This window comes from Marmota flaviventris, chromosome 12 (genome assembly GCF_047511675.1).
Source record: "Marmota flaviventris isolate mMarFla1 chromosome 12, mMarFla1.hap1, whole genome shotgun sequence".
NCBI classification, from domain to species: Eukaryota; Metazoa; Chordata; class Mammalia; order Rodentia; family Sciuridae; genus Marmota; species Marmota flaviventris.
Genome location: NC_092509.1, coordinates 13,707,133 through 13,851,311, shown reverse-complemented (window position 1 = coordinate 13,851,311; position 144,179 = coordinate 13,707,133). Strand labels below are relative to the sequence as shown.

Here is a 144,179-nt window from a genome sequence, read left to right as displayed (position 1 = left end):
TAATTATCTATCCATTTTGTTAAGTACCCCTATAGGTGTTATTGGAAAATATTGGCATTCAGTGAATAATGCCACCATTTTTCTCTTCTGCAATATTAAAGAACTATTTCAGATTTATTGCAATGAATAGTTTTGCTTCAAAGTAACAGTAGTTTTTCAATGTAGAAATTACTAAGATAAATTTGGGTGTTCTCAAAGTCTATAACAACCATATTTGATGAAATTTGTGTCATAGTGTATAAGAAAAGTTGCTTCCCTACCCCAAACCAGACATCATTGAAATAACCTTGTGTAGTATCAGCACATCCAAGTTTAGATGAGGACTTTTGCATCTTTTCTCCTTTTACTTCCCAGCTACAACATGGCTTATTTTTTATAAGCAAATTTCTATACTTGTTAAACCTCTCACACATCTCAGAATTCACTAGGAGGGATCCATGAAAATCTAGAAACAAACATATGTGAGATAGTGTATAGATTAATATATGAAGATGTTCAAGAAAATATTTATCTGGTCAAGAGATGGTGCAGCAACTATATAGAAAGCTAAAAATTGAAATTGAAAGAAAGATAATACTCCCAAGAATTACTAAGAATCATGTAGTCTTTGGAAGCAGATATTTTAATAGGAAGTTCTTGAGACTGATGTCCACTGCATCTTTCTTATGAATATTTGCTCTGGTCTTGAGGGCCACCACATTTTAGTCAGTACACATTTGGCTTGATATAGCATATTCAGAAAGCCCACCATTTTCTTTATAAACCTAGGCATGGTTTACTATACATCCATTGAGTTTTTGCACAGACTTTTCCCTTCTTTTAATATACCTAGCCCATTAGTCTTGTCACATTCAAATTTATTCATTCTTCAAGAAGTAGTTTAATTGAATTCCCTATTGTCTTTAAAATAAATTCTCCACCTAAAATAATTTCTATATTCTAAAGCATTTTATTGTAGTATCTAGAATCTTTACAAGTACTAAGAAATGACATTCTATGTCTCATTTTTACCATTGTCTTTCTCATATTACTTTCATTATGAATTGAGTATGTCCCTCAAATACTCATGTGTTGGGAACTTAGTTTCCAAAGGGAGAGAGTTGGAAAATAGTAGAATGTGTAAGAAATGAGATCTAGTAGATTGTGGTTAGATCATTGGGGGAGATGCCCTTGGAAACAGTTAATGAAATTTTCATGGGACACAAGATAGTTCCTATTAAAGCAGATTGTTACAAAAAGAGCAAATCTTCTTACTGGATTTCTCTGACTTCCTGTCTCCTTATATTTTCTCTACCTCTCAAATGAGCCCTCACCACAATGCCATCTCATGTGTAATGCAGGTGAAGGGGCTGTCACAGGAGCTGAGAAGATTCTGGTACAGTGCACTTAAATCTTCAGAAGTATGTACTCAAAAAATATTTATTTATTTATTTATTTGTTGTAGTTGGACAGAATACCTTTATTTATTTATTTATTTATTTTTATGTGGTGCTGAGGATTGAACTCAGATCCTTGCCTGTGCTAGGTGAGCACTCTACCACTGAGCCAAAACACCAGCCCCTCAGAAAATATTTTTATGCATTTATATCTCTTTTTATACATTGGCCTGGTTCTGGTATTTTTCTATAGCATTATAAAACAGACTAAAACAACAACAAAAAAAAATGACTTTGAGTCTAAGTCCTCTTACTATGAGAGTGAGTAGAACATCTAAGATTACATTTTAAAAGCCCTGATATAGTTTAGATGTTAATGGCTTAGCATTTATGATTCTTATTTTTTTATATTCAAAGGTGATATCTTGTATTCCTTATATTCATCATGGTGCTTAGGTTAATGTATTGCCATTTACTTTGGGACTCAACAATCTGGAATTGATTCTGTTTTACTAAACAAAAGCAAGAGTGGCTCCTTAAAATATAGCAAAGACTCTATGAAAATGTTTTGATTTTTAATGGGAAGAATTGCTATTGATCATGGAGGGAATTTAAATACATGGCTCCATCTTGATGATACCCATTAATCAGAAATGGTCTGAACTGATTAGATCAAAATCATTAGAATACCATGAATAAAGAGGCAGATTGAAAAAATAGGTTTGTCTAGCACCATTTTGAGTCTCCTATTAGAGTACAAATTATAGTATTTTTTTTTTTACCAGTGAAAGGACTCAAACTCATGTAGCTGCATTTTAAGCCTCATGTATTCACCCAAGTCATATAGGTAAAAAAATGCACTATAAATTGGGCAGGATGGTCCATGCTTATAATCCAAGAAAATTGGGAAACTGAGTAGTTTCAGAAGTTTAAATTCAGCCTCAGCAACTTAGTGTGGTTTCAACCAACTTAGAAAGACAGTCTCAAAATTTGAAAAAGTGGGGAGAGGGCTTAGGAATGTGGCTCAGTGTTTAAAAATCCCTAAATATAAACTGAAATACAAAAAAGAAATACAGTTTAAAATGTTACGATTTAGTGTTAAACATCAAAAAATATATTTCATATAATTCTTTTCTCCAGTATTCAAAAATGAAAATAGTAAATTTTTATTTAGAAAACAAAAATTATATGCTTTCAAAGATGAGGTTTCTGTATTAGGCATGTATGATATTTATGACTGATATTTCTACCAAATAACTTGATAATGCTTAAAAAATTTAAGCAAAAGTTAAAGACAACTACTTAGTTTCTATATTTAAATGAGTAATGTCTTTTACTGATCCTCATATACATCAAGGTGTAATGTATAGATAATGACTTTACTATACTCTCACATTTGTCAAAGTGTTTATTATAAATGATTCATTTTTATATAAGCCATACATTTTGGACAAAATCTGTTCAATATTCACTACTGGTATGAGTTTTCAGATGTTCAATGAATTTAAAATTTGAATAAGTTTCCAAAATATTATTTAACTTTTTAGGGTTTCTGGGCACAATGAATCCTCCAAAAATTAGTAGTGTTTAAGAAACATGTGGTTATGAAATGATTTTTTCCATTTGTATTCTCTCTAACCAGTATGTATCCACAGGTGCTGAGTATTGGTGAATAAATTTTGGAGGCATTGTCACATTGTCAATTTTTACATTTCAAAACTTTGTCTCTTCTATGGTTATTGTGGTAAGGATTAAATGTTGACTCTTTCTTAGAGGAATGGTACGATGGTCTCATTTGTAAAGCTTCTCTCCAGTGTGTTTTCTCTGATGTCTAATAATATATGATATATAATTTAAAATGTTTCTACATTCTCTACACTTATGTCTTCTTTCCAGAATAAATAGCTTAGTGGTGAAAAAGAATTGATTTCTTATTAAAAGCTTTACTACTTTGTTTTCATTTGTAGGGGTTATTTTCTGTATAAATTATGTTGTTAATGAGGTTTAGTTTTTCTTTAAAAGTATTATCACTTTATTTACATTTCACATTCACCAGGGTGTCTTCTGCTGTGGTGAATAAAGTTTTATTTTTTATTAAAAGTTTTGCCACTTATTCACATTTGTAGGGCTATTCTCCAGTGTGAATTCTGTTGTGGTAAATAAGGGTTGATATTTGAGTAAAAACTTTGTTACATACTTTGCATTTGTTAGGCTTCACTCCAGTGTGAGTTCAGCTGAGGCAAATAAGGTGTGATTTTTGACTGTAAGCTTTGCCAAATTCTTTACATTTGTAGGGCTTCTCTCCAGTGTGAGTTCTTCTGTGGCCAATAAGGTGTGATTTTTTTACTGTAAGATTTTCCACATTCTTTACATTTGTAGGGCTTCTCTCCAGTGTGAGTTCTCCTGTGCCTAAAAAGGTCTCGTTTTTGACTAAAAGCTTTGCCACATTCTTTACATTTGTAGGGCTTCTCTCCAGTGTGAGTTCTTCTGTGGCCAATAGGTGTGATTTTTTACTGTAAGATTTTCCACATTCTTTACATTTGTAGGGCTTCTCTCCAGTGTGTGTTCTGCTGTGGCGAATAAGGTGTGATTTTTTACTGAAAGGTTTACCACATTCTTTACATTTGTAGGGCTTTTCTCCAGCGTGAGTTCTCCTGTGGCAAGCAAGGCCTGCTTTTTGACTGAAAGCTTTTCCACACTCTTTACATTTGTAGGGCATCTCTCTAATGTGGGTTCTTCTGTGGCAAATAAGACCTATTTTTTTACTAAAAGCTTTGCCACATTGTTTATATTTGTAGGACTTCTCTCCAGTATAAATTCTCCGGTAGTGAACAAGGTTTGAATTTTTATATGATTTCTGGTGTTCACTCTCACTTGTAGTTTTCCATATTTTCTCTTGTTGTAAACAGTCAAGATTACAACATCTATATTTTCCACTTATCACATTGTGAAATATATGTTTTATGCCCTTTTCTGTTGAATATTCTTGAGTATCTTGAGGAGTCATGGCAAGGAAGGCAAAGTTTCTATAGTTCTCTAACATGACATCTTTATATAAGTTTTTCTGAGCAGGCTGAAGGCATTCCCACTCCTCTTCAGTAAAATCAATGGCTATATCCCTGAATGTTAACAGTAACTCTAAAAGCTCTAAGAGAAGATTTTATTTTTTTGTATTTTCTCATATCTAATGGCTTCTGGCATTCCTTTGTTTGTGACCATAAATGCTTCTCTTCTGTGTTGATGGGGCATTTCCTGGCTTTCAGGGTTCTCAGGTTCTCCCTGTGGTTTGTTTTCAGATTCTGCATAGCACAGACACCTGGGCTCCGGATGCCTTTCACCAAGCGCGGCTTCTCCTGCTTCTGCCTGGACACATCCGGGGCTCTGGGCGCTCCGTCGCCCTCCGCGGCTGGCTCCCCCGGCAACACCGGCCGCTCGGGGTAGCCCTTCTCCCCTTTCACCATCTGCCTCTTGGAAAGTTTTTTTTTTTTTTTTTTGCAGCTGGGTCAGCGGCTGGGGGGAGCGGACCACATATCCGGGGCGCCTCCCTGGCAGGGGCAGCCTCACTGGCAAAGGCCAGTTGGGGGCGGGGGGAGGCCCAGGGAGCACGCTGGGGCTCTGCCTGTTGCAATGCGGCAGCCGGGGGCTCCCGGTCCCAGTGGCAGTTGCGGGGAGTCCAGAGGCCACTGGGCAAAGCCGCCCCTCCTCTTCCCCCCTCCCTGCCGGCCCCAGCCTGTGTGGCCCCTCCCTCCCCCACCCCACTGCCACCCTCCCCCTCCTCCTCCTTCTCCTCCTGCTCCGCCCCTTGCCGTATTTTGCAGCCCTTTGTGGAGCTCACAATAAACCCCCATTTAACCTTTATTACCTCCCTATAGACCCTAATTCCAAATACAGTCACGTTGAGGGATAGTGCTTCAACATGAGTTTTGGGAGATACAATATTGTCCCTAATAATCTGTGTGGGAGAAACCATGGCGTAAACTCTAGAGGGGCCATGTGGTGATGTGGGAGGGTAAGATGAGTGGGTATAAAAATATATACCGGAGTCCACGTAGGACGTCCGTGCTGGAGAGGGAAAGATTCCACTTCTTCTCAGCTTCAAGTTGAGAATGGGGCTACCCCAAAGGGAAGATGTTTGGGAGTCTTCTGCTATAGCTATATAGCTGTCGTTATCTCCACAACATTACTTCCAGTCAGTGGAGATTCTGAAATGAAGATCTATCAGGGCCTCAAGTACTACACAGAATCCAGAATTGGGGATTGGAAAGGGGCAGCTCCCAAACCTTGCACTGTCTGGCGCTGTGACGTGAATTAGAGAGTTGTCCTGGGAGTTGGGAGATCCGGGGTCTCTTCTTTTTGCTGCTGCTAACCAGATGTGAGACCTTGGCAGTTCCTGAGCCACCTAAGTTCTGCCATCTGGTGATGGTGGCATGTATTACAAGCCCCACAGTTTAACCATAACCGGATCCAGGTCCTTTGGCTTCCAGTCTGTTAGCTGGGCTGACCATCATAGAAACGTGAGGCGCAGGAGAACCAATGGTGAGGAGTGAATGCTTTTCATTTCCTCTTGAGGAGGGTGGAACACTTCCCAGTACGGGGACCCCTGCAAGTCCCTGCGTCTGAAGGCAGGGGTGTGGGGCTTGCTGATAGGAGACTGGGGCTGGGGAGCAGGTGCCTACTCTGGTTCTGCTCCCATCACAGCGGGTGACTGGATACAGTAGAGAGCAACCCTGTGGAGCAGAGGTTGTTTTGTCACAGTCTTTGATTTTGTGACTGAGACAGAAAGAGAACACACTTGATTTTTCAATAAAGAAAATAGACAGTATTTACCTTTTTTTCTAATGAGATTTTTCCTGTGATTCTATGAAATTCAATATGATTGTAAAGGGTCTGCGGGTGCTGGGTTGCAGGCCTGAGTTCGGAGAGCTTCAGTGGGAGATCCGAGGAGTTGGCCTCCCTGGAGAGGGAAGCACAGGTCCTGCTGGTGAGGTCCTGGCCCTGCTAAACACGGCTCCTGTCTTTTCCCCCAGAGTGAGTCTCACCAGTTCAGCCCAATGGCCTTGCTGCATGGGAATGGCAGCTGTGCCCTGGGCCTCTTGCAGGGTGTTGTGCTCCCTCCGGTCCTCTTGCTTCTCCCTGCAGCAACCTCCAACATACTTCCAGCCCCCACAGAAGCACCAGGAGCCACAGTTATTGGCCATGCACTTGTTCAACCCCATTCCAGGCCCTGCACCGCGACGCCGTGAGATACAGAGAGATAAAGTGTGGGCTCTGCTGTCTCAAAGCTGCAACCTGGAGACTCCTTTTACTGTCCATCCCCATTCTGCCTTCTCAAGGCACTGTGTACCCCCACCCCCACCCCATGCACCTATAGGATTGAAAATGTCTGAATGACCAGTGTCCTCAGTGGGCTCCTAAGGCTGGCCCTGCCTTGTGTGGAGAAGGGCATTGGGCCCTTTCCATTCACTAGCTATTTTGTAATCTGGTGGTGGTTTCTGATTGCTAAAGGTGGGTGTGATAATTACAATGGCCAAGGTGTTATTTGTAAGAAGATTGGAGAATTGTGGAAGAAGAATGAGCTGTAGTGATCCTTCTCACTCTTGGGGGACAAGCAAATCCAAGAGAATGTGGCTAGTTACTGAGGGACAGCGGGGTGCTGCATGGAGTGGTTTGGAAAGAGGAAGCAATGGGAACAGCTCTGTTCTATTAACTGACTTCCTGTGCAGTGCTTCTGTCGAACGTCGCCTTAGAACCAAAGGGCAGAGGGATACAACAAGCTTTACCAGCCATTGGACTTGAAGCGTTTTTCATCCTGAGCACAGCATACACTCTTCTCTAGCCTAGACAGTATGTTATAAAAGCAAATTTTCTTCAGACTGACAATTTTCATTTTGTATCTTCATTCATTCATTCATTTTGCAGCACTAGGAATTGAACACAGGGTCTTACACATGCTAGGCAAGCACTCTACCACTGAGCTATATTGCCCGCCCCTTTCTCAATTTTATTTTGAGATGGACTTGCAAAATTGCCAAAGCTGACCTCAAATTTAAATGTAAATTTAACTAATTTATTTTTACTGTCTGTTCAGTAAAGTCAACCTCAGTTTTATAGCTCCACAAATATTTAAGGAAAACCCTGAACTCATTGTACTTACTTTTTCTGTTGTGCACTTGCCAAGGAAAGGAGAAAGTATCAGAAATCTTATCACCAACCACAAATTGCAATCTGTCCCAAAGTCAGGATGTAATTCTCCACATAAATCACCAGCCTCCTTAGAAGTCTCACCTGACTTATAAAATCTCTTTTGCGCCATATAAATAAGAGCAGTTACCAGGCACCATCTGGTTTATTAACCATCACTCAGCTACTCCCAGAAGCGCAAATGAATTGCTTGTTACATTTTAATCTCATCATCTTGACCCTAATATAGAATTACCTGATTCCTAAATCAAGAACCCACAAAATTTTCATTAATAGCCCGTGGTTGTTACACGGAAATGTAAGCGTCCAAAGCAATTTTCCTAATTCATACAACTGTTTAACCATTATAGTAATTTTTAACAGGCAGTAAGTCAGCCTGTGAGGAGGGTTATTCACGAAAGGAACTTCCCCTGCGCTCTGGGCGATAGCCCCAGCCGAGGGGTCACATTAGCCGGCCACGTGTCTGGAGGCCTGTGGACCTTCCAACAGTGGGACAATATACCTGTGTAAAGGTGCTACAATCCTGCTTCTCAACGAGGTTCTGTCACCTTGCACACCATCGCTCCTGACTCAGAAGGCATTGTCAGAGATCAGATGGACAGCAGTTAGTTTAAAGATCTTAACTGGCTTTGTCTTTTTATTCTCGAGAAGGCAGCTCTTCATTCCATAAAGCAGGACGAGTGTCCCCGTGAGCTGAGCGGAAGAGATGGGTCTGTAGGTGGGAAAGGACTGAAGAAAGAAGAGACGAGAAGTGAGCTGGTCACTGAGAAGTCACTTTGCTCATCAGACAGGGACAAGGAAACAGAAGTAGGACACAGCTGACTGGGGACACGGGGGTTACCCCAGGTAGCTGTTTTGTGTAAGGATCAAGGCAGAGAGAATTCCATCCTCTTGCCAATCAAAACTGGCCTGTGTGGGATACCTGGCTGTTGTCTTTTTAATCCTGATTTCTCAGAAAGTCAGATAAACAGCTTGGTTTCAGCTTGGTGACTGGAACTTCAGCACAAGTGACTTATTTTGATCTTTAGCCTGATCTGTTGGGGCCTAGTGCAGGAGCTTCTTCTGATACTACGGCCTCCTGAAGTTTTTATGTAACAGTGTGAACAACTTCTCAGAGGGAATTTTCATGCTGTCAAAAATACTTTCAATGAGGCTGTGGATGTAGCTCAGTGTGAGAGCAGTTGCCTAGTGTGCATGAGGCCCTGGGTTCCTTCCCCAGCATCATACACACACCAAAAAAAGTAATCTTAAATTGTGTGTCTGAAAAAAATAGATACAGTTTCAGCCCTCCACCGGTCAGAGTAATCAGTGACTGGCACAGTGGCTCGCTTGTGCAAAAATTCAGCAGGAGCCAAAAGAGCACAAAACAAGGAGTGGATATTGTTTGGAGACAGTTTTCCACAAGTCTCAGATGTTATCGAGACACTGAAAGCCTTTGTTTCTGACTATCTTTCCAGTGGTGTCTGTGTAGTGAACACCCTTGAAACATACAGTTGTATTAGCCAGCTCCCCATCACTGTGACAAAATACCTGGTATAATCAATTTATAAAGAGAAAAGATTTTGGGGCATGGTGGCACACACCTGTAATCTCAGCTACTTGAGAGTCTGAGGCAAAAGGATGGCAAGTGCAAGACCAGCCTTGGCTACTTACCCAAGACCCTATCTCAAAATAAAAAAATAAAACAAAAAGATTGGGAATGTTGTTCAGTGGTAAAGCACCCCTGAGTTCAATTCCCAGTTTAAAAAAAAAAACAGGTTTATTTCATGTGCTGTTTTGGAGTTTCCTGTCCATGATCAACTGACCCATGGCTTTTGGGCCTGTGGCACAGCATTACACTATGATGGGAGCACGTGTCGGAGCCAGACCTCTCACTCCATGTCTCGGGAATTAAGAAGAGGAAGAGACTGGGTTCCACAGTTCCCTTTGAGGGCACCCCCATGTCTTCAAGACCTCCCACTAGGTCCCCCTCTCAAAGTCTCTAGCATTCCCAGGAGCCCCAAGCTGAAGACCGAGCTTCCAACCACAGGCTTTGGGAGCTGTGTTTTGAGATCCAACTGCAGGAGAGGGAGTGTCTCTTTCCAGAGCAAAAGGTGGGTTTGTTTACTGCCCACTGAATAAAGATCACATCTCCCTCTGGGGAAGGATTAGACAGGCTTATAAAAGGTGTGGGTTCCCTGTGCTCAGGGTTCCTCGGCTGCCATGCAAACCTACTACACGCAGAGCTGGCCCTTGGATTCCTCCATGTCCCTTGGGGAGGGAGGGGGACCAACATGGACATGAAGCTCAATCCACCTGCTGTGCTATGATAACAAGATCCTTTGATCCTGATCTCAACACCTGGTAATGTCTGCAGCATCCAGGAAGCTGTAGCATCCAGGAAGCTGTAGCAAGTCAGCTGCTTAGCTCAGGGAGGGTAAAGTTGTAGCTCCTTCACAGTCCTGGATAAAAGGTCAAGTAGGCAGTTAACTTGCAAAAATGGAGTTCACAGGATTGTGGTGGGAACACCCCTAATTTGCAGATGGAGAATGTGAACCCTGGACAGGACCAGCTTATCGAGGGTTATGCCAAGGTCACAGCAGAGTTGAAAATAGAACCAAGTCTATATGTTAATAGCTAAGCAGCTTATCTGAGGTCATGGCAAGTCTGTGGCAAAGCTGAACCAGAACCAAGTCTGTGCTTATGGCTAAGCCTGGGGTGAAGCAGACTGCCCTGGGTTTGATCTTGGTTCTTCTCTTTATCACTTCTTGTGTTGTGACCCTGGTGGATAATTTGAGAATAACCCTAGAGGGCTATTCTGAGTCTTAAATCTTGTCACAATTCTCAATTTTTAAGCTTTATCAGAATTCTTGGTGCACACAAATACATGCACACACATACACACACACACACACAAATGGGAGGCATTAACAGAGGTTGTGGCTCAGCGGTAGAGCTCTCGCCTAGATGTGGGAGGCTCTGGGTTCAATCCTCAGCACCACATAAAAATAAATAAAAAAAATAAAGGTATAAAAAAATAACTTACCAGAGCCAGACATGGTGGCACATGCCTGTAATCCCACTGACTCAGGAAGCTGAGGCAGGAGGATTACACATTCAAGGCCAGACCCAGCAACTTAGTGAGATCCTGTCTCAAAATAAAAAATAAAAAGAATTGAAGATATAACTCAGTGTCAAAGAGTCCCTGGGTTCAATCTCCAATACCTACCCCTCAAAAAAAAAAAAAAAAAAAAAAAAAGATAATTAGCTACTTGATTAGTGCATTCGTGCCTCCTATTGATTGGCTCTGGTGTCAGGAGTTCATTAAAATAGAGTTGTCCTATGAGAACCTGAGCCCAACAGTGAACACAGCAGAAACCCAGCCCCAGGGAGGTTTCTTCTCTGCTGAGCCTCTGCCTCTGCACCTGCGATCAATCTATAGCCCTGCAGAAGACAAAAACCAAACCAAAATTGATTTATTGACTCAGCACAGGGACAGGGACATTCCACAGGGACCACAGGCTGCTGCTTGATGTGAGGGTAAGATGTGTCTTGCCACTGCTGGGCTCCTGCTGGGTTGGCGGCCAGCCTAGGGAAACAGAGGTCAGATCTGAGTTGGCTGCTGTGTCTGATGCAGATTTGTACAAGTAGGGGCTACTCAGGAGGGAGGTATCGCAAGACAGGGTGCCTTAGTCACCGGGTACCCCCAGGAACAGATGGGGACAGCAAAGCAGGCCCACAGGCGTCACTGGTGAGAGCAGCAGCTGCTCAGAGAGGTCCTTGTGGAATTCCAAGCACAACTGTAGGCAGTCAGTGTTTTAGCTTTCTGGTTCCCAGTCATGTCCATGTTTTAATGTTGACAGATTTACTCTTTCAGGATGTTCTCTATCGGAATGTGACATGTTTGTATGTGCAACTGTGGAAACTGCCAAAGGTCCAGAGTCCATCATGGATCACAGGTTGGGGAACTCCAGCCTTGTTCCCATTCTGGGCGGCTGTCCAAGGATTCACATACATTGGCTTGTTGTTTATTCTTAAATTTTAACTGTTTAGGCCAGGCACGGTGGCGCACATCTGTAATCCCAGCTCCTCCAAAGGCTGAGGCAGGAGGGTTGTAAATTCAAGGCCAACCTCAGCAACTTAGCAAGATCCTGTTGCAAAATAAAAACAGAAATAAAAAAGGTCTGGAAATATAGCTCAGTGGTAAAGTGCCCCTGGGTTCAATCCCCAGTACTATTACAAAATTTTTTGATTGCTTATGAGTGTTGAAATTATGGTCAAATAAAAGCCCTTAATTGGCTTTTGGTGAAAACGCTGCAGAAGCTACACTTAGAAGTTGCTGATGAACTTCTAAGAACTGCCAATTGGTGTGTGGCTAGGCAGAAAGAGAGAAGTATTTCTGCCTCCTATTTTGGAAAGTCTGAGCCAAGTGCTAGGGTGAGCAAGTTCCCAGGACTCTAATTTGAGGTAGAGAACTTGGAAAATCCACACAGGGAGGCCCTCCAGAAGTCTTGTTTCCTTGGGCTTTTCTAGAAGCAAAACTTGGCTTGAGGCCCAGACTTTGGAGGGAGGACCTAGGACCATGTGGCACATAAGGGCATGCTCTCTGGCCAGGCTGAGCTCTGGAAGGTTGCAGCTCAAGCCAGCCTGGCACCTTCTCTGGTGTTGAGGATTGTATAATCTCCACTTACCAGGTACGTGGTAAATTTGGCTCTTATGGGAGGCTGTGCAGGCCCTCAAATTCAGGGAACAGAAAAAACTGGCGTTTGTGTTTCTTCCTCCTCCTCTTTTTATGATTTTCTTTCTTTCCATTTTATGATTTTCTTTCTTTTCTGCTTTTCTTTGTTGGGGATCAAACCAGGGCCTTGCTCATGCTAGGCAAGTGCTTTACCACTGAGTTATAAACTCAGTCCTGCATTTATCTTTAAAACCCTTTAGAAATTGAAAAACAGAAATTCTGGATTTTATATCTGACCATGTATTTACCTTTATCAGAGATCTTCAAGTTACTGTCTAGCATACTTTCATTTCAAACTGGAGGACTCCCTTCAACACTTACTATAGGGCAAGTCTAGTAATAAAATCTGATTTTAAAATGTGGAAATGTCTTAATTTCTCCCTCATTTTTTGAAAAGTTTTTTCTGGCAATATAATTCTCAGATGACAATTTGAATATGATGTGTCTCAGTGTGGATCTCCTTCCTTCTTAAAGTTTACTAGGCTTCTTGGATGTATAGATTTATGTCTCTCATCAGATTTGGAGAGTTTTCAGCTATTATTTGTTCATAGAAAATCTGTTCCTTTCTCTATTATCCTTCTTAGATTTCCAAAATGACCATATTGGTCTGCTGAATGGTGTTCCATAATTTTGTTATGGGGAGATGCCTCAGAAAGCACTCTAAGTCCAAATTTCAAATCAAAAGAGAGCTTTATTTGCCTGGCCAGGGATCATCACCCATTGCAGAGACTGAAGCTCTGTGGGAGGACAGCCGCTTCCTGGTCTATCCAAAGAGAATATAAGGACAAAAACCACAGCTCAGTCATTTGCTTATCGTCATGTAAGCTAGCCAATCATAGAAATTAAAACATTAATAAGTGGTGAAAGGCGAGTGACTCACCAGAGATGGAGATTCAACCAAGAGATTTTATTGGGGGGCTGCCCAAAGGGGAAGAAAAGGAGAGGCAGAGAGCAAAGAGAGGAGAGAAAGAGGGCAGAGAGAAAGAGAGCAGAGAGAGGAGAGAAAGAAAAGGAGGAGGACAGAAAGTGTGAGCTTGCAAACTTTGGCTTAAGAAGGGTTGCATAGGTGATGTGGCAGGTGCTGATTGACAGGGTGACTAAGGAATGGCAAGAGGACACTGTGTCCTGTGGCAATTGGTAGAGAAAACTTTTGAATTTGGCGCCCTTTGGAGAGGAGAGGGAGAGGTAAGGGATTACGTGATATTCTTGGGGAGAGGGAAACTCAACTTCAGTGAGGAGACTCCCACACACCCAACAAGTGGGACTTGTGGGCTCTAGGCAGGACTGGAATTTTCCAGTCAGCAAGCAAGCGGTAAACAGAAGCAAAAAAAAAAAAAAAAAAAAAAAAAGCATTAGCTTTGCAGTTCAGTTGACCACAGTCCTGGGTTCAAGCAGGTGCTATACTGTTGTATCCTGAATTTGGGCAGGGGGTCGCCGGGTGAGAATCTACTTCAAAGTCATGTAGACCCACAAAGGCATTCACACCCAGGATGCAGCTCACCATGACCACTGCTGCATCCTGAGTAGGGTACAATTTATGGGGTACAGAGTACAGAAAGACAATTTTTATAAGAAAACAGCTTTCATTTCAGTTTCTCAGAAATAGCTCTTGTAACAGTTTTCTATAGAAGGCAGAAAAATGGAGTCTTAGGCCTGTCTATGACAGTTTTTGCTTCATAATTATCTTATCTCACTTATCAAAATCTTATATCTATAATCTATATTTTTTTACTAATCTATAACCTATAATTTACACTCTTATTGATTGTATTTATCAATTCACACCACAACAATTTAGCCTCACTGAAGAAGCACAAACATTGGAATTCCTGGACAAAGGCTTTAAAACAATTGTTTTTCTTTAGTATTTTGTTTGTTTGTTTGTTTCTCTGACTTAAAAATAACCTGTCTCCATGTCTACATTTTCAACTCTGCTGTTGAACCCTCTCTACTTTACAAATTATTGTGTTTTTCGGCTCCAAAATTTATGTTTGGTTCTTTTAAAAAAAATAATTTTGATCTGTTGATATTCCTATTTCTTTTGTATGTCTTCCTAGTTTCCTTTAGTCGTTGTACATGTTCTTCTTTAACCTCTTTGAGCACATTTGAGACAATTGGTTTAAAGCCTTTGTCTAGTAATTCCAATGTCTGTACTTCTTCAGTGATGGGTTTTGGAGATTTATTTTACAGCTTTGAATGAGACATGGTTTTGTGTTTCTTTGTATGCTTTTTGTGTTTTTATTGTTGTTGTTGTTTGTTTATTGTTGTTGAAAACCTGGCATTTGGAAAAAAACAGTTTTTGCAGCCTGATCTGTGCTGGGAAGGACCTTCACTAATTATTAGCACAGCAAGTTCTGAGACTCGAGATCAGCCCAGGATTTCTTAGGTCTTTGGGAGCATGTTTCCTGTCTGGGCCTGTGTGTTCACTTCTTTTACCCCTCCCACCCCCAACACACATACAACACACAGCTGCTGGGACATGCCCTGATTTTCCTGTCTGAGCCCAGCTTCTTCTCAGGGTCTTGGATGTTCCTTTGTATTTCTCTACCCATAATGCCATGTGCCAGGTGTTGGAGGCCCACAGTTCCCTGCAGCTTTCACAGGCAATGGTGCCTGCCACCCTTTTCCCAGACTACAATCTGAGCCATGCTGCCTTTGAAGATTTAAGGACACTAATATAAAACTATCTTATTATTATTTAGTTTTGAAATTTTTAATTTAGGCAAGGATAGCTGGGAAGGCTGTGAATGGGACAGAGAAATTTTGAGAGTCCTGTGCTGTGAGAAGCCCAAGTCAGGATTGGCACCATGTGGTGATTCTCAAGCAAAGGGCTACCAGAAGGCTGGGTGCCAAAGAGACCTCAGGATGCTGGGATTAAGAGACTGTTGGCTCTGTTGCTCCCTGAGAAGTTCCCACTGGGATATGAGTTAGAGTCCTGTCTCTTGACTAGTTATGCAACGCTGGCCTGTCCATTCTTGATTCTGTAACTGCATGACTTGGGGTATTGGTTTATGGCAGTTGTGTCCACTACCCATGTCCCTATGACTTCCTCCATCTGTAAAAGACAGGAGCTCAACAGCCTTTCACCCCAGCAAAGTTGGCTGCTGAGGAAAAGCAGCCGGGGTGGGCAGTGGCCATCCTCATTCCAGGAATGATGGATACATCATCCCCCCCCTGGCAGGGGGAGAAGGTGGCATCATTGGCTCTATCCAACAACCAACTGGATTCTGTCATCAGCCTAGAGATGGATGGGGTAAGTGTGTGAGAGCAACAGTCCTGAAGAACAAAGTCCTCCTGATACACAATGGAACTTCCTTGGGAAATGTGGGTTAACGCACAAAAAGACACAAGCTATTTTAAACTAATATTTGCTTTTTAATTGAAGATGATGGTTATTTGTGACATTAATGCTTCTGGATCACAGTAAATAACAAACACTTTATGAAATTCATATATACCTGTTGGAAGATATTAGAAAGACTTATGATGAATGATCAAAAGAGATGTCAAATTATTACAAGGAAACACTAAAGAGGCTACTACAGGTCTAAAATTAATATATAACATTATTTGCATCATCTTAGCCTTTGAAAAACTTGCCTTCTTGTTTTTATTTTTCTAATTCTGATAAAAATAAGAAAAGCAGGGGCTGGGGTTGTGGCTCAGCAGTAGAGCGCTCGCCTAGCACGTGTGAGGTCCAGCGTTCGATCCTCAGCACCACATAAAGATAAATAAATAAATAAAAGTTATTGTGTCCAACTACAACTGAAAAATAACTATTTTTTTAAAATGTGAGAAAGGTGCTGAGATGGAGACATTAGCCCCAGAGGGGACTCTCATCTCTGGCATTTGTGTCTTTCCCCTTGTGTCACTAACTTCTACATCAACAACACGTAATACGATGAATATTGTGCCTTCTAAAATGTGAGAATAGCCTCTAACATATACCCTGCGTCAGGAAAGACCCTGGGAGCAGTGGATCCAGAAGGACAAGACCAACATCTGCCTAATAAAGCTCACTCCTGTCTCTCACTGTCCTTTTTTGCTTTTTTATGGGCAATAATGCCAGCGAGTGCCCTCAGGCTTGCAAATAACTGCTGATCCTGCTATAAAAATAACTGTTCTTTGTTCCATGAGCTCACAAAGCTAAACCTGACTTAATGGGTTCCGGAGGAGAAGGGATCCAAAACTTATTTCTCATTTGAGTTTCAGTGAAACATCACACGGCAGAATCTTTACTGGCTCTCTGTCTATCCTTCTCCACTGCCATCCCCAACCACTGCCCCCTGTTCACACTTAAAGGTTTGCTGAAGGCACAGCCACTTTGGTGCCATCCAGCCTTCCCCCATCCCAGGTATTTGTCCCAGAGTTAACACCTGCCCCAAGCCCAGCCAGTCAAAGTCGCCAACACATTCCCCTTACAGATGAGGTGACTTAGGTCCGAGATGGAAGAAGCCTGGGAGCTGAGGGTGTCCACGCCCTGCCACGTAGTCTGGAAGCAGAAAAGTCTGGTCTGCAATGAGAGATGGCAATGGAGAGATGGTGAGAGAGGCCTGGAGGGCAGAGAAAGAGCGAGTCTTGCAGCATCAGGTGGTTTGTTTTTGATTTATTTCTGAAATTAGACATCTTTGTTTTCCTGTTTGAATAAGCCAACTTAAACAACAATACAATAAAGACAAAGACAAGATAGATATATTTCAAAGAAAGCACTTTTCTGTTTGCTACAATCTGAAGAGAAAACAGAAAGCAGAAGCATTTGTTCCAAATCAATGTTAATATATCGATGAGTCATTAGTATTTTGGAACCAAGTACTTTCTGTGCCTTCTTCACTAATGTCTTTCTTAGAAGAAAGATAATAACCAGTACAAGGCATAATAATTGAGGTAGTTTTGCACAAAAGTAAAGGAACAGCACCTGGAGCCAGACTCTCTGGTATGAATCCCAAGTCTACCACTCTCTGGATGCGACCTGGGCAGGAGACCCAACTTCTCCAAGAACTTTGAGGGTTGCCAGAAGAACTAGTTGTTGGTGCACATAAAGCACTAACAACACTGCCTGGCATGCACAAAATACTGAATGAATGACAACTACAAGTGGGTCCCTATTGACGAGGTGCCTGGAGTTGGAGGGCCCGGGTGTACCAGGTGGGGGAGTCTCACTGACCAGAACTCCAGGAGGGCTCTCCTTGGACCAGAACTAGCAATTTGTGAATACCTTGAAATCAGCTTTCTGCCCCCTGGTCCTCCCTTATATTTCAGGAGGCTATTTTTATCACCAAGCATTGCAGAGCGTTCATACTTAATGGGAATAATCTGTATTACATTAAGATACTTCACCTTCTGCACAGTTTTCAAAAAAAGACTAAAAATTGTTTTTAAAATATTTTAAGTATTTTTTTTAAATTAAATAATTAGGTATGGTGGTATGTGCCTATAATCCCAGGTACTCAAGAGGCTGAGGTAGGAAGTTTGAGGCTAGCCTAGGCAACTTAGTAAGTCCCCTGCCTCAAAATAAAATAAAGACCCTACATTCCAGGCTCACCCATGTGTGGCAAATGGCAATGACGCATTCTTATTTAGGACTGGATGTATTCCTCCATGTATATGTACCATGGTTTCTCTATCCATTCATCTGTCAACAGACACAGAAATTCCTCTCCTGGACAGAGACCCAAAGGAGATGGAATCACCCCCTCATTCAGTTTCTTGCCCTGCAGAGTTCACCACAGCATTATTTTGGTGACCTTTTTGGAGGAAGCGGTAACATCCTTTGTTAATGAAAGCCCACTTTCCCTCTTGCTGCCTTTTCCAGAGTCATATTTAAACCATCTAAAAGAAATCTTCGGGATATTGCAGAAACAGGATTCTCATTTTACTTAGCAATAAGTCTTTTAAAATCATAGATGTGTTTTTCTGAAACAGGAAGGAGAAAGACTGTAAAGACAAGGTGCTTTCTGCTAATAAAGGGAGTTTTGGCCATGCAGACACTGGTGAAGTTAGAGAGCAAGGCTTTAAGGTCATCGATGGTGAGGTGATCATCACATTGATGGTGTAGATATTAGAGCTTAGGTAACTACGTCAAATTTCTACAACAAACAAATTTTAAATCATATCTCCCTATAATAAATACAGTATCTGTTATGGTTTATGTAGGAAGTATCCCCCGTAAGCTCATGTGTGAGAAAATGCAAGAAAGCTTAGAGATGAAATGAACTTGATCAGCATTGATCCCCTGATAAGGGTTAACTGGGTGGTAACCGTAGGCTGGTGGCATGTGGCTAAAGGAACTGGGAGTGTGCTGTCAGGGTTTATACTTTGTCATGGTGAGGACAGCTCTGTCTCTCTGCTTCCTGGTGCAATGTTCTGAGCCGCTTCCCTCCACCACGCTCACATGCCATGATGTTTTTCTTCACCTGCAGCCTCGAGGAATGGAGCGGGTGTTGTGATGGGCAAAAGTGCAACATCAGCATTCAAGGGGAGAGATAAAGAATGTCCATGCATTTCTGCCCTTTTCAATGTTTTATTCACTCAAATCACTTAATACAGGGATGGGTTGTGGCTCAGTGGTAAAGTGCTCACCTAGCACATGCAAGGCCCTGAGTTCAATCCTCAGCACCACATAAGAAAAAATAAATAAAATAAAGGTATTGTGTCCACTACAACTAAAAAATAAATATTTTAAAGAATCACTTTATACAATTTCACTCTACAGGTTCTTAATCAAGGAATGATAATTCTTAATGCTGGGCACTGCAATAGACACAATCAATTTAAAGCAAACAATTCTAAGTTAACTCTAAGCACTGCAAACACACTTAATCATGACAGGCCTATTAAGGACATTGCCTCTGTGTGCTAAGCTTAAGTGCTAGATTTCAAAGTCTTAAGTCTTAGATCTTAAGTCCACTCACTCAGACCACGGTGATCAAGTCAGGAACCCATAGAGGCTTCTCCTGGGGTGGAGCTGATAGTTGGCTAGGGAGATGGTCGTCAGGAGAAGTGCTTTTCTCACCAGAGTCAATAGACTGCTGTAGAGTTTGAGGGCTGTGAGGACAATGCAGAGGATCAGGCAGAGGAGAAGAGTTGGAATGTCAGTCAAGGTCCTCATCAGGCTCTCAGGCTTGTGTGCATCAGTGTGGGTTGGTTGAAAGTCTGTTCATTTGCTCCAACATTTATAGTAAATTTTGGGAGCTTTCTGCTCACCCTTGAGTCCCTATCAGCTGTTACCAGGTTTCTTAGTGACATTTTTCATTCTCACAGATAACATATGGTCTGGATTTCCGCCCTGATATCACACTTCTGACTCTTATCAGGGTTATAATAAATGACATGTGACTTCACCCTAAATCTTACCAAGATTGTGGAAAGCGACTTGCTTTTATCAGGCTATGCCTGATGACGTATCTGAGGGCTCGGTGGCTTGCCTGGTGAGACTTCAGGTTTATTTTAAGATGGAGTTTTAAGAGAGGAGGAGTCTGCCGGCTTCGTTATGGCGGCCATTCCCCCAGACTCCTGGCAGCCGCCCAACGTTTACTTGGAGACCAGCATGGGAATCATTGTCCTGGAGCTGTACTGGAAGCACGCTCCGAAGACCTGTAAGAACTTTGCTGAGTTGGCTCGCCGGGGTTACTACAATGGCACCAAATTCCACAGAATCATCAAAGATTTCATGATCCAGGGCAGTGACCCAACGGGGACAGGTCGAGGTGGTGCATCTATCTATGGCAAACAGTTTGAAGATGAACTTCATCCAGACTTGAAGTTCACTGGGGCTGGAATTCTTGCAATGGCCAATGCAGGGCCAGACACCAATGGCAGCCAGTTCTTTGTGACTCTTGCCCCCACCCAGTGGCTTGATGGCAAACACACCATTTTTGGCCGAGTGTGCCAGGGCATAGGAATGGTAAATCGAGTGGGAATGGTGGAAACAAACTCCCAGGACCGCCCTGTGGACGACGTGAAGATCATCAAGGCATACCCTTCTGGGTAGACTCGCTGCCTCGCAGGCAAAGCCAAGTCTTCTGCAGTGGCCCCATCAAACCAGCTTCCAAGTGACATGTAACTCAGCTTAATTTTGGCCTTGAATATATTGGCTCTAAGAAGCCAGGGGCCTTGGGTGAGTTAGGATCGAAGTGTACTTTGATAGAATGCTTCTCTTTTCTTCACCTAGTGCCTGGACTGACGGGGCATTCGCAGAAATGCCTCCATATGTTTATTTACAGGTTTCTGCCCCCTGTGGATGACCCATACTTCTCCTTGCTGTGCATGTCTGCTCTGATACACTTGGAACAAAATGAAGCAGGCTGTGTCATCTCACAGAGCCTAAACAAACTTGTTCTTGAAGAGATTTATATTCTGGCCTACACTACAGTCTCTGGTAGCTGACAGCCACAGAATTCAAACCGAGTAGTGTCTATCAGCCCTGTTAACCCTGCACACCCCATCTTCGTCTCCTACATTTGTTCTTCCAGGGAACAAATGCGTCTCTCTGTTTTCCCTCTCAAAACCAGAACATCAACACTGCTGTTTCTTATGCTTAAACATCCCACGCAAAGCCACATTGAATTTTTGCCAAATGAAAAATGCATCCAACAATCAAATTTCTAAGAAGGTGCCAAGTGAGGAATGATAATGTTTAATAATTGAGAAAGGAATTTATTAGAAGGAAGCTGAGGCATTGACCATTTTTTCCCCAGAAGAAGTCTGTAGTGAGCACAGGACGGACCGCATTTTCCTCAGAGCAGCACCCTCAAGGAAAAGCACCGCTTATGTTTTTTAACCTAAGACTTTAGAGAAATCCGATGAGAGATTTTTGTACTTTTTTTTTTTTTAAATCTTTATGAGGTTTGGGGTAGGAGTAGGGATGAGAGGAAGTAAATACCTATGTAATACATAGAAATTTCCAAATAAAATGCTATTGGTGGTTAAAAAAAAAAAAAGATGGAGTTTTAAAATGGAGTTGCTTAGACTAAGGCCTAAGGCCATCCTTATAGCAGGCTATCTATGGACTGAGACCTCTGAAACTGTGAGTCCCCAGATAAACTTTTCCTCCTCTAAAATTGTTCTTGTCAAGTCTTTTGATCACAGCAGCGAAAAAGCTGACTAAAACAGTCTCTTAAAACAAACTTGTAACCTTAGGCCCAGTTACGGGTTAAATTCTATAGGACAGGGCAAAACATTTTGGCACTCAAAAAACCAGATTCTTAAAAGACCATGTTTTACCTTTCATAAAAACAAAAACTTGGGCTGGGGTTGTGGCTCAACTGTAGAGCCCTTGACTAGCATGTGTGAGACCCTGGGTTTGATCCTCAGCACCACATGAAAATAAATAAATAAAATAAAGGTATTGTGTCCAACTACAACTAAAAAATAAATAATAAAAAAAAAACAACTTAGGGGCTGTGGTTGTAGCTCAGTGGTAGAATGCTTGCCTTGCATGTGTGAGGCACTGGGTTCGATCCTCAGCACCACATAAACATAAATAAGCAAAACAAAAGTATTGTGTCCATCTACAACTAAGAAAAATATTTTTTATAAAAACCTCAACTTTGTGGTGCTAAGACTCAGAATGCTTTCTGAAGTTTACCCATTTGGCAAATGTCCTTTTCTCTTGGTGTTGTCATGGTAACTCATAAGTAAATATTTTCCAGCATCTCTCTTTTCTCTGTCTGTGGGTGATGGCAGGTTCAGTGTTGCATTTTTAGTTTTTTTTAAATTTTCATTTGGTACAGGGGATTGAACCCAGGGGCTGCTGAGCACATCCCAGTTCTATCTATCTATCTATCTATCTATCTATCTATCTATTTATTTATTTATGCAACAGGATCTCACTAAGTTCTGAGGCTGGCTTTGACTTTGTGATCCTCTTGACCTTGTGATCCTCTTGCCTCAGCCTCCTGAGTCGCTGGATTAGAGGCATGCACCACTGTACTAGGCATTGGTGTTGCATTTTTAAAAAATGCTTACTTCATTGATTGCATCCCTCAAGGCAATACTATCCTAATGTGGTTTTTTTGCCCATGGCTTCAAATTTAATAAGAGCTAAGTCAAAGTATCTAGTGTTTGTACTTTTATTTTTCCATACAGGGCATCAATTCTAGAATGGTCATCTGAGATTCCTATTGGATCAAATGGAAAATTAAAGCAATATCAATGGTTATCATTATGGCAACTGTGAGTGGGAGCCATGATAAGTCACCAGGGAGCTGTCACATGGTATAGAACACATACAAAACAACCGTGCAGAGCAGCTCTCCACGAGTGGTAGGTGAATATGATCCACCAGGTTTGCATTGGACTACAAAGGTGAGATTGCCTGGCCTGTGGCCATGAGGCCGGCTGCACCTCAGGGTAAAGGTGCGCTTGAGCTGGGATTTGAAGGACCAGAGGAGTAGAAAGATTAGAGTGGGAGGGACCAGCCAACATGGAAGGAGAATGGGAATAATTCCAGGAGTAAACAGCTGAAGTGGGTTGATTAGACTCCAGTGCTTTCAGATGTATCAATCTGTGCATACCTTCACAACATCCCTGGCAAGAGTGAGACATAACTGCTGACTCCCTTGGCCCCATCCAGAGATGCTGGGCAGTCACTGCGGCCACAGTGCCATCTCCCTACACCAGGACTCTTCTGTCTTCAGTCATCTTATGCCACAGACTTTCCAACTGAATTCCTCTCTCAGATCGAGTACTTCCCTTCAGTGTAGGTTAGGACGCTTCAGCTCTCCAGTTAGTCCAAGAACTAACCGAAACTCCGCCTTCCTTGCTAGTGAAAGGAAATGGTCCCTGACTCATGCATTCAAAACCAACGGGCTGTGTGATTTGGGGCAACTCCTCCTCTCCTCCAGTAAGTAATGACTTGTAGTTGCTTGCAGTTTGTTGACTTTTTCTTAAATTAGGTTGTAAATTTTTATTACAAATTAAAAATGAAGTTCTTATAATCATAACTTGATCAGATATGAAACAGTTTAAAAATCTTTAAGGGTGCCACATCTGCCTACAAGCTACCACCAGTCAGTCTGTTCAAACTAGGAAAAATTGATTCGGCTTTTGCTTAACTTCTTGGTATCTCAGCATGATCTGGGGTTATGGGAGAATTCAATCATTGGCACTTGCACAATGAGAAGTTCAGTAACGGCAACAGCAGTAGGTGCTGCCGTCTAATCCAGCTTGAGTTGCAATAGAGCACTGGCTTAGGGACTGTGCAAAATTGCATAATAGGAATAGGAGGGAAGAGGCTGCAAGAATTCACTGCTTTATTTCTCAAATCTTGGGAGACTGTTTGTGGGATTTGCATCTTGAAGGTGTTTGACCAAGAGGATCATAATTTTGACTCTGGCTAAATGCATGTACTGCTATCAGTATAATCAGCACAATCTGCTAGCTCTGATAGTTGGTTACATTTCTAACAATTTTGTGGATTAACTATTGCAAACTTGGACCCAATGGTACTCATGTTGCACCATACAAATAGATAAGAAACCCCTGGCATGGTGTAGAGCAAAGGTTCTCAGACAACTGCGCAGTGTCTGTAGACATTTACTGTAAGAATTTGGAGGGTGCTACAGACTTCTACTGGATAGAGGTGCTGTTAAATATTCCACAAGGAGCAGAACACCCCCAACTCCCAACAAAAGAAATCCTCGACCCAGAATGACTATAGACTGTTTCAATCAGCTTTTACTTCACTGTGACCAAAATAGCCAAGAAAAACAACTTAGAGGAGGGCAAGTTTATTTGGGGCTCACCATTTCAGGGGTCTTAGTCCATGGAAGGCTGACTCCTTTGCTCTGGGCCCAACGTGAGGCAGCATATCATGGTCGAAAGGCCCAGTGGAGAAAAGCTGCTCAACTCACTATGGGGTCAGGAAGCCGAGAGAGACAAGGAGGAAGGAACCCCAGGGAAGATGCATCCTCATAGGAAGATGCGTGCCCTTGTGACCCACCTTCTCCAGTCGTGCCACACCTGCCTACAGCTACCACCAGTCATTCTGTTCAAACTAGGAGGGACTAATTAGGTAACAGCTCTCACTTTACCTTTGACTGTTCACTGCATTAACAGGAGCTTTTGGGGGCCACCTCATATGCAAACGCTGATGTAGAGCAAGGAATACCAAGACTTAGAATGAGGGAGATTCTGGCTTGATGCCATATCCCTCACTATGTCTCCAACAAGGTCAAGATTATTTATATCATATTGCAGAGGAGGTTTTTAATTAAGGAGGCAAGACAACCTGAGGGTTATATTAGTCTCCCTTTTCCCTTGCCAACCCCACATGCTTGTGGATGTATTAATTTTAGTGGCAGAGCTTCAAGATATATGAAAGCTCAGAAATATGGACTTTCCATCACCAAAGCTGCCACGGCTGAGTGCATAATTTTCCTGATTTGCTGACCACCATGATTCACACTTAATCCCCAATCTTGAGATGACCAGCCATCTGATAGTAAGCCAGGGACTTTGAACTCCTTTCTTCTGGGAAAGGAGAATGATCTTTCCTTCACCATGACAGGCCTATTCTGCATCTGAATTTGCCTTCTCCACCTGTCCTGTCTGCCAGCATCATTATCTGTGGATTCTCTTTTGCAATAGGAAATGATCAAGAAAGAAGCAAGGGGGTGTCATTTGGGACCATAAAACACAGTGGAACTTCCAAATTGGAAAGAATGATCAAAAGACTTTTAAAGATCCTAAATTGGATAAAAATTGTTTTATGATGGCTGAAACTTGACTGCTTACAGAAAGAGAAGTGTTATGAAATTGCAAGAGATCTGTTACATTGCAGGTGGGGTGTTTGATCAACAGTTGAAATGTTATGTAACAAAGAAATTTCTTTCTTTTTTTAGTAATTTGGAAAAGTAGAATTGTGCTTTGTGCAGTGTGCTTTTAAAATAATTTGGAAATGCATTGGTTAAACCTAGGAGGAAGGATCTGATAACCCTGATTAAATATTAAAGTAATGCTGCAAAGAAAACTGCAAAGAAGACTACCTTCCCTTGTGATCACAAATTGACTGCTAGTGGCTTGCTGGACACCATGTTTCTTCACTTACCTCTGTCCCAGTCACAGAATGACAGCCTGTCCCATTTGTCTCCCCGTACCAAAGGGGTCACTTTTCCCAGTCCAAACCACTAGTAGTTGTAGGGGGTGTCATGTGCCAATTGGCTTGGACTGAAGTTTCTGACATTACTACTGTAACGCTGATGGAATCACCATATTTGACTGAGACGAATCAGGACCCCATTCCTGTGGCTGGGAATGGAATTGTCATCTCTTGTGTCTCACGAGTTGTGAGGGGAACAAATGAATCATGGTGGAAGTTCGGGTTCTGATGCCAAGGGAGAAGGCAGGGATGGGTGCTGAGGGAAGAGCTTCTGTGAGGGGCAAGCTCCTCTTGCCCTTGCAGAGGTCATGCTCAAGTACAGTCCCAACACACCCTAACTCCCTTCTTGTCTGTTTTCCTGGTTGTACAAAAAGCCAGACACAAGCAGGTGGCAGTGCCAGCTTCTGTTTCGGTGAAGAACTTGTGCGTCTTGGAGTGGGGCTGAGAAGGGAGAAGAGTTCAGTGAGGACTTCCGACCTGCAGAGCCAGGAGTCCTGGGGAAAGGAAGCAAGTGGTCATGAGTTGTCATCAGGAGAGAATCCTCCTGTCTGTCCCATCTCCCAACTTTACTTTTGGACTCCCCTATTTGTGCATTCCACTAAGATAAAATCATAAAATGATGGATTCAAATGAATTCAAAGCAGGCACTGTATCTGAGAGGCAGCAGCCAGTCCTCCACTGTGTGGCTCCTGGTGGCACGGCTAAAGCTGACCCACAGAGGATCACACAGGGGCTCTGACCCAAAGAGCCTGGAATCCCGTCTTCCTTCTGATTTTCTGTTCATGGGTTTTTATTCAGTTTCAGGTGGGGTTTCTGTTACTTGTTTGTTTGTTTTTATTTGCCCAAAGCATCCAAATGGGGGCTGGGTGGCAGGCCTGAAGAGAACAGTGAGAATCTGGGAAGGCCCTGGGGCTCTTCTTTCCACACCATTCCTGCTAGCAGAAGTGCACAAAGACCACTCACCTTACACCTTACACCACAGAGAGCCCTTGGGTGGGGAGTTCGGCCCTTTAGCAAGCCCAGATCCCTGTAGAGTGCTGACCAAGTGGGACTGCAACAGCAGGAGAACAGGAGTCCCAGCTGTGTTCTTGTGACCAATCTTAATCTCAGTTTCTGTTTCCTTCATTTCTTCTTTTTTGTTAAAATTTCACTTCTATTTCTACTGACATTATTATTCCCCCATTATTAGCAGCTGTTTGGGCAATGATAAAGTTCACCATGGACTTCAAATCATCAAGATTGGACTGCAATGGAATAAGAGGTGAAATGGAACTTCTTGAGAGATCGTAAACTCAGAACTAAGTCTTTTTTTAAACCTGTGCTGTGCTGGGGATTGAACCCACGGCCTCGTAATTCACTGAGTTACGACCTCAGCTAAGTTTTGACTTTCAGATACAAAAGATGGCATGACTTTGGGTCACCTTTCATTGAAGAGAGGACAGGAGTGTTTACAATTACATGTGGAAACTCATAAGCCCTGGGACAGGAATGCTTCTGGAAAACCTCAGAAGGATTTGTGAGGGCACATGACTAGGCTGGTGTTGGAATACAGGTGGTCCCTTTCTGCCCAGCGCCTGTCGTTTGGAGAAGAGTCTTCACCTACTTCATGTGGCTCTTAGTCCAGGTCCTTCAAGAAGCAGATGGCAAGATGGGATTAATTTGTGTAAAGAAATGTATGTGGGGAAATGCCTGTCAGAGAAAATGGGGAGGAAGCCAGGAGAGGCTGGGAGAGCATCAGACTCAGTCTGGTGAAAGAAGAGGGGAAACAGGAAGGAAGATGGGGTAGAACAGTCTTAGAATAAAGAACAGTTCTGAAGTCTATTCCAGGGAGTCTTGGTCAAGCTTCCCAAGAAGGGGCTTGCCTCGTACCCCTACGGGGGCGGTTATTGACTGGGAGCTGCCTGAGAGGGAATCTAGGCTCAGTGCTGTCCTCAGGTGGATTTCAGAGCAGCCTCAGGCTCTCAATCATTTAGGTTCCCTGCCACTGGGGATTCGAGAGGTGTATCCCCATCAGCTGAGCAGTCAGTTACAGGAGGGAGCACCCTGGCTCCCCGCCCACACAGGGGAAGGAGACTAAGTTGGGCCAGCACACACCTCTCAGGAATTTGAACTTCCCTGGAGGAAACTCACAGAGGCCTTGAGGAGTCAGAGTCCCACAGTGGCACAGTCTCTGGGGGGATACCCCAGCTGCCTTGATTCCATTTCAAGACTTTATGGGTCAGACCTTTGATATGTGAAGTTTTCAGTATAGTTCCAGTACCTGCACACCTCTTTGTTTTAAAATATTTTAGAGTTTTTCTATTGCTTGTAAATTTCCAAGAACCCTAGTGGAGGTGGGGGAAAGGAGCTAGTTTTTAAAAATAAATAAATGTTTTTAGAGATAAACAACAACAACAACAAAATAACCCAATCAACAAATGGGCCAAAGATCTAAACAGACACTTCACAGATGAAGATATACAAGTAATCAACAAGTACACAGAAAAATGCTCACCACCGCTAGCTATCAGAGAAATGCAAATTAAAACCACTGTAAGATACCATCTCACTCCAGTAAGAATGGCAGCCATTATGAAGTCAAACAATAACAAGTGCTGGCGAGGATGTGGAGAAAAAGTTACACTCGTACATTGCTGGTGGGACTGCAAACTGGTGCAGCCAATTTGGAGAGCAGTATGGAGATTCCTTGGAAAGCTAGGAATGGAACCACCATTTGACCCAGCTATTCCCCTTCTCGGACTATACCCAAAAGACCTAAAAAGAACATACTACATGTGTACAGCACAATTCACAATAGCTAAACTGTGGAACCAACCCAGATGTCCTTCAACAGATGAATGGATTAAAAAAATGTGGCATTTATACACAATGGAATATTATTCAGCAGTAAAAAATAACAAAATCATGGCATTTGCAGGGAAATGGATGGCACTAGAGCAAATTATGCTAAGCGAAGTTAACCAATCCCTAAAAAACAAATGTCAAATGTTCTCTGATATAAGGGAGGTGACTCAAAACAAAGTAGGAAGGAAGAGCATGAGAAGAAGATTACCATGAAGTAAGGAAAAGAGGAGGGAGGGAAAAGGAGGGAGAAGGGAAATGCACAGAAAATGGAAGGAGACTCTCCTGGGTTCACAAAATACATATACAATGGTGTGAGGGGGAAGGGAAGGGAAAAAAAAGAGAGAGAGAGAGAGAGAGAGAGATAAGTGTCACAGTAGAATGGGTAGACAATAGGGATGTGAGGGGAGGGGAGGGGAGAGGAGGATAGGGAGGGCAGTAGAATACAACTGACATTAGGACTGCTGTATGTATACACATGAATGTATAACCAATGTGATCCTACAATCTGTACACCTGGAAAAATGAGAATTCATATCCTATTTGAATCAAATGTATGATATGTCAAGATCATTGTATTGTCTTGAACAACTAATAAAAAATAAAAATAAAATAAATAAATAAAAAAATAAAAGGAGGCTGTACTCCTTGAACAAGCTTACAACATGACGATGACAAATCAACTAAATCGAGCAAAGTGCTCTTCTGCACACTTGATGGTAACAAAATACTTGAACTTTATCTGGAAAAATACACCAAAATATTAACAGATGTAACTTAAGGCAGTTAGATGGTAGGAGACTATCACTTCTACATTAGCTGTTTTTTATTATATTCAAAACTTTTTATAAAAAGCATAAAAATGAAGAATTATTACAAAACATTTTATACACAAAATTCCAAAAAAATACACTGAAGACTTGTGATATGATAAGCAAATGAGAAGTGGCTCTGGATCCTCCCTCACGGCAGAGTTCTCTCCCCACCAAAACAAGCATTGACTTTAAACTTGGGGCTGCTTTGCCTGGGTGTGGTGTCGTTTTGTTCCTCTACTCCACATGTACATAATGACAAATGATATAAAGTATTGTTAGATTTTAAAATTTATTTATATAATGTTACATTGTTGATATTCTTCTGAAAAGCTAATTTTTCTGTTAAGCACTATGTTCAAGGTCTCATCCATGTCTGTGGTTGGTTAGGAAGTATTTCACTGAATGAACGTACCATGATTGATCCATTCTCTTCTCCATGAGCAGTAAGAAGGGTTCCACTTTTCTGCAATTATAAACTTGCTACTGAGCATTGTGCACCTGTGCAAGACTTTCCATGCCTAAGAGCATTTTTTCTGTGCCCTAAGGTATTAACACTTAAACTATACTAGGTGTTGCCAGTTCCACTCATAATAGCTGTTAGAATTTACTTTCCCTGTCAAACATACAGAAGATTTCTCATAGCTCCATGTCACTGAAATACTTGGTATCATTAGATTATTAAATGTGGTATATACTACAATGGAATATTATTGGGCAGTAAAAAGGAGTGAAGGGCTGATACATGCTACAACACGAATGAATCTTGAAAGTATTAGCTAAATGAAAGAAGTTGGCCTCAAAGGCTTCATATTATGTGATTCCATCTCCATTGAGATGAAATGTCAAGGAAAGAGACACAAGAAGATTAGTGACTGCCTGAGGCTGAGGGAGTCCTAGGAAATGGCGCATGAATGCCAATGAGTAGAGGGTTTCTTTGGGAAGTGATGGAAATGTTCTAAAATGGGTTGTGGTGATACTTTTACAACTCTGTGAATATGCCAGAAACCACTGAACTGCACATTTCAAATGGGTGAATTGTATGGTATATAAATTTTATCTCAAAAAACTATTCAAAAAATGTTTGGAGACTGCTGGTGTCAATAGGGTAGGAAATACTAGAAACAGTAATGGATTAGTTAGTGGAGAAATAGGAAATAAAAAGCTATAGCTTTTCTTTGCTTATTGGAATAGGGTTTGAAAGAATGTAAAATTAGAGGTGACTAAGAGTGCACCCCAGATGGACTTCTGGACAAGTGGTATTATGAATTGAAGTGATGCCAACGTAAGAGAGGGTGCAAATTTCGTTGTCACCAACAGCTACAATTTCAGAGGCTGCCAAAGCCTACTGATGTTGAGTGGCAGAGAGCTTTGGTATTTTCTAAAATGCACCCAAGTAGATGGCTTGCCTGCCTGCCCTCCTTCTCTCTTTCCTTCCTTTCTTCACTTCCTCTCTACCTCCCTTTCTTCCCTTCTGATGTACTGTGGTTATAGTATTTTGTGAAAAATAGAGGTAAACAAAGACCATGAGTTGTCTTATTGTAAGTATTTTAAAAGACAAAGTAATGTGTGTCATAAATATGATTCTACCAGGACTAGGACTGCAAAAACAAGACTTCAAACGACAATGTGCACTTCTTGTTCTCTTTGGATGGTGCACCTGTTTATCAGCAACATTTTCTCATTCCTAGTTGGGAAATGATAAGTCATGTTGCTTTTTATGTGGTACAATACAAGCTCCAAGAGATGCCAAATATAACATAAACCTATAATTACTGATTACTTATGGAAGAGGAAATAATCTTAATTACAGTGTTGATGATGCTGCTATTTTGGTTCATAACCACTTAAATATGAATGGGTTTTCACTATATATGGGACTATAACTATGGATTTTCCACATATCTTGATTGAGTGTGGTTTAACTGTTGTCAGAAATGAGTTGTGAAGTACAACTCAAAGTACTTCAGAGTAAGATATTCTCTTAGAAAATATTAAATTAAGGAAATATCTAAGACCACATATCCCAGTTTGGAATTTGAAAACTTTCTCATGAAGAACATTCTCTGTTCCCAAGCATTTGGGAGGCTGAGGCAGGAGGTCCCTTGAGCCCAGGAGTTCAAGGCATTCCTGAATGAGACCCCCATCTGGGGGGCGGGAAACTATGTTCATACGATTTTGTGAATTTTCAAGAAACATTCCCTTAATAAGAGCAAAAGTTGATCGATGTTATAGCTTTCTACAGGTGTGACATTTGGGGCATATTACCTATACAATTCTGGCATCTTAACTTATTCATTTCTCCAAAGGGTCATTTGTGAAATGAAAAACTTAAACCAAAACCTTAAAATGTATACATTTTCTGCTGTGAAGATGATTTATCATCAAGCAAGTCCTGCCAAAAGGCCACTTGACCAAACAGTTCTTCTGGGTACCTAAATCTCACTCATACCATTTCCTTAATGGCCTCCAGGGAGATGTTTGCACTTAAGCAAGGTGAAGTTGTTTCCCTTTACACCTGGATGAGGTCTCTAATTGAGTGAATGCCATGAACAGCCTTCATGCAGAAAGTTGCTAGGCATCTGGTGCCAAGGACTGATGTCAGGCAGAAGCAGGAGAGGCCGGAACAGAGATGGCCACTTCAGTAGCTATGAGGAGCGAGGGTGTAAAGACATTAGTGAAATGGTCTGCGGGGGTGGAGGGGGTAATGGGGAGGTGGCGCACATGCCCGTTCTCATGGCAGCAGCATCTGCAGGGCTAGTGCTTTGGATATAAATCTGAACTGTCCTTATTGCTAAACGTCAGTAACTAACTCAACTTTTAAAAAAATCTGTGCAAGCCAAACAAGATAGTTCTGTGAGCCATGTGAGGTCTTAGACCATCAGTTTCAAACCATAAGAACAGAACATTTCCCACAGGAAGTTGAAGAATCTTGAGGACAAAAGTTGCTCTCTTCTCAGGCAAACCCATAGCCAATGGTGCAAGGAATTCTTGCCTCTGGTCTTTGTGGATATCCACAATTAAGCTTTGCACAAAGCTTTCTGTGAACAAGGCCAGCTCCCTCCCTGAAAATGGAGTTCAAAGCCAATGTTCAATTCTTTTAACAGTTTTAGAATAAGCAGAATCTGTCTCCATGCCCCAAAGTCACAAGTTAATCTCCTAAGTTGAATAAAATCATGGGCTGTTGCCATTATTTCTGCCATAGCTGTAAGAGCAGAAGAATCATGAGATATTTGCTCTTCTTTCCTCTACATATTGATTAGTACTTGGCCTCTTCACTGACAAATCCCTGGGAGCCTGGAGTATGACTGCTGGGGCAGGGGTCAGGAGCACCACTAGAATCTAATCTTCCACTATTAAGTCCATCCTGGTTCTGTAGTGATTAGGAACATGAGCTCTGGTCAATTTTTTTTTGGGGGGGGGAATGCTGGGGATTGAACTCAGGGACACTTGACCACTGAGCCACATCCCTAGCCCTGTTTTGTATTTTATTTAGAGACAGGGTCTCACTGAGTTGCTGAGCACTTTGCTTTTGCTGAGACTGGCTTTGAACTCACGATCCTCTTGCCTCAACCTTCTGAGATGCTGGGATTACCAGCATACACCACTGTGCCCAGCTCTGGTCAAATTTTTACTCCCCCTTTGGCTTTAAGACAGTCTGAACTTAGGCAAATTGAACTGTAAAATGGGGATAAAAAATACCTACCTATGAAGTAGGTTGTGTATTATGATTAATACATTGGTTGTTAGCTCTTATGGGGAAATATTATTTTGGAAAGTTGAGGAAACTTTCATCATCAAGCTGCCTTTATGTGGAGATTGATGACTATTATTTGAGCACCTGCTACTTAGAAGGCCTTTGCTGATAGAGAAATATCTAACTGATATAAATGGGGTTTTTGTTTTTGGTACTGGGGATTGAGCCCAGGGGCACTTAACCACTGAGCCCCATCTCTAGCCTTCAAATTTTTACTCCCCAACTTGCTTCAATAGTGAGGTTCAGAGAAGCTACTTGGCTTGTCCAAAGTCCCACTACTAAGAAAAAAAAAAGGAAATAGTACTGGAATTTGAATTTCAGTTTGTCTAATACCAAAGATAGTATTAGTATTCTGATCTTTTTACCCTACTCCCCAAATTTCTATAATGATGTTAGGTTTATTTATTTAATACAAGTGATTTGTGTATGAGCAAGTTTTGCTGCAAATCCTGGTTGCATTTGAATAGAGTATATTAGGGTAATTTATGGAGATCATTCTAGGCAAAGAGCCTTCTAAGTTATTAAAACAGAGTGGAGCCAGGTGTGGTGGCACATACCTGTAATCCCAGTGGCTTCGGAGGCTGAGGCAGGAGGATCATGAGTTCAAAGAGAGCCTCAGCAAAAGCTAGGTGCTAAGCTACTCAGTGAGACCCTGTCTATAAATGAAATACAAAATAGGGCTGGGGACGTGGCTCAGTGGTCAAGTGCCCCCGAGTTTAATCCCCAGTACCCCCCCAAAAAAAAAACCTGAATGGAAAGCAGGTTCAAGGCAATGTTGGTATAGGTCCTATAACCCAGAGGATGGGGAGAGGGAGTCTCTCCAGAAACAGTGGACCCCAAAGAAAAAGCATTGTTCTTTTAATGGTGGAAACTGAAAGCTTTCCAATTGGTGTGGCAGAATCTGTTTAGATTTGAATAGGAGACCAGCGTCAGAATTTAGTGAGGTCCTAAGCAGCTTAGTGAGACCCTGTCTCAAAATAAAACATAAAAAGGCTAGAGATGTGGCTCGGTGGTTAAGTGCCCCTGGGTTCAATCCCCAGTACCAAAAACAAAAACCCCATTTATATCAGTTAGACATTTCTCTATCAGCAAAGGCTTTCTAAGTAGCAGGTGCTCAAATAATAATCATCAATCTCCACATAAAGGCAGCTTGATGATCATTTACAGATAAGGACACTAGGGCTGGGAGATGAAAGACTTGAACAGGTCATTGGGTGAGTTGGAAGCAGATAGCTAGACTCAAGTCCACATGTGTCAGTGGATAGACATGTGACCCCTGAACAGAAACTTCTGGTACCAAATTCCACCCTTCCTCTTGCTTCCTCTATTGCTTTGGGGAATTACAAACTCTTTTTGTGCTTCGATTTCCTCCTTTCTGAAATAGCAGAAGAGTGGCACTTGCCTCAACACCTGCTTGTTCTGACCCACGGAAAGCATTTGCCACAAAACCTGGCACACAGCAGGCACAGCAGTGCCAGCTCTCACTGAGACTGAATGCCAGCACAGTGCACATTCAGCTGTCAGTCATTCAATAAAGACATGAGCAAAAACTGATTAAAGTGGACTGTTTTATTCCTGTGTCCTTGCACAGGGATGAAGGAACTCTCTGGAGTACCTTTCACAAGGCACACATCCTGTTTTCGAGGGTTTTCCCCACATGATCTCATTGCCTCCTAATAGCCCCACCTCTAAATACCATCACATTAGGGTCAACAAATTCTAGGGGACACAGTGTGTCCAGTAGTCACGGCATCTCGATTTTCTTCCCTAACTCCACAGTGCTGAAGACAGTTTTCTTATCTCTGATTTAGCTCGGGGTACCTGGTTGCAGCCAGATTTAAAGTTCCCACACTCCTGGCTCATAATTTTAGTCAGAAGACTGAATTGCTGACCATTAATGTTTAGTAAGGTAACTGAATACAACTACTCTTGAAACTCTCTATTGAAAGCACACTGGGAAGATACAATGAAGAGAGATCACTGGAGGGTAGTGGATTGGATATTTGGTTCTGTTTAAATCTATGTGGTTAGAATTAATTCCAGCTGATAACAGACATAAACTTAAATATACAAAAGTTTACTTTAAAAATGATTTCCTTTAGGAAAAGAAGAATGAATAGATGGAGCACAGGGGATTTTTAGGGCAGTAAACTTATACTGAATGATTCCATAATGGTGGATACCAACACCCCATTGGACATCTGTCCAAACCCTAGAATGTACAACGTAGGAACGAATCCTAATGTAAAGTACCAACTTTGGTTGACAATGGTTTGTCAGTGCTGGCTAATTGACTGTAACAAATGACCTCTCTGGGAGTGGTGTTGACATGTGTGTAGGAGGGGTACATGGGAACTCTCTGTACTTTCCACTTAATTTCACTGTGAACCTAAAACTACTTTTAAAGAGTAAGTCTATTTTAAAAATTATTTCATTTCTAAAAAAAAAAAAGCGTTCTCATGTAAACATGTTTGTGAACAAGCAGAACTTTATGATTTTCAAAATGTTCTTTTTGTTTTTAAAAATCTTAGAGCCATTTAAAAAAAATAAGATAGTAAATTTATTAGAAGCACAAAGAAGGGATTTGATAAGAGGACCTCTGTGGTAAATTATTTTGTTTAGTGAAGAATCACTCTAATAAATTTGATGTTTTGTTTTAGTCTATATGATAAAACAAAACAAAACACAAAATTCATTGATAAATCCAGGGATGCTTTGAGTATCACAGACTAGGAATTCCAGATTTTAAAGATATCTTTAAAACAGAACCCTGGGGGCTGGGGTTGTGGCTCATTGGTACAGTGCTTATTTAGCATGTGCAAGATACTGGGTTCGATTCTCAGAACCACATATAAATAAGTAAATAAAATAAAGGTTCATGACCAACTAATAAAAATATTTTAAAAAACCACAACAGAACCCTGAAACTTGGGGTACAGACTCTCTCAAGCAGTTGCAAAGAACTCTCTGAAATAACTGGATGTTTTCTCTGTATTTTCTGATTGTTTTATAACCTTGTACAACTGTAGACTGGTAAAAGGAGGTAGAATATTCGAAGAAATAGGCAGATGAGGGAGTGTAGCTCACTGATAGAACACTTGCCTAGCATGTGCAGGGCCCTGGGTTCAGTCCCCAGCACTAAAAAGAAAGAGAGAAAGAAAGAGAGAGAGAAAGGAAGGAAGGAAGGAAGGAAGGAAAAGAAAAGAAAAGAAATAGCCTGATGATTTTATGGGATAGAATAGAAAGAGAATCCCTGCAGTCGTGGGAGACTAGGAGAGGTATAAATGGCCCTTTTCATTCTTGGAGGATGAGATGATTCTCTAGAATGTAGTTTACTATGGTGGTTCCTTCCACTCCTGAGGGTGACTGTGGACAGTCACAAAAAAGGAGAATTCCACCAAGATTCCAGTTGTAAGAGGTATCAGATAAGAGGCACTTCTAATGCCTTGCACAGTATGTACTAAGCATATATCTTTTTACGGGGGGGCGGGGGGCGGAGGAAGCACTGGGTTTTTGATGAAACATTCTAAATGAAGAATGGTCTTCCTTTTCAAGTAGCAAAAGATCCTTGCAGAATGAGACTCTGTGAGAGGGCATCAGAAGTCCCTAAATAGAACAACAAAAATCGTAATAAATGGAAACCAAAGAGCAGGTGATTCTGTTAGGGTCAAGTAGAATCCAGACCCAAGTCAAGTCGCTGTCAAGTGAGCGGGAATGTCAGAAGAGCTCAGGTCCTGCCCAGATGGGGCTGTTCAGTGCTATCCACAGGCACTGGGGGCTGGGAGAGGGGGACTTTGAGGCCCTGGGGGCAGGCGAGTTAGGTGGGAATTAGAAATTGACAGAATTATGATTCTAGTTTTCCCAACTTGGATTTTCCCTCTCCCACCAAATCATACATTAAATTCTATGATATGTTTGTTGTATAAAAGGTTTTATACGAGCTGCATATATCACCTTGTAAACACCTTTAGAAATGGTAGTACTTTTAACTGATTCACACTTATCAGCTTTAATGCCATTCAGTGAAAATACTTGAGAATATCACAGCTGAGTAAATATTAAAGAAAAACAAAGAAAACTTTAGGTAGAATGACTATAAAAAGTAATAAGCCAGCCAAGTTCTTTGATTTGAATTACTTTTAATCCCTATTACTTGTCAAAAGAAAAGGGGAAGAAATCCCCTCAGTAAAATTCAGAAATATGATCACCAAGCAAAAACTCCCTTCTAATTAAGTCTCAAATGGAAATCCAGTTTTTAAAAAAATTGCCATGGTCAGTTGTTGACACACCAGGACAATCTACAAACACAGTTGTTTAAACACAACAGATTGCCCTCACTCTGCAGGTCCATTAATCACAATTCAGCTTGCTATCAGAGAGAAAATGACTGGTGTTATTAAATTTCCACCCCATCACCTTGACTTTTATTTAGAACCATTCATCAATAATTTCCCTCCTCATTGGAAGCCACAAGTTAACCAAGCTAGAAAGTCATCAAAGAAATACAACAGACTTGATGATCTCTTGGAAATGTAAATGCTTAGTGTGATTTTGTTAATTCACAAAGTTTCTTAACCATCTCAGTCATCTATTCAAGATACTTTTTAAGCCTTTGCATCAGAGCCCATCAGCTACAGACATATCAAGTAACATGTGAGGAAAACTCTTGAAGTAATAGTATCCAGCATTGGCCTCCTCCAGTGTGACAAATTGTTCACTCTTTTTAATGGTTCCCCCAAATCCACCTCTATTTAAGGAACCACAACTCCTTAATGATAGACTGCTAGTTTCATTTCACTGACAGAGCTGACTTCATGAGCAGGTGACTTGGGCAGTCACTAGGGCCCTGCACTTCGTTTAACACTCTGCTTTTCCTGTCACAACATTCTTCACATTTTTTGAAGAAGGGCCTTACATTTTCATTTTATACTAAGCTCCCCAGATTCTATAGCAGGTCCTAAGGAATGAAAGATGTGAAAGTGCTCTGAAAAGTGTTTGCTAAATTTATTAATGCCCTGCCTCCAATAAATGTCCCATGTTCTCATCTCTGGAACCTGTGAATGTTGTCCTATACGGCAAAAGAGACTTTGTAGATGGGATTAAGTTAAGGATTTTGAGATAGATTATCTGGATTATCTGGGTGGGTCTAGTGCAATCACAAGAGTTCTTATATGAAGGAGGCAGTAGAGTTAGGATGGAAAGTCATATAAGGGTGGAAGCAGAGTGAAGGGGGTAGAGACTGTTATATGAGGTCATGAGTCAAGGAATGCAGGTGGCCTCTAGAAGCTAGAAAAGCCAAGGAAACATCATCATCTCCTAGAGTTTCCAAAGAGAACACAGCTCTGCAGATCCATTTTGGACTTCTGACTTCCAGAATGCAGGATAATAAATTTGTTTTTAGTTATTTAATTTGTGGTAATTTGTAGATGGGATTAAATTAAGGATTTTGAGATAGATCACTTATCACAATTTGACTCACTTCACTACATGAAGTGATGTGTTGCTCATTTTGTAGAAATCAAAATTGTTGATAAGCAAATAGCAGCTACCACTTATTGAACACTTCCTATGTGCTATGCATTATACTAAGCCCTTTATGTATATACATTTATGAAATCCTAGAACAATATTTGAGGTGGAAATTAAAGCCATATAACTAACTAGAATGTGTCAGATTTGGGATCCAGGTTCAGTCTAAGTCACTCCAAGTCTTCCTGTACGTTTATCTTCGTTCCCATATTTCCCAGTAAACTTTGGCCTGTCCTCATGCTTTAACTTGCATTATGTGTGCACTTGTCACCGCAGCCGTAGGGGTGGGACCGGGCAGGAGGTGACACCCACTGGGGAGTCTGAAGGAGGAGGTGCTGAATGCTGAATCCATCTCGTCAAGACGCTGCTGGCGTCCAGGCAGCCGAAGGAGACACGAGGCTATAGGAAAGCGAAGGAGACGATGAGGCTAGGGCTGCGCGGCCGGCCCAGGAGACTCCCCGCTCCCTGACAGCCCGCGGGTATTTTGGAGCCCGCGTGGTCTCGCCTTATTGGCTGCCGCGGGGCGGAGAGGAGAAGCAGCCTCCGCCCACTAGCTCCCGAACTGCGGCGCGGCGCCGCGGGGGCCGCCGGGACCACAACTCCCAGAAGGCCGCGCGCTGGGGGCGTGGCCGCGGGCGAGGACGCGGGGGGCGGAGCCGCCGGGGCATGAAGCGGGGGCGCGCGGCGCTCCTACCTCAGTCGCCGCTGCCGGGTGCCCGAGAGCGTCCCCTGCCTCCCACCGGCGCGCAGACCTCCGCCCCTGGAGGCGCTCCGCCGCCCGCCACCGTCCTCGGGGGTCGTCGCCCGGCAGCTCGCCTCGACGGGCCCGGCCGGCCGCGGCCGGGGAGGACAACATGAGTCGGGGGGCCCGCCGGGCAGGCGCCGGGCAGGGGGCGGCGGCCGCGGTGCAGCTGCTGGTTTCCCTCAGCTTCCTGCCGCGCGTCGTCGAGGCCCAGGTGAGCCGGGCGGGGGCTGGCCCGGGGCCCTCGGCCCGCAGCGAGCCGGAGGCCGGGGCGCAGGTGCGAGGGGGAGCGGGGCGGGGGCAAGCCGACAGGTGCGGGAACGGCCGCGAACACCGGCGGAGCGCGGGGCGGCCCTCGGCGGCGGCCGTCGGCAGCGGAAGGGGCGACGCCTCCTAGTCGCTCCCGCTGGTGTCCCGGCGATGGTTTCGGCGGCTGGGAGCGCGGCGGAGCTGGGACTGGATGGAACCGCGGCCGTCGTGGAGAAGGGCGCACGGAAGTGGGACACCCCACTGGCCTCCGGGCGCCACCCGGGCCGAGGCGGCGACCCGCCCAACGGACCCCTCGCTCGCCTGGATGAGTGCGGTGGGCGCGCAGCGCGCCCCAACTTCCTCCGAGGCGGGCGCGGGAGAGCACTCGGCTTTACCCTTGCCAGGCGCCTGGGTCCGCGAAGTGGCGCTGTCAGGTGCGCCGAGTACGCGGGCGGGGGTCCGTGGTCTGGGCTCGTGCGCGGAGCCCTTGCCCTGCCAGTCCTGGGGTAGGGGGTGTTCCCAGAGTGCTGAAGTTGGAGGGGTCGCCGACCTTCTCGGCGTCTTTTATTTATAATTAGAGCAAACTGCCAGGTGCTGCCGTCTTCTCTGCACCTGCTGCAAAGTGGCATCGTTGTTGTGAGGGAGGAAAAAAAAAAGTCTCAGGTGGCCTGATAATGAGGGGAGATGTGAAACAATTAATGCTGGTTGCTAAGAAAAATGGACGGTAACTGTGAGTGTAACTACGTAAACAATTTTTTCTTACTTTTTCTTGGCTTTATGTTGTCCAGCACTAAATCCCAGAATGCCATACATTTGGGGGCATGTTTGAATAATTTTCAAAAGAATGATTTGATAAAAATAAAAGGGACAGGGCTGGGGATATAGCTCAGTTGGTATAATGCTTGCCTAGCATGCACAAGGCCCTGGGTTCAAACCCCAGCACTACCCCCCCAAAATAAGTAAATAAATAAATAAATGCAGATTCTCTGGCCCTACTTCCAGGAGTTCTGATTAAGTGAATCCAAACAATGACCCAGAAAGCAGCATTTAAAATAAGCCTTGCAGATAACTGTAGCGCCATTATTTTTTTCACCATCTCTTGGACTCGGCTTGGCAAACACTGAAATTGTGGAATTCTGGACTTATCTACCAGATTTATGAAAAGTAAAGTTTCCACAGTGTCTTTGGCAAAATTTTTTCTAATTACTAATTGAGTGGAATTTACATTTATATCTTTTTCTAAAATGGGATTTCTTATTTTCCATTTTCACATAGCATATATTGTATACTTAATCACTAGAAACTTAGGTTTCTTCACCTACCACTAATTATGTATAATTAATTTTAAAATTTTACCTGTACTTTTTAAAAATTTTATTTTTTGTAGGTGTAGAAAAGCACAGTACCATATTTATTTTATGTGGTGCTGAGGATCGAACCCAGTGCCTCACATGTGCGAGGCAAGTGCTCTACCACTGAGCTACAGCCCCAGCCTTTCACGTGTACTTATAATTTCCTTATATCCAAGTGAAAAAAAAAAAAAAAAAAAATATATATATATATATATAGTTCAACAGTTAAACATTTGTGCATGTTCAAAGTTATATCATGCCAAATAGAGTGGATATATTTTTTATTTCCAGTAGTACTTTCTTTTTTTAAAAAAATTATTTTTTAGTTGGACACAATACCTTTATTTTATTTATTTATTTTTATGTGGTGCTGAGGATCGAACCCAGGGCCTGCACGCCCTAGGCAAGGATGCAACTGCTGGTCTACAACCCCAGCCCCTCCAGTGGTACTTTCTAATGTAGTGTCTTTTGGTACATCTCTCAGAAGTTGGGCCATAGTGGTAACTGAAGTTCAGAGAACTTGAGTGATGTTAAACTGGAGCCCTAATACAGACTTCTTTTTGCTTACAGTTTTTTCAGTGTATTTGTTTCCCTGTAGTATAGAAAAGCAGAGAGAGAGAACTAAGTAGAGCTAAGTTCTTCCACTTATATATACTAAATTGGTAAAAAAAAATAGTAAAGTTGAAGGAAATAATTAGAATTTTTGAAAAATGCCTCTGTTCACAAGGAAATAGTCATTTAAGGAGATATATATTTTAAATGTAATGAAAGCAAGGAAAAATTTTTGAGCACACAAAGTATTTGTATCTCATGCTCCATTTTCTTATAAATGTAAACATGTAGGGACTGGGGCTTTTGCTCAGCGGTAGCTCACTTGCCTGGCATGTGTGAGGCATTGGGTTTGAGTCTCAGCACTACATATAAATAAATAAATGATCTAACAACTGACAAAAAAATTAAAAAATGTAACTATGCTTTGTAGTATATAGTACGGTGAGCTAAACAAATACAAGTAAGTGATAGAACAGTCTTTCTAGAAAATGTAATTTCATCTGGGGATATTGGAAATCCTAAAGGCCTTTCTGAGGAGGCATGAATTCAAGGAACCTTCAAAGCACTCAGGCAAATTGAAAGCCAGCCACTTGGGGCCCCCATCATGCTGTACCAGTCCATTACTCTGGAGATTCTCTCAAACCCTTTGAACTTCTGCTGTAACAGTTTTATGGGGTGGACTGGGTAAGAAATAATACCTATGTCTGCCCAAAGAGAGGAAACTGATGAGAGACCCTATCATAAACTTGTCCAAAAAGCTACATCCTTAACGTAAGAGATGAGTAATGAATCCTGCCATAAGAGGAAAGTAAAGAAACTTGCTAGAGGAGTGGGGGGAAACTCCCTTGAGAATTTGTAAGCATAAGCCAGTCCTTACAAAGTTTGCAGGCTTACTTCATACCACTTATGCTAGGAAAAGTTTCATGTAGAAAATTTAATTTATAGCAGTTCCAAGTTTGTATCCCCCAGGTTACCAGGGAAAGCAAATATCCATTCCCTCTGGAGAAATTTAATTTTAACTCAAGTCATAAAGAATTTTTGAAGATAAAATGTCAGGAAGAATAAACATAATAGTTAAAAAAAAATCTGAAAACAGGGCACCATGAATCAGGTGCAGACAGTTCTTGACCTGCAATGGGTCCCCCTTAATCATTTTATGATTTTCAGTTTTATATTTAGACAGTATTTTAACCCAAAACATGCTTAGTTATACATGGTATGAAAGCAACATTCTTTCAACACAAACTGTACTCTTTTCGTGAGCTGTCACTCTCTCAATGCTGAGCAATGGCAGTGGGCTATAGCTCCCTGGTGAGCATGAGGGTAACCCCCTATATTATACAGGGTACTGTGTTTCTAAGCTGTGATGTCTTGTAAGTTAGGTGTCTCAAAGGCATTTCCACTTGATAGTTTCAATTTCCAGGATGTATTCATGTTGTAAGTTGAGGAGCATCTGTATTAGAAACAGAAACATAATGAAATTATCAGATAGTTGAATATCTTTGATTACTATGTTTAAATAAAAAAAAAGAGAAGCTTGAAAGTATAGAAATGGAATAAGAAATTTAAAGAATGACCAAAAGGATTAAAAAATAATAGGTGAAGAAATAAAGTTTCAATGGATGGATTAAATAACTGATTATACCCATCTGAAGAAATGATTTTTTTTTTTTTTTCCAGTACTGGGAATTGAACCCAGTGGTGCTCTTCTACTGAGCTGCATTCCCAGCCCTTTTTATTTTTTGAGACAGGGTCTTGCTAGGTTTCCTGTCCTTGAACTTGAGTTCTTCTGCCTCAGTCTCCTGAGTAGCTAAGATCACAGGCATTCACCACTATATCTGGCTTGAAGAAATGATTATTGAATTACCCACATCCTGTCTTCTTTTTCTTTTTCCCCCATCACTTTCTCTTCCATGCTTACTCTCGGCTTCATGCGGAACAGAATTGGAGCAATCAAAAGAGAATTTCCACAGAGTAATTCACATCTATCCACTTACAGGGCTCTTTACCTATAGGTTTGATTTCCTATTGGTTACCATGGATGAACTAATCATGAATAGTTCTTGTCAAAAACCATTTCCTCCACATATATTTTAGGGCCCATATCTTTCCCCTTCAAGGACATGGTTCCCAAAGTGTTCCCTTTCTCTTTTGAATCATTGGTTTTTTACTTCTCTAATAAAATGTTACTGTCATCATAAAACAAGCTATTGGGATAAGGGTGTAGCTCATTAGAAGAACACTTCCCCAGCATATGGGAGGCCCTGGATTTGATCCCCAGTACCTCAAAAACAAAAATATTGTTTACATCTTCTTTCTTGATCCACTCTTCTTTTCTGCCCCATTTTTCTTGTTCTTTCAAGAAAAATTGAAAAGCATTGTATTTTTTCCTCCTATTTATCTTTGTTCCATTCCAGTCAGACTTTTGTCCCTAACACTCCTCTGAAACTGCTCTCATCAAGGTTACCAGTGTCCTTGTTGCTAAGGCCAATAGTTTTCAAACCACAGCTTTACCTTTTGACAGCATTTTTCATAGCTCCTCATTGACACTTCTTGGAGTACCTTTTTCTTTTTTTTAATAATATGTATTTTTTAGTTTTAGGTGGACACAATATCTTTATTTTCTTTTTATGTGGTGCTGAGAATCGAACCCAGTGCCTCATGCATGCTACCACTTGAGCGCGCTACCACTTGAGTCACATCCCCAGCCCATACTTTCTTCTTTTGACATTCAGGACACAATAATTTTTTTGGTGGCTGGTCTGAGTGCAATGGTGTTTACAGTACTTTTCTAGTGTCCTTCCCGTGTGATGGAACAGTCTTTCTTAGTATCCTTTGCTTGTTCCTCCTCTGCCCTTGACTGCCAGTCATTTAAACTTCAGAGTTCACATCTTGTACTGTTTCTTTATCTTCTTCACTTCATCTAGTCTCTTGCATTTAAATACAATACCATCAGTATTGCTGACAGATTTAAGTCTCCAGATTGGTATTCTCAATTCTACATCTGTGTATCTAACTTTTCTTTTAACATCTCCACTTGGGTGATTAATAAGTATCTCAGACTTGATTATTAAGAAATTGCTGATTTTTCGCCTCAAATTTACTCTTCCCAAGACCTTCCCCTTATACATGTTCCAGCAACCCTGGCCTGCTTGTTCTTCAAACATTGCAAGTATGTTTGTTTATTATTTATGTGCACAGTATAACTGTATAATTTGACCAACGCAAGTGTTTTCTTCCTTCATGGTATTTGTACTGTTCTACCTAACACATTTATGTGTTCATACAGTTCACCCATCTCTTCATATCTTAGTTTCTGCTGAAGTGTCACTTTATCTGACATGTCCCCTTATCTAAAATGTCCCCATCTCTGATCATAGTATATACAAGAAAATCCCTCTTTCCTCAGCTGATAGTCCATATTACTTTTACCCTTTGCTTAAGACTCTCCAGTAGCTTCCTGCCTCACTCAGTGTGGTATATTGTGAACATACATTTGGTTTTTGTTTGATTGCTGGCACAGAGCTCCTAAAATGCTTGGAATTTTCTAAGTGATGAAAGTATTAAGTGATAATTTATTGTTCACAATGAGTCCCTTTCAATCATACCTGAGTTTATGCTAATGAGGTGACTTAGGGTGAAGCCCATATTTAGCCTCATGATGAGCATGATCACCAGAAAGACAAGTGATTCAACTCTGGAGCTGTTAAGAGTTGATGAACTTGTGGGGTATGAAAACACTGACGTACTGGGAGGGTGATGAGGAGAGGGCATAGAAGCTCAAACCATCTCCCACTAATACTCTCCCATTTGGTTGTTTCTGAGTTGTTTCCTTCATAATAAATTGATTAAAAGGTAATTAAAGTGCTTTTCTGAGTTCTATGAATCATTCTAACAAATTACTGGACCTGAAAAAGGGGATCCTGGGACCCAGATTTATAGTCAGTCAGTTAGAAGAACAAGTGACCCAGGGTTTGAGATTGGTTTGAAGTTGGGGCAGTCTTTTGGGACTTGCACCTTAACTAATTAGAGTTGGCACTGATTCTGGATATTTAGTATCAGAATTGAATTGTTGGATACTTAATCAGTCTCTTAGATCTGGAGACTTGGTTGGTGTGAGCAAACACCCTAGGCTCAGTAAACTAAAGTCTTATAGTGGTCTCCTAATTCTCTTTTTAGTTAATTGCATGGTACTCCTTGTTCCTTAGAAACTTTGGGCAGGCTTACTGTCTCAGTACCTTTACACTTAATATTTCTAATAATTTATTGTAATGCTTTTTCTTCATATATTTTCATTCTTGCTCCTTTCCCTCCTTCAGGGTTTACCAAAATTCCTTCATGTGGCTGTCTAAAATTATAGTAGCTCCAATTCTGCAATCCCTGTTCCCATCCCCTATTCATTACTACCTGTCAGACATTGTACTTTATTTTCTCCAGTTCTCTTATAGAATATAAGCTCCTCAAGGGCAGAGATTTTTAGTTTTTTTCTAAATCCATATTCTCAGCATGTAGAATGATACAAAGTTTGTTAGTAAATTTATTGAATAAGTAAAGGAATAAGTGGAAGGTAAATGCAAATAAATTACTCACAAGGAAATCTCAAGAGACAACAGGATAATAATTATTAAAGAGAACTCCAGAGACATAATAGGATAGAGGAAGAAGGTCTAAGAGAATAAGAAAAAATTTGTATTGATTCCTTGTAGTAGGTCAGTATGAAAAGGACAAGTGAACTAAAGATAGACATTGCACACAATAATAAATACAAATGTCTCCTAAAACATGAACATAGTACCTCATTAGTGCAAACAAACATAAACCAGATACCATTCCACATTATTAGATTGGCAAAAATTAAAGAATAGATTAATATCAAATACTATGATATGGCTTACCATTAACCCCAGTCCATTGATGGTGACATAATAAATTGTTAGAACTGTTTTGGAAATCAGCCTGTTATTCCCTAGTACAGCTGAAATGTACTTATTGCACTCTATTCCTAATCATTACAACGTGGACAAACTCCTGCATGTGTATACCACCATACATATACAAAAATATTTGTATTGCATTTGTAGATCCTAAGTATGTTGTATTATTTTCTTATTGTTGCTAAAAATCAACACAAACTTACTGACCTAAAACAACATAAATTTATTATCTCCTACTTTTGGGGGTTAGAAATCTGAAAATGGTTTTACAGGGTTAAAAATCAAGATATCAGCAAGGTCGCATTCCTTCTGGAGGCTCTGGTGGGGGGGGATCCAGTCTTCTAGAGGCTTCTGTAATCTTTGGTTTGTGACTTCTTCCTCTATCTTCAAAGCCAACAATGCAGCATCTTCTCTAACTCTTCTTTTATACGGAAGTTTGTAACTGTTGTACTGAATAATCTATATAGTCTTCCCATCTCAAGATTCTTAATTATGTCTTTAAAGTCCCTTTTGTAATGTGAAATAACATTACAAAGCTGCAGAAATTAGGGCATGGATATCTTTGGGAGGGACATTCTACCTACTCTATAAATCATTAATAGAATGAATAAATTGTGATTATTTTCATATAATACAATACTTTTAACTGGAAAAATGAATGTACTACTGTAAAACGAATCATTATGGACAGATGTCGAAATAAAATGTTAGCAACAGAAGTACATTACAGAAGAATTCACATATTTCATTAACATTAAAGTTCAAAAATGGGGGAAAATTCTTAAATACATTGTTTTACAGGGAAACATAAAGCAGTGTTTTTTTCTTTTCTTTTCTTTTTTTTTTTTTAAGAGATGGTTATACTGCCACTGAACTCCTAGGCTCAAGCTATCCTCCTGCCTCAGCCTCCTAAATTGAACAAAGTGAACAGAAAAATGCATAAGAAATAGTGATTACTGGGCTGGGGTTGTAGCTCAGTTTTAGAGTGCTTGCCTAGCATGTGTGAGGCACTGGGTTTGATCCTCAACACATAAAGACAAATAAATGTATCCATCTACAACTAAAAAAAATTAGAAAGGGAAATAGTGATTACTAGATAAAATATTTTAAAATCTAGAAAGTATTTTGGTTTGCATTTTGATTCCCTCACCCCATTGTTATCAGGCTAGAATTTGAAGTCTTGTAAGTAGTGGGAACAATGAAATGAAACAAAGCAGATAGAACTCCAGAACCAAATTCTTGATAATGATCCCTTATTCCTTATCTCAAGATAATATAGCTCTTAACTTTATGTTGTAGGGAGTTTGGGTCACCTTTACACTCCTCGGAAGAAAGATATAACTAGCAAGGGCTAGTTTCCACTCCTGGATCACTAAATAGCCTGTAGCAGCCTGGGGCCCATTTTTGTTCTCAGTAGAAAATTTGAAAGGAAATAGTTGTAAGTTCATATACAATTTAAAGAAATAATCAGTGGCTGGGATTGTGACTCAGCGGTAGAGCACTCGCCAGCATGCGCAGGACCCTGGGTTCCATCCTCAGCACCACATAAAAATAAATGAATGGAAAAAAGGTATTGTGTCCAACTACAACTAAAAAAATAAATACTAAAAAAATAAAAAAATCAGAGAAATGCCATGTCCTTTTTATGCAGTTATCCCCCTGGTAACAGCTTGTGAACATATCTGGTATCATAAAGAGGACATGTTAGTAATAGAATCTGTAGACTTTATTCAGATTCCTCCAGTTTTTTTTTTTTTTAATAATTTTTTTTTCAAAGAGGGGAGAGAGAGAAAGAGAGAATTTTTTTTTTTTTAATATTTATTTTTTAGTTATCGGTGGACACAACATCTTTGTTTGTATGTGGTGTTGAGGATCAAACCCGGGCCACATGCATGCCAGGCGAGCGCGCTACTGCTTGAGCCACATCCCCAGCCCAGATTCCTCCAGTTTTACTTGTCTGATTTGTGTGTGTTCTGTACAACTTTATCACCTGTAGCTTTGAGTATCTACCACCACAATGAAAAATACTCAATGATTTCCTTAACACTTTTAGAAGTCCTTCCTGTTGGTTTTTTTTGTCTGCTTCAACCTCATCTGACTCCCCACTCCCACTTCTGTCTTCTACTATAGTCCTTAAAGCCTGGCAACCAAAATCTTTTCTGCATTCCTAAAAATTTTTCATTTCAATAATATTCTGTAAATGGAGTCATACAGTTTGTAAACTTTGGGGATTGACTTTTTTACTTGGGATAATTCCTGGAAGATTCATCAAAGTCGCATATCAGTCGGTTGGTCTCATTTTTAACTTAGTGAATAATGATTATGGAATTTTTGAATTTTAAATTCACTTTGTAAATACCAAATTTTCTTCTTGGCTTAATGGATACTTTGAGTAGTGGACAGGAGCATGAGTTTTAAAGTCTGGTGTGGATTTGGGGATAAGTTTCATTTTTACTTTGGAAAAATTAGGCTTGCCAAAGCTTAATTTCCTTTTATGTAAAATGAGGCTAATAGTACCTTATGTATAGGATACTTTTAAAAGTAAATGAAGAGGCATATTAAAGAATACTGTGAGCCCAGGGAAATGGTTCATGCCTGTAATCAGGTGAGTCTGTAGCCTGAGGCAGGAGGATCTCAAGTTCTAGGTCAGCCTTAGTAACTTAGTGAGACCCTGTATTGAAATTAAAAAGGACCCTAGGCGGGCTGGGCTGTAGCTCAGTGGAAGAATGCTTGCCTAACATGTGTGAGGCATTAGGTTCAATCCTTAGCACCACATGAAAACAAAGTAAAGGCCTTCTACAACAACAACAGAAAGAAAATGACCTGAAGATGCAGCAGTGTTGTTATAGTCTGTGACCTCTGGGCCAGTCTGGGAAGAGATTGCTTTAGATTTCAGTGGCTACTTGGATTTTATGTGTGTGTAGCTAAAGGAAGGAGAATTCTCCCCGCCCCCATTTATTTATTTTTTAGGTGTAGTTGGACACAATGCCTTTATTTTATTTACTTGTTTTTATGTGGTGCTGAGGATCGAACCCAGTGCCTCACGCATGTGATGCAGGCACTCTACCACTGAGCTACAGCCCCAGCCCCGAGAATTCTTATTTTTCATTTTGACCATCAATCTTTTATATAATAAAGCAAATCTATAAAGGTTGAAATATCAGTAATTTACATATTTAAATTTTTATGTACATATGCAAATTTTAGGTGGTTGGAGTTCTGGACGATTGCCTATGTGATATTACCAGCATTGACAATTTCAATACCTACAAAATCTTCCCCAAAATAAAACAATTGCAAGAGCGAGACTATTTTCGTTATTACAAGGTAAGATTGTAGTTTTTTTATTCTTTGGAAAATTAGAAAATAATGCTCTCTAGTTGTGAATTTTATGATGCTTTGGAAAATCCATTTTGCTTCCTCTCAGCATCCTGTATTTTATCATTTGAATATATTGAGTATGATATTGAAAACCTGTTGGTTTTATTAAACATTAAGAATCTGAGCCAAGTGCTACAGTTACCTAAAACTCTGGGTAGAAGAGGAGAGGAGCAGGTAGCCATGAAAGAGAAGAGGAGGCAGGATGAGCTGAAGCAGATTGAGAGAACAGGCAGAAGCCCAAGAGGGCTTACTGAAGTAAAGGTTCCCGAGAGTCTGCCTCTCCCAAGTCCAGCAGAATAAAGCTTCCTCCTGTGTGTGGGGGTTGGGAGAGGGAATCTGAGCCTCCTTCCTCTGGGGAATTCCTGAGCTTTTAGTTTTGGTTTTGAGGCACACCATTCCTCCCTTTACAGAAGCTGAAAATGCAAGAGACTTTACTTTGTCCACCTTCCTTTAAAGTAGGTCCCGCCATCTGGACACACTACTAGATTTTGGGTTGTGCTGATGGCCTCACAGCTGAGTGCTGGCATTGTTAGCAGTGCAAAGTAGGGCAGCAGAAGATGTGGACTGAATAGGTCTCTCAGAGGGCTGGTAAGCCAGGCTGAGGCCACAAGTCCAGCATGACCATTCTGCAGAATTGGTTCTGAAATCTAGTAGTAGTTCTACTTTAGACCTTCACAAAACACTAGTATTAGTTTAAGATAGCAACAGCCTTTAAATATGGCAATAGTTAATATTCCTAAGAACAATTATTTTGAATTTTAGAACACTATTTTAAAAACTGTTTTAGGGGCTTTACCTTTGTTCTTCCTCTCAGGATTCATTTGATTTATAATTTATTTGATTTTCATTTTTAGTTTATTCTAAAAATTGAGCATGATGATTATCTTTTTATCCTGATTCTAGATAGACTATCTTAATCCTTTAAGTATTTTTTGAGGGTAAAGAAACACCATCTCTTCTAATTTGTCTTCCTGTACAACCTATAAAACTGTGAAGAGACTATACAGGAAGATGAATTAGAAAAGTAATTAATACTTCCCCTATCTGCTTTTTTAGTCAGGACCAAGACTGTTCAAAAAATATGAATATTTCTGCTTCATACAAAATTCCTTAGGGATGTAGATTCTATGAATTTATACCAAAGAGTAATCTGTACCTAGACTAATTACTTAATGTCTTTTAATCTAGGCATTTTACATTCAAAGGAGACAGTGCTTCTAATTCCCACCACTAAATCTATATGAATCTGTGTTGGGAGATAATTTCTCATGCTTCCTTCCTACTATTAGATTAAATTATATGAAATTGTTGCCTAAATGGTTGAAAAATGGTTACATATGGTTCAGTCTAATACAATGGAGAAAGCATTTCTTCTGTCAAAGACTGTGTTTTCACAGAAAGTCCAGGACATGTCTCCATTTAATCTCTCATAATCCCCATTCTTTCACCTCTTCTGTTTTGGGGTTTCATCTTCTATTTCTTTATCTCTACAAGGCCTGATCAGTAGGTACACTCAAATATTTGAATGAGTGGATATCTCATTTAATCATCACACCCAAATGTTAATATTATCCACATTTTTCAAATGAAGAAATAATGGTTTAGGTATCCTAGGTAGAGTACTTTTGTTGGCTAGCAAAACAGTTTCAGAAAAGCTATGGAATAATTTACAAAAATGAATATACTTCAGAAAAGATGAAACTACAGCAGTCACTAATGAACCATTTACCTATTTTTTTATTTTTTATTTGTCAATGGACCTTTATTTTTTATTTATTTATATGTAGTGCTAGGCAAGTGCTCTTCCACTGAGCTATAACCCCAGTCCCCATTTACCTATATTTTTGTAACAAAATTTCTGGAGGAGGGAGCCTTGATTACTTCCAGTATGTTTATGTGAACCCTTCATCCAAAGAAGAAAGGACACCTTAGTTGATAATGCATTTGCATGAATATAAGACAAGTTATTGTTTCTCTAAGGTAAATTTGGGGACTGTTACAGAAAAAGGAAAAAATGGAAGTTGGATAGGCAAAAATAGCAATATATAATAACATATAATAGCTATTTGTAATAACAGCTGCTCAATATATAATCTCATCTTTTCTCTTATACATGCAGTTTAAAAAATGTTCCTCGGGGCTGGGGATGTGGCTCAAGCAGTAGCGCGCTCGCCTGGCGTACGTGCGGCCCGGGTTCGATCCTCAGCACCACATACAAACAAAGATGTTGTGTCCGCCAAGAACTAAAAAATAAATATTAAAATTCTCTAAAAAAAAAAAAAAATAAATAAAAAATGTTCCTGCCAACGCAGTGAAATTGTTCAGTATACAGACAAAATTTATTCATACTCTCGCCTAAAAGAGAGTAATGCTCTATTCTAGTTTATTGCACTTAGCTCCAAGTCTAGAGTGTTAGTGATAGCTACTCCTCTTGTAATTCTGCCTACCTGTGAAATTAATAAAAAGGAAATTTAACCAATCCTACTATACTCTACATACAATAAGTGGCAACAAAGGAAAGCTAAGAGGTTAGTTTTAAACACATTTATGATTCAACAAGCAAGGAAATAAAGATAGAAACAACAGTCTACCTTTATTTGTAGGAAAGTGGAATGCAGCCTTGCCAAGGTGGATCTCTTCAGCTGAGGTTGTCTGCCTTCAACATTTCCAGAAGCTAGGGTAATTATAAGCTCTTCATCCTGGAAGGAGGTCTGACTAGTGTGTTATGGTGTCTGCCACAGTTCACTTCTTGGCACTGTGCATTAGCTAGCTTTTGTTGCATAACAAATGAGCCAAAATTTAATATCTTCATAAGTGCCAACTGAGAAGGTTCATTTAAGGAAAATCTAAAGGAGGTAAGAAAGCAGACTAAGTGGATATTTGGAGAAAGAACATTCTAGGCAAAGGCAAGAGCAAAATTCCTGAGATTACATTGTCCCTGTATTTGAGGAACAGCAAGGTCAGTGAACAAGGGGAGGAGAGCAGGGCTGCCAGATCATGTAAGGCATGATTAGTCACTGTGAGGTGAGTTGGTGGATTTTAAGCACTTACCAAAACATCACTCTGAAACATTGAAAATGAATTGTAAAAGAATAAGGAGAAAGAAGGGGAAACTAGTGAAAGGCAATGGCAGTAATCCAGGAGAGATGAGATGATGGTTTGCGTCACCGTGCTAATTGTTGAATCGAGTGTTTCTTTTTTTTCTTTTAACTTGCCTTAGAAAAAGTCTCCTATTATTGTATTGCATTCTGTTCCTCCCTTTAGATTTATTGATATTTGCTTTATATATTTAGGTTTTCTAATGTTGGTACATGTATATTTGTAATTATTATAACTTCTTGATGAATTGACCCCTTTATTATGATATGACTTTCTTTGCCTCTTTTTATAGTTTTTTTAAAATCATTTTTTTAATATTTAGTTTTAAGTGGACACAGTATCTTTATTTTTTATTTTTATGTGGTGTTGAGGATTGAACCCAGCGCCCCACGCATTCCAGGCGAGTATGCTACCACTTGAGCCACATCCCCAGCCCTCTCTTCATAGTTTTTGACTCAGTTTATTTTGTCCGATAGAAGCCTATGCCTGTCCTCTAATAGTTACCACGTATGGAGAGTATCTTTCCATCTCTTCATTTTCAGTCTCTGTGTTCTTAGAGTGGACACAGGTCTCTTATAGGTAGCATATAATTAGATCTTCGGTTGTTTTTGTTTCTTTCTTTTTTCTTTGGTACCAGGAATTGAACTCAGAGGCACTCAATCACTGAGCCACATCCCCAGCCCTGTTTTGTATTTTATTTAGAGACAGCGTGTCACTGAATTGCTTAGTGCCTTGCCATTGCTGAGGCTGGCTTTGAACTTGTGATCCTCCTTTCTCAGCCTTCTGAGCTGCTGGGATTACAGGTATATGCCACCATGTCAGGCCCACTCAGTCTTTTGATTGGAGAAAATCCATTTAAACTCAAGATTATTATCGGTAAAAGACTTACTGTTGCCATTTTGTTAATTGTTTTCTGGTTATTTTTTAGATCCTTTGTTCTTTTCTTTTTCTCTTGTTGCCTTTGTGGTTTGATGATTCTTAGTGGTATTTCCTGAATACTTATTTTTTAATCTTTTGTGTATCCATGAAGAGTTTTGCTTTGTGTTAGGAATGGGGCTTACACAGAATTTTAGAGCAGGCTGTTTTAAGTTAATAACAATTTAAATTTGATCTCTTGCATAAACTGTATACTTTTACTATGCCCCCACAATTTATTTGGTACTGGAGTTGACTCTACCATTGAGCTGTATCTACCCCTTTCTTAAATTTATATTTTGAGATCAGATCTTTATAAGTTATCTAGATTGGTCTCAGATTTACCATTCTTCTGCCTCAGCCTCTGGAGTAGCTGGGATTACAGATGTATGCCAGAGAAGTGGGTAAGAGGCCAGTTTAGAGAAGGGCCCTGTGGAGCTTGCTGCTAACTGGATTTGCTTTAAGGGTTATGGGAAGTCAGAGAAAGATTCTTGGCTGGGATTGATGGGATATGATTTGCTTTGTGAGCTAACTGTGGAATAGATGGTGTGTAGAATAGATAGTGGTAGAAGCAGGGAGACTATTAGAGTAGCTTAAGGAGTTAAGTGTTGATAGGGGAGGTGGTGAAAAGTAGATAATTATATAAAGGGAGGAAATGAATAAATAATCTAGATCTTTGGTATAGGCAATCCATCTGTTCTATTGAATTACCAGGTTCCCGTTAAGTGTAGAATATGAAAATGTAGAGCTTTTATAAAACATGCTTAAATTGTCTTATATGATCTGCTGGCCTCTCTCTATCCTTATTTCTGTTCCCCACTAAACATGAGCCCAACTGATGGTTCTCAGTAACATCCAAGCTCTTTATTGCCTTACTCAGATGCCTGTTCCACCAGCTTTCATTTCTCCTGAAATGTTACCTGAGTCCTCAGAAGCCGCCATCCACCAGCCTAACTGTTACACAACTCTGGGTTTTCTTTTGTAATATTGAGCTAAACTTGCAATTAAATAAACATACACTAATTTAATTTCTGTTTCCTTCAGTATATTTTAAGTTCAGGAGGAGTTCTTTTCCTGCTTCTTTGGTTCCCTGAATCCTAGCCCAGTGATTGACACACTGCATATGCTCAGTACATACTCCTTCAGAAAATGGATGCATAAGAGAACCCTGAAAAGAAGGCTGGAAGACATTATAGTAGTCCTAAATTGCTGTCAGGTGTTCTTCAGAAGAGCAGTGAATTTGAAAGTTGTTCCCTTTTTCAAGTGTCACAGGACTAATAGCCATTTATTTCAAAAATTGATATTACATTTGGGTGTCTGAAAAACTTAGTCATTTAAAATCTGAACTGTATAGGTGCCATATGAAAGGAAGCTTTTTCTGCCTACTCACTACCATGTCACAGGTAGTCAGTGACATTTGACAAACATTCTGTAATTATAATACACGTTCACCAAAAATAATTTATTCTTTTTCTCAGGTTAATCTGAAGCGACCATGTCCTTTCTGGGCAGAAGATGGCCATTGTTCAATAAAAGACTGTCATGTGGAACCCTGCCCAGAGGTACAATAAATAAATAAAAATAAAACAATAGCAAAAAACTTGCTTTCTCTTGACTTTAAATAAACATAACCTCTTTATTTTAGACTAATGTCAATGGATTTGAACTTTAAACATTCACATGCTTTCAGCTCTGCTTTATAACCAGATTATTGAACATTTATTTTATACTTGTCACTAAAATGGGTTTAGAGATACTTTTGGATTGGAAGTATATGTACTCTGTTTCTGAAATGGAAGGAAGGAAAATCTGAGGCCTGATGTTGGATTAAATATACTATTATTGGCTTTTATTTCATACTTTATTGAATGTTTATATCTTGTTTCATAGACCAAAATGGGGGGGGGGGGGAAGTACTGGATCCTATACTTCAAATTTAGGATGGGAATTTCAGTGGGTAAAGTGAGAACATTTGAGGTTTGGAATTGTGTTTTCATTTGGCCTTGTTAAAGGCCAAATGAAAACACAATTAGGGGCTGGGGGTGTGACTCAGTGGTAGATCCCTCACTTAGTATGTGTGAGGCACTGGATTTGATCCTCAGCACCACATAAAAATAAATAGATAAATAAAATAAAGGTATTAAAGAAAAAAAAGGGTTCTACCTTTAAAAAAAAAAATCTTGTTCATGAAGGGTATACTTTTTACCAAGAATGAAACATTTTAGACTTTGTTCCCCCCACCCCATACTGGGGATAGAACCCAGGACCTACCACTGGAGCTACTTCACTAGTCCTTAGATTTTGATATCTAGAATAAGTAGTTGTATTCTTCTCCTTTGCTAGTAATTAGTTGTAAGCTTGTTTTTATTTTACATTTTACTTTGTTTAATCAGTCCAGTTTTTTTGTCCTTAAAAATAGTAAAAGAAAGGGTTGGGGTTGTGGCTCAGTGGTAGAGTGCTCGCCTAGCACATGTGAGGCACTGGCTTAAAACCTCAGCACCACATAAAAATGAAATAAAGATATTATGTCCACCTACAACTAAAAAATAAATATATTTTTTTAAAAGATGGTAAATTAAAAAAATAGTAAAAAAGAAAAGCATATCCATTCTAAAAGGAAAACTCTTTTTTTTTTTGGTACTAGAGATTTAACCCAAGGATGCTTTCCACTGAGCTACATCTTCAGCCCTTTCTGTTTTTTAAATTATTTATATATATATTTTAGTTGTTGATGGACCTTTATTTTATTCATTTATTTATATGTGGTGCTGAGGATTAGACCTACTGCCTCGCACATGCTAGGCAAGTGCTCTACCACTGAGCCACATGCCTAGCCCACCCCTTTTAATTTTGAGATGGGGGTCTCACTAAGTTGCTGAAGCTGGCTTTGAACTTGCAATTCTCCTGCCTCAGCCTTCAGAGTCCCTGGGATTACAGGTGTGTACCACCTCACCTGGCAAATTATTTTTTGAAACATTTTTTACTTTTGAGACAATTCTTTGCTAAATTGCCAAGGCCTGCCTCAAACTTCTGTTCCTCCTGAGTCAGCCTCCCAAGTCAGCCTCCCAAGTCGCTGCAAGTTGCTGGGGAATGAAATTGACCAAATTATACTATTATATTGTGTGTATGTATAAATATGTAACAACAAATCCCAAAGTTATGTGTAATTGTAATGCACCAGTAAAAATGTAAAAAAAACTATTTCTTACCATAAAATTAACATCAATAAAATACTGATGTCTAATCTATAAAACTGAATTATAGCAAAAACTGTTAAAAAAAATTTATACATGTTAGGCAAGTTCTCTGTCATTGAGCCCCACATCCAGCCCTGCTTTGACCATTTTTATTTTATTTTTTATTTTTTTTTATTGTTGGTTGTTCAAAACATTACATAGTTCTTGATATATCATATTTCACACTTTGGTTCAAGTGGGTTATGAACTCCCATTTTTACCCTGTATACAGATTGCAGAATCACATCAGTTATACATCCATTGATTTACATATTGCCATACTAGTGTCTGTTGTATTCTGCTGCCTTTCCTATCCTCTACTATCCCCCCCCTCCCCTCCCCTCCCCTCCCCTCCCCTCCCCTCCCCTCCCCTCCCCTCCCCTCCCCTCCCCTCTTCTCTCTCTACCCCCTCTACTGTTATTCATTTCTCCCCCTTGTATTATTTTTCCCTTTCCCCTCACTTCCTCTTGTATGTAATTTTGTATAACCCTGAGGGTCTCCTTCCATTTCCATGCAATTTCCCTTCTCTCTCCCTTTCCCTCTCACCTCTCATCCCTGTTTAATGTTAATCTTCTTCTCATGCTCTTCTTCCCTACTCTGTTCTTAGTTACTCTCCTTATATCAAAGAAGACATTTGGCATTTGTTTTTTAGGGATTGGCTAGCTTCACTTAGCATAATCTTCTCTAATGCCATCCATTTCCCTGCAAATTCTATGATTTTGTCATTTTTTAATGCAGAGTAATACTCCATTGTGTATAAATGCCACATTTTTTTTATCCATTCGTCTATTGAAGGGCATCTAGGTTGGTTCCACAGTCTTGCTATTGTGAATTGTGCTGCTATGAACATCGATGTAGCAGTGTCCCTGTAGCATGCTCTTTTTAGGTCTTTAGGGAATAGACCGAGAAGGGGAATAGCTGGGTCAAATGGTGGTTCCATTCCCAGCTTTCCAAGAAATCTCCATACTGCTTTCCAAATTGGCTGCACCAATTTGCAGTCCCACCAGCAATGTACAAGTGTACCCTTTTCCCCACATCCTCGCCAGCACTTGTTGTTGTTTGACTTCATAATGGCTGCCAATCTTACTGGAGTGAGATGGTATCTTAGGGTGGTTTTGATTTGCATTTCTCTGACTGCTAGAGATGGTGAGCATTTTTTCATGTACTTGTTGATTTATTGTATGTCCTCCTCTAAGAAGTGTCTGTTCAGGTCCTTGGCCCATTTGTTGATTGGGTTATTTGTTATCTTATTGTCTAATTTTTTGAGTTCTTTGTATACTCTGGATATTAGGGCTCTATCTGAAGTGTGAGGAGTAAAGATTTGTTCCCAGGGTGTAGGCTCCCTATTTACCTCTCTTATTGTTTCTTTTGCTGAGAAAAAACTTTTTAGTTTGAGTAAGTCCCATTTGTTGATTCTAGTTATTAACTCTTGTGTTATGGGTGTCCTATTGAGGAATTTGGAGCCCGACCCCACAGTATGTAGATCGTAGCCAACTTTTTCTTCTATCAGACGGCGTGTCTCTGATTTGATATCAAGCTCCTTGATCCATTTTGAGTTAACTTTTGTGCATGGCGAGAGAAAGGGATTCAGTTTCATTTTGTTGCATATGGATTTCCAGTTTTCCCAGCACCATTTGTTGAAGATGCTATCCTTCCTCCATTGCATGCTTTTAGCCCCTTTATCAAATATAAGATAGTTGTAGTTTTGTGGATTGGTTTCTGTGTCCTCTATTCTGTACCATTGGTCCACCCGCCTGTTTTGGTACCAGTACCATGCTGTTTTTGTTACTATTGCTCTGTAGTATAGTTTGAAGTCTGGTATCGCTATACCACCTGATTCACACTTCCTGCTTAGCATTGTTTTTGCTATTCTGGGTCTTTTATTTTTCCATATGAATTTCATGATTGCTTTCTCTATTTCTACAAGAAATGCCGTTGGGATTTTGATTGGCATTGCATTAAACCTATAGAGAACTTTTGGTAATATCGCCATTTTGATGATGTTAGTTCTGCCTATCCATGAACAGGGTATATTTTTCCATCTTCTAAGATCTTCTTCTATTTCTCTCTTTAGGGTTCTGTAGTTTTCATTGTATAAGTCTTTCACCTCTTTTGTTAGGTTGATTCCCAAGTATTTTTTTTTTTTTTTTGAGGATATTGTGAATGGAGTGGTTGGCTTTGACCATTTTTAAATGAAGTTGTTTTCTTACTGCTGAATTTGAGTTGTAAGTTATTTGGCTTTGATATAGATTATGTATTTCTAAGTTGTTTGCTTTTCAAGTCAATTCACTGTCTATCATGGATTATCCTCCTTTGTTAAGTTTCTAATAATAATAAACTATTTAGTCAGCTTTTTTTGCTGCTGTGACTGAAAGACCTGACAAGAATTTTAGAGAAGAAAATGTTTGGTGCTCGTGGTTTTAGAGATTTCAATGGCTCTAGTTTGACGCTTATGATTTCAGAGGTACTCTTGTTGCTCTGGGTCTGAGGTGAGGCACAACACCATGGTAGAAGGGTTTTGGAGGAGGGAAGCAGCTCAGACATGGCAATAAGGAAGTGGAGAGAGAGCTCCATTAACCAGGGGAAAAAATATAAACCCCAAAGGCACGTCTCTGGTGACCCACCCCCTCCAGCCACACTCTATACCTGCTTATAGGTACAGCCCAGTTAATCCATGTTAGGGGATTAATGGCACTGATTGTGTTAGGGAACTCATAACCCAATTATTTCACCTTTGAAATTTCTTTCATTGTCTTATACATGAGCTTTTGGGGGACAAAAACTAAAAAACTCACATCTAAACCATAACAGAAATTAAAGTGTTAAATTATAGAAGAACCCCAAACATAGGAAGTAAAACAAATAGACATTTAAAGATTCCCCATTCCTTCATTACTCACCTTCTTAATGATTCTTCATGTAAGATGAGGATTTTTGTATTTGTCTGTCTTTGGGGAAAAATTTATTAGGCATTTCATATTGCACCCAACCTTGTGATGCAGTTTGCTTTCTAGAATTTGAAATCTAATTTAATTGTGAAGGTTACTTTGTAGTTTACAGACTGCTTCACGTTATTTGAGGTAGTGGCAATTACCAAGTCCAAGTTCTATGGTTGATTTTAGAAGTTTTTTTTTAATTTACCATTGCTTTTAATAATTCTTTTTGGGGATGTTTTTGTTACTCACGGCAATTTCTGCATGACTTGTATCTAAGATTTGATTAAGTCATTATGTTCTCCAGCAAATCTTTTATAAAGCTTTTAACTTTTAGCAAACTATACTGACTGGAGTACATACAGCGGTCAGAGGGTGCTTCCGGTTAAAATTTATTTCAGAGTGTAAATTCAGAGTCCTATAACTGTGACTATCTAGATTTTACTTGAGTTTTATAATTTTCTCTCCTGCCCCCTATTAGATGTGTTAGAAAAAAATACTTAAGTGATAAAAATGTTATTTGCTGCCAATATTTTATCCACATAGTCTCATTGATTAGAGAAAATAATTTATCATGATCATTATTTGTATTCTTCATCCTGACAGGAAATATTTGTTCTGAATATTTTGTTAAAATTTATGAAATATGAACAATTTTTAATAGGTAATTTGCAGTTATTTGCTAGCCCATAAGTAGTCAAGTTTAGAATTCAGTCCTGAGTTGATCAAAGGATCAGTCTGGGATTGTTTTCTTTCAGGTATGATTTTTGTTTTAAGTTCGATTTGGAAATACTTAATAAATTCATTTATTAAAGCCTAACATGAATTATTAGCTTTGTGGGAAAAAATGTTGGATCTAACATTTTTTCCATTGGCAAATCCTAGATTATGTAGATTGATAAACCTTAGGGTTGCCTGTGAAATCTGATTCTTATCTTCTTGTAATCCATAATTGCCTAAATTTTAAATGTCATCTCAGCAGAAATTAAAGTTGAGCAAAGTATATGAAATATTTTTGAAAAATTTAAAAGCTTCCTTTTCTGTAGTTAGAAAGTTTATGGAAGAGTGTCAGTTTTTTTTTTAACCCTAAAAATAATGTGAATTATAAAGAATAAATAGCATTAAAAATTATTAGAGCTGAATTTTAGACACTCTGACATACTAGTCTATAAATGGGTATAATTCTTTGCTTTTATCCCAAGAGGTATTATAAAAACATTTTGAATGAATGTGTATTTGCTCCCCGTAGGATAAAATGCTTTGAATCACTTTCTAAATTGTTGTTATTGTTCTTTTAAGAGTAAAATTCCATTTGGAATTAAAGCCGGGCCTTCTAATAAGGTGAGTCACTTCTTCCTTGAATATTTCTGCTTTACAAAGTAACACTAGTCATTTATAATACTTGACAGTTGTTGCAGCAGAAAACCATAGTATAGTTAGTTGGGCCAGGAGATGTTTTGCCTCTGGATTCCAAATCCCTAATCCTTGCAGCAAGCTGAAAGGTCCTATATTCCTAGCTCCTTTTGAAGTTATTTCAGGTCTGTCTGTGGAACTTTTAGAAGAACCTTGAACTAGCGTCAGATCACCTATTCAACAAGTGTTTTATCATATGGGTGCTTTTAATCTTCTCTTTCAACTAGTCTACCTGTTAAGATTCAGGATTCTATTGGATGAAGAAAATAATTAGGCTGTTTTGAGCAGAGTGCATTTTTAGATGTTGTTAAACTGCCCCTTATTAAAGATTACCTTTTTGTTCTTAGGAGCATGCCATAATTAATTTTTCAATTTATATTTTTGGGTACCAGTTTACTTTTAGTTTTTCACTATTGGACGTGTGTAATGAAGATCATCATTCCCTCTTTCTGCCTTCTTATACATTCTCTCCATTTTCTTCTTGCACTTGCCCATGTATTGTATGTGCTCACTTTCTTGTATCTTTGTTTCAAATCTATAATAAAACCATATAAAGGCAGTTAAAGCCCACAACACCTCCTCAATTCCATGTTTCCCCCCGCCCCGGGAAACCATTTTTCTGTGGTTTTATATTCTTGTTATGCTCTTATCCACAAGTATTATGTATATTATTTTGTGTAAATTTTTTAAAAATTTTAGATATTTATTTATTTCTTCAAGTTGAAAACTCTTTTTTTTTTTCTTTCCTTTTTTGGTAGCAAATTTGGGCCTCTCTACTTCTATACTATGTGTTCCCCAGCCCTTTTTAGACAGTGTCTCACTAAGTTGCCCAGGTTGCCTCAGCCTCCAAAGTAGCTGGGATTATAGACATGTGCCACAGTGCCCAGCCTTTACTTATTCTTAGGGTTTTGAATTTTTTTCTCTTTTGATATCTGTGGATTTTGTTCATTCATTCTGATAACTATATAGTAGTCAGTTATATGACCTTATATGGAGTAAAAGTCCTCTATACATCAACATTTCACTTGTTTCCAGTTTTTGCTATTGTAAAAAATGATGCACTAGTATTTTGTTTCATTGTGCACATAGGTAATGTTCCTCTAGGTCTGGGTTTAGAAGTAGGATTGCTGGACCATAGGCCATGCCTGTTTCAACGTAACAAGACATTAACAAATAACTCTGGAAGGTGATCCTGCCTTTTGTTTTTAAATTATTGCCTTAGATATGGTCTCATTAATAACACTGCTAGTTTTAAGAGTTTATACATTTTTATTACTCTAGATTTTATTAAATTTCTATCCCAAATGAGTTTTCGGATTTGTCATCACCAACGCACTGATGCCAGTTGTTAAAATGTTCATCTTTGCTTGTTTAATAGGTAGAAATTTGTGCCTCATTTTTATTACTATTTCTTATATATGTTAGGGATTTTGATAATAGGATGCATCTATATTTAATGTATATCTGTATTGACAGATTGTTCTGCTAGTGGAAGCTGAGCAAGAGAAAATTGTTCTTAAACTTATGGTTAACTTCCTTGCAGTACTTGAAAGTGGCAAACAATACCAAAGAATTACAAGATTGTGAGCAAGCTAATAAACTGGGAGCAATTAACAACACATTAAGGCAAGTTTAACTTAATAGTATTAAAAGATATTCTCTAGTTTAATATCAATTGTCTTTTTTTCTTGAGATTTTGGAAAATTATTTTTGCTAAACATTAAATTTTCAGCTAATAAATATTTAATAATAATAAACTTAAATTCCATAATAGTTTTGCCTCTTTCTTGGCCTTTTTGTTCTTAAATTTCTTTGATGTATCATAAATAGCAAATATATTAAAAAGTAGAAATTTAGATTACTCAGCGGGGCTTATGGGTCTTGAAACTTTTTTATAAATAGTAGTTCAGTCTACATATTTAATTTGAATGTTATATTTTGAATGACAATTTATTTCCATAAGTTTCATAGATTTTTTTTACCTACTGACTTCATTATTTACTCTAAGCAGACATTTGTTTTTGAAGGCCAATATAAATCATTTATAAATAGTTGCAGCTTATGCAGTGTAAAATAACTGAATGTAATCTGTTAGGAATAGATTATTGCAGACATTCTTTTTAACTTCTAATTGTTTGTATTTGTGCACATAATTGATAAGACTCATAATAAATTTAGTAATCTTATTTAATATTAAAAATCTTAATATAGAAAAGTAAAAGGGATAATATAATAAATGCCTTTATAACTCTCATTTCAAATGAACAAACTTCCAGAGCAGAGAGATTGTTCTTGTCCTTCACATTTTTGCAAACAGTTGGTAATGTTTGATTACTGAAATGGCTATGGAAATTACTGAATGCTATGGAAAAAAGTAAGGGAAGAAGAATGCAGAGGGCTCAGAGTGAAGGGGGTGGCACTGTTTGAAATTGAGTGGTCAGGGGAAGACCTGAGTGATAACAGGACATTTGAGGATAGTGCTGAAAAAGGTGAAGGCTGAAGTTACCATATGGCTGCCTAGGAGTGTGCATCCCAGGTAGTACCTGAAGTGTTCGTGAGGAGACCAGTGGCAGGGCATGCCTAAACTATGAGGAAACACAAGAATACTGGTGTGGCTGGCCTACAGGGATCAAGGGCAAAGTAGTACAAGACAAGGTCAAAAAATGTGAGGGGTGGAGGTGGAGTGGGTGGGGTGGGTGGAGATCTTGTAGAGCCTGGAAGGCACTTGTAATGAATATTGCTTTCATGGGAGTGAAATGCAAAGTGATCAAAGGATCTTGAGCACAGGAATGAGAGTGTGTTTAGGGAGCCCTATACCATGCTGTAGAAGCCTGGTTATGAGATATTGTAGTAATCCAGGTAAGACCTATGGTGGTTAGACAGTTGATAGCAGTGGAAACTATGGGAAGTGTCAGATTCTGGACATATTTGAAGATAGGGCTGACAGTATTTGCTGAAGGATTGGGTATGGAATATGAAAAAGGAGCTTTATGGATGACTGTGAGATTCATGTTCTTGAGTTAGGAAGTTTTATTTTTTTGTCTACATGTAGTATTCTATAGTATTTCCACCCTACTGTTGATATCTGGATGTTTTCCACTTAGGGGAACATTTCACAAACATTTTAGTGCACGTGTGCATTTCTAGAGAGAATATTACTAGGAATGAAATTAAGTACTGCCAAATGGTTTTCCAAAATTGCTGTATCAAGTTACATTACTGCTAGCAGTGCCTAAAAGTTCTTAGTTCCACATCTTCTCTAACAATTGGTACTATAATTCTTAAATGGCTTTATTTTGAGGTATTATTGGCATATAATGCAGTGCACATATTTGAAAATGCATATATACACATAAAACATCACAATTAAGACAGCTTATCATATCTGTTCCCCTCCCTTCTTACCTCCTGGTCTCTCATGCTGCTTTTTTAAAAAAATACGTGTGTGTGTGTATATGTGTGTTTGTGTGTGTGTGTGGGGGGGTAGTTGGACACAATATCTCTATTTAGTTAATTTATTTTTTTTTATGGTGCTGAAGATCAAACCCAGTGTCGAGCACATGCTAGGCAAGTGCTCTACCGCTGAGCCTTTTCTAACTACCCATTTCCCAGTTGAAGACTGTAACTCACAGCAGCATCTTTATGGAAACATTGGGTTAAGTCCAAGAAAGTCTTATGTAAATAGCTTTGCATCCATCCCCAAACTGTCTTTTTGAAAAGTTTAAATAGGTGACCTCTGGTTCCTTCTAGCCCATGTATAAATTACACTGGGTGAGCTCTGTTAGCTTTAGGTAAATATTCAGTTCTTTTCCACTAAAATGTCTTTAGGCAAGTATTAGATTGAAGTACTTAGCAAAAGCCTTATCAAATAATAGTGCACAAAGAAAAATGTTTTTGCAAGTCAATCATATTGTTAACCAGAAAAAAGGAATTAACTTATTATTTTCAACGTAAGATTTATCTTATTAAACAATAATAGTTATGTCATTTTAGATCTTAGGCATTCTTGTTTGTGGTGTCATATTTCACCTGAATCAACTATGATACAAAGGTTTTCATAAACTTATTAAGTTAATTATTCCCATTGAAAAAATATCCTACAGTAAATTTAATTGAAAATTATGTAGTGCAGCAGCCTTAAACACTTAATTGTTTGTGGTTATGTAGCAGTTTCTCAAAATAAATTCTTGGCTATGATAGTAATACATTTAGGGATTATCTGATTTAATACTTTATACATATTTTTTACCTTGTTTTTTCCTTTGTGAAGTGAATAAAGAAGGGAAGCAACATGATGCTTCTCTGATAGATGTTTGCCATCATGTGTTCAAGACAGAAGGCCTGAATATAGATAAAAATGAATGTAGGTCAGAGTTTGAATTAATACAGTTGTTCTTTTCAAGTTAGAAATCTTTGTCATAGATTTTGCTAAATGATGAGGTAGAATGTAAGATGAATGATAACTCCATGACGAAAGTGACTTTGGTGTAACTAATGATGGTACATTAGATTGAGAGATAGTAGAAATGCAGTTCTTGGTATTTTGGATTCTATCAATATAAAAGCAATTTCAATTTTTAAAATTCTGAAAGTTTATTTAGTTCCTACTTAAGGAAAAACAAACATTACTATAATTTCTAAGTCATTTGAAATAGCAAGCCTGATTTTTATGTTTGTAAGTTTATGTATTTATAAATTAATTTTTAGTCAAAATTATTGGGCTGGGGATGTGGCTCAAGCGATCCACGCTCGCCTGGCATGCATGCGGCCCGGGTTCAATCCTTAGCACCATATACGAACAAAGAGGTTGTGTCCGCTGAAAACTAAAAAAATAAAATAAAATATTTAAAAAAAATTTTTTTAAAGTATTTTTTAAAAATTTATTAATATTTTAATGGTACTGGGGATTGAACCCAGGGATACTCTACCACTGAGCTACATCCCCAGCCCTTTTTAAAATTTTAAGACAGGTTCTTACTAAGTTGTCCAGGATGGACTTGAACCTGGATCCTCCTGCCTCTGCCTCCTGAGTAGCTGCAATTACAGACATGCAGTACAGTGCCTGCCTCAAAATTGTTTTGGAGCCTGGGATAATAATCATTTTAATATAGTTAAGAAATATAAATCACTTGTGGAAATTACTATATCTGTGTTTTTCATATGACTTGTTTTCATTATTCATGTAACCACTAATAATGGAATTTGTGATTCATCTAATAAAAAATGACCTTAGACTATTATTTTAATTATACTTGAATACATTGTTAGAATTTTTAACTCCAAGTTGAAAGATTTTTCTTTTTATTCCTCTTTCCTGTAGTAATCAAAGCAAAGAAGCTTTCATTGACTGGGCAAGATATGATGATTCACAGGATCACTTTTGTGAACTTGATGGTAATAAAAAAAACTGTTGTAATTAGATTATCTTAACTTTAACCTTTTTCATAAGACATTTAAATAAAAATATAATTTGAATTACAGCTTAACACTGGATTTTGCTATGTAGGTCTTATTTATAACAGCATATATGGAGAACCTGTGTTCCTGGTGTTAAGCGCCTTAAATACTTTTGTCTTTACAGCTAGCTTAATGGGTATATATAATTTTATATCTGAGAAAACTGAGTGTCAGAAAGACTAAAACAACTTGCTCCAAATCACACTAGCAAGAGGCTGAGGCAGAATTCAGTCCTGAATTCAAAACCTGTGTTCTCTCCACTACAACATACCATGTCTTATGCAAATTCATTTGAAGACACTTGGTTATAATATGTGAACATATTATAAAATGTTTACACTGGAATTTGCTGGAAGTTTCAACAAACTCATATAAAGATGCCCTCCGATATTGGGAGGATGATAATTGGACTTCTCCACAGCAGCAGTGTCTCTTTCAAAGAAAAAATACACAGAATACTATTCGGCAGAGCAACTACCACTTCCTTAACAGAAGGTAATTGCTGTGACTCAAAACTTTTGATTTATAGGATGTTTCCATAGAGCTGCAGTATAGTCTGAAATCATTCATTTGGCCTCTTCTCACCTTTTATTTTCGTATTGTTAAATTTTTGGTGGCAGGGAAGAATTGGGTTTAAGCATGCACAGTTGGAAATGGATAGAAGTTTTTTGAATTCTTCAAGGATCTAAAGTAATCATACCAATTTATAAATGTTTAAAAAGGGTTCACAGGTAGAATTGTGCTATTCTATTAATTGTGCTATTAATCTGTGAAGTATATTATAGTGGGCTTCTACTATAGGATGGTGAATTGAGAAGAACAATGGAAGATGGAATGTTATCATGGTTTTTAAATTTCAGCAAAGAAATTAAAAATATTTGCGAGATTTCTTTGCTCATTTGTATGTGTGTGTGTGTGTGTGTGTGTGTGTGTGTGTGTATATATATATATGCATGCAATTAAGGAAATAGTCTCCATTATGATACTTAGAATTGGCAGGTTTTGTCAGCAAGACATTATATCTATATTAAGAACTCTTATCACTGCTTATGCTTATTTAGTCTTTTGTTCTAATTGAGTTTAGTGTTTAACACTATGGTTATTTCTTTCCAGTTTATCATTTTACCTGTTTGATTAAAATAAAATAATTCAATCATGGTTATTTAATAGGTTTTCTGATTAGTCATTTCTGTGAATATATATATTATAGTAAATTGGGTATTTTATAAAAATACTATTTAGTTGCAAGCATTATTTGTATAAATAAGTTGATGTGTTATATTTCCCATTATTAAATACATGTTAACTATTTTTTTAAACATTAGTTTCTTAAATTGCTGAAATGAAAGAGGTATCCTATAAGAATTTAAATAAAATAAAATCACTCTTTAAGATTTTTAGGATTACATATTTAAAATAGGAATTTTTATATTTTATGTAATTCTTATGCAAATAAAACCATGCTCCCCTTACTAACTGGGTTGCTGCTACTCTTTTTTGCATAGTAATGTTCATCTGTTTCCCAGTGATTTATAGATAATTTTTTATTACAGTCAGTGAAGATTTTAGAATCATTGTTTAATTATTCCTGTTATCAGAATTCAGTAGATCAAAATTAAACTTGAAGAAAATTAACCCCAGTTTATTAGGGAAAATATCCATGTTTCTGTTTCTTGCTGTTTTGTTGTTGGTATTGTCTCTGAATGGAAGATGATCTCTAAAGATCAAATAGTTTTTAAATAATTTGGCAGTTTAATAGTAAGGTAAGCTGCCCTTCCTATCCTACTCTTATTTTTTGCTATTGTCTTTATTCATGGCTTGACTCCTCTCTGGTTCAGGTTTCTGCTCAAATGTCAAAGAAGGCTTCTCTCATGTCTATACAGAATAGTAACCAGGATCACTCTCAGACTCTCTGCACTTCTGGTTTCCATCCACCCCCCACCCCCACTGACAACCTCCTGATGATATGTGGCCTTTTATTTAGGCTGTGCGTTCATGGTCCTCTTCAGTTAGATTGTGAGCTGCTCAAGGGCAAAGGGCTTTCTCTTGCTGGCTCTCTACTGTATTAGTGCCTAGAACAGTGCCTTAGGTGCTTAATAAATATTTGTTGAATGAAGTAATTGGTTCATAAATCACCTAAATGGCATGATAGGTTTTAATTTTCCTTTTTTCCCCTGAAAACATGTTTATTAATACATTTAAAGTACTGTTTAGAACAGTAGTTTTAAAATCTGAAGATCTAAATGACTTGACAGCTTTATAAACTTAGATTCTCCTCTACTGTGTAGACCTTGTTTTAATAGTTAGTAGCAGTCTGGGATAGGGTTGATGATGGAGGGCTGTAGGCTTAATCCTGAGTTCATAACATAATATTTTAAATATAAGCAAAAACCTGAATCCTAAATTGATTATTCTATGTTAATATAATGTTTTAAGAGATTGGTGGGTGACAGGACAGGGCTGAATATCTGATACACTAGAAAATGTGGCATGACCTTAAAAGCATTACTATTAAATTAGGGCAGTGAAAGGCAAATTCACTTGAGAAAAATGGTATTCTTAAGGAGGAGGAAAAAGACAATAGTTCAATTTGATGAATTCCCATAATTAGAAATCTTGATTCAGTGAAAGTCATTGAATCCCTAGGTAATGACATATACAAAGAACAGCTTTGTAGAGGGAGGAAGAAGAGAAAATTTTCTTGAGGGAGGACATAGTACTGGGGGCAGAGGTCCTCTGTAGGCCACTTTTTGTACCAATGTAAGTTAACTGTTTCCTGTGCTTTTATTTATATAATCGAATATCTATAATTCTAGAGCTAGAAATAGAGCCAATATCTTATATTTTTAAAGTATGTTTCCATTTTCTGTGATAGACACTAGCATCTAATAATGGCAATTTGCAGTTACCTTTGTATTTTTTCTGTATCATAAAATAACTGATAATTCTTAGAAGACACGGATCAAGGTACCAGTTTCCCTTTATTCCCAACCGTGGTCATCAAATGTCCAATGAGTTTTGCTTACTGACAGGAAAGTACACTGTTAGATAAGGAAAGGAAGAAGAACAGTAGTGATCACATTTGGCCCCCATTGTAAGCCATATGTCTGTGTACTGTTTATTTAATCTCATGCCATCAAAAGGTAGTGAGAAATACATTTATGCCAATGTATGTGAGACTTGTGGAGCATAGATACAATAATTTTATCGTCAGAAGTTTTTTTTAGGTATGAAATTGTATGTTTTCTTTTTTGACTGGGAATGTGAGCCTTAGTAATTAAGAATGTTTTTCTTTTTATCTCTGTTAAAATGTCCAAATAGTAGAGATTTAGGAAATCCTTATTTGGGTTTCATTGTGGAAAATAGTCAATTTTACATGTTCAACAAATTTTTGAAAATTGCTCCTACCATGAACTAGTTTGAGAGTAAAAAAAAAAAAACCACAATATGTTAACACTAGTAAAATGTAAGATTTTTAAAAACTAGAACATTTCTCTATGAATGCTTGGATTTGAATCACAAAGTTATTGAGCCAATTGCTTTTTAAGACCCATGAAGAGAGAGAGAGAGAGTAGCAGCGACCTTTTTTTTTTTTTTAATGGCATTAAGAGTTGAAACCAGGAATGCTCTGCCATTGAGTTCAATTCCCAGCCTTTATTAATTTTCTGTTTTTGAGACAGGGTTTCACCAAATTGCCAAGGTTGGCCTTGAATTTGTGGTCCTTCTGCCTCAGCCTCCCAAATAGCTAGGATTATAGGCATGTGCCATTGCACTCAAGGAAATCTGTATTTTAAATATAAAATGTCTTAAAATCAGTTTCTAAGTCCATGGTAGTTGGGTATATACTTAGAGAAGAAATCATATAAAACAATGGTTCTGTTAGATCTTTTCATTCCTAGGTGGCTAAAACTAATAAGGTGAGGGATGTTAATTTTCTTAAGAGCACTGAGTATCCAAAGGAAAGGGAAAAGTTGCTTTTTTGCTTCAGATAATTTGTCCAAGTTTTAACAAATGCTGGGTCAAGTAGTCACAAGTGTGTGAACCACTCTACCATGTAAGTTGGCAGTGACTTGAAAAACGGCATTTTCCAAGCTTTTGGGTAGCTCTGTTTGCTTTATAATGCCAAATTCTAGGCAAATGGTGAGACATGGATGACTTTTATGAATCATTTCTTGTTCAGATGAGAGATCTCCTGCTGCTCAGTATGTAGATCTGTTGCTGAACCCAGAGCGTTACACCGGCTATAAGGGGTCCTCTGCGTGGAGAGTGTGGAACAGCATCTATGAAGAGAACTGTTTCAAGTAACAGGGAGGAGGAGGGGGGGAAGAGGAGATATTTATTTCTGTTCTGAAAAGATTATGTATAAAAGTCAAACCATTTTACGTTTTGGGTTTTGTGTTCTTTTTTAGGCCTAGGTCTGTTTATCGTCCTTTAAATCCTCTGGCCCCAAGTCGAGGTGGGTTTTTATACATTTTCATGCTTTTAAAAATTGTTTATATTTTTATATTTTATATTTTTTAATTTGAATGATTTACAAAATATGAGATTATTTTGTAGGTAAGTCTTAAGATTCCTATACATCTTCTATAATTATCATTTTTTGAGTGCCTGCTATGTGCCAGCCCTAAAATAGGAACTTTACATAGAATAAATTAGAATATGTGAATAATCCACATACACCAGAGCTTTCCTGGGAAACTTTTAAAAATTTGAGTGCCCTGTAGCAGTGAAGGACCTAGGCATCCATGTTTTTTAAATTCAGCAGATGGTTCCAGTGTGCAGCTCAGTTTCAAAACCAGTGGCTCATCACAGTGCTTCTGAAACCTGTGTGTGTGCAGATTCCCTTGCAGCCTGGTTAGTGAACAATAGGTCTGCTGCTGTAGGCATTGGTGGGGCACAGGGTCTGGATAAGCTCCCATGCACTGCCTGGAGTGCTCACCCCCCAGCACATTTTGAACAGGAAGAGAAAGAATTGAGGCACTCCGACTGCACTCAGCAGAGCTTTACACCCCATTGTCCTGTAGGGGCCTGTTGCTACGTGGACCACTTAAAATGTGGCCAGTGTGAAACTAAGTTGTAAATTTTATTTACTTTTAATTCATTCAAATGTAAGAGTGTAAGGTACTTTTGCAGCTAAACAGAGTTGTCTTGGTAGTTTGTTTTAGTAGGTAACATCAGTGCAATGCCATGTGCACTTTTTACTTTGAAAAATGTGACTGTTAGAAAAGCTTTAGGTGATGTGTGGCTGGAGTGATACTCTGACTGACAGCATTGCTGAAGTCAGCTGGCATGTGCTCATTTTGTCCTCAGTGAAAAACCAAACCCTGGGAACAACCCTCTTATTGACCTGCCAATGTTTTCTTTAGACCAGGGTTAAGAAATTGAATTTCCTGGTCTAGATTTGAATCTTTGGCCTTTCTCAGGGCCAGATAGACTTGGAAAGATTGAATGCATAGGCTGCTTATAGATGCTTACTGTCAAAATGAGGGAAATGTTCTCCAAATTCATTCTGAACTGCCTGGAGAAGGGAATTGGACCTTGAAAAAGGCTGGCATGCCTTCTTACCCTTTTACTGCTTTTACCTTAGAACTTTTCTCTTTCAACCTAAATGTTTTTAATTATACAATTTTTTTAATATTTATATTTTTTAGTTTTAGGTGGACATAATATCTTTATTTTTTAATTTTTATGTGGTGTTGAGGATCGAACCCAGCGCCCCATGCATGCCAGGCGAGTGCGCTACCGCTTGAGCCACATCCCCAGCCCCCAATTTTTCTTATATTTATTTTTTAGTTGGACACAATATCATCTTTATTTCACTTATTTATTTTTATGTGGTGCTGAGGATCGAACCCAGGGCCTTGCCTGTGCTAGGTGAGCACTCTACCGCTGAGCCCCAGCCCCATTAATTATACAAAATTTTATAAAAATTGAAGCAACAGAAGTTATATAAAGTGAAATGGAAAGCCTCCTCCCTTGCTTTCTGTTCCACAGTAGAGTTTGGAAGGAATTCTTCCAACCTTTTCCATGGTTACCTTTTCTACATTTAAAGCAGAAAATACAATCATTCACTTAAAACCACCAAGTACTGGGGCTGGGATTGTGGCTCAGCGGTAGAGCATTCCCCTAGTACGGGCGGGACCCGGGTTTGATCCTCAGCACCACATAAAAATAAAGGTATTGTGTTGTATCCATCTGCACCTAAAAAATAAATATTAAAAAAAAAAACACCAAGTACTAAGAAACTCATTTCCATGTTATGATAAATCAGACATGAAACTGCTAGAAAAGAAGAGAGGAACGAAATCGTTGTGATAGTGAAAGAAGAGGAGAAAGGAAGGAAAAAAGTATGAAAGAAGAAAAAGAAAGCTAGGCCAGAGGAGAGGCTGGGCTCCAGCTGTCACAGCTTTCCTGAAGTAGTTCCACAGCTCTTGCTGATCTGCTTGCAAGCTGTCACCATTGAAATGCTAGTGGAGAGCTCTTCAGCCTTCTCAGCTCTGTTTCTCTGCATGATTCCTGAGTTGTAATAGCTAGGCTTCTACAGCTATTTTTCTAAAAGTTTTTGAGCACCAGAACATTTATTTCCCTCCAAAACACAAAGTGGTCCATCAGAGATCCTCAAGTGAAGCTGGCAGAAGTGATCTGTGGAGCCGAGAGCCCAGCCTCCTGGCCTTTTCCTACCTCTTGTGGCCCAGGGGCAGGCCTTCCCTGACATTCACAAGAAGGGCTGTGTTAGAGAGCAGTAATGGGAGAGAAACTACTGTATACCCTTGCTAATTACTAAAATTAGTGTTCTTTATGGTTGTTTTGGTCACTTTGTGATGTCTTATTTTTTGCATAAAACATGGAAATCTTTAGCCTATATATTCTTATTATGCCATGTTTCAGGATGACTAAACACTGACCAAGGTTTTTGATATAAGGAATACTTTAACAATAAATTTTAATCCAATATTTTAAAAGGATTCATTTTGGAACCTGAACTAAATAGAACCTGAAAATGAAGGCATTTTCTAAATTTTTAAATTTTCTCTTTTAGGTGAAGATGATGGTGAGTTGAAACTCTGTTTTATGTTGACTCCAAGTGTAGAAGAAATGTTTTCAATTATCAAAATTGGATTTTTTCCTCTTTTGATTCAAGAGAAAATGTTGATCCTTCTTTTTTTTTCCTTCAGAAAATAGCTACCAGTGACTGACAGAAAACAAGATTTTAAAAAATAGTTATTCTGTGTTAAAAATATATATAAAGACCATTTATCTAAGCGTATAATATAGGAATCGGCTTCACATTCTAAGTTTCCTACTTTCTGGTTATTAAAATCTATTTGAATATATTCTGAGGAAATGTAGTACAGTTAACATAGTTTTACCTATAATGTTACCTCTTTATTTTCTTCCTGACTTTTTAACATCAGTTCTCAGTGTAATACTTAATGAACAGTTGCTTACTTCAGGTGACTGAATGAACATCCATCATAAGATACCCCAAACAGCTGAGGTAGTGACTTCAGTTGAAGGTTTTCTTATCTGTGATCAAAATCAATGCACTGGGTAGGATAGGAGATGGGCAGAACACTGGGCCTTCCCTCAGGAACTGACATGCATAGGAAGAATGATAAGCACTCTGCTTTATAATGAAGCTAAGGGGAGAAGTGTGTGGTTACTGCTATAAACTGGAAGTGGTGCAGCTCCTCAGGTAAAGCAAGTCATATGCTGCTGGAGGGATATAGGAAAGCTAACTGGAGGTGGTGGCTTTTGAGAAGAATTTTAAGTTAAGGAACAGATTTGGACCAGATTTGGACAATACAAACTTGGAGGAAATAGCATGAGCCTACAAGATGAGCAAGGAAAAGTCAAAAAGCCTGTTGGGAAACAATAAGACCACCCTGTTAGCAGTGGGAAAGACTATGTTATTGGTCCTTTAAAGTGCTGGATAGAGGTCAAACTATTGAAGACTGAGATTTATCAGGTACAGTTGAGATTTTTTGAATAAACAGTTGAGATAATAATGATCCTTGGTAAGTTTAAGTTGAATGAATGACTTTCTAGAGAGATGTTTGTGTAGTTTGTAAAGTATTAAAACTTAGGAGGCAAAGGAAGTCCCATCATGGAATTAATCTCCTAGACTCTGTCACTCTTTTCTAAATTAAAAATAAATACATAGGAATTTAGGAAGTATAATAAAAATTTTATCCTTGACATCTTTTTTTTTCCTTCTAAGAACAATATTGGTCCAGGAATAATTCTTTTTTAGTTGACAAAAAATATATATATTTATATGTCCAGCATGATGTTTTGAAGTATATTCATTGTAGAATGGCTAAAACAAGCTAATTATTATATGTATTTCCTTACCTTTGTGTGTGTGTGTGTGTGTGTGTGTGTGTTGCTGGGAATTGATTCCAGCGCCTTGTGCATGAGAGGCAAGCACTCTACCAGTTGAGCTATATCCCCAGCCCCTAACTTATTTTTGAGTGGCAACACTTAAAATCTTTTTGCAGCAGTTTTCAAGAATGATACATTGATATTAACTGTAGTCATCCTGTTGTACAGTAGATTTCTTGAACTTACTCCTACTATCTGAATTTTTGTATGCTTTGCTATTCTTCTGAACCCCAGAAATAGATATTATGACATTAATATACAAATTAGTTAAGCTCCTTTCTAGTCTGTTCATTTGCTTTTCTGAAGAATTATATTGAAAATTAAAGGTTTTAAAAATTATCCCTTGAAACTAGATAATTGAGGAAGTATATCTAGCTTTATTGGCAGAAGGTAAGTGAAGTAATTAATAATTTGATTTTTGTATTCACTATTTTTTCTGGAATTTATAAAAAGTACTGTGATTTTTTTTCATTAAAAGCAAACTTATCCTCATGCTTTTGGATATTCAAACCTTCAAAGAATTAAGTTTTACTTAATATTGAGACTGAAGTGTTTTTTATTTTTTTTATTTTTATTTTTTAAAGAAAGAGAGAGAGAATTTTTATTATTTATTTTTTAGTTTTGGGTGGACACAACTTCTTTATTTGTATGTGGTGCTGAGGATCGAACCCAGGCCACACGCATGCCAGGCGAGCATGCTACCGCTTGAGCCACATCTCCAGCCCGAAATGTTTTTTATAAACATTTTTAATGATCAAAATATCATTTATATGAACATTCTCCAAGGACTGGGGTTGTAGCACAGTGTCTATAATAGAGCGCTTGGCTAGCACACATGCGGCCCTGGTTCAATTCTCAGCACCACATAAAAATAAACAAAATAAAGGTATCTATTTACAACTAAAAATATTTTTTAAAAAACATTCTCCAGAGTTACTTAAATTATTTGGGGGCTTTATTTTATAGAATCAGATGCCTGTTTTCCATTTCACCCAAATCAGACATTTTTAGAGATAACTGTTAATCTCTCATAATAAGTATTTTATAGACCTAATTCATTTTAATTTATAAATGAACATTTAAAATATTTTAACCTGATTTTCTCTCTCTCTCTCTCTCTCTCTCTCTCTAGGAGAATCATTCTATACATGGCTAGAAGGTAAACTTAATGTCTGTTTTTTAAATTTATTGGCTTTTTGTACAAAGAAATATTTAGTATGTTTTTGTAAGTTTTATTACCTAGACAACAAATTTTGACAGTGTTTAAAAGAAATTAGCACATATTTTTAGGTTGTTATTTTTGGGGATAAAATTATATGAAAAGTTTGAGGATATTGGTCAGCCAAAAGCCAATGTGTGAATACACAGTCCAGATACTATCATTAGGTTTCCATAACTGTTTCCTAGTCTTATTCATTTTGTATGTAGTGCTCAACCAAACTATTTTTCTAGTAACCAGTAAGCAAATCTGTTTTTAAATAGAGGCATTCACCTTGGAAGGAAGTACTTTTTATGTGTAAAATGAGGGGAAACATATTGAATCCATAAGGTTCTAAACATGTTTGCCCATGTTAATATAGTCCAGATTTCTCTAATTAAAATTAAGGTAAAGCATTATAGATCCCAGTGTATTAGATGTTTTAGCATTCCTTTATATTCTATAATGAAATATAAAATGTTACTGATAGAAAACTGAAATGTTCTCCCCCGCCCACCCCTGGCCAAAGGTGTAGACAGAGGTTTATTTAGGAAAGTAAGTACATATTTAAGGGAGAAGGGGGTGGCAGTCTCAAAAGAGGTGCTTTTGGGGTGAAATGAGGAATATGCATTAAAGGGAGAAGCAGGCCCTCTCCAGAGGGAGAGACAGCATACCTGTTGGTGTGAAGTGAAAACAAGATTGTTGAGGGCTGTAATCAAGTCAAGATGGCGCCTGGCACTTTGCCAGGAGGAGTGGTCTGTGAAGCAACGCCAGCGAGCCATTAAGATGATGAGGATTCCTTATTGGTTGACTGCTGTATCTAGTTTATGTTAATTAAGTTAAGCTGTGTGTAATTAGTTAAGTATATATACCTCTGCTGTCCAGAGAAGCGGCTCCTGCTATCTCAGGGGCCGCTAATTTGAGTTCTCGTTCAGTTCCTGCTGAGTTCACTCGTGGTAAAGTAGTTCCCGATTCAACCTTCAAGTTGCTTGTCACCTCTCAGTTATTTAACCCATCCAGACTAAGGCACAACATTTTGATCATTTTGCTACTTGATAACAGATTTGATGAAAATTTTCATTTTCATGTTTTGTTAAATCTATTCATAGTGTGTTTTACTAAATCTATTCATAATTTGTATCCCTTTTTATTATATCATTCAAAACTGTCCTTATTTTTAGGAGAAAGCTATATAGTAAAACTTCGTTTGTACCTTTTGGTTTCTATCCATGACAATTCAAGTATTCTAGCAAGAATTCTGAATTAGAGAATGAGATCTGAAAAGAATTTTTTTCCTATTTGAGGCTGCCTCCTCTGTGGTAGGGCACAAAGAGTAAATTAATGATCTGAAAGATCTTGACAAGATGCAAAGTAACCCACGTAGATATTCGTACACTGAGAAAATTTGCCCAGTCTATAAAATGAGACTATACCTTACTTTCCAATATTGAAGCTCATTTCCCCCATGGAGAAGTATTTAAAAACAAAACAAAACAACAAACCCTGTTGGGTAGTGAAAAAGGGAAATGATGCTCTGCATCCACTGGATTCTTAAAACTTGTTATTCTCCGTTTTCATATATTTTAAAAAAAATTTTATAAAGAATATTACTTCATCATGATGTGTGCTCAGTAAATTCTTAGCCTTAGTCATAGAAAGCCAGTGCTGTTGCCTTCTGGGAGCTTGCCAGTTGCATCCTGAGAGTGTGTACCTGCAGGAGCCTGGGCCTTTTATCTTACTCTGCATTAAGTTTTCATCATAAGTCAATTTATTCTAAAGCTAGAATCTATGTTGTCTTCCAGTAAGAGAATCTAAATCTAATTGTTTATGTATTAATTCTCTATTTTTAATGTCCTTGAATCTTTAAAATAAGTCCATGTAAATGGAACCACCATTTGACCCTGTTATCCCACTCCTTGGCTTATACCCAAGGGACTTTAAATCAGCATACTACAGTGATGTAGCCACATCAATGTTTATAGCAGCTCAATTCGTAATAGCTAAGCTATGGAACCAACCTAGGTGCTCCTCAATAAAGAAAATGGGGAATATATATACACAATGGAATATTAGCCATAAATAAGAATGGAATTATGGCATTTGCTGGTAAATGACTGGAACTGGAGACTATCATGTTAAATGAAATAAGCCAATCCCAAACAACTAAAGGCCAAATGTTCTCTCTGATATGTGATACACACAGTAAGGGGATGGGGAGAATAGAAGTTCATTGCATTAGACAAAGAGGAAGAAAGGGGGGGATGGGAATAGGAAAGATAGTAGAATGAATCGTACATAACTTTGCTATGTTCATATATGAATACATGACCAGCATGTACAACCACAAGAATGGGAAGCTATACTCCCTGTATCTGTAATATGTCAAAATACATTCTACTGTCATTTATAACTAAAAAGAACAATTAAAAAATTTTAAAGTCCATGTACTGAATCTCATTGATTCAATATCTCTTATCTAAATGGGCATGATTTCTTTTTCAATATTTTTCTGAATAGGTTTGTGTCTGGAGAAGAGAGTCTTCTATAAACTTATATCAGGACTTCATGCCAGTATCAATTTACATCTATGTGCGAATTATCTTTTGGAAGGTAATTAGATTTTTAAGTGGAGATTTTGCCTTCTATTAGTATAAAGGTTATTGGGGGAAGTACATATTCTTTAGAATGAAACATCCTCTTTAGTAAAAGAACATAATGTATTTCTCTCTCTTTAGAAACCTGGGGTAAACCTAGCTGGGGACATAATATCAAAGAATTTAAGCGCCGCTTTGACCCTGTGGAAACAAAGGGAGAAGGTCCAAGAAGGCTGAAAAATCTGTACTTTTTATACTTGATTGAGCTTCGAGCTTTGTCAAAGGTGGCCCCCTATTTTGAGCGTTCAATTGTTGATCTTTACACTGGAAATGTAGAAGATGATGCCGACACCAAAAGCCTTCTACTGAGTATATTTCAAGATACCAAGTAAGAATCCTGAACTCTATTCAGATGAGGTGGTTCTTGAATGGCAATAAAAACTGACTACTAAAAGTCAGAAAAAGAGAATCAGAACTGAGAAGGCAAATAAATGATCAATGGAATGGTAGCATTTGAAATTATTTCTAAAAATGCTAACTACAAGCATCTATAAAGCTTTGTTGCAGAAAGTTCCACACTTGAGAGCAGGCTATGTTTTATTTATTTTTTAATTGATTTTATTTTTTTAAATATATGGCAGTGGAATGTATTACAATTCGAGAGCAGGCTATATTTTAAAATATGACTTAGGATTTTATGTAGTACCAAAATTTAACGATCTTTCTACCAATTTTATGTTTGTCCCGTTATTTAAACTTGGGTGGTGTCATGCTTAGTCTATAAAACTTAAGTTTACTGGTTAATATGAGCATGGAAAATTAGATCAAGAAGTACTTAAATTATTACGTTTTTTAAAAGAGTGTTGTATATTTTTCACAGATTGATTTTCATTTTTTAGATATTTTGTCATGTAATTTCTTTAAAATGTTAATCTTTAAAGCTTTGTCTTTATTAAAGAGTATATGTGAATTCTTTGTCACCTTCCTGTGTTATAAGACAATATGAATTTTAAATATTTACAGAGAAGAAAAGTCTACCAAAGTTCTAAGGTGCCTGAGTTTTTCATCTGTAACTTATTAATTATAATATTGTCGTTCCATCAGGTCATTTCCCATGCATTTCGATGAGAAATCCATGTTTGCAGGCAACAAAAAGGGGGCCAAGTCATTAAAGGTAAAAAAAAAAAAAAAATTATTGAATGGGGGAGCTGGTGGGGAGCTGTTTGCTGTTGTATTTTAATCTTGCTCATCTAGATCCTTTTGTTCTCCAGTTCTCTGTAGTTAATTTTGTAGTTAATTTGATTTTAAAAGCTTAGTTAGACTGAAAATATTTTCTGCATGATAGGAAGAATTCCGGTTACATTTCAAGAATATTTCCCGTATTATGGACTGTGTTGGATGTGACAAATGCAGATTATGGGGAAAATTACAGGTATGTGTGATGTCTTTTCTTTTGAAATTAAAATTTTCCACCGAGTTCAAAATTTTTATTAGAATGTCCTCATTGTTCATTGCATTAGAGTTTAGAAATAGGCAGATCCAAAGTGCAGTTTTGTTTATTTTTTTATTTTTTTACTTTTTAAATAACTTTATTTATTTATTTTTTAATGTAGTGCTGAGGATTGAACCCAGTGCCTCACACATGCTAGGCAAGTGCTCTGCCACTGAGCCACAACCCCAACCCCAGTTTTTGTTTTATTTATGAAAAATATCATTAAACTGTGTTACATGCACATGTATAAAGATTTTTTTTGTAGTCTGTGTTAATGATTTTAGTTTTATTGTATCTGTATCTATTGATACAATGTTGGATTCATTTCTAAAATTGGTGATTGTGAATAGAGAGTTATATATATATGTTTACATAAAAGGTAAAATATAATTATATAAAAGTTAAATATCCAATTTTGGTCGTAGAATTTGTTTCAGTAGTCACAAGAGACCACCTAAGGACAAAATATGAAAGCTCTGCTAGGTAGGTCTGTTACCCTGAACAATGAAAACGGATTATTTGATGTTTTATCTTATTTTCTTTAAAAGAGGATAATAAGTTACAAAAAATCAAGAGACCGTTACTGAAATAAAATTATCTTTTCCTCTGGTGCTGATAATTGAGAAATTAATGAGTATACTTATCACTAATAATCTCTAAGGTTTGAATTGCCTGGATTGTTTTTTAAAGAAAAGAAAGAAAAAGCTTTCATTGGGACTGGAAGCCGAGTTCAATGGTAGAGTGCTTGCCTAGCATGCCTGAGGCCCTAGGTTCTACATCCAGCACTGCTCTAAATAAATAAATAAATAAATGCTTTCAAGGTTGTAAAATAGGCATTTACAAGTCTTAAGACAGCTCAGTTTTCCTTAATAGTTTATTAGCTAAGGTTATCTCATTCATAACCTGCCAGGAGGCACTGTGTTGTGCATAGTTTAATATTTTGGTGGATATAACATCTGTATTTTATTTATTTTATTTTTATGTGGTGCTGAAGATCGAACCCAGCGCCCCGCGCATGCCAGGCAAGCGCGCCTTTGCTTGAGCCACATCCCCAACCCCCTTTAAATCTTTATAGTAGTTCTTATTATATAAAGTTAATTGTCAGTTCGTTGACGTTTTCTTTAGACTCAGGGTTTAGGAACTGCCTTGAAGATACTATTCTCTGAAAAAGAAATTCAAAAGCTTCCAGAGAACAGTCCATCCAAAGGCTTCCAGCTCACTCGGCAGGAAATAGTTGCTCTTCTAAATGCTTTCGGAAGGTAAGAGCCATTTCCACTGCAAAGACTTGATTCCCATGCAGTTCCGAGCAAGCTGCAAAAATCATCTTCTCCCCTGAAGTGCAGTTTGTTTTGGTTTGTTGACAAAAAGATGTTATTACTGTATTATACTTGGACTCACTTTGCTTAGAGCAGCTTCAAGGCAGACAAGTCAATTTCTTATTGATCATAGGAGAAGTTAATAGTTTCCAGTTGCCAAGATGTCTCAGTTTGCCTCCTTAATTTTGTGGGGATGATATTCTCTGAATAATTTTGTCATTAGAGGGCTATGATTTGTTCAGATACCATGGTAGAATTAAGAAGAGTGGTCATGAAGGTTATCAAAGGAAAAAAAAATTCAGCCCTCTTTTCCTGCTCTTAATTTCTTAAGCCATGGAGTACCTTCTTTCATTTATTTATACCCCATTTATTTGTCAGATATGTAGTCTTGCTTGTCTATACTACAGAGGTATCAAAAAATAATTTGAACTTACCTATAGAGATAGATGAAGTGCCAACTGAGGAATACAAAACAGAACAAAAAAAAAAATAAGGGACCAAGTGATATAGAGATTATTGCTTATGTTTTCTTATTATGCATTTAAAGTCAGATAGGTAGTTAACTTAAGAATAGATTAATTACACTTTTTCATCTTTTGGGGTTTTCTTCGGGGGGGGGGGGGGGTGGGGTGTAATCACCACAAATTGAATTCAGGGGCACTCGACCACTAAGCCCCATCCCCAGCCCTATTTTGTATTTTATTTAGAGATAGGGTCTCACTGAGCTGTTTAGTGCCTTGCTGTTGCTGAGGCTGGCTTTGAACTTAGATCCTCCTCCTCAGTCTCCTGAGCCACTAGGATTACAGGTGTGCGCCATTGTACCTGGCCTTTCTCATCTTAATAGCAATGATTTTTACTTGTTGCTTCCCTATATTTAAAGTTGATGTAGGTTGAGATTTGAAACACAAGATGAACAAAATCTCCATTGTTAATTTGCATTTCATGAAAAATTCAGTCCACCCACTTATGAGGCCTGTAGAAAGATAACAGGAGAAACTGAATGAAATTTAAATTAATTTAAAATGAAACTGAAATGAAAAGGATTTTAAATAATTTAAATGTAAGTCCAAATAAAATTAAACTTAGGAAGAAGAAAAAATTGAGAATTTATTAAAATATCCCTGGGTCTCATAAATGCACACTTGGCAGCTTTACTCCTTTACCTAGAGACCCTGATCTTTATTTTTCGCTGGACAGTTCTAGGCTTGGAATCAGGTCTTCAAGTCTAGGGATTGTGGTCTGTCATTTATTAGCAGTGTGGGCTTAATAAAAATCATTGCTCTGCTAGCAAGTTTCCTTTCTAAACTGTAAAATGAAAATGATGAAACCATCTTAATGGTTAGAACCCTCCTACTAGTTGAGTGACCTTTTTAATTTTTAATGTTTACTGAGATCTTACATGTTATGGGCTTAGAACATAGCCTGATAATACCCTAAGCTCTCAATAAATGGTAACTTTTGAAGTACTTGAGTAAAGAAAGGAGCTTAATATATATTATGTATTACATCGCCCTAAGCTATAGAAGAAGAAACATTGGATGTTCCTTATATCAGCTCAGAATTGTACATAAGGAGAATTGAGCTTATAGAATTACTTTTTTGTGTTTCCCATCCCAGAGTTTTACTTCTGGCCTGGGCTGATGAGGAGCTCGGATTTATGTGTTTTGTATGTCAGTAATCACATACTGATAAATAAATTTTTGATGAATACAGGGAAGAGGGAGGTACCTAAGCAGGAAGCAGTCTTTACCCTCAGCAGGCAACAAGATAAAGAACCGTTAGTGTGTTTGGGGGGCAGCTAGAAAGGAGTAGTCAGTGTTCAGAGAGGTGTGTACATAATGAATTTATGAGGGAAAACAAATACTCTGAGATTCTTTATTATTGTGAGTTATTTTCATATTACTTTCCATTATTAATCTAAGGTCTGTTGATAATAAGTAACTGGCTTCCTTTGCCCCTTCTAAACCAAGACCAAAGGACTGTAGTTTTGTGTTTTGTCAGTTTTTGTAAGAGATGGTAGCATACTGATTTAAAAATTGGAATCCTCAGTGTTCAGTATTATTGTTTGTTTTTAACTTTGGATTTTGCTTTCAAATTGTGGCCTTTAACATTATCAGGAATTTGAAACAAGTACACATCATATTAGCTGTATGTACTAATATGCTTTTCTTTTTCTCCTATAGGCTTTCTACAAGTATAAGAGAGTTACAGAATTTTAAAGTTTTATTACAACACAGTAGGTAATAAAGGCTTTTATATGTCCAAGTAGAGACGTACAGTGGCTTGGTGAAGCCTTTTAGTCTTGGACTTTCAGCAGAGAGACTAATCTTCTAAGACTTCAAGAATTCTGAACTCTTAAAAGAGAAAATTCAAATGTTCACTTGAATATTTATGACCCTTAATAGATTATCATTTAGAAATATTTATAAATGAAGTATATACTTTTAAGATATGTAAATTATACTAATTCTATTTAATTTCATGTGTTTCTGTTGAATATTCTTCTGTTCCATTTGTTTTGATTTGGTTTTATTTTTAATCTATTACCCTTTATTTCCAGTTGTCAACTTTAAATGACTGTCCTTATCTTAGTAACACAGTTCAGTCTTTTGTGGAAAAGAACAACTAGGGAACCAGTGTTGGTTAGGACTAGGATCACAAAAATGTGTCTGGGTTTAACATGTTTTTAGCCTTGCCTGAACTTTGTGTGTCACCTTCTGTAATGTGGGTCTGACCTTGTGGTCAGTGGCCAATTCAGTGAATGGAACAGGGGTTCCTTAAGATCCCCAGGACTTCCAGCTCCAGTTCCACGGGTTTTTGATATTCTTGTTGAGGTTGCAATTTTGTTTTTTGCCTAAAGGACCTGTGTTGGTGAAGGTAAGTGCTGACTGCACAAGGGGTCCTGTCTGCACACTGGGCTGGCAGAGGAGCATTCCTTACCTAAAACAGATCACCTTCTGACTTTGTTCCTCTCCTAATTTTAGATATTGTCAGTTACTTTAAGGAAAGAAAAAAAAAAAAAACCCTGCATATTTATTTAATGGATTATTTCTTGAAAAATTTGAAGGGAATTATATGAATTTATGCCAATTACTTTTATTCACAAAACTTGCTATTTTAAAGTAAGTACTTTTAAAAGGATTTAATTTTGAATACAATCTATGCAACCCTTTAGCTCTCAGTGCGATTGTCTCTGGTGATATATATCAGAGGGAGATCAGGTCAGGCCTCTTCTAGGCTTCCTCTTTCCTCTCTTCTCTTTCCATTTTTAGCTCATCCTGTATCAGTGGTACTTTGTGTGACTCAGACCAACAGACTTTTAGGTCCTAGACTGTCACTTTCTAATCCTGGGATTTAGTCGTCAAAAAATATTTAAAAGTCTTGATTCTTTTAAAAGTGTCAGTGGATATAATGGGATTAACTCGAAAGGTTGAATATTCATGTAGAAGTATCACAGGTACGAAGTCTAGTTTCTCCTTAGAGTCTTCCATCTTCCCTAAAGTAAATAATAAGTGCTCTTAAACCCATATCATATGCTGCCAGAGTCTGATATGTGTTCCTTGACAGTTTCATGGCATATTTTAAATTGTATTTTTGCCATCCTGTGGAACAGTATGATTGGGGGAATAAAGTCCAACTAGAGTTATTTATTTTCTTACCCAATTTCTAACCTTTATGAATGTGGGATTTTGTTGTAGTTGGGGGGTAATTTTATTAGGTTGAATAAAAAGATTGGCTTGATTGGAGCTTCCTCCATCTTTTTTTCCTTCCCCCGCTCCTCTGGGGAGGGTCTGAGGAGGGAAACCTTAAGGCTAAATGAATATCTAGTCATCTTGCTTAGTAAGAATAAGAATTATTCTTCACTTAGTATTCATTCAGAAAATGTGAAAAATTTGCACTTTGTTTGTTTTTATTGTATATTAAAGATCTCTTTAGTGTTACTTCACCATTCCCCAGTTAACAGCTACTATTTAAGCTCTTATTTACTAGAGAAAATTCTTGGTCATTCCCATTTATTGCATTTTTTCTTTAATTTGTTTCAAGCTTAAGAAAATATATTAGAATGTGCTCTGGCATATTAAAAGATCTAGTTAAGCTAAAGTTACTTTTGGTTTTAATGAATTTTTTCACTTCTAAGAAAATAAAATGAAGTATTCTACATCTGAAATTCATCTGATTACCTTTATTTTATTTACCATAAATCAGATTGTGGGAGCAGTCTACATTTGTGTGTGTTGTGTGTTTCTAATGATTGTGTAGACTGCAGGAACCTGCTTTGTGAGTCTGGTGACATTTAATTGTCCTTGAGATGTAAACTGCTCCCAGTTCACTCACTTTGGCTGTGAGATGGTGACTGAGAACTGATGGCATGGTGTTTGAAATGCTCAGCTGGTGAACATTTCTTGGAATCTGTCTATCTCATCACCTAATGTAAAAATCCAGCACTTGACCATATAACTGGCAGAAATGATTGTAGCAGCTTGATTCTTGGATTATGAGGAAGATCATATGGAAGAATAACAGATTTCAATTTTGAAATTTGACAAGGGAAATGCTCTGACTTTAAACATTGTGCATTACTCAGTTTTGTAATCTTATTATATGAAACACTGCCATGTTTTCGACTTTGCATAGGTGCCATTGTATGTAAGAAAGGACAGCTCTTTTGGTCTTCATCAGCATTGCCTTCAGCTGGAAACTTGAGAAAGTTCACAGTAAACCTCCCAGCAGTTTGCAGACTGAAGTACCTACAGAAACATAGCTATTCACCAAAAGACACAGGTTAGGTGCACGGTATTGTGGAAATTCTTTTGTACAAAATTCAACACATAAGATCACTTGTACTCTATTTTAAGTAACTCCAACAGGTGCAGCTTTGATTTTTAAAAGAATTCCAAATAATTTGCTGTTGTACCCACCAGATTCTGGAAAATGTGGATTAAAGTACATGTTTCTGCAATCTTTTTCTGTCTTGTTTCCCCCCGCCCCCCAATTTTAAGTGTTTCTTTTAGGAGATGAAGATTTGCTTGTCATTTGTGGAATGGGGAGAAAATATATTTGCAGGTGGTCTGAGGTGGCTGCTTCTAGTCATGATAGCAAGTGTTGGCAGACATTGTTTCATCTTCACAGCAGCACTGGTAGGTGGTAAGAAAACAGAGGACAGGAGAGGCTCACTAACTGGTCCAGAAAATCTGACTCCAGAGCTCTCAGTGTGGTCTGTGTCACTTGCACAAGTGGCCTGTTACTTTCAACTAAAAGGTGTGGAGGTTTTTAACATCTTTCAGTTTGTATTGATTTATAAGGCTTTTAAAATATGCTTATTTTATTTAATTTTCTGAATAGGTAATACATTCATATGGTTAAAAAGCCAAAAGATAACAAAAGTTATACAGCAAATGTCCTCATATCAGAGGCCCAATTTCCAGCACTGCATACCCCCTGCCCACCACCACTATATATGACCTCCACTCTTGGTTTCTCATGTTTCCAGCCACACATTTCCAGGCATATACAAACATATACAAATGTAAAGCCTTTTCTCATTTTTACTTAGTGACATCATATACACATCATTTTTTTTTCCACATACTATTTCTTGGTGGCCTTTGTGTTACCAGATGGCTTTGTTATTTTTGAATAGCTGCGTGGTATTCCATTACATGGATGTACCATCATTTAACTGGTCCCCTATTGGTCATTTGGGTTGCTTTCAGAACTTTTATGTATGTCATCTCACATCTTACCCACAACCTAACCATCCACAGATGTTATTAAAATGCTGAATTGTATCTTCTGATAGATGAAAAAACTGATCAGTGTGTTTATATTCCTATGACTAGGGTTGAACACCTTCTAACATGCCTAAGAACCATTTGTTTGCTTTTGTGTTCAAATCTTTTGTGCACTTTGCTATCACGATTATTTTCCTTACCGATTTCTAATACTAGTTTGTTTGTTAGGGATAGTAACACTTCAGCTATAATGAACTACAGTTTTTTTTAATTTGTTGTTTGTCATTTAGCTTTACTTATAATGGTTTTGCCATGAAGTTTTCTATTTTTATCTATCCTGATACAACTTTTTTTAGTTTTTTTCTGGATTTTAAGTCATGGTTAGAATGCCTTCCTCAATCCAGAACAATGGAATAATTCACCAATTTCTTCTAGAACTTTTATGTTTTTTTTTAAAACATCCAAATTTTCATCCCTTGGAATGTATCCTGGTCAACCCAATTTTTTCCACAGATGATTACCTAGTTGTCTCAGTACCTTTAACAGTTCATTTTTTCCTCACTAGTTTGAGAGGCTACTTTTTTTTTGAGAAGTGTTCTTATAATGCTGCCTCTTCTGAACTTGAACTCGTGTGCTTACAGGCTTCTCCTGCCTCGGCCTCCCAAGCAACTGGGACCACACACATGTGCTACCATGCCTGGCTGAGAGTCTACGTTTGTCATATTTCAAGTCCCATGTGCACTTTTAGCTCTACCTGGGTTCTGTCTGTTTCTCTAATTGGTGTGTAAATGTAGCATATGCTGTTTAATTATACAGGCTGTATTTTTTAATATCTGTACCCTGGTCATCTTTAATTCCTTCCCGTCTCTCTCCCCCTCTCCATTTTCCCCCAGTGTTTCTAGCTATTCTGATTTGCTTTTCTATATGAGCTTAAAAAATCCTTAAAACGTGCTAAAACTCTGGCTCAGTGTTCTCTCTGAAGGGTTGCACTTGTCGCTGCTTACTGGTAAAGATTTTTTTTTTTTTTTTTTTTACAACTAGGCTAATTATTTTAGTATTGTATTTGCCAAATAAGTGAAGGCAAATGGAGGCACAACACTAGTGCTCATGTGGACAGAATTTCATCTTGGTGCTTCTATTGTAGGATTTAGTCTCCAAGGATGATTTGAGGATTATCTTATAAAGTCCTCATTACCTTTTGTTAAGATTTGGACCTGGCACATCCCCAAAAGCTCATGTGTTAAAAGCACAGTCTCCGGTTCAGCAAGGCTCAGAGCTGCTGCTTTTAGGACATGATTGCATCATGAAGGCTCTGTCCACATCAGGGGATTAAACCATCCACTGAAAGCTGAAGGACTCCTGAGAGGTGGGACCTAGTGTGTCACTTGGGTGTACTTGAGGTAGGTTTATCTTTTCTGTGCCTCTCACCCCCTTGCTTCCCTGCTGCCAGGAGCTCAGCATCTTTTCCCTAGGTTGTTTTCCTCCTCTAAGTTATTTTTGTCAGGTATTTTGATTACAGAATGTAAAACAAGAAGGAAAAGCTCTTAAATAAGTACTAAACTTGTAAAATCAGTAAGCAATAGATACAAGTATACAAGGTACCTTAAAAAAAAAATCTACCAAAACAACAGGATGTGAGTATTCACTTACCTCTAGGAGCTGGTAATACAGCAGTGAATAAGCAACAGATGTCCCTGCCACCATGTAACTTACTATTCTGTTAGCTAACTGGATTATTCTGTTTATATCTTGGTGCATTCTCAGTATAATGTCAGCTGAGGATGACACATGCCAACCTAGAATCCCATCTAGAGAAGAAGGCACTCTGGGTGGAATGAACTGTATAGTATCTTCCTGACATTGCCATCAGGCTCCACAGGTAAAGTCACTCCCCTGACACCACTCCTCAGGGCAAAGTTGGCTTCACCAGGCAGTATTCTGGGATTGTGTACCTTTTCCTGTGGCCTTTACAGCACATATCTCTTAACAGGTCTTATCTCTGTAAACCTGAAGTCCAGATTCTGGGCTAGTGATTGCACCAGGGAGAAGCACTCTGGCTACTCAGTTCCATAGGTTGAATGGCCCTGAGAAAGCAGTGTTTGTTTATCCAGACAGCACCATTTTATACCTTAATGTCTTCTAAGAACACCAGGCCTCAGGACTGCACAGGGTCTGGAGGGACTGCTGGGGGACAGGTGAGACTGATGAGCAAAAGGTCATGCCCATAGGGAGAAACAGGGAAAGGGAGGACTTTGAAGGTCATAAACTGGAGAGATGGAGGTCACAGTTCAAGAGAAGAAAACCTCTGAACTCCAGCTCTGCCCAGGCTAAAGTTGGGGCCAGAAAGTCTATTCTGAATTTTTTTAAATGTTAATATTTTGAGTGGTAATGCACCCAACTCCAAAAGGACAGACCAGATTTGGAACTAAAGGATTGATTGCCAAGGTATTAGTCCGTGTCAGGGAAAGTAGAGACCAGGGGTCAGCCATGGCTCAAGGACAAGAAAGTAGTAGGGAATCCAGACCTGGAGAAAGCAGGTAGATGCCAGGAGCTATTGAGTCACTGGATTTGCATCTGAGGACTTTGAACCTGTAACTTGACCTGAGCAGCACATCTCACTCTGCACTGCATGGATAGAGCACCATGACCTGGCCCAGAGGGATGGGGCAAAGGTACAGCAGTCAGATACAGACCTGGGCTGGGGCACAGGGACATCTTCAGCAGACATTAGGTATTTTGAGCAGGGCTTTGGATAGGGCTTTTCATGTGTCCCTGATGAGGGCCAAGAATAGGGTTAACATACAGTTGCTCCTGAGTTCACAGACCAGTGTAGCAAAAGAATGACTCAATAGACATGGAATCCCATTCCCTTATGCACACTGTCCCTTTTAACTGAGGTTTCCTCACTTGAAGTGGTTTATTAATATAGAGTCTTCGAAAAGAACTTTACTGTTTATCCTGATCATTCCAACAGTTCCTCCATCTGGACCTATAAGAAGTTGTAAGTAGTTTATGCACAATTGGAAATGTTTTTAATAAAATTCTCATAGGATAAAAAATATAAATGTATATCCCACATTTCTCCAGTGTACAATATTATCATATAGCAATCTAAAGTGCAAGGATTTTTTTAAAAAATATTAAGACCTATTTAGTTCTAATGTAGGTTCACCTATTAAAAAACTAGAAGCAGGGCTGGGGATATAGCTCAGTTGGTAGTACGATTGGCTCGCATGCACAAGGCCCTGGGTTCAGTTTGAAGCACCAAAAAATAAAAAGTTCAGTGGTAAAGCACTTGCCTAATATGCCTGAGGCCCTGGGTTTAATACTCAGAAACAAAATTTTAAGAAAAGTAGTTTTGTAGTAGTATTCAGTATATAGATGTAAATGAAAATCTTTCTCACAGTACTTCTGAATCTCTGGAATTAATGTTTATTTGCTGTAATTAAATAAATTAATTTAGGGATTAATTTATTAAATAAATTAATAAAGGGATTAAGTGTGGGCTCAACAGCAAGGACCCCAAAGACCAGTTATCATGAGTTTTAGTTAAGGTGGAATGTGGGAGGGACTACTGAGTTTGCCTGATCTAAGCAGATGACCATGGGACCAGCACAGTATTAAAAATGTGGTAACATGAGAGAATTGGCATAACTAAATGTAATGGATACGCATATTGTAATAATCAGAACTTTTTGTGAGGGGGTACTGGGGATCAAGCCCAAGGATGTTTTGTTTTACCTTTGGGTTACATCTCCAGCCTTTTTTTTTTTTTTAAGGCAGGGTCTTGCCAGGTTACTGAAGCTGGCTTCAAACTTGGCAGGCCTTCTGCCTTAACCTCTCAGGTCACTGGGATTACAGATGTATGTCACCACTAAGCAGAACTCCTTAATTATAAAATGGAAACAAAGCCAATGAAAAATACCTCCACAGAGTGGGTAGAATGATTCGTTGCAGAGGTGGCTATGTCTTTAGTAGTCACACAGAAACATTTGCATGCAGTTTTTTAATGCTGCATCGGACTACAATGGTGGTACAGAATTTTCAGTAGTATTACATCTTCTCCAGGCACTTTTAACTTGCACATTATCAGGGTTTAAATTTCATTTTATTTTAAAACAAGGGAACATTGGGCATTTTAGAACCAGAAATCATTCCTCTGCCCCTCTTAGCATTCAAAATTCCACATAAAGAACAGTTTTGCTAGCATACCTTGCAGGGCAAGTAAATTCAGAAGCTCGGGAAACTTGCTTTTCCTTCCTACAGTGTTCCTGCAGCATCTTGCAGCTTGTAGGGTACATGGTTCTGTGAGAGGATGAGAGTCTGACAGTTGTTTATATTCCATTGTGGGTTGACACATTCCTAAAAGTTTAGCATTACTTTTAAAAGGAGGAGGGCAGAACGGGCAAGTCCAAAAGCCTTAAACCATGTTTTAAATACACCAGTCCTTAGCTGACCAAATAGTGAAGGGTGAAGGACTTTTTTTTTTTTTAAACAAAGATTACTTGCAGGATATGGTGCATCTGCCTGAATTCTCCCAGCACAGTGGGAGACAATGTGGCCCAAAAGCACGCAAGAGTCACCCTGTGATCCTGGAGTTCTCTTTCCTGGATATATATGCACTTTGCCTTAATACTATGAACTCCTTAAACATGAAAAAGAAAGTGACCACGATGGGGGTTTCTTAACACTGTTTAGAGTAACAACGTATAATACTGTTTTAAGGCAATCTGAATGATTGGTGCAGGCTTTGCTTCGGTGTAAAATTTTCCCTGGCAAGTAACTATTTTAAATAATAGGTGACCCAGATTATTCCATGTTCAGAAAGACTGTGTTCTGAGATTATGCAGGGTAAAGGTTTTCTGAAAAACCCAATCATGACCCATTTGAAATTTGGAGATCCCAAGTTTAAAGACCATCAGAGAAGAAAGTAGAGTTGTTTATGTGAAGTTAATGTCCAGAGATCGGTTATTCCTGAAGACCAGAGTGGGAAGTAGGAGCCACAGATCTTAAAATCCTTACCACTTGTCCTTCCTTCTGTCCCAAGATGAAACTTCTAAGGTGAGGTGGAGTGGAATAGTCCTTTCTCTACAGTAGTGATACTTCCTCTAGAACTGGAGGTCTGCTGTGTGGAAAATCAGCATTCAGCCTCCCCATGGGCAGCTCGAGAGTATATACAGTGGAGGTCTGGAGGTTTTACAATGGCACTTTTGGTCCAGGATATATTTCATAGAGAGCTCTTTCAGCAATTGTCTGGAAAATCTCCCACCCCAATAGCTTATTGGAGCCCCACTGCCATTTCAAACCCTGCAGCTTTCAGCTGAGCTGCTTGTGGAGCTGTTCAAGAGGCATTTTAAATGTGGTTGGATATTACAGAAAAACTATCAATTCCAGAGAATTTCAACCTAAAGGCTAGGGGTATATTAACGCCTTCTTGGGAACCTCATGGTTTCTCCTTGAGAAGTGGATGTTTGCCAAGTTAGGAAAGGTGGAATCTGGCTATAGTCCTGAAGTAATGGATATTCAATTTCATTGGGCTGAAAAAAATATGCAAAATCACTATGAATAAAGCAGAGGTTGGTTTAATAGTGTCAGTCAGCTACATTGTTAATGTAATCAGCTTGTTCTCACCAAAGTGCATGCATTGGTGTCCTGATAAAAAGAAGTACCAGACTTTTAGCCAAATATAAGATTGAGACCAAACATCTGGATCTTTAGAAAACTCTGAAGAGCCAGTTTCCTTAAAGGCTGATGATGTTCCATGTCATTTAATATTGCAGTCACAATTGGCTTTCTGGATGTGAATTGTATTTTAGGAGTCTACTAATGTGGAGGAATCTGAGTGACCTTCAGAGGTAAGGATGACTTTAGTCCAAAAGCCTTAAACCATGTATTCTATACTTTTTAAAGTGAATTATGCATAAAAGATGTGCAAACTACAACATATATTGCAATAACATTCTCAAGGAAAAACCCTAGTATTCTTAGCATTATTATTTAAGTTATATAAAATACATTTTTATAAAAGTACAGATTTTCTTTAAATTATACCCAATGAAATAGTCAGGCTCGCTTATTAGTACTGAAAATAAGAATTTATCAATCTAAATTATTGTTTTGTCCTATCGAGCCATTAGAAAAAACCTAAAATAAAAATCAAGTCCTATTTCTTAGGGAAAAGTGCGCCCAAAAAAACTCAGCTGTAATTGTCTTTCTGTAGATTTTCAACAAAGGAATCTTCAATTAAAGTGTAACTGATGCTACCCGTGGCTTGGTTTGTCAGGATCCAAAGTTGAGTCTTGCTGTGAAGTTCCTCCTTGTGCTGGGAAACTGTTAGTTTGTTGTCCCCAGTCATAGTAGTCTGGAGCAAAACTTAAAAAAAAAAAAAAAAATTTGTTTCACTGTCATAAAGTGGCATATTCTGAATGCATGACATGTCTGGTTAAATAGATGGAACTAGTATACACTAAGCCCATTTAGAACGGTCCTGTGCACCATGCTGGCAGCCTGCACATGGTCTATTGAACTTTTTTTAAAACGTCAATGGACCTTTATTATATTTTATTTATACATGGTGCCGAGAATTGAACCCAGTGCCTCACACATGCTAGGCGAGTGCTTTATCACTGAGCTACAACCCCAGCCCCTCTACTGCACTCTTCAGAGCGCAGCATCACTAGAACCTGGAAACAAGTCACATTTCCATCAATGAATGAATCCTTGTGAATGATAGCTCACTACCTTTGTGTGTCTGGACAAATAACTCTTGTGTCTCACCTTCCTCATGGGGCTAATTGTGGGGACAGAAGTGATCCCTGTACACATATTGGGCAGTACCCAGTATGTGGGTAGTACGGTAAGCCATCTTCATTTTCTTCTCTGTAGTGGAAGGGAGGGGGTCTTTCTTTCCCTGTAGAGGTGGTAGGAACCCCTGAAGTCTCGGCATTTCTCACAGGCGAGGCCATTACAGCAGCAAGTGCAGCTAACAGGAAATGCAGTGAGGTATCTGGGCAAGAGTGCAGGAAGACGGGGAGCTCCGAGTCTGACTTGGAGGACAGCTTTTCAGCTTGATAGTCCCTGTGTATTGGTTTGCTTTCTACTTTTTTCCCAGCCACTGGCTTTTTTATTCTGTCTAATCAGGATTTCTCTCCTCCCTGATCCAGTGTATTCTCCTGGCTTTTCTTGTCCCTAAGGCAAGAACCCTCTTCAGAGTGCTTTTAAGGTTTTCTAAGGACTTTTCCTATTCCTAGCATAGGGTATAGCTCAGTGATAGAGGGCTTGCCTAGCATTGTCTGAGGCCCTGGGTTCCATCCCCATCTGCAGGGGTGCATATCAAAGTTACATTGACATAGGATAAATCTTTAAACTCAGCAACAGGAGGGGCTCAGCAAGCATGAGATCACAAAGCAGTGAGCATAGCTGAAACACCTGGACACTAAGGAAGGCTCTGACTTTAGAACATCTGATTAGTCTGCCTGGATTTCCCAAGTTATGTTCCGTTGAGTGTTTTCATGGCCTAGTGTTCTCTTTCCCTCTTAGAGAGTCAGAGTACACTGTTATGGTTTAGATGTGGTGTCACCCAAAAGCTCAGATGTAATACAATGCAAGAAGGTTCAGAGAAGAAATGATTTGGTTTTGAGAGTCTTAACCCGATCAGTGAATTAATCCTCTGATAAGGTTTAACAGTGGTAGGGTGTGGCTGGAGGAGGTGGGAATTGGGGGTGGCTTTGGTGTATATATTTGTATCTGGCAAGCAGAGTCTCTTTGCTTCTTGATCACCATGATGTGAGCTACCTCCTTCTGCCATGATGTTGAGCCTCACCTCAAGCCCTGAGAAATGGAGCCAGCCTTCTATGGACTAAGACCTCTGAAACCATGAACCCTCAAATCAACTTTTCCTCCTCTACAGTTGTGCTCGTCTGGTCCTTTTGGCACAGTAGCAAAAAATGCTGACTGAAACAACACCTTAGGCTCTGGGAAATTCTGCAGTTGATTTTCTTTTAAACATCATTTGCATCCACACAGCACAGCTATTTCAGACATGCCAACCATGTAGTAGTGTTTAGGACACTGTAATAATGTCGTGGGGCTTTAAAATTTTGTGTCAGTCCTTTCATTCATATTTCACTTATGTAAAATAATCTGCTAGAGGTCCTGCACGACCTCTAGCTATGTGGTTTTCATGAAGGAATCCATTTCAGTGGTGTAGCTGTCTCCCTCCTCATGAGCCCTATATATGAACCAGGGTCTTACCTGCCCTGAAGTCCCTGAGGGGCAATGTTCCAGGCAAGGTCATCGTCACTGTCATATCTTCGAGGGTTGTCAAAGAAATAAGATCTGGGGTTGAATCCATGGCTGGGGACCATTCCAGGGTTGGTCTAGAAAGAGATAATCATTCAGCATCCTTCCAGATGCTGTGCATCACCCAAGATAAGATGTTCAGATCACTTCCTTTATGCTGGGGTGTTCACTGCATCAGCATAGATAAAATCCATCTTGCTTTCAACAGTGAGTCGTCATTGTTTAATCCCTCATTAAAAATGCCCAAATTAGTCAAATTTGGTAGTCCTGCTTGGATATAAACCTGTATACTCCTGTGGGCATTCATAGCAAAATAAAACAGTGATGAAATCATAGTGGGAAAGGTTTTTAACCTATTTCTATAGCCTGTCTATGGTCATTTCATCCTGTTTTTGCCCCCAAATTGAGTTCATTTCTCAAAAACTCTGAAATGTATATTGTTGAATTTCATCCCAGTTAGTTCTCTATCCAAGGGCCTCTGGGCCAGGGTTTGCCTCACCCCAGACTCATTGTTCTGTATTCCTGGATCATCAGTGACTATCCAGAGATGAATAAGAATAAAGCAAGTTATTATCCTCAGGGTATGAGATAAGGACCAGCTTATTTGTGGATTTCATTCTATGCTTTCACCTACCCTTTTCTCACATAGCCCAAATCCACTCATAACCTTTCTGAGATTAAGGAGGTGAAATTCTACCACAGCTTGAGTGGCTGGAATAACCTGATGCAAAGCCCCTAGTAGAAGCTTTCTCTACCTAGTTTTAGCATTTTCCGTCCTGCCCCCATAGAGACATTTATATAAAGGTAGTTGAGCAGAAATGTGATCAAACTGGAAGAGTGGCTTTAGCCCCAGTCCCTTTCCACACGCTGTAGGGTGAAAAACTGAATTTATCATTTCTTTGCTACAAGAAAAGTATATATATTTGGTGCACAGCAAATCCAGACTCAAATATTAGTGAGTCTTTATTGCATTAAGAAAAATAATCACACTCCCCAGTCTACAAGATGCATTTCTTTTATAAAATAAGCACATAAGGGAAAAGAAAGTCCCAAAATAGCCAAGGCACTTGTATCACAATGGAATAAAGGAGGCTCGCTCTTCTACGCAAAGATTCTAACTGCAGGTCTCGTGAGCAGAATTGGTGTTTTTGCTAATATAAAATGGCATACTCACAAGACCCTTTGCAGGATTTCTAACTCGGAAGAAGTAAACTACCAAGGAGGTGGGTAAGAGTTCCCACACGAAAAGCACCACTCCAAACACCACATAGCCAGCATCTCCCAGCTGATTCTTCAAATCTGCCTATAAAAAGGGGAAGAGATGGCATCATCAAACTAATGGCAGAGGAAATACTTTTGACTCAATTCTGACTTAAACAGAACCATAATATGGTATGATTCCTTTCCACTAAAATGTGCATTGTGTAATCAGGTAATAGTCCCAGCCTTTCAGGATTATTTAAGTCAGGAATGGATAATTGTCTTACATAAAATACTCAAACACCCAATTTCTGATGTTTATGACTTCATCCCCCAAAACTCCTGTGTCCAATTTAACTTGCTCACTTAGATCTATGCTGATTTTATTTAACAACTGAGTAGACTGTTAGGTTGCCTCCTCCTCAGTTCTTGAGAGTAGCATGTGATTTACCCTTAACTCTCATCCTAGAATAAACAAATTTTTGAGCTTCACATAAGCTATACCCTTTAAAGCTTACTGAAGTCTAGCTAGTCTATCAAGTCCTTATAGCACCAGACACTGGGCTTTGGCCCAGGGAGATGGCCAGTGAGGCTCAGCAACACAGTGTTCTCCCTTCAGCAGACAGGCGGTCCATAAGAAAAGGGGACCCAGATGTGAGAAGCTCCAAAAAGAACAACATTTCAAACAAGGAGAAGGCACTGGAGGGCCAGGCACCTAACTTCCTTTTGCCTTCTTTAATGCATCATGTGGAAGACAAAGGAACCAAAACTACTCGTCTCGTTTTCCAGAAGGACCCTAATCACACTTCACGTCCTTCACCTGTACTACAGTTCAGCCAACTTTTTCCAGTCTGCACCAAGAACGTGTGCAACTATGGCCATTTGTTTTATTGTTCCTAAATTATTTGGGCTGTGACACATAAGTCTAGAGCATCATAACAAAATAATTCCCCCAAAACAAAAGCATTTTAAAAACTGATTATACTCTCAATCCATGGTAATTATAAGCTCTTGACTGAAAGAAAAGCAAATGGTAAAACTAAATCTTTGTTGTTTAATGGAGCTTCAGTTTGGGAAGATGGAAAAGTTCTGGAGGTAGATGGTGACAGCTGCATGAATATTCTGAGTGCACTGGTCTACACATGTAAGGACATTTAATGTACATTCTGCAATATGCAAATCCTTTGTGCATTATGAAAGATGTATTCATAATTAGTCACTATTTAGCTTAGGTTTTTATATATTGGATTTTGTTAAAACAAGGCACACCCTGCCAGTGCCTGGCCCAGCTTTCTCCCGTCTGCACTTGTGGCCCTGGGCTCAGTCTGGGATTGCTGTGTTATTGCTGTTGTTCGATTCTCCCAATGATGACATCTCACATGGACCTCTCGTTGATTTCATCTTGTCCTCTGGATCATCCTAGTCATTTTATTCTTTCTCTCCCTGTCTTAATTCAGTTCTGCTGGGATTTTAGCAATGGACATAGTTTAATGTGTACTGTTATTCTAAGGAAACCTAAGGAGCCCATCAACCCAACAGTCTTCTAATAGAGAGACATTTCTGTACTGTAATGGCATGTGTGTGCGCACGCATGTGCATGCATCGTCTGCCTGCCTGCCTGCCTTCGGACCATAAACCTCCCCACTGCCCTGGGACAGTTAATGTTTGTGTCCTGGCACTCTGCACAGAGCCTGACACCAAAAGTCAGGATATGTCAAATGAGTGAATGCCAGCTCATTCTCATTTTTGACTCTTCTGAGCTATTATGAGCATGGATGTCAGACATTTCACTACCTGCGTTCCTTTGCTTACAGTTTATAAATTATGAATTCATAAAATGTGAGAATCATATTAGACCCCTGGTGCCATGAGCTTTTACTAAACCATAATATCCTCATCACTGTTGTATATATGCTCCATTAAGTCTCAAAACTTCATAGTTTTGGGTACTTTCTTGAACCTAATATAATTTATTTTAGCAAATTTTACCCTTTAATAACACCATCTTATATGGAAGCAGGTAAAAATTTTAAGTACTTCTAAGCAAGATCCGTGAAGTGGAAAGGAGAATGGAGTGCGTGTACCTGTGCCGGGTACTCATGTGTGCTTGTGTGCATGTGCACGCACACACCTACACATAGCTCACCTAGCTTTCTCAGAAAATGTTACAGGAGCAAGGTACTGTGGTCCCATCAGACAGAGGAAGGTGCAGATACCACACGGGAAGTCCTCTCGAAGTCACTCAGCTATTCATTACAAGTGAGGGGCTTACCCTCTGCCACCTGGAGTGCCACAAAGCAAACCCCTTATGGTATCCTCACTGACCTGGTCAGATACATTGTACCAGTCGTAATCGAAGGAGTGGACATTCTCAATCTGAGAAAACGACAAGATGAACAGGTTGTAGCACGCTCTCGAGGTGTAAAGCAGGATGACGGTAACACCAATGGCAGTCACTTGACACACGGAAGAGCCCTGGAAGAGAGCCAGCAGGGGTGGGTCACACCAGGTCCAGGACACTGGCCCCATCCCTTTCCCTCACCTGCTGTCACCCGGAGCCTCAGGGGCTCAGGCACTGCAGGAGCGGCCTTCAGGGCTTCTGTCAGAGCCCCACACCCAGGCCTACTGTGTCCACCCCTCCTCGCATCCTAGGCAGCCTCTTGTGGGGAAGACCTGGGCCTTGGTTGGAAGATGCTTTTAATAGGGTTAGATATGAGCCCTTTGCCCAAGGCCTACACTGTAAAGAGCCACAAAGCCAGAGGGCTTCTCTAAAATCACTGCACAGCTCATGAGCCCAGGCTGGGTCGGGCTGAGGGACTGGCTAGGAGCAAATGTGCTGAGATAGTACACCAGATGTACCAGATGTGAGTTCTTCCTCAAAATCCACAGCCTTCTAAGCTGCAAATACAGGAGTCCTGATGTGACCCTGGGATTACATGGAAATCTGTGACTCAAGCCCCACCTTAGAAAGCTATCAATTTCTAAAGTCAGTTAAAGAGCCTTAGCGAGAAATGGATAACTAACATTACCAAAAAACACTAAAGTTGATTTTTGAGTTTTGCATTTGGAAGTCATTACCTAAATCCAAAACATTATTTTGCCAGTAGTTCTGTTAGCTTGTGTGTCATATGGGTGAGCTAAATGGCATTTTGACAATCTATGACTTAACTCCAACTGTTAAAAATTAGTTTTATTTTTTTTTAAATCCTTGAAATAGCCCCTAAATGGGAGATGAAACAGTAAAGGTAAAATCAAGTCTGAAATTCATCACAATTTATAAATCCAAGAACTACTTCGTCACACTAACTTGCAAGATTTGCAAGAGGTCAGCTAAATGAGCATCCTGATGAGGGCTTCATATATTTGAAGTTAGATGCACAGATTTTTAATCTGATCCCTTCTGAAGACATAGTGGGAGACAAACTGCCCCTTCATATCGGACATTCTGGCAAATGGGCCCCAAGAAAGATGGACACAAGTATGCCATGGGACTCCCAGGCCCTGCGCCTCAGCAGCACAGGAGCTACAGTTGTCACTCAACCATTTGGTGAGTGGAAAGGCGAGGGGCTGGGGCCCAGCAGTACTCCCGGCCCCCATGCTCACCAAGCTTCTGGGCTGAGGTTCAGAGTCTGTTTATGAAGGAAATCTGGGGAACCTAGCTGACCACAAGCACTTTAGTACCAGAGCATATTTGCCCTTCATTCTAGTTGGGGACTAGGCTATGAGGCACACCAATGGGAGAAAAGAATAGTCCAGGAGCATCCCTCCTGCTCATGTCTAGTTGTTTCTGAATATTCATCAGGAGAGGAATGTTCTTAATTCCAGGAGGCATCCCTACTGCTAAGGACAGGCTGCTTGAGGGCTGCCTAGAATCCGAATGGATCTGAGGGTCCCTGGCAGTGCAACAGCAGCACGACACCACAGTGTGGATCTCAGCTATGCACCTGATAGCCATGTGGCCAACAGCCAGCTATTTGAGTTCTCCATGCCTCAGTTTTCTGACCCATAAAGTGGGGATGAGATCTTGTCTCCTCCCACAGAGCTGTGAGGGTTACATCCGCTCGTGCACATGACTGTTTGCTATTAGTGCTGTTGGTACAGCCCATCCTACCCGCCTTTAAAGTGTTGGGTTAAACTCTGTATCTACAAATCAGACTGTGCACACCAACACACCGAGCCATCTGGCATGGAGCATTTCCTGCCTACAAGGTTCAGTGAACTCCCACTCCCCTGTCTGGCGACCACTGTGTGGTTAATCATTTGCAAGAGGACAGGCGTGATAAAGGATTTGTGTTGTGTCCTGTTTGCAAACCAGGAAACTACTTTTAGAACAGATTTTATGAGAGGAAATTCTTGACCACATTCCCACCCTACCTTCGACTCCAGGTAAATGTTGGCTAAGGACATCTTAGAGATTTTGTAGAGACAGATGGAGAGAGACACGGCACACAGCACGAAGAGCGTGTCATTGATGGCCACTCGCACAGAGACGATGACCTTCCTCTCCCAGTTGCCTGTTTTCACCAGCACAGCGCAGGTTAAATTCACCAACAGGAAAATGAGACTAATGAAAAGCGAGGCCAGGTAGAGGGGCAACCTGGAAAGAACAAGAGGGAAACTGAAGGCATCGGTTCCTGCATGCTGGGTACATGTCAGAGGGAAGTCATCATGTGTTTTAGTTAATGCACCAAAGATAACATCAAAGAGCTTGGACCCTTGGCCACAGACATTTCCAGATACAAATGACAGACTAACCACAAATTCTGCCCCTAAGGGTCCTTCATGATATTCCCCATCTCCAGGAGGTCACAAGGAGAGCTCTCTCTAGGAGAGCGCTCTCAGGTATGGACTGGCTCATGTGAATGGCCCCAGAACACTCCCATATACAAGGATGGAGACATGTTAAGAGTCAAAAGCTCGGGCACAGAGGCAGGGATCCAATGTGAGCACTGGCCATTCTGCATGGTTAGACCAAATTGTAGGCAAATTAGGCAAACTGTAACTTCTTTGAGCTTTAGTTTCCTCACCTGAAAATAAGACCATATGATCCCTACTTCACAGGTTGGTGGTAAGGATGAAGGGAAGCCAGCCCTCCTTAGCCACGGGGTGCACATCTCAGACTCAACCAAAGACCCAGGTAATTTTTGTCTCTACTGAACACGTACAGAATCCTTCTCTTGTGATCACACAGTGTGACATCTACACAAAGCATTTACATAGTCTAGGTACCTTAAGTAATCCAGAGATGACTTAAACTGCATGGAAGGACGTGTGTAGGTCATAAGAGACAAGTGTCCATGCACTTGGCTTCAGGTCCCAGAAGCAGTCCCCACAGACACTCACGTACAGCTGTTTGTGTGATACAGTTATTTGTACAATGCAGTTTGTCCCCCCAAAAGTCATTAATGGAGTCCAAAAGCCATCAAGGGAGTCCATTCATGTGACTGAAAATGTGCCATAGCTAGACAGATACAACTCAGTTTTTCAAACTCAGTTTAGAACACGCCTTGCCTAAGACCTGTGTGCAGTCAGGCTTATCCACACCCCACCCAGGAGGTGTGCAGATGAGGACTGGCCTCTCGAACTCAGAAATGGAATGGTTTGAGGATGTCCATGAGTCAAGTCAGAGGACACAGAGCTCTTGATCAAAAGATTTTTGAAGCTACACAGGGATTGATGGCATCTTCAAAAGCTATCACAGATCAGGACGAGGGAAACCTGGTTTCTAGGCCCAGCTCCAGATATTACTGATGACAGGGCAGGGTGGGGGACAGAGACGGGGAGAGGGAGAAGATAGATGGAGACTGGTACAGAGAGAGGAGAGAGAGGCTGAGGCCAGTGCCTAGCCACAGGCTTGCATCTTGCGTGCAGCTAAAGTGTGAAATAAGACACTTGGACCAAGGTGAAAGGGACTTTATGTCTTGGAATACTTACTCCCTACCAGTAAAGTCTCTCACGAAACTCAGACCCTGGGCTCTACCAAAGTGCTGAGCCTGCCTGGCTCCCGCAGGCCACAGCCCTCAGCCTGGCAGAGGTCACCCAGAGCTGTGCCAACTCCCCCACACACTTGCACACACCCATGATTTCAGACATCTGCTTCCCTGTGCTGGAGCCTCACAGACTCGCAAAGCTCCTAACAAAAGGGGAGATGATGACCCCCGTGCCTGCCCCTACCTAGGCAGCAAGTTCAGTGACACCCAGCCTCAGGCTGTTCTCCACCCCGGTGTGCACACAATAGGGACAGGGACTCCCTGCATGCATTTCCAGAGGGAAAGAGAAGGACTCATACAAAACGCCTTATGCTGGGCATCTGAACATGGTCTGCCCTCCTGTCTCCTGGAAACGCCACAGCTGCTGTAGGGTCTCTTGCTGAGGGAGGACCTGATGGGAGGAATGACATCTGCCCAGGAGGGGAGAAAGGACTGTAAGCACCTCTTCAGGCCTGCGCTCAGGTGCTGGGGAAGGTGCCACGGCACAGACCAAGTGCCCCACAGGCAGGGACAAGGTGTGCAGACCCGTGGGCTGAGAGGCACAGGCAGGCCATTGGGGATGGCAGAGCAAAGCAGTGTGGACAGCAGCACAGGGGACATGCAAGGATGAGCAGCAGAGGAGCAATTGAGGTGACTGCTGGAGTCTTGAGGAAGCCATGTGTGGCATGGCGCAGAGCCCGAGTGAGACCCAGAGAAGCAGTTCCACTCCGGGGAGCTCTGATGGAAGTGCTGGCCCCTGGCCAAGGAAAGCAGCACAGTCGGCACTCAGGGACCTGGACTCAGGCATGGCGAGAGCTGCCAGCCCCAGCAGGGCTCCCCTGTGAACAGAGCCCCCTGGTGCTGTGCCTGGGGTCTTGTGAAGTCTCAGTGACTCCACTGTGGGCCACCATGCACTGGAGGCTTTTCAAGCAGGAACAAATGTCTTTGGAAAAGGAAACATTAGCGATGTGCCAAGGACAGGTACCTTTCCAGATCATGGTCTCTGATCAGGTCCTTCAAATCCACTTACTCTTTCCTCTGCCACAGCCTGCAGTTCCCTCAGCACGCAGCACCTCCCCAACGAGACTGTGGCACCCGAAGGACCAGGACCCTCTGAAGTGCCCAGCCCCAACTGGCTGGGCCACTGCATGTGAGTGCTCCTGGCTCCTGCCCACCCCGGCCCACAAGGCTCTGCTTCCCATTCTTAGGTCTCCACCAGGATCCTCTCACCACAGGGACACTGTCCCCTTCCTGAAATCTGTGGTGTGTCCTGGGTCAGAGTCAGGAAATGAGGCAACACACGTGCAACCTCAGGCCAGGCCCCTCCCTCCTCTCTGGAGCAAGACAGGTGCCCAAGACCATCTCTAAAAGGATGCCAATGGGGTGCTGGACAGTGCCAGGCTCAGGGGAACTTGTTACAGATTTTTGTCTGTTCTCTATTATGTATTCTAGGGATAGAGACCTCAGGGCCACTTGGAGTCACCAATCTGCATTCTGGTTCCTGGAAGCCATTTTCCATGCTTCACAGAGCTCTGCTGTGCTTTTGTGAAGAACACACACTGCAGATGTTGAGAACCCTCGTCACAGCAAGGGGGGTCCCAAACACAGGGCATCCAGTGGCAGCCATAGCCCAGGAGACAGCACAGACTGACCGTGGACCTTTCCACGTGACTCCTCAGAGTTGTGGTTTCATATGATTAAATTACAGATGTAAATTCTTATCTCCCTTTTATTGAAAAAGCAATGTGCCCTGGGAACACACCTCCAGGGTAGAGGGCAAGGAGAACAGGCATGGTGCGCCACCCGGCATTGCTGGGTACCACTGCGTGAGGCACCCACTACTGGCACGGCTACTCCCAGTGTTCCCTTTCCCATCTGTGTTTCCACACCAAGCCACCAAGCCTTCACTCCACTCCTTCCTCCCCTGCCTGTCCCTCTGCCTGTGCACAAGGAGAGAAAGTGATGTGGTAGGCAGATGGAGTAGGACATCACCTGAGCTGAAGCTGTGACATGACACGAGTCTCTGGGCCACTCTGGGCTACAGTCTCCTCTTCTCTGCAGAGATGATTTGCTTCTTGGAGGACTTAACGGGACCAGAGCCTCCTTTCTCTGCTTTCTCTCCTTGTTCAAAACTCAGGGCCTCCACAACCAACCCCAGTCTGCCTTGTTAGATTGACAGCCTCTAGTCTTTGCCTCCTCCTGCTATCACCAGCACTCCCCGGCACTCGCATGTAAATATGACACAAGCATGTAAATAGCTCCGCCATCTGGTCACTGGATTCAGAGGACTGCTCAGCCTTCCTGGGTTCCCCTCCATCTCCTGCAGCCCTGCACCCCACCCATTCCTTGTCTTAAGGATGGCGTCCTGGGTGCGCTCTCCAACTTCCACCACAACTTTTCTATGACCAAGTTCAAAAATCTCATCTCAGGCTCTGCCTCTGCCCCAAGCAGACTCAGGCCCCAATGGCCTGCCATTAGGAGGCCCTGTCCCTCATGCCAGCGTGTCCTAGACTCAGCTTCTGATTTCCCAACCACGCTCTGAGTTTTCTCCTTTGTAAGAAGCAACATGATTTTTCACAGAGCTGTGAACTGTGAAAGTCATCTCCAATTCCCACTCCTCTGTACAAGCCACGGTCAAGGTCCACAGATTCTTCACCCACTTCTCCAATCTGTGCCTCCTTTGCCAGCCTCGCAGCTGCCACGCTGCCTCCTAGCTCTGGCCAGAACTCACCTCGGTCCTCAACAACCCTAACCCAGTCACCAAGGCAGGTCGTCTATGGATGCCAAACAAGCTCCCAACCTGGCTGGGTGTCCCCACCCGCCATCCTCAAGCCAGCTGACCATTCTGCTTGCAGCCTTCCTCCTCGTGATTTCTATCAAATCCTAGCCCTGAGCCTCTGGAGGCTTTGCAGCCTGCTACACAGAAGTCTGCTATCAACTTAAAGAAAGAGGCTGTGTTGGGAGATTAGAAAGAATTTGGGAAAAAAAATATGTATGATCTTATGTAAGTTAAAAAGTTAGAACGCAGAACTGAAGTATGAGAACAGTTCTGTCCTGGGAACTGCATGTGAAGACCAGGACCTGCGACAGGCTACCCAGGGCATCGCTGTAGAGTGGGGAGGCTTACGTTGAGGGGAGGGGCTTGGTAGGTGTGTTTTCTTTCTTTTCACATGACTATACTATTTGAGCATTTCTAACCCAAAAATCTGAAACCCCAAAGGCTCTGAAATCAGAAACTTTTTTTTTCTCTGCAGTGCTGGGGATTCAACCCAGGGCCCCGCAAATGCTAGGCAAACACTCTGCCACCGAGTCACACCCCCAACTCTGAAATCGGAAACTTTGTGAGCACTGAACAATACCTCAAAATGTTTTCAGATTTTAGAGCATTTCGGAATTCTGACTTTGGGATTAGGGATGCTCAGCCAGTGAAGTCTATGCAAACAGTCTGAAATCCAAAAACAGCCCACCCTAGCAAAATGAGAGAAAATATGAAAGGAAAAGAGAATCATATGAGCCAACATCTGGGAGGATCATTCTGAGACCAGGAGGGTCAGCGTGGCTGGTGAGCCGCGAGAGGTGTGTGTGGCCACTGCTCAGGACACTCCACCCATGGCCCCGGAGAGGCAGACATGCGCACTGCCAACTCAGACATTGCCTCTACCAGGGCGGGGGGGGGGGGGGGGGGACCAAAAAAAAAAAAAATCAATGGGTTGCAGATGTTTGAATTCCTCTCCTAATATCATAGACTTCTTAAGGGAAATGCAAAGCTGGGCTCCTTACATTTTGTACTTATTCAAAATCAGAAGAGGAAAGAAAACACTTGAAAATCCTTAAAAATCAAAGTACTCTTGAACGCTCCCATGCCCTGCACTGCATTTTCTGAGCCAAAGAGATTAAGAGAGAGACTGGGAAAGAGGAGAACTGAATCAAATTGGCATCAACCCCAGCAAAACTCTGAGCCATCTCATGTGTTAGGAGAAGGGGGCTTTTGGCTAGGAAGTAAAGTGGTTCTTGGCTGGGTTGATATAAATTATCTTCAAAAACAGAACTGCTGCCGGAGCAGCTTGGGATGGGAAGCCTGAACTAGTTCTAGACTAATGGCTCGTGTTTCATCTCAGATGAGTCATGACTGAATTAGGGAAGCCAGCCTGTTGAGAAGCCACAGACCAAAGCATCTCAGGGACAAATAGTGGCTTAAAACGTCTGTAGTGGCATCTAGTTTAAGAGAAATGGGAAGTTAAACAGATGATACAAAGACTGCGCCCCAATGTGAATAACTCCTAGGACCGTATTATACTTGGCAACTCAATTATTAGGTCTGAGTTAACAGGCTTCGCCCATTGAACCTCTCCCTGCTGCTTCAAGAAAACCTCCACCTTCTCTGGCCCAAACATTCACTGTTAACATCTGGGTCCCACCACAGTCCCCCACCTCCCATCTTTCCCTCCATCTCTGCGAGTCCCCCTCCCAGTAAGAACAGCTGCAGATACTCCACCCCAGGACCCCAGCCCTAGTGCTCCAGGCCAAAAGCTTTTCTAGCCATTTCCTCTCTAACCAGTTTTTTCCTATTCCGCTTCTGAGAGATGCCTAATTACCCAGCCTCAACCAGTCATTTCCAGGATGGATCAGCTCCCTGATCCAGGCAGAATATATTCTTCTCCACCCGATTTCACTCATTCCTTGTTCTAGGCCTCCCAGATGATCTGTATTTGTCACCAGAAGCGGGAGAACCATCTCCTTGGACTCGCTACAGGTTGAATATTCCTTGTCCGAAATGCAAGAGACAGATGTTCTCAGGTTTTACACACATCTAGATTTTCAAATATTTGCATATGTATAATGAGATATCTTGGGGTCGGAGCCTAAGTCTACACAAACAAAAATCCATATATGCTATATACAGAGCTTGAAGTTAATGTCACATAGCATTTTTAGCGTGCCAACATTTTCACTGTGACCCCTCTCTTGAGATCAAGTGTGGATTTTTCCACTTGTGGCATCATGATGCTCAAAATTCATTTTGAGGGCATTTTGTGGGGCTTGGGGTTTTCAGATTAGGGATGCTCAGCCTCTTCTGGAGCAACGGTCATTTCCCAGTGAGCTCTAAAGTTCCGGTTGAACAGTCTGGTGGAAATGAAAACTAAACTATCTAAAAAGCAGTGCAGAGAGCTCAGGAGAGCAGGAGAGAAACAAGACAAGGCAGCTCCCACAGCCCCAGGACCCGCCCGGCTGGCCCCAGCCACTTGCTGAACTTCAGAGGATCGTTCTCAAGTCACTTCCTTGCACGTAAACTGAGAGACACTACATTAAACTCTCAACATAATTCAGATTACATACATATCCACAGGAACTGGTCTCAGGACCTCAAGATTACCAAAGTCCATAGCTGCTCAAGTCCTTCTATAGCAGTGGCATGGTATCTGCACAGAACCTGCACTTCTGCCACACAGTTTAAGTCATCTCTGGAGGACTTTTAACACCTAATGCACTATAAACACTATATAGACAACCATTAGATTGTTGATAAGGGGGAAAGTCTGTATGTGTTCAGATGAAATACAATTTTTTTTCTGAATATTTTTGATCCACTGTTGATTGAATCCATGGAGCCAAGGATAGGGAGGACCAATTGCATTTAAATAAACAACTTTAACTTATTTTTAAAGTAACAAAATAATTATTCATCTTGACCCAGGACGGTGACTCGCCTTTCCAGAACATGCTCCTTGGCCCTGCCCTCCCACTGCCCCTCCAGCCAACTCTGACCATTCTTTAAGCTACTGGCTCTTGGCTTTAGGGAGTCGCAGATCTTTGAAAATCCGTGGAAAGCTACCGATCCTGCCCACAGGAAATGCATGTGGTGCCACCTCTTCCCATGCAGCCCAGGATGGAGATGCACCACACTACAGGCATGGGGCATATGCTGCCTTTTCTGATTCTGCAAAGTTTTATGTCACTTAGGACATCTTTATAAGCAGAACAAACACTTCTCACCCACTCTCCCTCCTCTGTGTACTGAAGGGTCAAACCCGGATCTCTCTGCTGGATGTGGATGAACCCCAGCAGGAGGCTGGCAGCAAGTTACAATGACAGGGCAACGGAAGGAGGGGTTCTGGAAAACATGGAGCCTGCCCACCATCAGCAGCTAGCAACGGGACTGCAGGGAAGAGGCACTGCCACAGGGGCACCTGACCAGGGGTGCATGGGGTGGGAAGGGAACCTGGCCCTGCACTGGCGCCCACAGGAAACCCATTTCCTTCTGCAGAGGCCCTGTGCCTCTCCAGTGGCCCTCGGGCCTACCTCCTGTCTAGGAGGTAGATGGGTTCCTGTCTACCACCTCCCTGCTCGGCCAAGGCACCAGGCTCTTGCTGAACAAGGAGCACCCACTGTGAGACCCGGAAAGTCCTAACTCAGAGGCTGACTCTCACAAGGAAGAGAGACAATCTCCCAGGCAAACGTCACCACACAGGATCACTCCAGGGGCTCACGGAGGGCCGCCAAGTGCTTTACATACCAGCGCTTTCACCTTCTGCCATGGAGGTAAACGTCCCGGACACTTACCGGTATTTGAGTAATTCTGGAGAGTACTTAGACTTGGCTTTGAAGATCACCTGCAATGACAGGAAACAATGAGGGTAGTGTACCCACGCTGACACAATGCCGCCACCACCTGGAACCTGCCTGCACACCCAGGCCTGCACACCTTGCCTGAAACAGACGGCCACCTTCTGTGAGAATTTCTTTTATATACACCGATTTTTCAAGTCATGCATGTCATTTTAAATGTTTGAAGTAAAGGTATTTAAAAATGGTTAGAATGATTTAAAAAGGATAACCAAAGTGAAGGTGGCACTGATCTACTGCCAAGTGCTTCTCTTACTCTGACATTCTTGGTTGAGACCAACAGTTCACCCTTTTCACTGGCACCAAATTAGCATTGCTCAAATGTGCCCACCTACCCAGACCTCACGTTTGCAGTGTCAGATAACAAAACATCTTGGGAGTACAGAGTATTCAACTGGAGTGTTTTTCTCTAAGAGGAATACTGCAGATTACACTCTCTCCGGTGCTTCAGAAGCCTTCTCAATGGCTGGCATGCAGGCACAGTGGCTGATGTGCGGGCACGGTGGGTGCGGCATTCCGCCTGGAAGAGCCATGGAGCAGGTGAAGGGGAGGCAGAAGCAGGAACCTACTGGCTTCCACTCCAGGCAGGCATGGCTGCCACTGCATTCATGGATGAACCTCACTGGGCTTCTGGGGGGGCCAGGCAGAGTGACAGCATGTGAGCTCCTGGTCCAGCTCTCCCTCGACCCCTGGTGCTTAAATGGTGGTGAGTACACTGAGAGAAGGAAAGGCGGAAATCTAGAGTGGAGAGGTGAGGATTTCCCTCCAGAGATGTGCACGGCAGCTCAGAGGACCCATCTTCCAGCGGGTCTGGACCCTCCAACCAACATCTCCCTACCCTCTCCCAGCCACCCTCCTGCTCAGTTTCTACGAGTTCATCTTTTAGAGTCTACACTGCAGTGATACGGGCAGTGCTTGTCTGTGCCTGGCTAGTTTCACTTAGCGTGATGTCCTCCAGCTCCATGTCAGCAAGTCCTAGAGACCTAACCCAGCCTGGTGGCAACAGTTAACTGCACCATGTCACATACTTGAAATCTGCTAGGAGGGTAAAGCTCAAGTGTTCTCCCCGCAGAAAATGGGAGTAACCATGTACAACGACGGAGTCTCCATCAGAGTGATTGTGGGCATCATTCACTATAAACATATATGTCAACACGTCACATTGCACACCCTGAATTTCAAGATTTTTGTCAATTATAGCTCAATAAAGCTGGGGGAAAAAAAGGACTCATTCCCTACTTCTAAGCAAACTGTTCTGTATGGACTTTCTAAACCTGCCCTTGACCTCTGGGCCTTTTCTCTTGCAGCCCTAGGCCACAATGTTCCCGGGAGCCCCACTACCCCTTAATCTGAATCACCCTCCTGGGAATCCCCTGGTGACATGCGCCTACCCTCTGCACATGGCACTCCTCTCAGGATCTGCTCAGTTCCTGCAGTATTTGTCTAAGGGACAGATGCATATCACCTGAGGCCAAAAAAAAAAAGTGTCCGGCAGAAGCTTGGGCCCTGGTGTGTGGGAGGCACAGGCAACCCTGAAACCACAGTAGGCACAGTTGAGTACAGTTGTCCCTTGTCTGAGGAGGAAGTGGGAGCTGGTTTGCTGGACGGGTAATCTGAGGGGAACCCCAGGAAACCCTTAGTGGACCTCAGGTGCCTGAGGATTCAGAGAGACTGTGGGCTGATATGTGAGGCACCCTTAGGAACCTTCTAGAAAACATTCTTCTGATGACCTTCTCAGCATATCTCAGAATTTCATATACAGAGGAATCCCCTGGGGAACTTTTAAAAAAACCAAGCCCCAGGCCCCCTTTTGGAGATCCCAGTCCAGAGGGCCAGGGGCAGGTTCTGAGGGCCAGGCAGAGGCCCAGGATCTCAAGTTCACTAAGTTCTCCACGTGGTTCTGACATCGCCAGCCCAGGACTACTGGGAAAATGCTGACCTAGAGAGAATGAGCTTCCTGACGTAATACACCATGGAGCTGTGGATCATTAGAACATTCTGACCAGTGGTAGTTCAAATGTAAAACCTTCTAAAATGGCGGGGCAGCCAACCCACTCTAAGTCAGAGCAGTAGTGTCAACATGTGGGGTAAGAAGCGGGGCACGGAGAATACACTGCTGCAGCCAGCCCCCATCCACACTACATGTCACCCTGAACTGCCAGGAATGTGCCACCAGGGAGGACTACAGGGCAAACAGTCACGGAGGGGGTGGATACAGGTGTTCCCACAGGTTTCAGTCAGGTGGCTCCCTGTCTCCATCTCCCCAGCAGGTGAGCCTGCCAGCTACCTGGAGGGATGCTGTGGTTTCTGACAGAAGCTTTGTCACTATCCTAAACTCCTTTTGGAAGTAGGTAAGAAGTAGGGGTTCACCCATGAATACACTGAGACCCTAGGGGCTCTGGTCATGACACCACAGATCAGTGTCCCTGCCTGAGTCCTGACCACCTGTCATGGGATGGGGACCAGGCACATCACCTTTGGTACGTCCCTGCCGCCCACAGTAAGTTACAGCCTCACTTAGGAGCAAGGAACTGATTAATACCTGACTCCGAAGTTCTGTTACAAAATTGAACAATAACCCTACAATTCAACAAGCCTTCCTGTTAGTACTTAGGATCTTGTTTTTAATGACAGAGGCTTCTTCAAAATATCAAAGCCAGGAGAAGCAGCTACACTATCTTTTTTTAAAATTCGGCCTTGTCATAGAAATACACAACTTTCTTTTCAGATTGTGTGCCACAGTGGTGAGGCTCACTGGAGTGAGGGGACTCAACTCTGTCTACTCTACCCAACACCAGACACAGCTGCACTGCAACTGTGTCACCCATGGGGTCTCCAAGGGAGTGTCAGCCTCAGCCAGGGCACAGCCTGGGAGCACTGTCCTGGGGACTCAGCTCTGTGCCAAGTGCCACTGGGAACAAGGGAGGAGGATGTGATGAGCCCTGCCTTCGGTGGGCTTGAGGCGCTCCTGGAGAGGCAGGACCCAGACACACAGACCACAGCAACAGAGGACCCCAGAGGCTCCAGCCTCAGCTGGTCAGAGCAGAGACCCGGCTTGCAGGTCATGGGCTCAATCCTGGGATGCCATGTCGGCCCTTCTCTGCTCCTTGGCACCTGCTACAGATGTAGCTCTTGGTCACAGGAGGACAGAGGAGGGGTCTGGGTGGATTAGGGTTCATCCATGGCTACTCTGGGGTCTCTACTCATTCCCACTCCTTGGGCAATGCTGTGTCTCTTGCCTGGGACCTACGGAATGGCTTCCCCAGCTGCAAACAGGCAGTGAGGCCCACCTGTCCCCAGCCTGCCCCCACTGCCCCTCCCCCACTCCTTTACAGAGAAAGCATTTCCTCACTTCCCTCAGTCCTGGCCCCTGCAGCCCCATCCCTTTCTAGACCTCAGTGAAAGACAGAGTTTCCTATGATGGTCACCAAGGATTCCGTCCAGTCTGAGTCTTACAAACATTTATATGCTTTGCCCTAATAATTCCACTTGTAAGAATTTACCCTCAATTTCTCAAACTATTCCGGCAGAATTGGAAATTAACAACAAATATTATTAAACACAATGTCACGTGACCAATTTTAGAAACCAGTAGGAAAACACTCGTTTCCCTCCGGGAATTCTCAGAACCTTTAAAAAGCTAGTATGTTGTCAGTCTCCAAGGGAAATGCACAGGATGAGCAGGTAGGTGGCACCAGGAGGCAGCAGCCTGAAGCCAGGCCAGGAGTGTGCAGATCCCTAGATAAGAGATGCTGAGGACTCAGCAGAAAACTAACATCACTACAGAAGGAGAGGGGTCAGGGTTGGGGAACAGAGCAAATGGCCAGCAATATGACTAACAGAGAAGGTGAACACAGGTGTGTGTTTAAAAGCAAACCAGAGACACGGAAGATCAGAGGCTGCCTAGGCCCAGGGGCGGAGAGGTGGGGAGTGACCACTATTGGGTGCAAGATTCTTTTGGGGATGATGAAAAAATTTCTAAAGTTGATTGTGGTGATGGCAGCCATCTCCATGAATACAGTACAGTTCTCAGTAGGACTTCTATCTCAATGAAGCTGCTAAAAATAAAAGGCCTAGAGAGGAAGTCCAGCAGGCCCCCCTCAGTCACAGTGGCCTCTCTGCTGGGTGGGGACGATCTGCAGGAGGTGAGGCAGGATAATATTCCATCCATTCTGGGGAGCGAAGGAGGGCCCTGGGGAAGTTCATGGCCACTGACGCAGGGGAGGAAGTGGGAGGGGTGAGTCAACTCCAGACACAGCTACTCCTCAAACATGTGTGCTGTGACAGGCAAGAGGTCACTCAGGGGTACAGGGCCCTCATTCCTAAGCCTGGGTGACCTGAGAGGGACCCAAGGAGGGCGATGCAGGCAGAGGCAGGGCCCACCGAGGGCCCCCTGGGGAGGGTGGAGGGTCCTGGGGGGTGAGGTCACACTGCAGGTTCCCAGTGGCTTAATGGAGACTTGATAGGAATGGCCAGTGAGTGCGGAGGGTCCTGCCTTCCCCTCCCGTCCCAGGAAATCTGCAAAGTCCTGAACACACCAGGCTTCTCAGGGGTTGCCTATGGCAGCGATAGGGACAAAGGACGGGCGGGAGCAGAGCTGGAGGTCACGGTGAGCAGCAGCTCTCATGGGGGCCCTGCAGACGCAGCACTGCCTGCCCTCAGCAAGCTCCCTGTGCTTTTAGCATCACGATCTCTGCTTTTTAAAGTCCCACCTAGAACCCCGACAGGACTCAGCAGGCCTGTGACGGCAGCCTGACCTGGCTTCTCTGGTGACTGCTGGAAGAGGGAGCATGGGGACCCCGTGAGGTTACACGCTGGCCTCCTCACCCCCACTGTGGTGGCCCTGGGCCCCAGCAGTAGCCCTATGCCCTTTACCCGGCCCTTGCAGAGGACAAGGGCACCCAGGGGACCGCTGCTGACGTGTCTGTTCCTGCGGAAGCAGAAAGGCCTGCAGCCGCTGAGCCCTCCTCCTGACCTCCATCACAGCCTGCTCCACGCCGACCCGCACCCACTCCGCACTCCTGCCACCATGTTTCCCATGACTACATTCTCACTACCATCACATTAGCTGCTGCTGGCAGATCTGTCCCACCCTATTCTTTGTAGGTATGACAGTGTCCCTTGTGCATCCAGTGAAACCCAACCCAAGAGCCCTCTGCTGTCCCCAGAGGCGGTGCGACTAAACGAAGCACTGTGTTGCCAGGCTAGCCAGTGGCCCTCAATGTGGCCACTCTGCTTTGTAAACCCCAATGCGACCTCCTTGGAGGCCCCTCTTCTGCCACCCACCTCCTGAAATGCTTACCGCAGAAAAGGACAGACATAGGGCGCTGTGAATCCCCCACCCTCCTCAAGCCTCACACCCTGAACCAGGGGCTCCTGGTCCTGCCTGCAGGCCGAGGCCCCGGGGAGGCCCTCCAGTAATGAGGGGGGTCTGAACCTGCATGCGCCAAGTAAGCTCAAGGCCAAAGAAACAGTTTCTCTTGCACAGTTTTTAAACTCCTTTGAAAATGTCACACATCGATGACTTGTTTTTCTTGGTACTAGAATGGAACCCAGGACCTGGCACATCCTACACAAGTGCTCTACCCCTGAGATGCGCCTCAGCCCCGTAAGCATTTTATTATAATATTTCATATATACAAAAAAATATATCATTGCTGACCCTGGTGTGTCCACCACTCAGCTTCACCAACCATGATGCTCTGCACACTTGTACCGGCTGCTTTGTTGTTAAAACAGAAATGGCACAAGCACCCTGGCTCTGTGCTCTCCCAGGTCATCACAGTAGTCACCTAGCTTTTGTGGCTTTATACCCAGCAGCCTTGTCTTTTACTAGGTGTGTCACTAAACGACCTGCAGGACATCCTGCATGGCTCTACCCTGCTCACAGAGGAACCAGGAGACCCACAGCCCTCGGCAGCTGGCCGGTCCACCCTGGACTGTGACTGGAAGGTGTCTCTGTTGAAATACAGGACTCGGGCTCACGCATCTTCACCAGGCCACAGTGTTTGCCACGGTCTCAACTGGCCACTGCTGTATATCCACCTCCAGCAGAGCTGCCTTGCATCCGCTCAAATCCTGGCTCAACCAGCTGTGTGGGCGTGGGATAATCACCACACCTTTCTGTGCCTCAAGTACCTACCTCATCTGTACAGGAGACGAATAACAGCACCCACTTCATGGGCTTTTGAGACACTGAGGAGAATTAACCACGTACAGCACTTAGACAAACACCGGCCCCTGACAAGTCCTCTGTTTGCTGTCCCTATGCTGTGGCTGCTAGGACTGTCTGTCCTCACACGTTCCCAAACCATGTTCTCAATGCGCAACTATAGGTCTGAGATCGCTGGAGCTTTCTTGACCATGAAAGGAACCCTAATGCTCCGAAAGGTGAGGAACAGACACACTCAACACCTCTCTTGGTGACTCTGTGCTGCCCACTTCCTAATACACTGGGGAAATTGGGCAAGCCCTGAGGCCACGGTCTCCCTGGCGCCAGTCAGAGTCAGCTGCCCCAGGCTGTTCCCACACCCAGGCGCCTGGTTCACCAGAGCAGGGGGCAGGACAGCCAGGGTCCCCCAGATCCAGATGGAGGACTCTCTCCCTCTGCAGGATTCCCTGAAGATCAGGAGGCGGCTCTGGGGGGGGTCCGCCTCAAGGTGGCCTCTCCAAGAAGCTAGGGCAAGGCTGCTGTCAGTTGTTTTTCTTTCCTTCCAAAGGTCAGATGTAGGCTGTGGGTCTGGGGACTGAGGATGGGGCAAGCATGCCACCCACACACACTCCTGTGTCCGCAGCACCAGTGTGACCGGCCCCCGAGGCCTCGCTGGGCACACAGCCCTGCAGGGGAAGCTGGCCGGGGTTTACAGAGCAGCTGGGGCTGGGAGGTAAGGACACCCATGTTCCCTCTCCTGCACCCACCCTGGGTACACCTGGAGGATTCTTAAGGGAGACTCTGGGGCACACTAATCTTTCTGCTCACATTAAAGCAACTGAACAAGAAGAAAGGATTAGTTAATGAAATCCTCTGGTGACCAGTAACAGCAGAGCATGATGGGGAGGAACCAACCAAGAGAGATTCACAAGCTACTCAACTTAGACCACCTGGGGCATGGCGACCAACTTAAACCAGCCCCCAGCGAAGTCAACAGCCATCGGCCACCAGCCGGCTGCGAGAGTTCCAGGAAGCTATTGCAAAGGAAGAAAAAAATTAAGGGACTGTGTGGTATATCCCCTTTGTTTTCTTCTCTGAATGCAGCTAGTGATGGGAAATGCTGGTCACCAGCAAACTTGCAGCTGCCCCGTGCAGGTCCTTTTCATGCCGGTGGGGTCTTGCTCTGGGCATGCTGTAACTAGTGGCTGTGTGGCAGGCACCATGGCTTGACCTCCCGATGCCCCTTCTCTCCTTCCTACCATTCCAGCAGAGCCCCCCCGCACCCCGGCACACATTCAGGGCCACAGGTCACGTGGCTGAGTGCATCCTTCCCGGGATGCCCCTTTCTGCACAGTGAGACTCAAGAGAAGTCTGCAAGGGATTTCTGGGGACACTCACCTTCCAGAAAATATGGCTTCTGCCCTTTCCCTTCCCTGGCTCCCCGTCTGGAATGTGAGGTGACCCTGGGGATGGGGCAACCACCTATGCAGTGAGCTGAGAAACAAAGAGGACCCCACTGTTGAGGGAAGGGGCGCTGCCCAGCCTGGACCCTGGTTCTCACTCGGTGAAGAAATAATGCCTTTTGGTCCACTGAGTCTGGGTGGGCCCAGGTACACATGGCCAAATACAAACCCACTGGCCCCAGCCTCTCCCACAGGCTGGCCCTCGCACAGCCTCCCCCTGTGCACAGACACAAGGAGGGGGCTTCGATCCCACCAGCATGGCTTCAACTGGAATCAGTGTTGGTGTGTACAAAGGGCATTTGTGTCAAATCATTTTCCTCCTCCTAACTTCCTCAAAGAGAGTTCTGAAGATCAACCAACCCAGAGACACTCTTGGTTCTTGAAGCCACAGAACCCCATTAAAAGACAAGGAGCATGCTGGGACAGCCCTGGTATGCCCCATCTGTGTAGGGCCAGCCAGGCCCAGGCCCTGGTCATCATGGGTCAGTTCCCCACTCTAAGCCCAAGGGGCGGTCTGCTCATTGCCAGCCCTGTGCTGACTCAGAACCCAGAACTCTGCATTGGGCAAGCTTCCTCCATCTGCACTCTGTAAACCCTAGAGTGCCCCGGGGTCGTCTCAGCCTTCTCTGGTCCCCTGAGAGCTCCAGGGTGCTGTTCCACCGACCTGTCACCTACCACTCTTATGCATCTGTGCGTGTGTGCAACTATGTGTGTGCACGTGTGCCCCAGGAGGCAGGAGGTCAGCCTCACACCTGGACACTCCACTCTTGGTACTCAGAAAACATTCCAATAAATGCTTAGGGACAGCCAAGGGCCTTCACCTTCACAGACAGGGGCCAGCTATCTCCACTTGCAGCCTCCCTTCCTAAAGGGCTCTCCTCTCTCTCCAATTCCCCAGCCCAGCTCCCCACCTCACAGAGCCGTGAGCCCATCCAACAGCGCCAGCACAATCTGGCTGCCCCACAGGGCTGGCAGGGCACTGGGTCCCCATGCTGGTAAGTCACTCACAGGCAGGCAGCCCACAGAGGACAGGGGGCTCAGGTTCTTGGGAAGTGGGACTCTCCACGTCAACCTAAACACACCAAACACTGTCCCTCAGTGTCCCTGCTTTTCTGGGTCATCTTGTCCACTGAGATCCAGGCCCCAGGGACAAGCCTGGTCAAGTCCACAAACATGCTTTGATGCCCCTAGTGAACTGCTGACCTCTCTGGGCCTGTGTCTGGGTGTCTCCCTGTGAGACAGGGTGAGTACAAATATTCCTTGCGGTGCCTTGCAGAGGGCACCTGTGTCTGCTGCCTGGGGACCCCACAGGTTTCCCTGCAGCCTGGCCGACACGACACCCAGGGGCAGCGATGGAACAACCCGCTGTCCAGCCGCCACAGAACAAAAGGCCTTAAAAGGGAAGGATCTGCCACGTGCTACCACGGGACAAACCTCAAAACCACGTGCTAAGTGAGAGAAGTCAGGCACAAAAGGACCTGTATGATCCTTTGGTGTGAACTCTCCAGAACAGGTCAAACCAGGGCAGAGAGCAGACTAGTGACTGCCAGAGGTGGCGGGGAGGAGGGGGGAGAGAGTGACGGCTTCATGGGTGCCAGAGGCTGGATGTCATGGGTCCCCCAAATTCATATGTCAGAAGCTTGGGTCCCTGGTGGGGTAGTAATGAGAGGTGGTGAATGACACTTCCTCAACCCAGGGAGGAGCCAGAGCCTGCTTCTGACTTGTCTGAATGACTTGCCCAGAAAAATTACAGAGTAAGGCGGGAGGGATCTTGGAAAAACACACAGGTTTGTGGTAACCCGGGGCCAGGAAACTAGAGCCCCAGGCTAATTCCAGCTTCAAAGTGTGAGCTAAGAATAGCCTTTAAAGGTTATTTTAAAAAAAGAGAAAAAACACATGCAACAGACCACATGTGGCCCACAGGCCTAGGGCTGGTGGAGCTCAGGGAACCAACTCCCTGGCTGAGGGAAACCTCTCCGGCTCCATCTGTCCTCGCAGGTTACGACGCTAAACTCCAACAGCAGGACAAATAAAAAGGGACACTGAGGAGCCTTTGCAGGCCTCTGTTAAGGCCTGTGTCCAGGTACTGCTCGAATTGTTTGCCATGGCTATTCCTGTCCTGAAAGAATCGGCCACTTGCAGGTCAGGACCAATGGGCATTCAGCCAGAGAAAGGCTTCCTTCTCCCACGGAAACACAAGGTCACCGGGGCCAGATGGTGAAAGCAGCTCTTGGGACGCCATGGTTAGGCTGTTCCCAAACCCCAAGACCCTCGCAGTGATGGTCTTCTCTGGTCAGTCCTCCCTTGCTGCCCCGCCCCTGCCCTCAATTCCCTATCACGCAGAGCTGAGCAGCTGCTGGAAGGGACGTCTACTGTCAGACATGACAGGAGCCAGACTCCTAAACTCACCTGGACAATGGTGCTGACCTTAGGACAGGGGTCTGTCCCTGCCGCTGCTTGTCTGACCGTGGAAAGCCAGGGGAGAGAAAAACACAGCAGACTCTGCAAGACCTAAGGTGAGGGGAACCACTGCAGGGAGCTCCAGGTGACAGCGGCCCAGCCTCCGATGGAGCTCCAGGTGACAGCGGCCCAGCCTCTGATGGAGCGGAGGCCAAGAGGGCCGGACTGCTGATGTGCTGCAAACATTCCCAGGATGCAAGGGTACGAAAGAAACCAGTCCCCTTCAGCTGTCAGGGGATTGCCCTGAGGCACCCAAGCAGAGCAACCACCAGAGAATAAGGACCTGGTGAAGAAGAAAGGCCTGGGACCTGGGCTGTAGTCACAAAGCTCCTTACAGAGGAGGAGTGCAGGGGCGAGGAGACAACACAGCCTGCGCGCGCGTGCGCGTGCGCACACACACACACACACACACGCGAAGTATGCACAGGTACACAGATACACATAGGTATTCATACAGACTTGCAGAGTTGGCAGAACCCGTCCTACCACTAACCACACACTCAGACACACAGGTACACACCCAGGAGCACACAGTGACCACAGGCAGCCAGCGCTGGGCCAGGGCCTGGGTATGGTGCTAGAGGCCAGGTGGAGCATAGTCCCTGCCCTGTGGCAATATGTGATCCCAGCTCTGCAATGAGACCCCGGGAGCCAGTGAGTCCTGTTGCTTCCTGAGCATCATACTTGTTCACAATCACCCAGAGGCCACGAGGCCTTCCTCTTCCCTGGGCCCAGCACAGGGCCTGGCACATGACAGGTACTTGACCAGACTGACTCAGGGGCCACAGCAAAAGCTTCTTATTCCTAAAGTCACTGCCTCCCTTTCTGGGGTGGGGGTAGTCCACCGAGGAAGGGACCGAGGAAGTCCCTGGTTAAGTGCAAGTTGCCTCCTCGTTCCCGTCAACAGGGTGAGCGGCGTGCTGTGTGAAGGCACAGGGGCTGCAGGAGAGGCAGCCGGGATTGCCAGCTCACCATACCCTCCCCAAGGGTGTGCCAAGAGCTACAGCCACTCAGCAAACAGGACAGCAGCAACTTGGAGGTGAAAGTCATTCTGCCAGTGTGGTGGGCTGGTGCAGACCAGGGCGTCCAAGCGAGAGCCTGGCTCAGGAGTGTTGGGACATGGTCAGCTGAGTTCTGTACTGCAGGAGAAGGAAGCAAAGAGCTCCAGTCCACACAGTGTCTCCTTGAGCCTCTCCAACTCGCGGGACAAACACTGTGGTTCCCGCTGCCCTGTTACAGCAGTAGCCATGGAAGTCCGTACAGATCTAACCCAGCACAGGGTCCCTGCCTCTCCAGTTACAGAGCGACCTCTTGATTCACAAGCCCTTGCTGGCCCCATGCCCATGCTGAGCTCCCAGCAGCCCCCACAAACCTCAGAATCCCACCATGAGCCTCCAGTTCCCTATGAGCTTGGTGCTCCAGGGGTCCCCAGTACCAGCCTAAAGGAGCACCCGATTAACAAAGCGTCCCTGCTCCAGCCAAGTGGAATCCTGTGAAAGTCCCAGCAGAGACCAGGACACCCAGACCCCAACAGATTAGCCCTGAGGCACGAGGAGCATGTCCCTTATCACAGCACCTCTCTGCCACTGAGAAGGTCACCTCTCCATTTCCTGCCTCCAACCACTGCACAACAAATGGCAGAAATTTGTCCTAGGGCAGGACTGAGGGAGGCTGGGCCGGTTCCTCTGACCAAACGCAGGGCAGCAGAGGTGTTGCAAAGCTTGCTGCCGCTCCGCCACCCTCCACACCCACTCCGCAGGCAGACCTGCCCTGCCCAGCAGCTGCCGCCTTTGCTTCCAAGCATCTCCCTAAGATCTGGTGGGAGAGGCCATGAAGCCTCATGAGCAGAGACCCCACACACCTTAGTTTTGAGAGTCCTGTCCCACTCTGATGCCCCTGTGGAAAAGGGGATCCGAGTCCTGGCACAGCACAGGGCAGCACAGCAAGAGGCCTCAGGCACACCTGGTCCTGCAACCTCCCCAGGGGGGGCTGTGTCAGGCTCAGCTGAGCCCAGAGTTGGCACCAGGGCCTGAGGCTGGATACAATAGGTCCTTAATGCTCCATGTCCGAAAAGAGCTCAGAATCTTTGAGCCCTGCTGCACACTGAGGGCCTGCAGAGAGTCCACAGACCAGTCCTGCCCCTAGCTGTCTCCACACCGCCCAGGCTTATTAGGAGGTGGAGCAGAGACAGGAAGGGGTGCTCAGCAGCCTGTTGGCAGAGAGCACCTCATCCCAGGTCACCGAGGAAGCCTGGACAAGCACCTGCCAAGCTGGAACCTGCAGGCCTAGCAGGGTAGGCATCAGAGCAAAGGGGTGGGAGAGGGAGGCCTGGCAGAGCCTGGGCCCCACAGGTCTGTGGGCACCAGGATCTGGTGGTGCCTGCTTCCACCTGGGATTTCAGCAGGTAGGAGGGTTCCTAGGAGGCAGGGAGAGGAGGCAAGAGTGGTGGGCCCAGGAGAAGACACTGGTGAATACCCGTCACCTGTGCAGCTGAGTGGTAGAGAGGCTGCAGTAGTGGTACAGAGGCTGCTTCACGAGAAAGGAAAGGTTGAAAAGGGGGCCCAAAGTCACATGGATGCCCTCCTGGAAAAGGGATTGGACAGAAGGGAGACAGCAGAGGGGTCAGGGTGAAGTTGAAGCCCACCATGGAGACACAGCAGGGCAAGCTGGGGCACAGTCTGTCCAGAGGTGGACAGGCTGAGCCGCAAGACAACTACCACAGAGATGCAGGGGCTGTCCCCTCCGGCTAACAGCACCAGATACTCCTTGCTCTCCATGCCCCGGAGCTTGAAGCCAGGCCTGCCCTGGACTGGGGTGGAGAGATTAAACTTGGACATGAAGATTTAATAATCTACAGGTATGCCTAGGAGGTCACGAGGGCTGGAGAAGAGGTTTAACCAGGGAGAGTTTAAAAACAGGAATTTTAGGGAAAAGTAAAATGGGCCTGCTCAGTGATCGGGCTGCTGTACCGAGTGGGCTACGGGCAGGTGGGGTGGGTGCTTTCAGCTGGGCAGTGCATGAATGAGGCACAGAGGCGTCCTGGGGGATGCAGGGTGTGGGAGAAGAGGACTCCACACCCATCCACCTCACAGCAGGCTGCAGGGCACTGGAGATAAATGGTCTCATCTCTAAGCCTCAGGGGAGGGGAACAGTGCCCTCAGAGAAGAGGTTAAGTAAGATGAGTAAGTGTCCTGGCCCCAAAGGAGGTGACAACAGGAAAACAAAAGGTTCCCCCACCCCTGGGGCCCTGCTTCCACTTCATTCCCAATTCCAAACCTCTGCCACACTGCTCCCTTCCCAGCCCATCTCCTGCCTCAGACCCCACCACTCTGAAGACTCAGGACCTGCTGGAGTCCCCCAGGGCTTCAAATTCTTGAATCATGACTTAACTGCCACATGTATACTTTGTATTACCCCAACTGCCTCCGAACCACCACTTAACTGTGCCAAATGTATAGTCTCTATCACCCCAAATGTGACTGAATCCCTACTTACTTGTGCTGGATATACTTTGTATCTCCCTAAATCTTAAGGTCCTGGAGAACAGGTGTTTGCGTTTAGCCTGGGTATGTTTTCCATCCTAAGAGATTTAAAATGCACCATAAAACCAAGCCTTACACATCAATTTCACAGATGTGGGTGTAAATCCTGGCTGAGTCATTTAACTTGTCTGTAAAAGGGACAATATGGGGCTTGTTCAGAGGGCTGTTGTGAAGCATGAAGACAATCTGCTTAGAACAGTGCCTAGTGCACCATGCACACCATCCCCCTCCCAAAGCAGATTTACTTGGTCTGAGATGGAGCTCCAGAGCAGTAATTCTTAAAAGCTCCCCATTTAGGTGCTGCCACTGGCTAAAAATGATATACAGGGGAGTAAGTGTGTGGGGACAGCAGGAAAGCACAGGCACTGCTGGGCTGGCGTCACAGGGCCAGTCTCTTAATGCCATCCTCCACCCCGGAAGTTCCAGTGTTCTTTTCTGGAAGCCAGGAATGGTTCTGCCTGCCAGGGTCTGAGATGCAGCCCTAAGTGCCAACTTCTCTTGCCAGCCTCCCAGGACCCTCAGGAAAATGCCCTTTGCTGTGACATCTGCCTGTCTGGGAGACATAAAGAAGACAAGGGCCATGCCTTTGGGCCTCCTGGCCAGAGTGGCTCTGTCTGCCTGGTCACTTTTTCCTTTGCTCAGCATTTACTCACCAACCAGCAGACAGTGCAGAAAATGTACCGCCCAGGCCCGGATCCTGCTCTAAGTTCAGGATTTGCATATGATTACCACAGACCCATAGCAGTTCCTCACATTTTTCTCCTTCCCAAAAGGGTCAGGAGCAGAGATCTCAATGTGTGATACTGTTATCCGTTCTTGAGGGAACACCAACTTACCTTTTGCATCTTCCTGGCACCACCCAATTTTGATCCAATTACAAAGGCCAGTGTCTGCAATGTAGCCAACTGCCTGAATCGATTTGCAAGTTTAAAAGCTGGGGGGTGGTTCAGTGGAGGATACCTGCCTAGCATGTGTGAGGCACTGGGTTCAATTCTCAGCACCACATATCATTGACAATCAAAGAATATTATTAAAAAAAAAAAGTAGTATTTGGACAGACAATACCACTACTACCTGGACTGGAAAATATGCTGATACACCAGACACATAAGAACACTCTCAGGGGCTGGGGCTGTAGCTCAGTGGCAGAGCACTTGCCTAGAATGTATGAGGCACTGGGTTCGATCCCTAGCACCACATAAAAATAAACAAATAAAATAAAGGCATTATGTCCATCTTCAACAACAAAAAAATAAAATAAAAAAAAAGAAGGCTCTCAGCTAGACCCACTGAATATAACATCTACTAAATGTCACATCTGCCATTTTAAGCCAAAAATATTTCCTCCAACATTTCAGCAGTGCCTCCCACTACACCAGAGCAATTATTTGTCTTTCTTTTTTAATTCAGTGACATTTTATTTTGAGAAAGAGATGCTGTTAAAAGGCATGGGATGCCTGCAAGCTATCCAGGAGACAGCTCTTAAATTATCCTAGCCAGGTGACACAGTTGGAGCCTCTCCCTTGGGCAGAGTCCTGGTGAGAATGGACATTTTCATACTTGGAGCAGCTAATGGGAATAGAGATAATGAGGATGATGGTAGCACTGTGCTGTTAAACCCTCATGCAAGGCTCGGCATTGTACTTGCAAAGTGCTTACATTAATTACCGTACTTTCATTAAGCCAACAGGTAAACCAGCAGCCAAATGAGTTCGAATGCAACCTATTAGCTTTTTAACAATATGCCTCATAAAATGAATCCTGCTCCTGTAACAGAGCTCCGGTTAACTTTTATGGCTTTTTTCTTGGGGCCTTTCAGATGAGCTCAGACAGCAAGCCTGACCTCCTGCGGCAGCTGGGGAGCTGGGTGTGACCCCAGACTGCTGTTAGGCAATCCCATGGAATGAGTTAGTAAGTCGCACTTCAGTAGGGCTCCTAATCCTGAGGTTCAAAACAAACACCTCATCAAAACCAAACCCGGTCCACCTAGCCATTACTTTAAAAAGGTAGTGTCCAGCCTCAAAGTGGGGCCAATATGCAGATAACCTTCTCAGGCCGGGCTTCAGTGTCTTAGGCTTAGACAGGCAGATGGCTGGAGGGGCTGTAGAGTTCGAGCCTCCTGGGGGTTAGGGTTAGCCTCCTGGGGGGCATCCTCCATCGGTACCGAATCTGATGCATGCAGAAGATGCAGCTTGGCACGGTGCGCAGAGGCGCCCAGGTGCCCACGAAGTGGTGCTGAGCTAAGGGGGCGGCCCCAACCCTGTCTTCCCTCTCCTCGAGGAATTACTCAGGAGAAGGAGGCAGAACAGGCTCAGGGGCCCCAGAACCGGAGACTTCCCCGGTCCAGGCGGCTCCGCCAGGTGAGAGCCGTGCGGCGCCGGGCCGCGGTCCCGCGACTCACCTGCGTGAAGTAGAGGTTCATCAGCGTGAGGGTGAAGAACTGCAGACACACGGGGAAGCAGTAGAGCAGCCAGAAGACGAAGGGGCTCAGCGAGTTGGCCGCCACGAAGTCTCTGAAGTAGAAGGAGAACAGGACCGTCCGCAGCGAGGCCCAGAAGAGGCAGAGGAAGAGGAAGACGCTCTGGTAGCTGAGCCGCTTGTGGCGGTAGCGCAGTACCAGCCAGAGCTGCGCGTAGATGAACACGAAGAGCAGCGCGTAGAACACGGTGTAGACCACCGTGAGACCGAGCTTCACGTACGGGGGCACGGCCGGGGTGAGCGTGGGCGGCAGCGAGCCGTTGCGCGCGGGGTCCCAGGGCGGCGCCTCCATCGGGCCGAGGGCGCTGCGGCGCAGCCGGGGGCGCTCGGGCCTCATCGGGGCTCGCCGCCGCCCCCGCGGGGGTCTCTGCGCATCGCGCTGCGCCGCAGCCCCGAGGCCGGAGGAAAGAAAACAAGCCGCACTTCCTCCCGCCGCACCACATGATTCCCTGGGCGGCCTTTGTCTGCGATTGGCAGCGCCGCGCCCCCAGGACCGCGCGCCCGCGCACGGCTCCGCGGCCCGGCCCGCCCTTCGCTCCGCACCGCGCGCCCGCGCCTCCCGGGCGCCGCTGGCCCAGCCCGCCGCCCACCTGCGCCCGGGCCGCCGCCCATCTGCGCTGCAGGTCCCCGGGCTGCCGCCCCGCCCCGCCGGGGGTGGGTCCGAACTCCAGCCCGCGTTCTCTGCGGATGACAACCTGTTTGCAGTTCTTTTTTCCTTTAAAAATAGACACAAAATTAGGGCTCTGCGGCCGCGCACCGACGGCGTCTGGATGATGTCCACTTCAAATCCAGGAACGCCAGAGTCAGGGCTGGTGTCTGAGGACCTTCACATCCTCCCAAGGAGGAAGCGGCCGGTGCCTGCGCAGGGCGGCTCTCGGCTCCCGGACGCGAGCTGGGCTCTTTACTCCAGAGACCCTCGGAGCGCTGGTGGCCGAGGCGCGCGGGCGGCGCGGGGGCGCAGCCTGCCAGGTCTGTCCAGCTGACCCGGTAGCGCGGCCTGTCCGCTCCTCCCAGGCAGAGAATTGACTCAGTTTACTCCCCCGGGCGCCACACTACTGCTATGCTGGGAGTCCTGGGAGTTGGAGAATGTTCTGGGCGGAGCAGAGAAGGCGGGCTGCCGGGTGGAAGCTTTGCTAGGCAAGCAGTTCGTGTAAACAGAAGAAAGGGACCCGATTTCCCAGGCTCCAGCGATTTCTTGTGATTCCCTTTTTCATCTTAAATTGAAACTCAATTTCCTGCCCAACAGTGTGTGCTTTTTCTTGAGGGACTGGTGGATCCTGGATTGAGCTTTTCCTCAGAATCGACTATTGTTTACCAGCTCCCTCCTCAGTGAACAAGGCCAAGTGCTCCTTCGGAGTCCTTCCATTTTGTCAGGACTGAAAGAGGACATGCGAATTAGTCCCACCTTCTGACCTTGCTCTCCTCATTCCTTTCTGCCGAGAGCAGCTGGGATGAGCTTTCTAAAGAGTACACCTACCTATGTTGCCCCATTCTTAAATTCCCCTAACCTGCTCCTCATTCTGAGGCTGAGTGCTAAACCCCTCCCCCAATGCACCCCTGACTTATCTCCTGAAAAGGGACAAGCAGTGTTGGTACCAGCTGACACTCCCCAGGCAAGACAACACTTCCACACCTTCCTGCAACAACTGGCCCAATCCTCTTGATCTATGAGGTGTCACTTCCTCCGGAAGGTCTTTACAGACCACATCACCCACTGTGTGCTTGCTTGAGATCAGGTGAGCCCCATCTGTGCTTCCAGAGCACCCTTGGCTAATTGTTAGTCACCTGACTTGTTTCTAAGTTTCCTTGGGGAACTTTCTTATCCCAAGCTCTTGCCTTGTTTACCAGTGTCTCCCCTGGGACATTGGAAAAACCATCTGTCCACATTTTATTGTATGGAAAGAATATCATTTGCCATCAGAAGTCCAGCTCTAAAATTTCTCCTGAATGGTGCCAGTTTCTATGCATAAGACTACCTCATGATCCAAGATGGTTACCGGTTCATATCTCAGGTAGACATTAGGGAAAACAAAGGAGGACTAAAGGGTACCCCTCTTCTGCTTGAGGAGACCTTCAATGCACACAATGCATCCATGTTCAACTCACTGATGGAACTTAAATACATTAGTAGGCTAGCTACTAGAGAGGTTGGGAGATGTTGTCTCTATTCCCTATGGCACTGTGCCCAGCTAGAGGGCACGGTTCTCCTCTTGTTCATGAAGGGAGGATGGATTTGGGGGAAGAATTTGTAATCTTTACTACACCTTCAAAGCAGCCAAAAGGAATGCCAGATGACTACATCAGTATCCCTCTTTGACTACCAAGTGTCAAATGTATTTCTTGCCATCTTTACAATTCTAGAAATAAAGATGATGTACAACAAAGATACTTCCATTTAATACAATGGACTATCTCTTAACAGTTGAAAAGCACATTCATTTTTTTCTTTTCTGTGTCCAGTCCCAAGCTCAGCAGCTCTGAGTGATGGTCACTCCTTATCTGTCACCTCCCATATCAACATTTTGTATCTCATGGGCCAAGCTAATAAGATATCCATCACTAGTTGGTCCTATATAAGATAGTAGAGGATAAGGGCCAAACAGCAAAGGTGATTATTTTATATCAATATGTATAATATGCAAGAAAGAAAATGTAAGTAGAGGTTACAGTCCTTGATTTGCAACTGGTCATAAGCTATTGATTGGACTCTGTAACTCCTAATGCCCATTACAGAACCCCCCTTTTCCCTATATCAGACGTCTCAGCTAGGAGCAGCCCTCATTCCTGAGAGGTCGGAGTTTTTTATTATGATTTGCTGCTGGACGTTCCAGGAGCAAGACACATGGCCATGACTGGCTTTCATCCATTCACCTCCTTTTGCCCATTATAAGGAGCAACCCTACTTCCCCCTGAAGTCACAGCTACCCCCACCATCATAGCCACCCCATTGTCACAGCCAACGCTTGCAATTCACCCCCCTTTCCCCACCCCCTGTGAGCAAAAGTCTGAAATAGCCAGCGTCTCAATTTTCATTTCAATGGAAATTATGCTCAAATCCCCAAAGTAGAAGAATTCCTTCTTGTTACCAACACCTTCAAACTAGCACAGCCCAGAGGAGAAGAAACAGAAACAAGAAATTTGCAAGTAGGTCATTGGGTGTGTTAGTGACAGGCACGCTCTCTTGGTTCCTCCAGCCATGTGTTCTATGTCAGCTTCCAGTTCAGAGAGTCCACACTATAGGATGGTGACACTCCCTTTCCAGGAAGTGTCCACCAGGCACTGTGACTGAGGCTACAACGGGTTATTCCCTCAGCTGCTACTGAGGGACAGAAATTAGCCCACCATAGATCTTCTTTTTGGTTTAAAACAGAAGCAATACGTGTTTTGATGAATAAGGCATTCCTTGGGAAAGTCCGAGGATGCTGGTGTAGGCATTGGTGGGTAAAGAAAGTCAATCCAAGTTCAAAAGCCCTGTATTACAGTAGGGGCAAGTTGCTAATATCCACCAATAAAAGAGGTCCACATAATCTCCCTCCAGTTGGTCATCTAGGACCACACTTAACATCGGCACCTTTCGGAAGACTCAAAACTGGCTAGTGAGGGGCTGGGGTTGTGGCTCAGCAGTAGAGCGCTCACCTAGCACGTGCAAGGCCCTGAGTTGGATCCTCAGCACCACATAAAAATAAATAAAGGTATTGTGTCCAATTACAACTAAAAAATAAATATTAAAAAAAATATTAAAAACAAAACAAAACTGGCTGATGATGCTGGTGAGAAGCAGGTTGGCCTTGGGAGCAGAAATGGGCTGTCAAGACACCAGATGGAGTCAGTTCCTGCCTGTGTGTCTACAAGCCTATTAAATTAGCAGGAGGGTAGCTAGGAACAGAAAATGATTTAAATCATAGGGCAGGTCACTCTGTCTACCTGAATGTTGAAAAATGTCCAGCATAGCTGGGTGTTTTGGTGAATCTGACTCGGAGGTTTAATGAATCACATTAACATCCATCTCAAGATGGGCAGCTCAGACTACCTGGTCATTAAACTTCCTTGATCAGACTTGCAGTCTCTTCTATAATCCAGTAACAAGCCAAACCTTTTTCCCAAAAATAGTTATTGGAGAAAGAAGATATGTATTTGCTTCAAATGTTGTAGTGGGCTTGCCACAAGCCTCCTTCAACTCCTCCTTTTCCCATGACACTTTGAGCACCATTAGGCCATATTGAAACCAGAAAAACTTGACTCCCTGCTTCTGCCAGTGAGTGGTGTGTGCACAAGCTTCAGGCTTCTGCAGCGGAGAGGTGCATTCGTTCTTAGTGGTAGGCCCCACCAGCTCACCATCAAGTGTCTCCTTCTTTCAAGGTTCTTGTCTTACCAATTCAAAAAGTGAAATACACAGACCAGAATGAGCATAAGAGGAGGATTTATCAGAAATAGAAACAGGAACAGAGCTCTAACAGACAAGAGGGAACTTGGCACCAGAATTTCCCCACCTGGGCGTGCTAGTCCAGGGGTTTATTAGCACTTGGGTCGCTGCTTTTGGTGCAAACTTGTGCTGATTAGGGTTTGGCAAAGTAATAATGCCGTTAGTCCTGAGTCCCATTCAGTTTACTGTTCATTTTCTCCCTCCTTCAAGAAGCAGGAAGCTGGAGGGAGAAGTCATTGAATTGTGCATGCTCAGGGGGTTGTCTGGTGCTGCATGGAGTGCACTTCTATGTGGGCATCTCCACTGTGTGCAGGCCAGGCTGCTGTGGGGCGGTGGGTCAGCTTACTTGGCTCACCTCAGCGCTGGCCCAAAGCACCTTAGACCTGCCGCGCCTCACCTTCATGGCAGGCTGCACAGGGCAGCCGGGCTGCCACTCTGCCACCTCACTGCTCTCCTGCTGCTTCTCTGCAGAGAGCTGGCTGCACGGCTTGGTGGCTGGGGAGGCTGTGACACCATGAATCATAAATGACCGAACCGATGGCATTGCTGCTGAACCAGACAGAAAGTCTCCTCAACCTCTGGGCCCCATCTCAACATCAGCACCCTTTTGATTCAACCTGTGAAGAGACAGAGAAACACACCCTATGTGACAAACGTTGCTTCCGCATTGAGGCCTGCAAGCATTGTGCCTCTTTTTCCCTTGGAACTAGAGTGAGGCCCACAGCTCATCCTCAGCCTAGGAGGACATAGCTCAGCCTTGGCACTAGACCCACGAGAAGGCCTTGCTGAGGCCGCAGGTCCCTAGATTCAGGAGACCAACTCCCACTTGGCCCTGTCCATGTCTTTCCCGTCTAGAATAGGTGCCGTCCCTGTTCTGCAGGTCCTTGTGGCATGATGTCACTGGAGTGCTGGGTGCCTTGGTGTCCTGAAGAGAAACATTGTGGTAATTAAGATGGCTGCAGTCTGACTGTGGCTTGGGGCCAGAGGTGACCTAAGTCTTGGTCGAGATGAGAAGGTCTCTTATCAAATGAGATAAGGTGGCTCTGGAAGTTTTCCACTTATGGGAAAAGAGAAGAAAGCATTCTTCTCCAGGGGAGGGGCTGTGTGGACTTGTCTATTGGGCTGTGTTAGCCTTCTGAGAATCTGTTTCCTTCTCGAAGACCCCTCCATCTTCTATACCAACCAAAAAGTTAAATGGCAAGTGATAGGATTAGCTGCTTCTGTAGCACTCAAGTTCAAGTGTGAGAGCCGGGTGTGGGTACGACTCTGTTGAGATGCCTTACGTCTCATCAAGAGTCTTACTTTTGCTGTCATATAGATTAAGCAGGGCCATAGAGGCTGCCCATCTGTTTTGGTTCCAGGGGATCATGGTCAGTTTTAGCCATGGCCATAGTTCCTGCTACCAAGACAGCCTCTCCCTTTCTGGTGACCTGCTCATCAACTACAGCAAGCCCTCAACAGAGTCACATATCTATCAAATAGACTTGGCTTTTGAGCCAGGGGCACTGCTTTCCCCAGTGACAAGGGAAGTTCTTCAGGTGACTCTCAGGGGAGCAGTTAGGGGCTTGGTGAGTGGGTCACACAGGATATATCCACACCAGCATTCCTGCTTCTACACTGTGCTGGAGAAAGTCACGCATCTCGGCTTCTCTTGGGTGGCAAGGGCTGCCGGGAAGTTCAGGTTTCATTCAACCAACCAACCAACCACCCAGGCAAGCAGGACACTCCCTGTGCTCCAGGAAGCACACTGCACCAGCATCACTTGCTAAATCCAGAGTTCTTTCCCTCCGTTTCTGGTTTAGCACTCTCAGAATCCATTCCTTTGTCCAATGAAAAGTTCAAAATCTTGCAATGTCTTGGTTGTGTGAGTCTCCCTCAATGTTTGTCCTTGTGTCACAAGGGGCCCAGCAGCATCATGCTCTGTTTGTGTCTGAAGACAACAAAGAGTGGGAGGTAGAGGGGACAATTCCTATGACAAGGGAAGCTTTGCATACCCTGAGGCCTCAGCACTATCCACTCCATGTCCAGCCTCCCACTCTCGCTCCACCATTGATCCCCCAGTCAAGGAAGAGACCAGAGGAGGCTGTGCATGTAGCAGATATTGTATCAGAAACCCAGGGGCTGTCCCTTTGGATTTGGTTATGGTTTGCATAGTCATTGAAAGTCCTTGGCTGTCAGTCTGTGCCTTGAACTGGAATCTAAGACCTTGCTACTCACGTCCCACCTCCCTGGCTGCTTCTCCCTGCAGTTCTTTGTGGAAATTCTTGTGTCTTTCATGCAGCTGTCTGGCAGCAATTCCTGTTCCTCCAAGTTTTAATTCAAGTGTGATCTTCATTGCACTGGGAGACCATCACTGCAGGTGACCACAAGTGATCATTTGTGACACAAGCTGTCTTAACATCATCTGAATTGTCCTCAGACCCAACCAGACCAGAAACCATCCTGTCCCCCCACTCTCTGAGGGTGTGCTACTGAGAACACTGCAGGTATCATTCTTTTGTGTTTCCCAGAGTTCTTGGTTGCAAGCATAGGAATAAGACTCAGTTAATTTAAGCAGAAAAAGAACTTATTAAAAGGCACGTTATGTAACTCGCAAAATTCTCAGGCTGGAGTAATTTGGAGACTGAGAGGGATGCGCCCAAAGTAACACTGCAGAGAAGGTTCTGTGGGGACACCACTGTGGCCACCACTGCCTTTTGGTTGGTAGTTTGTGCTTCAGACAAGCTGTCTGGGAATGGCCTACTTCATTTAGGAAAGCAGACAGTTGCAAGTAGCAAAAAATCTGGCTAACAACAGGTTAATGATACATGTTCCCCCCCACACACTGGTTTAGACTTTGATTGTTGCAAACATTGTATCAATTATCCAAAAAATTTCCCCAGGGACCCTGGCTGGCTCTTTCTTCTTGACCTCTGATAGCATATTGACTTTAATCTTCAGAGTTGTCCCCTTATGGGGATTTGCAGGCAGAGCCATTGTATTGACATTCAAGGCAGAGACTGGGAGAAGGCAAAAGGAATGGCTTTGGAGTCAGGATGGCAAACGTCACCCAGAAATCCCGAGTGGAACTTCCACCTGCCTCTCTGTGGCCACAAATGCACCAGGTGCCCCTCGAGAGACGTGGGGGAAGCCTAGAGAGCACTCACCTGGCCTGACCGACCTCTAGAGCCGGGCCGGGGTGCAGGGTGCTGGGTGAGTGAGCCCTTCTCAGTGTAGATCCTGTCTGTTTCTTTGAATCTCCAGCTCCTGGAGCAGGAGCGTCTGATAGGCAGAGCCTGGACATAAGCCGCGTCTTGGCACCAGGAGGGCCTGGGAGCTGACAGCCTGGAGCCTGGAGCTCCTGTGGCGGGAGCTACTTAATAAAATGTGACTTAATAAAATGAGACTTCCCCAAATGTGGGTGGGGAGTTCCTGTGCGGGGAAAGCCAGGCTAGTGAGAGACACCCTTCCCTGTTATAAATCTTCCTGGATTATTTTATGTGTGTAGTTTAAAGCGAAAAATTAACATTTTGCACAATGAATATACCATTTGAAAGAAATTATTATCTGTCCCAGGAATTCATTTATGCTTCCTTTTAAATGGTTGAGGGGTGAGAAGAAGGCAGGACAAATAAGGGGTTCCTGTTTTGCTCCTGGGCTGGTGTCTGAGATGCAGCTCCACTGGGTAGTTTGCCCAGCTCCTACCCTGACTGAGCACCCAGGTGTCTAGAATCCCTGTGAAGCTGCTCCAGATCGACTGACCAGCACGCGGGTCCCAGGTCTTTGCCGGTTCCCCTGTTCTCCCTACCTAGAACACCTAGTACCTAGCACCTGTGTGTCCCTACCTATCACCTGCCTGTGCTTCACTTCAGGGGACTAGAATCCTGAGGTGGCAAGTAGCTCATTTCAATAACAAACCCATGCCAGTGTTTTCTTGGGAAAGAACACTTTGTACTTTCTAGTACTGCTGATCCTGACTATAGAAATGAGTTATGGTTAGGAAGCCTATAACCAAACACAGGCTGCTCAGTCTAGAATATTAAGAGTCTTCTAGAAGGAGCCTATAACCAGCAGGAATTTCAGTTCCCGAGGAAGGCAGGCTGCCTCAACAATGAAAGCCTTTACCTAACAGAGATGTCAGATGAGAACCCCTGAAATGGCTACAGTAGCCACTTTTTGTTCACTGTAAAAGCCCAAGCCCTGAAAACAGCATCATGTGGCTCCCAGTCTCCAGATGCCAGCAGGAAAGAGGTTGGCCTTGCTCTGCTCTCTGATGTGTCCTGCTTTACCAAACCTAGAGTAAGAGAAACGGCGGGGGGGGGGGGGGGGGGTGTCTCCTGGTTTCTGCCATCGGCACACATGGGGTGTGGGGTTCATTCCTGAATGAGCAACTGATTGTCGGCTGGAGTGTTTGCTCTTACTGTTTCCAGACAAAGCCTCAACTTCTTGTGGATTTTTTGGCCTAAATTGCAACTTAGAATTTGGGTGCTGAGATTCAAAGGTTTTAAGAATGCTGGGATTCAGAAGTATGTGAAATAACATAAGTGACAAGAGTGTTTCACAAGCTAACTTTATTCTTGTTTAAAGGCCAGAATTTTTGTTTTAAATGTTCCTATTTAATGATAAGTTAGACTTTTTGTGAAATATGTGTGAATTACATACTGATTATTTTAATCTCATGCTTGTAGTTCCTAAAGTGAGAAACCATTAAGCACATCAGATTTTTTTTAAAAAAATATTGAATCAAAATCCCCACAATTCAGTGATTTTTTTAAGTGCAACCATTGCCCTAAAACTGTTAGACCCTTGGCATTCCTCTGGTCATAAGTGTATTAGGTCTTAATTCAAGTAGATTTTTACAATAAACCCCACATCTTGGCATTCCTTAACCAGAATCTAGGCAAAAAGCAGATGTTGGAGCTCTTCTAAAGCTGCTGGGAAATGCTCCTTTAATGATTCAATACTTTCATTGAAACTTCGGTGTTAAGTGGATCTGGGATTTAAAAGTGTGTATGTGGGCGGGGGGTGGGGGTCGGAAGTATAAGCTGGGATCCACAGAGGTCAAGAGCATGGAGTATTTCCCATTTGCCTGAAAACAGAATGAAACTTTTGCTACAAATGAATCCCAAGAAGTATGTGGGCCTCACACTGTGCTCTATGGACATCACTGAAAGCGTTTTGGGTCCTCGCCAAAGCATTCTTGGGAGGGGTATAGGCTGCCCGGCAATGTCAAGGTTCTTTGCAGCACCTGCAGAGAAGGTGGGCCTACCGTGCAGGGTGTGAAATCTGCACACGCAGGGGAATTAGCTATGCTGTTTGCACCCAGGTCTTCCTGCACAGGGCACGCTTGGCCACCTGCAGTGTGGAGTCTCCAGGCTCCAGTGAGCTTGCCTGCAGCTGCAGGGCACAGGGGACAAAGGTGAGAGGCAAAAGCTCAAGAGTCTGCATCAGCTCGGGTTTTTGTGAGTCCCAAGGCTTATTCAACCCTGTAGATTCTCTTTAAGAAAAGAGAAACAAAATCGCAAACCCCAAATCAGGTCCTCAAGTGACTATTCATTTAGAACAACAAATTACACATTCTAAGAAGCTGATCGATATAAACATCCCAAGATCTGGAAGAACAAGGTGTATTTTTAGCTACCTGGCTTACGGTATCTCTAGACACCCGTTTTCTGTGTTTTGTTGGTTCACGCTGGTGTTCATGGAAGAATGATTCTGCAATATAATTTTCTGTGGAGGGAATAGACAGAATTATTTTCTCTAGCATGATCGATCCCATTTCATTTTTCTCACTGAAGCTCAGTAGTGGTGATTTCGGTTTTGTAACTTGTTAGTCATTGGATTTTTAGAGTTATTTTCAAGTTCAGGGGAATTTCAGTGAACTTTCATTATGATCCATAAGACTTCAGGGCATCTCAAGTTTTCTTGTGCAGTGATTGATTTTTTTGTTGTTGTTGCTTTTTTTTTTTTTTTTTTTTTTTTTTTTGTGATACTGGTGATAGAATCCAGGTCCTCGAGCATGGTAGGCAAGTGCTCTGTCACTGAGCTACACCCCCAAACCCAACGATTCATCTTCAGTAGTCTTTGGATTCATGACATTACCCAATTTGTTGCCATGTCCATGTGGTGACATGCTGTGGGTCATTTTTGTTATCTCCTGTTTCAGCCCACTGGAGCACCACTGAAAGAGAAAAGGAGCCCCCCGCCCAGGGAAGAAGGCACTGGGCCCCAGGGATTCCCCACCCAGGGCACAGTTGATTCTTCCCTCTGCCTGCAGAGCTCAAGGACTGCTTTGGGCTTGGGAAGGGGAGAACGACCTCCAGAGGCCAGTGAGCACCCTTGGAAGGCTACCCCTCCTGCATCCTTTCCTGAGGACCAGTGCAAGGGGGAGAAAACAGGTGAGGAAGGTGAGCCACAGGGCCACGAGGGGCAGCACTCTGGGATCCTAGCCTCTGGGGCTCTGGGGCTCTGAGGCTCTGGGCTGGAGGATTTGACCAGCAAAGTTCACCATGTGGACAGTTTCCCTGGGAACAGATGGACCTTTCTAGACCAGACAGAGAACGTGGTCCAGGAGCATGCAAAGGCAGGTTCTGAATGGACAGGTGACAGTGCTTCCACAGCAGGAACACAGCCCAGGACAGCAGTTCCCGGAAGGCTGCTGGTGGTCTCTAATAATGAGGAATCAACTGAAAGAAGTAAGCAGGGGAGGAGGGAGAGCCAGGCTCTTCCCTGGCGGTACTGACAGGCAAGTTGGGGAGTCACGGAAGGCACAACAGCTGCTTCTGCCCCCAGTGAAAGCACAGAGCCACAGGGTGGCTCCAGCGATGGTCTGGAGCACCACCAGCCTTCTGCCCTGACACCCTCCACAACCAAGCCCCAGCGGTCATCTTCAGCAGCCCAGTGCGTCCACTGGTAGGGCTGGTGAGCAGCCAGCTCCTTCCCCTGTCAGCAAGCTGAGCAGATGTTTTGAGCTGGAGAAGTTTCCGGAACAGGGTAGGACCCCAGGCAGGTGGAGTGCTGAGCGACTGAGGTCAAGATGAAGGCTCTGAGCATGCTGGGCGGGACTCGCTGGCTTCCCTGCTTGGAATAAGCCTGGCTGGTCCGCACCGCCCATCCTCTCTGGACTTGGTGGTCTACCTCAGAGAGTGGACGTGAGGATGAAAGGAAGGAAGGAAGCCCTGGACGACGGTACTCAGCCCACATCTGAAATGCAGGGGCCCCCTGTAGACCAGAGCGGGCGCCCAGGCTTCATCAAGTAAGGATTATTTGAGTAACTGAGACGTCAGAGGAGCGCTACAGAGCAGGTCACCCTTTGTTAAGGAAGACCAGGTGACTCTAAGTCACGAGACGGCTCCTCGGAGGAGGCGCCAGCTCAGATCTGCTAGCAAATCTTTCCCTTGTTCATTCAGTTCTCTTGGGCGACTCCCGGTGTCCAGCTGGCCCATGCCCTCCTTTTTTCTTTTTTTTTTAAATATTTTTAAATTGTTGATGAACCTTTATTTTATTCATTTATTCATATGTGGTGCTGAGAATCGAACCCAGTGTGTCACACCTGCTAGGCAAGTGCTCTACCACTAGATCACAACCCCAGCCCCACACCCTCCTTTCTTGGTGTCTCATTCCTTTTCTGTGTGGTCCTCAGGTGTCCTCGAGGTGCCTGTTGGTAGACTTGTTCCTTTTTCCCTTGCTAACAGGGGCTGTCCATAAACTCTGTTGGGGGGGGGAGTGGCAGAGAGAGAATGATCCCTCCTCACACCAGCAGCTGGACGTGAGGAGGGGGCTGACTGATGTGCACAGGTGGTGGTGACAGTGACCCAGGGCCACCCGTGTCAGTGTGACAGCGTGATGGGTGGATGCAGTCTGCCGGGCTCCTCTCCTCTGGCTCCTCTAACCACTCCTCATGGTTCTCAGGTGGGTAGTCACCTAGAGGTGATTAATCCCTGGCTCCAGGACTGAGAGTCCAACCCACTGAGGAGGAGGAGATATGGAATTAGGAAGAGCTCAAAGGACAAGCAGGAAGTGGGGAATGAAAAGAAAAAGAGCCAAATATGGGAGAGCAGAGGGTTCAGGTAGATGGAGAGCAGCAGGGCCATGGGTGGTCCCAGGGATCGGAGCCCGAGCAGGTAGAGGGAGCACCTGGTGGTGCTCACCTAGGAAGCCCTGTGTCAGCTCTGGGCCACGAGGTGGCATTGCCTTAGGAGCCTAGAGGTGACCACCAGCTCCACCAGACTGGGAAAAAAACATTTGATTCTGCAGGCCACATGGCTGTAGCAGTGGCCCCTGGAGCCAATGACTTTACCCTTATAACTCCCCACTGCCCTTCTGTCCTTTAATGTGCAACCAGCCCTGGACTCTGGTCAGTCCAGGGAGCATGGTGAGACCTGGGGCAGATGACAGCCAGCTCGGTTCTGCTTCAGTAAGGCCTGCTCCGGGTGACCGCTCTGCACTGGCATTCTATCTGTGGCTGTGTACAGGACAGGCCTTAGTCCGGACTCCCTCCCCCCACAGACCCTGCAATAGTAAATTGTAAAGGGATGGGTGCCAGGGAGCAGCCCAGAATGGGACCCAAGGGCCCAGTCACTGCAGGCTGAGAGCCACATGGACCTCACAGCTGGTTAAATGCAACTTGTGCTGGTGGCTATGGCAGGTTCTGAGACAGGAGATGGTTATAGCAAAGGTCTGGGCCCAAGACAGACAGGCAGTAGCTGCTTGCACACAGGAGTGCCCATCAGCAGGTAGCTGTTGAAGATTCACTCAATGTAGGGCATAGAGCAAGGCAGTGGAAAACCTGCAGGTGTGAGGCAGGACTTTGTGTGATCAGGCAGCCCAGTTTGGCACTAGGCAGTCTGGGGGGAACAAAGGGAGAGCGAGCTCCTTGATCTCCAGAGATGCACCACCCAGTAGAAGTGGACCTGACCCAGAAACAATTACAGCTGCAGAGTCTTGGGATGGGACAGGAGGAGGAGGAGGAGGGCCAGGCTGGGTGTGATTTACTCAGCGGACTCCAAACAAAGACCTGACAGGACAGGGGTGGCAGTGGGTAGGTGTGGCTTACAGAGAGAGGGGTGGTGGTGGTGTGGCTTTTCATCCCAGTGAGCCAGGCAAGCCAATCCTTCACCCCAGCAGCAGCCTGGCTTGCACACAGTGGGAACGCAGGCTGCACAGGTGCACTCCACGCAGCTCTGCAGCTTCAGACCCACCCCCCACAGAGTGTGTACAAATCAATGAGATCACATTCCCACCTCCTGAAGCAGGGATAAAATGGAAGTAAGGCAAACCCGAATGGGATTCAGGGCTGACCAAGAGCATTAGTACTTTTTCAAACCCCAGTTAGTATAGGTTTGAACCAATAGCAGTGACCCAAATACTAAGTGTGCTAGCACACTTGGGCAGAGAAAAGCTGCTGTGGCTTCCTCTCTTGCATTGCAAGTGTTCTGGTCTGTTCTTCAGTAAATTCTTCTATGCCACTCATTCCCCCTGGTGTGTGAATTTCATTCTTTGAACTCACAAGACAAAAGCCCAGAAAGTGGGCCACTGGGGTCTGCCACAACATTGAAGGACATGGTGACCACTAAGAGCTATGTGGCTTCTGGCTGCAGAGACCTGCTGTTTATGAGATCCCACCTGCTAGCACAAGTGGAGGAACTCTGGTCCCACCTACCAGCCATGGTAGGGAATACAGTTTCATTTCAAAATTCTGGTTTTAGTATGGAACAAGTTATTTTTTCTCTTTGATTTTCAATTCCCTAATCTGGAAACCTTGTGTTTCCAACTCTGATATGACTGCAAATATTACACGAACTAAGACACATGAGAATTTTGGAGAAGGAAATGCCTGTAACCCACGGCAAAGTAGCAACACAGCTCCCGGCAACCAAGCCACACAGCTGGTCCACTGGTCCCTGCTGAGACGTGGCAGCGGAGTGGTCTAGCCGTAGAGTTGAGGGCAAATGGGTTGGAGTGCAGGAGGCCAGTATGGAGCCTGCCACGCATGCATGGGGGTCCCAAGGCCCTGCAAGCCAAGGCATGCTGACTTGTCACCCTTTGGTGGCCAGGCCTGGGCATGGTATGGACGCCTATTGCAGAAGTCTGCTGTGGGCAGCGCTACAACCTAGAACCTGCAAGCACAGACCATCCGATGACCTCAACTTCCTGAGTACTGACCTTTGGTGAGAAAATGGAAGTTGGGTAGACCTGGGTGCAAGTCAGGACTCCAGAGTTGACCAATTGGGCTAGTGTGTTTCCAAACCCTAATTAGCATAAATTGGGACCAATAGCATCAGTCCTTTTCCAAACCCTAATTAGCATAAGTCTAGACCAATATTAGGGACCACCTACGTGCTCTACAGACCCCTGGACTAGCACACTGGAGAAAACCTGCATGGGGGCCTCCTGTGTTGTGGGATTTGTGCTTCTGTTCTTCAATAATCCCCCTCTTATATTCACACATCCTGGTCTGAGGGTTTCATTTTTTGAGTTCACTGAGACAAGAATCCTGAGATTGGAGGTGAGCTGCTGGGGTCTGAGGCAACACTGGAGGGAGTAGCCCACGATTCAGAGCTGCAACACTTATCAGCTGTGGAGACCTGCAGCTTGTGCAGACCCCACCCACCAGCAGAAGCACTGAATCAAGTTTATTTCAGAAGTTTGATTTTGGTAGAACATGGGGTGGCAATTTTGCAGGGGCAGCGCTGACTGTGTTTCCCTGTGGGTTACACTGTCCCCTTCTCCTCAGTGGGGAGATCCTAGCTAGCAGTGCAGGTCTAGTGAGCAGTCATAATTCAACGATTAAGTTTGGGAAAACTACTTGCCACCACTAAGGAGGTCACCTAGATTGCTCAGAAGGTTCCCCACTTCTCCCAGTACTTTGGGGTGGGTTCCAGCCTGTGGAGCCACAGTGGCTTTCAGAGAACTCTGATCTGGGCTGTTTGTAAAATGCCTTCTAACAAAAAGCCTTGCTGTCCAGGTCTGGGATTACAACACCCACTTTATTTTCTTCATTGTCCTGTGACCACTTGAGGACTGCAGTGATTTTCTGGTAGTTATAATCTTCCCAAGGACCCTCAATGGAGAGGATCCTGACAATGAGAGATGGTGGGAAGGTCAGGATCTTTTCCTTTCTTCGTCGACAAAATCTCGATTGCTCATGGCAAAGTGTACCTACACGTCACCGTGATATCAGCTTCCCTTCCCCCAAATTCTAGTACGAATGGGGGGGCTGCAGCACCAATTTTGAGTGATCCTCAGTTTAGAGTACTGTTTTCTAAAACAATGTCAGCACATTGCCACGCCCTTTACCTAGAGGAGGATGTATTTACTGCCCCGGGAGGCAAACAATAGGTCCTCTGCCCCAGTGAGGCGCCAGCTCTCTCTGCTAAGGGTATTTCCTATACAAAAACACATTGAGAACTGTCAGGAACAAAGCCGCTGATGCTTCTACACAGAAGGCATGCGCACATGCAACCCTAGAGACTTGTCTCCAAACAATACCATCAGCCTTGTTCCTGCACTGTCTTATCATTTGGCAAATTTAGTGCATTTCACATCTGTGAGATCCACAAGAACATAGCCAAATGGGATCCACTAAAACATACCTGTACCTCCATGTCTTACTCAAAATGAACTCATCTTGGGGCTGGGGTTGTGGCTCAGCGGTAAAGCACACGCTTAGCATGTTGCGAGGCCCTGGGTTCCATCCTCAGCACCACATAAAAATAAATAAATATAATAAAGATATTGTGTCCAACTACAATTAAAAAATAATTTTTTTTTAAAAAAAAGAGCATTGTGCCCACCAAAAACAACAACAAAAAATTAACTCATCTCAAATAGAACCAACACTTAACCTCTGGTTTTGTCTCATTTTGTGTAAAAATACAAGAATCTCCCCATCTCCACTACAGGAAATGCTTGTGCATCTGTGTGACTGTTTACATTCACAGGTGTATCCTTCAAGTCTTCAGAAGCATCAGGGGTGCCTGGACACTGCTGAGAGTTGTGTGCCTGTTGGAGAACTACAGGTTGCTGGTCTCCCCACCCCTCCCTCCTCTGAGGGTAACACCCCTCGACAAGGCAGGGTCCGTGCTCTTCAGCCTGGAGCCCCTAGATACCCTGCCTTGAAGGGCCGTTTCTGATCCCTTCTTAAGCACAGGTTGAGAGCTTTGGAGGAAACTAGAAGGATCAGAATGGCGGTGCTGGGTTTCAGTCTCCCGGGTCCTTGGAGCTTCTGCTCACTTTGCCTTGGCTCAGTGGTAGCTCTGGGCCCCAGTGTTCATGGCAAACCCTGTAGCTACCCAGCTCTCTGATTCCACCTCTGAGCCGCTGAGTTCTTGGATCCGTTTGTGTGGGCTGTAGGTAGAGCCACATCTATAACACAGGTGAAGTATCTCTTATCTGAAAAGCCTGAAACTAGAAGTATTGCAGATCTTGGAGTTTCCTGAATTTGGGGATACTTGTATGGTCTTTACTGCATGAGCATCCCTAATGCGAGAATACAAAATCCCAAATTCTCTGAAATCCACAGCTCTTTGAGGAGTGAGACGGATGCGCAGGGCTCTCATTTGGAGCATTTTAAACAGCAGATTTGGGTTGGTGTGCTTAGCCTCACTCTCTAAACATTTAGAAGCTTTATATTTAGATCCATCCATATCCTTTAGCCTGGTATGACAAGGAAATAGATTTGAACTGTACGAGAGCCAATTGCATGCCACATTTCTTTTTTTTTTTTTTAATTTCATTCTTAAACAACTATACATGCACAGGAAGTTTTGAAGAATAGACTGGAAACTTCCTTGTGGTTACATAGAGACAAAATTCTGAGTATAATAAACCTGTGAGTATCTAAAATAACAGAAAATGTTTCCACCCCAAAGCTGCCATTATCTTTGAGATTCCTATTGAGACAATGACTGAGGATTATTTCCTTTTTTCTTTTTTAATTAGAGATTTATAGTTGTACTTAATAGTTGGGTTCATCCTGAAAAATATGTATGGAATTCAATTTCAGTTCATGATCACTCCCATCTCCCTCCCATCTCCCTCACCTCTCCCATTCTCCTTCCTCTCCTCTACTAGACTTCCTTTTGCTTGTCTATTAATTTATATTCAACTGATTCTTTCTACCTATGTACAAAGAAGAGGTTCCCAATTTATATTTATGTATGTACACAACATGATTTTTGAAATAATTCTTTCTGCATTACCTCCCCTTACCCTTTCCTCCACTCTGCCTCTCAATTTCCTTCAGTACTGATCTTCCCTTTATATAATCCTATTCTTCTCTCTCCCTTTCCTTTATTTTATTCTAGCTTTCCCATATGAGAGAAAACATTCAAACTTTGAATGAGTTTGGTTTATTTCACTTAGCACGATCTTCTCCATTCCCATCCATCTACTGGCAAATGCCATAATTTCATTCATTTTTATGGCTGAGTAGAACTTCATTGTATTTAAATACCACAATTTTGTAATTCATTCATCTATTGACAGGCATCTGGGTGAATTCCATAATTTAACTATTGTAAATTGTGCTGTTATAAACATTGAGGTGGCTGTATTACTGTAGTATGCTGATTTTAGATCTTTTGGGAAAATACCAAGGTGTGGGATAGCTAGTTGGATCATATGGTGGTTCCATCCCTTTACCAAGAATTATTTTTTAATTGTGGTTTCTAATTGTGTAGCAAGGCTCCTTTATGTGTAAAGAGTTATGCTAAGTTCAATATCGATCACGTGTAAAAGTTAGTGCGGCACAGGTGCTGTGGTTGCAATGTGCTACTCCAGGGCCCGCCCCATGGCCATGTCTGAATGAAGGAAAGCAAGACAGGCTCAGGATTAGGATAGTGACAGAGACTCCTTCGCTTTATGCCAGTAACAGGACACAATGATGCTTTAAAGTATTGGACACAAGACAAAATTGAAACTGGAAGTTAAAGACACAACACCATTTATAAACGCAAGTGTGGAATCCTGACGTGGAGACCATCATGTTGACATATGGAAAGTCAAGGAGGAAGGAGGAGCATTAACAGACTTTCAAACTCAGTTTGAAACTCATTAATAATATAGCTTTTTAATAAATCTAAGATGATAGATTAAATTATTTTATAAACTGAGGAAAACAGTCCTTTTGACAGGTCTCCTCATGCTTTGACATCCATCATGATCCAAAGCCAGAAGGTGGATGTGGGTTTGTTTGACTCCAAATCCTGTGACGTGAGCATGGAGCCTCTCCAGAGCTCCTGCTCTGAGCCTTGGACAAGGAACAGTCCGCAGCTC

The 144,179-nt window shown here is 42.6% G+C and overlaps 2 protein-coding genes and 1 pseudogene across 5 annotated transcripts; 2 read left to right on the top strand and 1 right to left on the bottom strand.

Annotated features, from left to right (window-relative positions):
- The first annotated feature begins 19,764 nt into the window (after positions 1–19,764).
- Positions 19,765–20,790, top strand: LOC139707818 (peptidyl-prolyl cis-trans isomerase-like 1 pseudogene; annotated as a pseudogene).
- Positions 20,791–38,992: 18,202 nt separating this feature from the next.
- Ero1b (endoplasmic reticulum oxidoreductase 1 beta) lies at positions 38,993–86,540 on the top strand. Of its 4 annotated transcripts, XM_071619844.1 has the most exons (17): positions 38,993–39,288; positions 49,369–49,488; positions 55,035–55,118; positions 61,025–61,066; positions 62,682–62,764; positions 66,459–66,532; positions 70,776–70,896; positions 71,005–71,051; positions 73,635–73,646; positions 76,113–76,139; positions 78,696–78,788; positions 78,914–79,160; positions 79,877–79,946; positions 80,118–80,204; positions 81,390–81,523; positions 83,764–83,820; positions 86,216–86,540. In XM_071619844.1, the coding sequence occupies exons 1-17, from the start codon at positions 39,187–39,189 to the stop codon at positions 86,229–86,231; spliced, it is 1,416 nt and encodes a 471-aa protein (XP_071475945.1). In that variant the 5' UTR covers positions 38,993–39,186; the 3' UTR covers positions 86,232–86,540. The 4 variants fall into 4 exon arrangements, with proteins under 4 accessions (XP_071475945.1, XP_071475947.1, XP_071475946.1 ...); XM_071619846.1 differs by lacking the exon at positions 61,025–61,066; XM_071619845.1 differs by lacking the exon at positions 73,635–73,646.
- Positions 86,541–92,878: 6,338 nt separating this feature from the next.
- On the bottom strand, positions 92,879–125,945 carry Gpr137b (G protein-coupled receptor 137B). Its single transcript, XM_027947996.2, has 7 exons — positions 125,424–125,945; positions 109,344–109,393; positions 101,188–101,410; positions 99,139–99,288; positions 96,788–96,916; positions 95,566–95,690; positions 92,879–93,684 (listed from the first exon to the last, which is right to left on the bottom strand). The coding sequence occupies exons 1-7, from the start codon at positions 125,835–125,837 to the stop codon at positions 93,573–93,575; spliced, it is 1,203 nt and encodes a 400-aa protein (XP_027803797.2). The 5' UTR covers positions 125,838–125,945; the 3' UTR covers positions 92,879–93,572.
- Positions 125,946–144,179: the final 18,234 nt, after the last annotated feature.

Bases quoted from the DNA above. Each gene is read 5' to 3' on its own strand.
- Ero1b (XM_071619844.1), top strand. From the start codon at position 39,187: ATGAGTCGGGGGGCCCGCCGGGCAGGCGCCGGGCAGGGGGCGGCGGCC. The intron at 55,119-61,024 runs GTACAATAAATA...TGTTCTTTTAAG, and splicing joins ATGTGGAACCCTGCCCAGAG to AGTAAAATTCCATTTGGAAT. The intron at 62,765-66,458 runs GCAAGTTTAACT...TCTTTCCTGTAG, and splicing joins GCAATTAACAACACATTAAG to TAATCAAAGCAAAGAAGCTT.
- Gpr137b (XM_027947996.2), bottom strand. From the start codon at position 125,837: ATGAGGCCCGAGCGCCCCCGGCTGCGCCGCAGCGCCCTCGGCCCGATG. The intron at 99,289-101,187 runs GTAGGGTGGGAA...GCTCTCTTCCAG, and splicing joins ACATTTACCTGGAGTCGAAG to GGCTCTTCCGTGTGTCAAGT. The intron at 93,685-95,565 runs GTAAGACCCTGG...TTTTTTTTTAAG, and splicing joins CCTCAGGGACTTCAGGGCAG to TTTTGCTCCAGACTACTATG.